At 39.3% G+C, this 144,179-nt stretch overlaps 1 protein-coding gene across 2 annotated transcripts; it reads right to left on the reverse strand.

Moving 5' to 3' along the window:
• Window positions 1-1,230: 1,230 nt before the first annotated feature.
• On the reverse strand, window positions 1,231-115,228 carry Tbx15 (T-box transcription factor 15). 2 transcript variants are annotated; one of them, XM_003479268.5, is made up of 8 exons: window positions 114,544-115,228; window positions 53,677-53,890; window positions 49,577-49,678; window positions 47,745-47,916; window positions 46,548-46,715; window positions 34,600-34,664; window positions 17,729-17,826; window positions 1,231-3,580 (listed from the first exon to the last, which is right to left on the reverse strand). In XM_003479268.5, exons 1-8 carry the CDS (start codon window positions 114,746-114,748, stop codon window positions 2,796-2,798), a joined length of 1,809 nt encoding a protein of 602 aa, XP_003479316.1. In that variant the 5' UTR covers window positions 114,749-115,228; the 3' UTR covers window positions 1,231-2,795. The 2 variants fall into 2 exon arrangements, with proteins under 2 accessions (XP_003479316.1, XP_012998639.1); XM_013143185.3 differs by lacking the exon at window positions 114,544-115,228 and adding an exon at window positions 67,917-68,153.
• Between the last annotated feature and the right edge of the window lie 28,951 nt (window positions 115,229-144,179).

The raw sequence follows: 144,179 nt of genomic DNA on the forward strand, positions 1-144,179 counted from the left end.
AATCAAAGTTTCCAAATGTGAGTCTTTTTGAGAGCAGATCCTTCTGATAGCCTGAAATCCTTGGAGGTATCCTCTTGGTCATTATTTTAGCTATATTTTAGCAAAAATTTTATGACTAATGTAATTATCTGATATGTTACTCTTTTGAAGTTCTACAACCAGTGACTTAAGGTTTTGTACCCTCAAATCAAAATCTATTTAGAATAAGTAAATGAGCAACCCAAGCCCTTCAGATGAGTCAGTGAGCATGTGTCTGTTTAGCAGTAAATGATCTGAAATAAGGGTTGGAAGAGGAGATTTCATGTCCCAGTTCTGCTGCTTCCCAAACACCTATGGGAAGATCATTAGCTTTATAATCCTACTTACCTATTTACAAGCAACATTTCTGCCCTGTCTACCATGCATGACTATAGTGAGATTGAAATTAGGTAACATGTCTAAGTGCTTTCCAATAAAAGTGCATATTCTAAGCTGTTTGTTATTTTACTACCAACTGTCACTCGGTACATGACAGCTTCCATCCCACAGCGATGCATTTGGGGAGAGTGTACACTTGCAATTAAACATAAGAAGCAAAATCTGTCCTCAGATGCATTCTTGCCTACGTCTCTTACAATGTGTTTGTTTGTCTGTTTTTCTGATTGCCCATGTGCTTCCAGGGACTGTTGGAGCTCTGGCAGGATGATACGGTACTAACTCCACAAACTCAAAGCTCAGAACACCAGATTCATCACTCACTCTCTGAGAACCACTGGCAAGTATTTAATCTTTTATAAACTTGCTTCCAGATCTATTAAATGATTATTAAAATAATGGCTATCTAACAGAATTGTTGAAAGTGAATTGGTCACACAAAAAAACATGGCTTAGTATCTTCTACGTAACAAGGACGAGGAGAGCTATTACACAAGTTTCTGCAGCTCAGACAAAAGCAAATATTTTGTTAATATCAGAAGACCTGACTTCAAGTCCTAGTTCCCTCTGCTCACTTATACCATTCTGGACAATACACTTAGTCTGTCTGTAGCTCAATTACTAACTGTTAAATGAGGACGGTAATGTTTACTTCATGGCTGCTTCATGGCAATGGTTACTTCATTACTTCATGGTAACAGTTATTTACTGCGTGGAAGATCGCATAGAACAGTGTGAGTGAAAGTGTTGTGCTTATTGTAAGGCAGAACGTGGATGTGCAAGTCTGTTTAATTCTGTATGAACAAACACCAGAAAACAATTGCAAAGATTTTATTTAGCGGCTTTCTGTGCTTGGCACTTAGAAACAGTTCCGTGCATAAGGGCAAATTTTTATACACCTTTACTTCATACATATTTTACACACCCTTTTATTGCCCCCTTTTCAATATTCAAAATATTGGACTCCCCACTAGGCATATAAATACACTTATCTACAACACCTCAAAAACAAAAATCTTAAATCTGCATTATCTTACTTGGTATTATTTGCATTTCCACACCATTTAAAAATTTAACTTCGCACCAAGCTTCACTTGTTTTCTTATCATTAAAGGACTTAAAGGGAAAAGGAAAGATGAAGGAAAAACCCAAACTTCAAAATGAGTGAACTATTTGATATTGATGGAGACCTATGGGCAGGTAAAAATGTATAGAAGACCCGCCTGCAATTCCCTGGACCGCGACAGTTTTTCTCCAGCCACAGAGGGTGGCAGGAGGCAGTCCCAGTCAGGGGTCTGGATCTGGCATGTTGAGGCCAGCCCTCTATCGGCTTCCTCTGTCCTTGGTAACATCTTGAGGGTATAAAATTCTTCTATCTCTGTACTTCCCTGTCCTTCCCCCTGCCATGCTGCTTGTTGTGAGGCTGGCACTTTCCACGCGATGCAACTCTTTTCTGGTCACAGTAGAGCTATGAGATCAAGATACATTCCTTGTCCCAACCTCTTGCACAAGTGCCCTGACCATGCACAGTGTCCCAGAGAGATTTTATTCTCAGTAACTCCATGATTCTTTCTACAACCTGCAAGTTTGGGAAAATAAACCAAAACACATTTCCTTGGTAAATTAAAACTCCTCGTGGCTCACACTTTCTTCCTCAGTCTTCCTCTCCACGTTTTCTGCTCTCTGTTATTTCTCTTCTGTTTCCTTTAGCCTCTCTCCTTTTCACAGGCACCACTGAGAATACCAATGACAGCACACTGAGTGAAGTGAGTCAAAGTTTAAAAGCAATTGTTTTTAGGAAGCCAAGTCCAGTTGTAGTACTGTTGTCTTTCCAACCTCACTGGTAGAGAGCAGCTCCAGGGAATGTGGTTCATTCCAGAAACAGCATAAGCTGCAGCAGAAAAAAGCTGGTGGCTACTGCTGGCCTAGTTTTGATGAAAGCACCGTTCTGGGCCTCCCTCTGCAGAGTTCACCCTGTTCAGAGTCAGTGTGCAGGATGTTTGTATATGTATGGGTTTATGTAGAATTGTGTATATGTGCAGGTGTGTATCGGTAGGTCTGCACACGTGTGTTTATTACCTTTCATAGCTGCTTCACACTCACATCTCCATTATAAAATGATTATTCAGTCTTTTCAAAGGCCAGTCTGGCATAGACAATGGTTTATAAAACTAAGGTTTAAAAAGGCAGGCCACTGAGTTGTGGAGGATTCACTGCAAGTATCCTTCAGTGGCTAAAAGTGTCTCTTGTTTATATGTTTCTCTTCTAAACAAAAAATGCAGTTCTGTTTCCCAAAGGCACTGGGTTCCCAAAAAGGAGGACTCACCTATGGAGACTCTGAGTCTTGACAGCCATAGGCTCTGTGGGGTTTGAATTGCCCTTTAAACCATGTGTACAGACATCTGGGAGGAAGAACCTGGGACTGCCCCATATTGCCGACCATCACAAGTGTTGGTTGCCTGCTGATTATTAGGCGAAGGGCTAATCATGTGCATGCTGTGCTCCATCCCTGTAGGCAGGTACTGCCTCTCACCAAAGGCCCCATTGGAAGGAGAAGAACAGAGTAAAGTGCTTTGAGATGCGCTCAGTTTTTCTGGGCTTGCAGCTAACCTGGGGGAGGTGGGGAAATTGTATCCATACAGGTTGTAGGGGTTGTGGAGGGAGAAGGCATTGTAGGAGCTCTGCTGCATGTGGCTGCCCCCAAACATGTGTGGTGATGAAGAACTGGAGGCGGCATTGCCTGCCTGCATGACATACTGAAACTGGGAAGTGGGGAAGGACCCCAACTGGCCACCATAGGCTTCCATCTTGCTGTTGCTGGGCAACGAGGGAGGAGTTGGTATTCCTGAGATCAGGGATGGAGTCCTCTGAGGCATGAAGGTTTCAGAGGGCTGAGCCGCTGAAGCAGTGCCACTCTGGAGCCTGTTGTAGCCACTGTCACTCAGCCCTGGATAGCTCTGCAAGGCAGCCATGTTGCTTCGGGCACAGGGTGGATAATCAGAGAGGTTTAGGTTACACAGCTGGCTTTCTCGACAGCCCACATTGAAAGTGTTGGGGGCCAAATGGAAAGTTGGAGGAGAACAGGATGGAGACAAAAGATGAGAAGAAGCTGAAGGAGATGGTGTCCCAGTGCTGGAGGTGGTTGGAGAAGTGCCTGTGCTGCCCCCTGAAAAATGAAATATGAATACTATTAGGTATCGGAACATGGCTTTGTCTAGGCCAATGCAAGCCATACAGAAGATGCTTTCAAATGGCCAAGAAGGATTGATTCTTACAGAATCATTATTTTCTTTTTAACTCAAAACATTATGCTAATGATTTGATTTGTGTATGTACATATATAAACATTACCAAAGAGGAGACAAAGCTGACACAAAAACACTAAACTCTGTTTTTCTATAAAAACTTTGGTAATTCATTTTTTAAAAATTATAATAGGTCTTTCAATAATCACTTTGCCTTATCTCACCATCAAATTCACTTTTTTACTATTAAGTTTATTGGTACAATTTAGATATACATAATGATCATATTCATCATAGGAATTTGCACCTGTATATGATATATCTTGATACCTTGTTTTTCCCCAATTCCCTCCCATCCCTTCAACCCTCCTTCACCTTGTTTTTGTTCACTTAGTATTTTTTAAATTTTTTATTTTAATGAGAATAAAACAAAACAAAACAGAATAGAATAAAGCAAATCATAAAAGAACAATGTAAGTAACACAGGGCTTCACAATGCAACAACAGGATATCAGCAGTGGCTACCTTCTTATTCACAAAGCTTGGTTTCCATTTTATTGTTCTTTTATTGTTTTTTTTCTTTTCCTTTCTTCCTTTCCCCCTCCATAAGCCCTAGTTACCTTTTCTTTTGAAAATACCCATTATATAGTTTGGTCTTTATTTATACTTTCGGTTTGTCACATTATAGAAACACTGTGATATTTACACATGTGTGACTGATTTATTTTACTTTAGGGTATGGTACATTCATTTACCTACAAATGCCTCAAATTTATTCTTCTTTATGACTGAGTAGTACCCCATTATGTAAAAAAAAAAAAAAAAAAAAAAAAAAAAACAAAGCCCATGTCTTTTTCACCTATTCCTTGGTTAATGGGCATTTGGGTTGTTTGTAAGATTTAGCTATTACAAACTGTGCTGTTATAAACATGGATGAATATATATCATTGGGGCATGATGTTTTTAATTCTTCTAGGAAGATATCCACGGGGAATAGCTGGGTGAACTGGAATTTTTAATCTTTGTGGGGTTTTTTTTAGGAATCTCCACACTTATTTTCACAGTACTTTCACCAGTTTACCCTTCCATGAACCCATGAAAAGGGTTTTTTTTCCCAAAGTTCCTCAAGCTTTGGTATTGGTTGGTTTCTTGATAATAGCCATTCTTTCTGGAGTGAGGTAGAATCTCAGTATCGTTTTAATTTGCATACCTTATAACAGTAATATAGCTGAATACAAAGTTAACACTCAAAAATCAGTAGCATTCCTGTATACCAACAACACACTGAGAAAGAATTAAGGAAACAACACCTTTCAAAAATAGCATCCCAAAAATGAAATGCTTAGGAATCAGTCTAACAAAGGAAGCAAAATATCTGTATATTGAAAACTACAGTACTTTGAAAAAGGAGATCAAAGAAAATTCAAATGGAAATATATTCCTTGCTCTTGTGTAAGAAGAACCAATATAGTGAAAATGGCCATACTGCCAAAATTGTTACAGATTTAATGTAACCTTGATCAAAATACCATTAGTATACCTCACAGAACAACTAAAAACAATCCTAAAATTCATTTGGAAACAGAAGAGGCCAAGAATAGCAAAAATAATTGTAGGACAAAAAAAGGCAAGGCAGAGGCGATCACAAACTTGCAGATCAACGGAACAGATTAGACGATACAATGACAACTCCAAACACACTCAGTTACATTATCTTTGACGAGCTACCATATTCTCTGGAAGAAGGCCTCTTTTATAAATGACATTGGGAAAACTGTTTTTCCACATGCTGAAAACTAAAACTAGACCTCTATCTCTCGCCATAAAGTAAACTAAAATTGAAATGGATCAAAAATAAAAAAACATTAAAAACAGAAACAAATTCACTTTTATTATTTTGTAAAAAGCAAAACAAAAAAGGATAGAAATGATAGATAATTTTTAAAAATAGTAGGAAATTAACACTAAATAATATATTGCATATTGTTATCTCAGAAGTAGTTGCTCAGGTTACAAGATTTAGGCAAGAAGAAATGATCATAAAACAATGAAAGCACAAACTGTCCTTTTGGATGAACTAACAGAAATTAGTAGTATAGCTATCTGTCTTGTATATATATTTACAAACATATATATGTACACCATATTCATAGGTGAAACAAATCAAACTCACATTTGTAAATAATGTATTGTCTCCCAAGTGTAAAAAAATAAACAAGTTATTTTTTTAATAAGACTTCTAATTATCAGCTTTAAGACCAACCAGCTCAACTTTCTCTATCCTCAATGGAAATGCATTACCTATGCATTTTAACGAGTGATTGTTTCTTACTTTTCTATCTTTAGTCTTTTAGTCCAAAATGTCATATATCAAAGTAGGAATGTTACCTCAGAGGAGAGGTAGTACTAGGCCAGGGTGTCAACACAGGACCGACGCATGGGAAAACGAGGCAGAGGGGCCCAAGTGGTGAGATCTGGGGCATGAGATTCAAGTTCTGTCATACAAAACACATTACAAGCCCAGTTATAATAACTAGGCTAGAAATAAAGCAAGGCTAACCAGAAAAGAAATCATGATCTAGAGGCTCTGCTGACCTTTTCCACAGGCACCTATTCAGTTTCAGAGGCTAGAACAAAAGCTGTAATAGGATTCTCTGGATTCTGCACATTTATGAGGACAAAGGTCAAATTGTCCATCAACTGATCTGAAAGTCAAATGAAGTCTATTCACAGCTCTGCCACACTAACCGCGCATGTGACCCTAGACACCTCAGTTGCCCTGGGTAGGTTTCGGTTTCTTCATCTCGAGACAAGAAATTGAGTTAGATCAGTAGTACTCAAGAGAAGACAACTTGACATTGAAAAATGCTGACTTTCTAGGATTCGACCTCCAACCAACTAAAGGAAAATTTCTGAGTATGAGACTTCTACATTGAAAGTAGCTCCACAAGTGATGCCAACATTCTGCCAGGATTGAGAGCTATGGTACAAGTTTTGAATTTCTCACTTCATCATACCTATAGTGATAATTTTGAAACTTAAATGTTCATGAGAAACAGATTCTGGGCTTGTTAAAATGCAGATGGCTGACTGTTCTCAGAGTATCTGAATCTATGTTTAGGAAAGCCTGTACAAATTCCAATAATTTCTCGGGTTCAGAGACCATGCTGTGATTTGGAAGATGCACAGAATCTCTCCCATTTCTGAAAGTCTCTGAATCTGTATTTGAAAGAGTTGATCTTAGAAAATGTGGACATAACAGCTGGCTGAGTGACTGATGCACTAACAGAGAAGGGACAGTTCAATCCAACCTATTTCAAATGTGTTCTTAGCTTACACTAAACAATGATCAGCACAAGCCTTCTTCCTAGGGCCAGGAAGCAGCAGGACAGCATCCACTTCCCAGTAGAAGTTAAAGACTGATAAGTGATTGAGGCTGCTGAGCTCTTCGCTGAATTCCAGAATAAGCTGCTGCTCTGTCTTGCACTTGCAATCTCCCTTGAAGATTCAGATTCCCTTACACAATTATGGTATTTTCCCAGAATGCATAAAAGCTGTCATGCTCCAAGGGCATGGGAACCTTTAGCTCACCCACAGTAATATTGGGACTCTAACAATCTAACCACTTATATAAAAGGGTAAATGATATTTTAAATGGAAAGGAATAGGAACAAGATTTTTATCAATGGGGAAAACTTCCCAAAATACAAGATCTAGTGTCACCAGGGTACAAAAGAAACAATCACAGTGTCTAGGAAAAGTAGAAGGTGTCCCAGTTATGTGAACTAGGAGACAGATGCCTCAAAGAGGAACTCAAAGTTAATTTTTAACAGGGTGAACAAAGTCTCAGCCTATACCCAAGGCACAGAAAGCAGTATTGGCTTTAGAGTTACAAATTTGGCTTTCTTTTCACAGTTATAGTTTTATAAAGTTCAACTAACACCACAACTTCTTCCTTGGATAAATGAATATTTGAGATATCACTGAACTTACAGTCAATACAATCATTTGCTGATTTTAGTCATCTCAGGAGATTCTCCTTCTTTGTGTCTAGCTCACAATTTAAGTTCCTGTAGGGCAGGTAAAATAGTTTTTCTTCCACAATCAGAGATAAGGCCAATATTATAAATACTACCAGCAATTAGCCATGGTGTGGAAGAGCCCAAGTCAGGTTCCAAGTCCATGGGTCTCTGTCCATCTCTGACCATAGCAGCCCACACTACCTCTTAAATCTTCTCAGCCAGGAAATGAAGGTTTAAACTACCAGGTTTCCATTTCTGTTCTTTTCACTATTGTAGCTGTGTTTGAGGGTTAAAACAGTGTTACACATGAATGGTCACTGCAAGTACTTTCCAAGGAATCATTCCAATACAATGAAGGAGATCCAGGAAAGGAAGATTCTAGAAAGAGAAGGAAGACCATCTCATGCTATCTGTTTTTAAACAGCAAAATGGGCTATCCCACTGTGCTTTACACAAAGCTCAGGTATTCATTTTCTTCTCTTTGAAATATCAGACACATTTTCCTCTTTTTCTACTCTAAATGCCATGAACTTCACTGAAATAAGTGCTACAGTGCAAATGCAGAAACTTGACTCCAGCTGTAAAGAGATGTGTGTTTTACAAGATATGTATCTGGTCTCTTCTCTTTGAAAGCCTGTCCTGCTCTGCCTGATCTGGGTTTATGTGGCCCCTGAGGAGACCACCTGTTCAGCATGCTGTACTGTCCCGGTATAGGTATGCTGCTTTAAAGCACTGGCCCTAGCCCTACCACAGGAAGTGTGAGACAGAGCAGATGACTTTCTACAGTTCTAAATGGTTTTCTCAGATGGCCAGAATGGAACGAATGGTACTGATTTAAGGCCTCAGTTGGTTTCACTATAAAAAAAAAAGAGGGGCACTATTAACAAGTTACAGGGATTTCTGCTGTGCAGATGAGAGGCATATGTTAAAATGTTTGTAGTCAGCTTGCTTTGGCTTTTAAATGACATTCACTGGAAATGAGACTTGGTGGCCTGCTGAGCTCCAGGGGGTGGACGCCTCCATATGAACTAGTGTTTGAAGGGGGGAGTAATCCTGTCCAAGGGAAGGTCACATTGCTTCCATTCACTTTGAAGAAACACTCTTATGTACTTGCCATACTCAGTACTGATAATAGCTATTTTTCAAAGCCCACATACAGAGAGAAGTCTATGGTATTCATTTTGCAGAGAAGCAAACTGAGGTGCTAAGAAGCCTTTATACTTTTATGATCTAATAGCTTGTCAACTGTTAAACAAGATTGGGAGTGCCAGCCAAGTGCTAAATAAGCTTAAGGAAGCAGCCCTCCCTCTCTGCGCATTTCAACACTTGGCTGAGTAGAGACCACTCATAAGAGAAAAGTTAGGAGACAGGGCCAGGCTATCTTGATACAGAAAGGACTAGAGCTGCTTCATAAGGAAGCTCCCTCCCTTCGTATATAACCTTCTCTTCCCTTCATCTGCTGTGTATATGCTAGATCCTGCGTGTTCTAAGAGCTTGATGACAAATTATTTACTAGACAAACATGGGCTATAGAGGCAAACAAGCCCAGTTCCTATCCCAACTATCTCACTGAGGAAGCTTTGCAAATCAGCTTCCCTAACTTCAGGTTCAACAACCATACAGATGAAATTACAAATGTCTACCTTCCTAGGAGTGTTGTCAGGAATAAAAGAAATAATATACATTACAAAATACTCATAAGAGTACGTAGCACATAAGCATTGAATATTCCTTCTATGAGACGAGTAAAGAAAGGAGAAAAGGAATCTTGAGTTCAGGTGACGTAGCACTAAAGCTGAGGTCACTATCTGCGCAGCTCAGGATGTTGATTTCTGCACCTACTGATGAGCATGATGTCACAAGGGCCTCATTGTTACACACAGGTTAAAGAAGTTCACATGCTGTGAATACCGGAACACTGGATTAAGTGATGGCTGTGTGTTTACCTGAGCCATATTCCCAAAAGCTGTGGGAGCTCTGGCTCCTCTCTGAATCATCTGTCCTTTCTCCGCCCAGAATTATAATGGACCGTCTCACAGTTCTGTCTCTTTTCAGCTCAAACAAAGCAGAGCAGACAGAAAAAATATCCCACAAATTTAGCAGATATTTTGGCATCTTTCCCACTGTCTTCCTAGGTCTTAACCTACTTTTAAGAGGTGATTGAAATATAATACTTAACATTCTCAAGTGTTCCCCAGCCACTGCCTTAGCTGCTTGAATCCTATTGAGTGACATATTAAAATTCAGATCCAACATTAACCTGCTGAAATATTCAAAGCAAATATCCCAAACAAGCTCAGATAATACATGTTTAGCAGTGATCCCATACAAGGACAATAACCTAGAGTATACTTGTGTACCATGAAGACAAGTTAAATGTGACCGTGAAAATCCTGAATACCAAAACTGCTAACTTCTGCAGCTTTAAATAGATCACTTCCAGATTGTAATATGGGAGCCTTCCCATGCAGTTTCCTTTTGGGTTGATTTTGTTGTGATTTTTCCCCAAAAAACATTAAAAATCAGTAAGATAAAACCCCATCTGGGCTAGTAAAAAATAAATTTCCATGTAATTATTTGGTTCCCCAAACCAGACTCTTCTCTCAAGTAACACTATGGCATCTGTTCCTGAGGTGTGTAATTCACTATGTATCCTGATGCTTTCAAATGGGTAAGAGGGAAAAATATTAGCATCCCATGAGTTGATCTCAGGGTATAAACCCAGAAACTATCCAAGATCATAAACTTTAATGAGCACTGCACTGTTCCTCTCAACTAAGGGTGTCCCCCTTCTCACCATACAAATGTGAACATTTATAACACTAACAGGAACTGTGTGTTTTCAATCTTAGAAAAACTCGATACATTCCTTTCCATAAAATATAAAGATACTCATAGATTCAAACTCCTCCTCTTTAAAATAACTTACTACATTACTCCATTCTCGTTTTTCACATTGGTCCTATGTCTAAGTGCCTCCGCTTTTCAGATGGTCCTATTTTACACCTACCATGTCTTCTAGGTGGATAGAATCATTTGTTTATTTTTATTACCTATTTTCTCTAGTACTTGTTCTACTGCCTTCCTTTCTGTACATCTGTCACTAAAAATATTATCCCTTTCTCCTATAAACAGCACCAAGATTTCCCACTGATAAAAACCCTCTCCCACTTTCACCCCTTCATTCCTACCTCCAAGAAAGGTACATACCTGGCTTAGATTGTCAAAGCAATATATTTCCTCCCACCACTATAACTGTTTCAGGGGTAATTCATTTTAGAGCCCATGAGACTCAGGGAGATTTTGCTAGAATCTTAGAAGACAGACATATTCCCATTCCCATTAGAACAAAACCTAAAATGATGTGAGGCAAAAGATGCTTGCAACTACCAAATAGAAGCCTAAGAATGAAGCCAACATGGAGAAGATAAAGAAATGGTCAAGACTTGGTCTGGTTGAAGTTGTTTGGGCTCCTGGACTGGGGTTGTCTAAAACCAACAACTTGAATCCTTTCAGTTAGTAAGCCAATGAGTTTCTATTTTGGTATGCCATTTGGGTTTTTGCCTATTCACAACTCTAAGAATTCTATGGATATGTTTCTCTAATTCCAGGTATTATTTCTCTTTGAGTCTGGGGATATTATGATAAATCTGGAAGAGAGAGAAATGGAAACAATGACAGGAATAATCTATGGTCTACTTTTTCAGATGGAAGCCATGAATCCTGACTTTCTAAAATATGATAAATTCCCTACAAGTAGTAGCAAGAGATTTCTGCTACTCAGATGCTTCATAGAATCAAGCTCTAAAAGAAGATGTGATAAAATAATCTACTCTACTTTCAAAAACATAATTTCTTAAATTTGTTAAGGGAATAAGTGGATCTGCTACTCTGATCTCATTCTGATAAATGAAAAGAGGTAAAACAATGATGTAAAAGTTATGGAAACTTTTTAAAAAGGTAAATTTCATATGGGTATTCGTAACAGTATAAAGCATAGATAATATAATAACAAATATTTGTTTTTTTCAAAGATTTCTTAAAGTTTAGGGAAAGACATGCACAAATGCATCAACAGAAGAGTCTACACAGGACAGGAAGGTGATTCTGAAAATCAAACATGAACCAATAAAAGATAAGATAAAAACAGAAGCACCAAAGAACAACAAGTTAGCTAGTCTCTGATGGTTTTATGAAATGGGCAAGACACAAAAAAGAATGTACAAATAAAGGCAGAAATAAGCATAAATAGCAATATGATCTTATCAGAGAGCCTAGAAATGAGTGACATTTACAGATTTCCTTACTAATAATACCCACCTTCTTCTCCTATAGAGTTTGTTTTACTCAAACAAGTTATACATTATAGTTGTCCTATTGTTTTTCTTACCATCATGAGCTTTTTAATTTAAATTTATTTTAACTGATAAATAATAACAAAATATATTTATGGGATGTTGTATGATATTTTAATACTTGTATACATTGCCTAACATTTTAAATAAAAATCTTTGCAATGTTTAAATCAGGTTAAATACATTTGGTTCCATACTTATAATTTCTTTGATGAAAACAGTCAAAAATCCCTTCTGTTTTTTTCTTCAGACAGGGTCTTGCTAAGAATTCAAGATATCTTGAACTCACTGTGCAACCTAGGCTGGCCTCAAACTCATACCAATCCTCCTGCTTAGTGCTGATTTACAGGTGGGCACCATCACATTCAGCTCTCCAAATCCTTTCTTTAAGTATTTTTAGTTTATTTAAATTTATTAATACAATTTTGATAAACATAATAACCATATTTATTATAGGAATTTGTATCTGTACAGGGTATACCTTGATTCCTCTTTTTTTTTTCCATACCCATCCCCTCCTTTCAAACCCCCTTCATCTCCTCATTCACAAAGATTGGTTTTAATTTTGTCCTTTTTGTGTCATTTTTTTCTTTCCCTTATTCTTTCCCCCATCTCCTCTATTTCTTTTTGAATAGTATCTCCCTATTTCACAGAATGTATTGTACATTTTGTTCTCACTTACATTTTCAGTTTCTCAAACCAGAGAGATGATATGATACTTATATATGTGTCTAATTTATTTCACTTAACTTTTAGCTTTTTAGACTACACAATATACCATCATTATCTATAGTCATCTTACTGTGCGATAACCCATGGGCCAACCTTTCACCATCCTTCCTCCCCATAGTTATCTGTTCCTGTCATTGTCTGTCCAAAAAGATCTAATATTGCCTATGACAGCATAAGAAACATTAATATAAGTTGACTATATGGGTAAAAAATAACTTAAAATTTTAAGGTCGTTTACTTACACTCCATATCATATGCAGTTATACATAGACACTTGAAACCATAAATAATTGTTCCCATCTTGTATGAAATTCTACAATTTCTACTTAAAATTTTTGAGGTGCTCTTTTCAATATTTTTAAAAAATAATTTTCTTCCTGGTATCAGATATTTTCTTCTTTTATTTTCCTAAATGCTTTTCTCTTCAAATTTAGGCTGAATATGGTGAATTCTTGACAAACACAATGATACTAATCCCTTGATACAGTACCTAGCAGAGTTCAGTCACAAAATATGAACAGATAACAGTCTGGACTGAGGTTTTTAAGCACAAGGGGAAAGTGATTAGAAAATACAAGTGAAAGATATTAATGAAAGAGTGACCTACATAAACAAGAGTACACACTAAGAATGGATAGCCTACTATAGACAGCAAAGAAAACTTCCTCAAAGAAGTGCTGTATAGTGGAGATCTTAGAGGTAAATAGTAATAACTAAGAAGGCAAGGTGGCGAAGGAGTCTTCCAGGAAAAGAGAAGAGGTGGCAGTAAAAATCCTGATGGAAAACTGCAAAAGTAAGGTCAATGAAGCTAGAACAGTGAAGAGAAAGAGGAAAATGGTATAAGCTATAGCTAGAGTGTTAATAAGCATAATGATAAAGAATAATCTTAGGATACATTCACTGAGTATTTAGTAAGTCCTAGGTACTTTTTTAAGTGCTTTATAAGCTTATGTGAGGTGTTAACTGTCACTATCTTTTATTTAGAGACGAGCAACAAGAACCAGCAGGGTCAAAAGACTTTTTAACTTTTTTCTTTTTTTTAAAAAACAGCTTTTTCATAAGGGAAGGTACAATGTGGCTATTGAAGAGTTCTAAGCAAAGTGCGGTAGAAGGTTGACATGATGTATGTTTTGAAAACATGATTCTCACTATGATGTGCAGAGTGATTTGGAGAAAAGCTAGAGACTATGGAGGGCATTATAGTCATCCAGGTGAGAGATGATGAAAGTGCAGAGTAAAACCATGGTAAGGGAAATTAGAATGTGAACAGATTCGAGAAATTGGTGTTGGTAGAATGGAAGGTAAGGGCCAGGAGAGATCCAAGATGATGCATGAATGGTGGGGTCCTTCCCTAAGAAGAGATTGACTATAGACTCAGTTTCAGACACACTGAGTATAATGGACTTTGGGAGAAATACAATTACCAATTGAATACAAAAATCAATTACCAATTGAATAACCCTTATTTAAAATCCTTGATACCAAGAGTTTTTAGGATTCTGAGGACTTTTTATATTTTAGAATATTTACTCCTACATGGTGAGATATGTTAGGGATATGATATAAGCATAAACCTGAAATTCATTTATTGTTTCATGTATAGACCATATACATATACTAATGGTAATTTTATACATTGTTCTTAATAATTTTGTGCTTGAAACAAAGTCTTTCCACTTGTAATATCTCATCAGCACTCAAAAAGCTTTAAATCTTGGAGCTGCACTGATTTTGGATTTTAGGATAGCAATGCTCAAACTATACAGATTTTAGGAGACTGAACTGAAATGCTCTCCATACTCCATCAGGAGTTCCTCATTTTTATAGTGTAAGCCATCTGTGTAACTGAAATCAATGTGTTTATATATCAAAAAGGAAATTCTACAAAAATATTTTATGTGACTACTCAGTTGTAAGCTGAACAGATCGGCATTAGTCTTCATCTCAATGTGTAAAGTGGCTATTTTTGAGTCATTATAATGACCTCACAGTTCAAAAGCTGATATCTAGTCAATTGCTCTTTCTTCATCTTTTATTAGTATAACGTCATCTTTTATTAGTATTAGAGTCAGTGAAAGGGATCCCTTGCCCAGCATCTGATCCCTTTCACTGACTCATTTCTAATTAAAACAAGTCAAACTGATGGAAACCCAATCACCAACAGATCCCATAATTCTAATACATTAATTGCTTAGCACACTCTAAAACAACCAGTGATTTTAAGATCTGTAGTGGTGTCCAACGACACTTAATCAAAAGGGAGAGCTTCAGAAATGGCAGATGTACTTGTTCCCACAAATTGCCAGCTCTGAGATCCCCAGAACATTCCTTTCAGCACAGCAGTTGTCAAATCACTTGAAGCCACTAATCTCAGATGTGCTCTCAGTTTGGGTCATACAAGTAGCTCTGTCTTACCTATAGGGAAACCGAAGTGTGTATTTTATTCAAGAATATCCCATCAAAACAACACTGTACAACGGCACTTGGCAATAATAGAATTGGGCTCTTGTTTCTTTTTCTTCATGTGACTAAATTGTCTCAGTCTCCTTCCCCAAGCATAATTTACTTGGATATTCATTTCTTTCCTGTTACTAGCAGCAATCGACATTCTTGAAAGAGAGGCTCTATCTTCAGAATCTCCGAACACATAAATGTCTCTGCTGACTCCAAATGAAGACACCTCAAAGTAAGACCTACTATTGACTTATCTTTTAAAATAGAAGATAGACCTATCAAACATTAATGTTCAAGATATTGAATGATAAAATACCAATTAGAGATCAAGCTAAATTAATTATGGGAAAGGAATTCAAAGCTTTAGTGAGTAAGAAGGAAGAAAGATACTATCTGGTAGGAAGGAAATCACCCTGCTAAATGGGAGATCTGCATTAGCATTCTCAACTCTGTTCTACTTTCACTTAACTATGGGCTTCTTATTCGATACATGTATGCCTCAGTTTCAGTTCTCTATCAAAGGCAGAAGACAGTGAGTCTCACACATTCTTCTCCATAAAAGAAAATAACTGTTTATGTTCCATCATTTAATACTTCTGAATTTTTTACTTTTTGTATTCTTTTATTCTTTTTTCTTGGTTGTACAGGTTAACAGGCTTCCTTTTGGTAGATTTATACATGCATATAACATACTTTGATCATTTATAGCCCCCCATTACTCACTTTGCCCAGACTTCCTCCCTGGTTTTACACTGCAGGAATGGGGGTCAGGTTCAATACAAATAATGCATTTTCTCAATGCTTTTTTAAAATAGCAGAATCTGAGTTCTGCAAAACTATGGTTGATTCAACTCAATATTTTCCTTGAAATTTTATGAACAGAGGAGTTATAGTGAAAAAGAAACAAAAAAAACAGCAACAGCAAGAAAAATAAAGCATTCTTACCCTCATCTAAGTAGAAAAGTTGGTTTGGCCTTTACCAATAATAGCACAAGACTGTCTTTGAGCTAATATCAGACAAGTGCTTAGAACAAGGCCTGTGCCACTGCCGAGGTAGCTACATATATTTCACTAGTTCAGATCTGGATCAAGTTTAGTGCATAGCCTAAATATAGTCATATTCTAATTAAGCTGGGTAGTAGAATATTTATTTCTAGCCTCATTTCACTAGCACATGAATCCAGTGACTCAAGCTTCTCTCCTTCAATGTAAAAAGAGTCACTGAAATAGTCATGATATTATGCTTTTAAATTTGTTTCTCCTAAACCAAATACTTTCAAAATGTCAATATACTTTCACAACGATAAATTTTCAGAAGTATCATAAACCTTGATCTTCCAATACCCAAATAACCCATGCAGGTTTCCTGTGCTTGTGCTGCCCAGTGTTCTCACATGCTGTTGAGTGCAGGCTGCCATGCTCTATATCTAAATCCAGTTATACATCAGGTGTCTGTGCTCCAAGAATGGGGCTGACAGGGGTCTTGCTTACCTAGACTACACGACCACCAGGGAATTTCATTTGTGGCCTTTAGCTACTTCTTAGGTGTTAGGTCCTATGGTACCTCTTGGAGACACAGCAATCAAAATAATCATTATCAGTGTCTGCTATCAGAAACTGGCAATATCTCTGCTAATCTTTTCTTCCTTCCCCATGTTATGAATGAGTTCCACCTATACATTTAGATCAGTGTCATATTTGGCAGAAGGAGATTGGAGAAACTGGAGAAGATTCACAAACTGTATGACACTTTGGAAAGCTTTCACTCAGGTACCAAGGTGGATGGACCTAGTAACAGGACTGTACTGAGGAAAGGAATTGAGATCAGCCACAAACTCTCTCTCTCTCTCTCTCTCTCTCTCTCTCTATATATATATATATATATATATATATATATATATATAGTCAAGGTTTCCCAACCTGAAATACAAGGAAAGGAGATTAGAATCTAGATAAAAAATCACAGAGCTATGGGACAATGTCATTACCCCACTGAGCTGAGAGGGGTATTAATACAGACAAGCAAAACAAGAGAGAACACAAATTATAGGCTTCAGTGGGTTTGTAGCTGCCCCTCCACCTATAGTGAGGCCTCATATAATTTATTCCCACTGTACAGATCTAAGTTTCTTTTTGTCCACTGAAATAGAATAGGAAAACTGATGAGGCTGCCATGAAGAATAAACAAATTATTGTGACAATCTCTTCTAATACTAAGGCCCATGTGAATGCTGAGTAACAGTCACAATAATTTCATCACTCTCCTAAGAATAAATATAGCCATGTTTTCAAGAAGAGAGAATTTGGATTGCCAGATGAGATGCTGTCTCCAGAACCAGCTTGTTTGCACAAGTGGTGATGCTTTGGTTATTTACGGAGGTATTGAGTTGTCTTTGTTCCAGGAGAATTGGTGTGACCCATACCTTGGCATGTGCTATACTCAGTCTGGCCTCACCTACTTTCCCTGACCCTAACACTAAGCAGAGGTCTTGCCCCAGGACTTTACCTTGCTGTTTTTGCATAGTAGTAAAATCCTCAAAGGTGAGTGTGCGCACAGGAGGTCTCCAAAATGCGTAAGTCTCCATGATAGCTTCAAGTCCAGTTCTGGGAAGAGAAATGCCAGAAAATAAAATTGTAAACACTCCCAAGAAGTGCATTGGCTTCTTCAAGATCCAGAGGTGGTTGGTCTGACAAGTGGCATAAGACAGATACCAAGAGAACACCATCAGGATAAGTTAGTCTGGAAAAGCACAAAGTACAATGATGCTACATTGTAAAAAAGAAAAAATTAAACTCATTCAAATTATTTGCAAGCAAATCTATAACTATGATTTAAAACTCACTCTAGTCTTTCTTCAAAAGAGATCTGATGTGCATGAGGAGAGTACATAAAGTGTTAAAGATCAAGGCCGCTGATAGTGTGAGCACAGCTGAGCAGGGCACAGTGTTGACTGCTTCTTAGCACAAAGCGATGACATTGCCACGTTACTATGAATGCAGCCCATCCACCCCAAAGTCAACTACACGAATGAAACTGCAAAACTAATGTGACCTCAAGGTTTTCATAGATCAACTGAGATGATTGTGCAACAGAAATGACAGGAAAGTAAACAATCAAATACACTTGAGTTTCTATAGCAAAAAGAAACATCTACCTGAAGGCAAAGGCTTGGACCCACAAGATATACCTCATGCAAAAATGACCAATGCATTTCTCCACATATTTACCTGTATTTTTATAACCCAATAATCTAGCTGGTCTTTAAGAATACAAACTGTCAGATTTCGGAACCACTCATTTTTTCACAAATATATTCCTTCATGGTTTTCTGATTCATTGGTATTACATATCCCATGCAATGGGTGAGGTACTCATTATCTGCTTTACTGTTCCTTTAATTGCCTCTATGATCTTCATTAGGAGCTCAAATGCATCATGTTCAGATGATTATCTGGGTTAACTCACACATAATCTTGTTGATACTCCATATCTTCAAAACAAAGTATTGATTTGGACTTCGTTTAAAGCTTAAACAAACCTTCTAGGTTTCTTTTAATTTTTCTTTAAAAACAAATTGTTTCTTTTCTATCTAGGTGGAGGGAAAGGAAATGTAAGGACTATAGGGAAGGTATGAGAAAGAAAATGAAGAAAAAGCAGATGGCATGGTGTCTCTTCCCAAACAGACCTTTGTCTTGTAAGCTGAAATGCATGCTGTCTGTCCTTCTCCCTAGCTAACACATTCTCTTCAGTCTTATGTTCAGAAATACAGTAAAATATTCTAAGTAAAAACAAATATGATTTTCTTATAAATACCATAGGGTTATCTGAGGTTCCTCTGATGAGTTGATATAGTGATTGTCTCTGTGTTGGAAAACTTCCTCTCTGACAAGGCTTCACTTGTACAGTTAACTTTCTAAAGTCTTTCCTGGAATCTTGGAGGCTTTAAATACACCAACGTTGGCAAACCAAACTCTGTATTTTAAGAAGGGGCTCAGAGGCGTCAGTGTTGCCTGGTGTTTATTAGCTGTTAATCTGTTAGAAGGAGGAATAGAAGACATCTCCACATAGTTACTCTGCATTAATGCAGAACACAGTACATGGAACTATTTGTAGAGAGAAATAGCTCAGGCAATTAGAGAGCTCAGAATAATAAAGGGAAAGGTAGATAAAGCTATGATGAGCCTCAGTTGATAGAAGAAATAGACAGGCCAAGCTTAGATCTTACTGCTTTGTGTTGGAATGTTGGCGAGCCACCAGATCATTTAGGATTCCCTTTAATGGCACAGAAGGCTCACTGCAGATGGCAGTGTTTTATTGTCCCACCCTCTCTTCCATTCTTCCTAGGAACATGTAACGATGATGAGGACAAAATGCTAGCTCAAGGGCACAGCACGATCCTTCCTTATTTCACAATAAAGGCTAGACAAGTATTAAATTATAATAACAAACAAAAAAATCTGTGGCAAAAGTATGGATGACTTTTATAAGCAGCCAATTTTATACTATAAAATAGTGACCATGTATCCATCTGTCCAAATCTTAAAATTCAACTAAAAAGCAAAATTATAGAATTGTACACTTAAAATTTGGAAATTTGGAGATGATCTTTGGTATCATCTACTCACCAAGAACACTGTATTTGATGGTTATACAGACTCTGGTGACATATCACCTTAAGAAAATACTCGGTTTTTTATTAGCTGTGTTAGAAAGTTCTTTCTGACATTTGGCTGAAATCTCTAAGATAGTCCCCACTCTGTTCCTGTTACAAATGGAAAAGTGACAATAGTACCAGACATTTCTCATGAGGCATCTCCCTGCCACTTGCTCACCAGGGAGATCTGCCTTAGTTTAAGAACACAATGTATAAAACATCACATATGAACATATTCACGATCCCTCAAGCATTCTGTTGTGATGGCAGAATTGGGGAAGTAAGGGCTGGGGATTTAGCTCAGTGGTGCAGTGCCTGCCTGACAAGCATGAGGTTCTGAGTTCAATTCCCAGTAACCAACTCCCCGCCAAAAAGAATTGAGGAAATAGGAGTTCTCACTTCCCCTAAATAATGGCTAGGACCTGAACATTATTGGTCTCACTTTATTAATATACTATAGATCCATATCTCATAGATTCATATTATATAGGACATAATATAAATCATACTGTAGTATGTACTACACTATGTAGGATGACATAAGTCTCCCAAGTCTATATGAATCCTCTTGTGTATTCAGGATATCTTTTCTCTAGAAAATTTAATCCTAGTTGTTTTCTATAGGCTATTGCTTTCATTTGTCCTCAAACTCCATTAAGAAATATATTAGAATTTGGTGTAGCACTGTGGCAATATTAGGCAACTCACTTCTGTCTATCACCAGCATGTGTATACTCAAGAGCTTTGAATGTCATGTTTTTTTCTGTGTCTCAGTGCCCATCACATTAGATTCCAATTGATATGCATTAAATTAATAAGTACAGAAATAAACGCTTAATTACAGTCATTGTTTTGTAAATTTTGATTTGCATTCTTTTTTCCTCAACCTAAAATTTAAGAAAACAATCTTAAGGAACATAATCTGCATAATGAAGGAATTCTCCTGTATTAGAGATTTGAGAATTGGGAGGACATGTTTATTAACATAAGTCTCAGGGAGGTTTCAGTTTTCCTTTTTTTTTTTTTTTTTTTTTTCTGTTCTAGTCATGAAGTTTCTGACCTTCCATTGAGTCTGAGACCTATTCCCAACATTTTCAGTCTTCATACTCTCCTACAAGAGGGCTTGACATCTACCCATTATATCTTCAACCACTTGGATATCTACCCAAAGTTTATCTTGTACTACACATTTTTTACTCGTTCTTTATCATTTATCCCTTGTTTTATAAAATTCAACCTCCAGATGGAGTAAATGAGGTTTTGCTACAGAGGAAAACTTGTTTTAACATGTTCCATGTGGTGGTCCTCTAGGTTTGCTGTACACAAAAGACTCAGTGTCATCACTGAGGCTTCCAATCAGAGGAACTCAAATTGGCAAGTGCTCCCCTTTTGCTTGCTTTTCCCTATTATCTTCAGTGACACAGAGGCCATATCCAAACCCTGTTGTTTGGCTATAATCTCCTCTCTGATTTCCGGACCTCTTCTCTTTAGACCTTTCAGTGTATTGGCCAAACTAACAGAATATGCTGAGAAGAAGAAAAAGAAAGAGGCAAATCAAGCCAAGCAGCTCTTAGTTAAATTGATTGTGCCTCAACATCGACTGGTTTTGCAAAATAACTAAATTGTAAATTACTTTCTTGCAACCTGATTCCAGAAGAAGTTGAGATCATCCCTTAAAGTTCAGGAAATATTTTTGCTGCTGTTTACAAAACACAATAATTTTATTAGTTTTGAGGTATAGGTCCAGCAATATAACATGTCTTCATAATTTGCAGTACCCTGTCTTCCCTTCTTTGCCTTCTTGTCCATTCCCCTGACACCCTTTGTCATCTGCAAAAAATGGACACCTGTATTTACTTCCATCACTTTTTTATTTTACTCTTTATTTAAATTTTTAGTTTTTAAAATATAAATAAATTATGTGATATTTAACATTCTTTGCCTGATTATTTTCATTTAATAGTATAGCCACAAGATCTTTCCACTTTCCTAAAAATGATTCAAGTTCACCCTTCTTTACAGCTGAATAATACTCTATTGTGTATATATACTACATTTGCTTTATTCATTTGTCTTCTGATGGATATGTAAGATCTTTCCATAATTTAGCTATTCTGGAATGAACTGTTATAAACATGGGTATGCAAGTATAATTAGAGTATGATGTCATTAACTGTTTTGGGGATACACTTACCAGAGACATAGCTGGGCAAGTGAGTTTTCTATTTTTAGTGTTCTGAGGGATTTGCACACTGATTTCCTTAGTAATTGTATTAGTTTATCAACCACCAGTAATGTAGAAGGGTTCTTTTTTCTCACATATTCACCAGCATTTGTCGTTGTTTTGTGTTCTTGATGATAACCAGTTTTACTGGAGTAAAATTCAACCTCAGAATTGTTTGATTTGCATTTCCGTAATATCTAAAGATGTGAAGTTCAGCAAATAGTTGAAAATGATAACAATTATTAAGATATTCATTATTCTATTAACACACCAATGTGCAGTTTCTGCTACTTATCCAGTTTAAAATAGGGAATTGCTCTTTTATTGTTTCCTCCATTTACTTTGTTTAGTTTTGACTTTATCACTCAATTTTCACCCTTCCTTACACTATTTCTTGGTGATACTGATGAAAAAATAGAATACATACTATTAAGTAATATGGTCATTGATGATTTCTCAGCAGAAGAAAATCAAAGGCTAAGGACAGCCTAATGTGACAGAGGCTTTAAAGTCATAAAGCCATTATCAATACAGGGAAAACACATGCTAAGTTCAGGTAGTTTGAAGGCAAAAAAGACAGAGTCTTTTGCCTTAAAAAGTTTTAGTTAGTTTGCAGACATCTATTCAGAGGTGTTTAATGTTATTCAATAAAAGAGAGCTTATTCAATAAAAGAGAGCTTATCTTATTCAATAATTAATTTCTGAATATTGTGAAATGCCGAAGATTGATAAAAGACGCCATGGAGCATTGAGTAAAAACTATGTCTTTTACCTGGAAAGCTCAAAGAATGTTTCACAAAACTCCAATTATTTAACCATAATGTCAAAGAATACCAAGCAATCTTCTACTCAGAGAAGAGGCAGGAAAGGTCTGCTTAGTAGAATTAACACTATGTGCAAAGACTTAGAGGTATGGAAAGGAGAGAGTGTTCTGGGAATGGAAAACAGTTTGGGATAACTACTGTTCAGGGTGCAATTGCAAGGAACAGACACTGTGGACAATTATTTCATGCAAAGCGCTCAGATTTTATCCCATGAGTCATACTGTCCTTCTTAATCCCTTGCCTTGTCCATCTTTCTCCAGTATTTGAAAAGACTCAGAAAATACTACTAAGATCTAATTATTGTGTCCCGACATTCTTGGACACTCCTAGCTCCTCTCCTAACTTTTCTTGAGGCAAGCTCAAGAAAGTAATCTCTTTCCTTCACTGGAGCTGGAATCAGCCTTCCGTCCAGATTATTCAAGATATTTCTTATCCAGTATATTTGAAAAGACCTCCTACCACTGGGGATGTGACTCAGTGGTAAAGCTCTTACCTTGCATGCACAAGGCCCTGAGTTTGACCCCCGACACAACAACAACAACAACATTAAACACCTCTGAATAGATGTCTGCAAACTAACTAAAAACCAAACCACCATTCCAAACTTGGCATCTGATGGCGCAATGTGTATATCTATATAATGAAGTATGTGCCTCCTTGATGTGCCTCCTCCAATAGTTTAGAGTAATCAATTTGCAATGGAAAGATGATTAGAGCTTTAATTAAGCTCTAATCAAGACTTTTCATCACCTGGTGATTAAGACTTTTCACCACCTGATGATTACTAATTTAGGATCCCCCCCCCCACACACATGCACATTTTAAAGTAGGTTATAATGGCAGCCCCCAAGCAGTTTTCACTGCCTTAGGAATATGATAAAAATCCATAATAATATGAGCACATTAACTAAACTATTAATATTCTTTGCCATTGAATGGAATGATCTAACTTCAGCAATTCATTTTTTAAAAGTTTTTGAAACAGGATTTTTGTTATAGTGCCCAGGCTGGTCTTATCACAATTTAGCCCAGGCTCACCTCAAACTTTTAGCAGTTCTACTACCTCAGCCTTTTAAGTGCTGGAATTACAAGCACATTGTAATGTCACAAAAGGAATAGATTAGCATCACAGTTAAGACCATGGACCTGGGCGTTAGATTTCTTAAGTTCAAATTCTAAGTCTGATTTTTATTGCTATAACCTTGGCCAAGTTACATAATCTCTTTATGCCCACTTCTGCCTCTCTATAAAAGGGGAGATAATGATAATACTTTCTGCTGAATACAGATTGATTAAAGACAAAAATATACAAATGAAGAAAGAAACATAATGAAAGGCTGATGACCATCCATCTAACTCGAGAAAAATAAATCCAATCATTCTGCTCAGGTCATGGCCTGTAATATAAAGAGAACATTCTTACTTCTCTGGAATTCAAAGCTTTGTCAGTACTTTGGCCTCCGATTAAATGTGGAGGGAGCCATAGGTTACTTAATTCCATTTCTCACTCTCTCCTCAAAGGACCAGAAGTGTGTCTCTCAAACCCCTACAGACATCATTATCTTGCAGAGAATTTCAGACTCCAATATGTTAGCCATTAAAAAGACGTCACTCTGTTCAATGACACCATCCCTGGGCAACAGCCATTTATAATAAAACAGTTGCCAACTCTCCCTGGCAAAGCCACATGGCCACGGGGACAATGGTGGAGAAGGCTCATGACAAGTGAGGGAGAGAAAACAATAAGGGAGAGAAATAAGTCAAGTGCTGGCAAAAAGCAGAGGACGCGATAAACCACCATAGCCTGGATGAATGGAAAAGTCCAGCTAGATGCTGCTGCCAAAATCCAGGGCAGGACCAGCTATTCTGAACCATAGATGCAGCAGTGCCTAAAAGGGAGTCCAGTAATGATTATTTTCATGGATCTGCTAAACAGCAGAAGGCACTCATGCCAGGGATAACAAAAGAATATGCAAAACCTACAGGGGCTGGTAAGATTGCCAGAAAAGAGCAAAATGAGATTGGCTGGAAAATGGCTCTAGAGAGAACAAATGAAAACAGAAACTGAGCATGAGGGAGACACTTGGGATGTTGTGCTGATTGAAATAAGGCAAGTGGTCAGCCTGTTGGCGCTAAGCTTGCTGCATGAGCCTTTATGAGCAACAGGGAGCCAGAGGTGGATGAGGGCACTGTCAACTTGTATCTCACAGAGGAGGGTGAAATCATTCCCTGGATTCTGTGACTGGCTGGATTTGCAAATCCTGGAAGCAAGCATGTTGCTGTATTCACCTCTGCCGTCAGTGAAATGGGAAATACTAAACAGCATCAGAGGTAAAAATGGACAATTCAGAAAACAGATACTATATGAAATACTTATTACCATTAACAGGACACTTATAATTTGAATGACTAGAAGTATATCTTAGGTTGCACTGTATGCAATTGCTAGCATTTGGGGACTTTGATTTACAAATATAGTAATTTCCCATATTTAGCTTAATAGATAAAGGTGGAAATAAGATTTCAATCACTTGCTTATAATACAGATGTCTACTACTAGATGTTAGCTGAGACCTATCACGTACCTTTGTTTTCCTCACTCTCATAAAAATGTCATTTCTGACATAAGGGAAGAGAAAATGGACCTGGAGTTAATTTCTAGTTGATTTTTCTTTATTCTGCCTTGTTTTTCTGTTACCATGCCACACTTTAATTCCTCATTTCATATGCTTTCTCCTGAGGGTTGTGAGGAGGAGCTGAACCCCTAACACAGGCTTCTGTCTGTACCTGAGAGAAGGAGTCCTTCATTCCACAACCCTGGCCTTGGGATAGAAGCTACTTACGAAGAGGTCCCAGAGAAATTCCTTACTCTCAAATAATTTTATCACCACCAGCAGAAAATAAATCTTTTCCTTAGGTTAAGTATTAACCTGACTAAACACTCTCTTTTAACTATCACACAACAAATGATCACTATTTTTTGAAACATTATATAAAGGAACTGGAAGCACTGAGAAGAGCTGCTGCCAGCCACCTTCTCTGCAAACAGCAGGGCTTGGTGGGAACACTCTGAGAACAAATGCAAACTCAAATTCTATCATTCTGCAGGCCAGAATTCTATCATTCTGTTGTTTCTTCAGTGAGAAATAACCCCGTCAACTCCTTACTTCTGTAGAGCAACCTTGTGAGACAGAGTCTGTCCCTGGCTTTTTTCTGACAATTTCCAAATCATGGAATCTGAACTTCCTGTTTAAGGCCTCCAATGGTGGACTCCATAGGGAATAACATACATATAAAAAGCTGCACCAGTTCGGTAGAATAGAGATGGGCTGTTCTACCCAGGCCCTAAGGTGGAACCAACAGCAGGAGCATCTTGGGCATCATGCCAGCTAGAAATATCTGGTGTAAACTATGTTATATGTGACAGTCTAGTGAGGATAAAGGCCAAGGTCAAAGAGAAGACAAAAGGCACTAACAGAGGAGGACCCAGAACTTTTCACTAAATGACACTTTTAAGATAAATTCACAGAACCCCTCACTGCCCAGATCATAATTTTAATCCTCTCCTTTTTATGTATGTGTTTGCTTTGGAAGAATTCCCTGGGAATTATATAAGAGTATCAAGCTGCCTTGGGCTTTCTGTAGAATCTTGGCAGCCACCCCTAAAGCAGAAAAGTCGCTCACATCAGATGTTCCCCACTGAGTCCTCTTTTTTTCTACTCCTTTGGCTCCCACTATCATAAGAAGGGTCTTTGTAGTAATCACTATTTCTGTCTGAGCAATTCAGAATCTTCAGTCATGTCAGTCAATGTACCTCCCAACGTTGCATCTTGACAGTGAGGTTCAGTAAAGAGACTCTTGATCTCCTTCAGCTCTGTGACATCTGTTTTCCTTTTTGTGCATGCTCCCCTTTGGGGAGGTCATGTCCAAAGCCTTGACTTTACCTCTAGGTTTACTACTGGGAAATATTTCCAACCAAATTATGGTGTGCTTTGGTTCAGCATCCAGGAATTCCTTTCATGACATCCACAGATGCTGGAAATTGACAATGTGTCTCTCTAAAGACTGAGAAGCACAGTCACACTCCCCACAATCCACAGCCAGATCAGTTGGTCTCAGGGGAGTATGTCTTTAAGAATAATTATGTCAAATCATTGTCTTGCTGAAGTACTGAATTTCAGATCTGGGGGCTGGGGATTTAGCTCAGTGGTTCAGGTGCTTGCTCAGTAAGTGCAAAGTCCTGAGTTTGATCTCTGATACTAAAAAAACATACTAACAAACAAATTCAGATCTGAATCAACAGTGTTGTTAGTCTTTCAAACTGAGCCCATTTATAGTTTCACTCTATATTCTCTTCTCATTTGGTATCCAAAAGTAGTATCCAGATGCTTTTTTTCCCTGGATTTATCCTTTTGGGGATGATATTTTCTCATCAGATTTCATGACTTTTAATTTCTTTGCTACTCACCAACCTACTTTACAATTAATGAACAATAATCATTATGTATACCTGACCCTATATGAAAATATCCAAGCAAAGTCTTGAGAAAGTACAATCCCAGGCTTCTCAGCACTCACATTCTAGGAGAGTCTAGACTCCAGCAATACACAATACCAGACAAAACTTAATCTCAAACTGAGAGCATTTGTCTCCCTCCAGCCCCCCCCCCAAAAAAAAACCAGAAAGGTGTTTCTGTCTCCACCAGGAAGGTGACATCTCCAAGAGGTAACTCTGAGGACTGTGTGCTGGGTTAGGCCTCATTCAAGGTGAACATATACTGACTCCCATTCAAAACCAGATGTAGAAGTTGAACAACTTAGAAAAAAATGTAATTTTCCTCTTATCATAGAGACAATGCCTATAAAGAAGTCTTCCAGAGTCTCTACTCTGAAAGGAATCTATGTTCCTTTTAAACAGCAACACACACACACACGCACACACATACACAGACTGATGCTCGCTCTTATTCATACACACATCTCACATGACACATATATCCTTACACATATGCTCAAACACAGAGACTCCTGGTGAAGACCTCTAACAAGGAGCATAGTAGTAGATCAACAAGTATAGTCTGAAAGATGGAAACTTCACACTGAAGTGTGGCTTCCTAAAAAAGCAAGGCAGCTAGGTACTGTTGAATGCTTATAATTATTAACGCATCTACTTGGGAGGCTAAAGTAGGGTGATCACAAATTTAAGGCCATCTGGGCAACTTGACAAGACTTTGCTTCAAAATAAAAATAAAAAGTTTATGGATATAGCTCAATGATAGAACACTTGCATAGTATGGAAAAGACCCTAAGTTCTTTCTCTAATATTGCAGAAGAAAACAAAGGTGAGGAGGAGAAAGAGGAATAGGACAACAAGGAAGAGGAGGAGAAGCAGAAGGAGAAGCAGAAGCAGAGAAATCTGTAACAGGGTCTGATGATTGTAACACCTCAGTGCTGATGGCATGGGTTCATCAAAGTTCCTGCTGGTGTTCTAGACAGTCCAATAAGTATTATTTATTATCTTCATCTGAACTCAGAATAAATTCTAAGAAGACACCAAAACAGCACTCCAGAGTTCAAAGTACTGTTTTTACTGCTGAAAAATTATCTGAAGACAGTGGCACGGGAATGGGGCTCAACGAACTGGATAGAATTTCCCTGAAACAAACTACCTCCCCAAATCAGGTCTCTGCTGCTGGATGCATCATCCCTCAGAAGCACAGGCTGGGATGTGTGCTCTCCGTAGATTTTCAGGAGGCTCCAACAGAAAGCAATCACATCACTTTTATTTTGAAGAGAGGAACAAGAGAGAAATAGGGCTGGAAGCCAGAGCCCTTCTCCTTGGCAATCTCTTTATAAGAAAAGATGAAGAATGGCAGCTGGTACCCTGAGCCACAATTCCTTTAAGAACTGTTCTCCACATTACTGAGGACATGCTGTCAGTGGGTTACATTTTGATGGTATTAAGCATGAGAGATACATAGGTCCAGAAAGACTCCCACGAGCCATCTAGAGTGTGAAGTGGGTGGATGCACATCCTCCTCATCTTTCTTCTCATATTCCTCCCATCCCAAGGCTCTGGATCACACTGGGATGGATTGAGATCAACAAACCTGAACATGTTTTGGTTTGAGGTTTGGCAAACATCATAATTCCAAAATATTCCACAAATGTTTTGTGTTCTGCAGAACCAAAAAACATTGACCAAGCACTTTCCCTCCTAATTTTTAAGTCCATGTGTTTTTAAAGGAAATGTAATCCGTATGTTTTGGGTACATTTATATGCAACTCATCAAGCCATGCTCTTCTGCATGAGTCATTTGATGTCTAAAATGCAGGGGGAGGAGCTTAGATTTATTAGAGTTTTGTTAGCACAAGACAGGCAGCAGATGAGGTGCTGATTGGAAGATGGCAAACTGAGTCCTGATGCTGGCAATGAACCATCAATTCCCAGAAGATGTATAAATAATTTTCTGTATCTTCACCCATCAATCTTTTTCCATCTGCAAAGTGGCTCTAAGAATTCTTGCCCTCATCAGATGCTACAGGCAGCTGGTGAGAATTAAATCACAAGCTAGCTAGTGATTATCAGGTAATTTTGACCTTTTTAAAAAGAAAAAGAAAGCGGAAGGTTCACACTTTCCCCAACAAGTTTATTTTAATATAGCTTCTGGGGTGCTGGAAGAGAAAAATGGCTCTTGCGTTTAACCATCATTCTTGCACCGCTGTAAGACATGTGGCTTGAGTGTCATTATATCATTCTTCATCTGTTAGAGAAGTTCAGCAAGGTTCTCTGATCTCTATTGGGGAATCCTTGCTTACAGAGGTTACAGAGTAGATGGTGAAGTCATGGGGAGTTGTCTATAAAGATAGGCTAAGAAGATACAGGTTACAATTTGGAAAAGAAACAGTTCTGGGTGACTTAAGTAGAGCTTTAAAAGTAGGTGAAAAGTTTATAGAGGAAGGATTCTGTTCTCAATAACTACTGAAGATAAAATGTCAAGTGTAAATTGCTAGCAAGACAGAGCTCAGGTTTTAAAGTCAGTGGGGCTAGGGTTTCACACCTCCTCCAACATTACCATGAGACAGTAGGAAAACTGCTAACGCTCTGTGTGCCTCAGTTTCTGCATTTGTAAAACACGGGTTACTTTGAAAATTATAGAAAACACAGGTGAAACACAGGTCCAGTGGAAAATAAACATTCGTTCATAATTAACTGATGGAATTACTAACAGTATTTGTTTCCCCATAAGTTGGTGCCATTTGCAGACTGCAGGGGAAGAGAACAAGAATTCAATAAGAAGCAAGCCCTCCCTGCAAGATGGCACCATGCACTGGCCATTGTGGGGTGATCCAGATGCCAGACCCTTTGGGGTATGGGTTGGGAGACAAGAAGAGCTAACTCCTCCCCCACCGTAAGGAACCAACAGATCTGGAAAAAACACAGGCTGGGATGATGGCTATTAAGGTAAAATACAATTTAGTGCTTGTAGTCTTTGGTGTTTCACTGACTTTGTAGGCGTAAAGCTGGTAATCTGACTATCTATGCGGAGGATAACAATACTCAATGTAGCATCTATGTGGGATCTCTTTCTGAGGATGATGCCATTGTTAATTCCCTATTGTCTTGTTTCAAAGTCTTGTATCATTTTCATGGTTTTGATGGGTTGGGTTTTATTCTGTTGTCTTGTTTGATTTTATTATATTCAATGGCAGGGGCAAATGTTTCAAAGATAACAAGATATATTATTGTAACCATTTTAGATTTACTATTATCTTGTTTTGAAGTCCTTCACTGAGTTCATTGTTTTGTTTTTATTGGCTCTGTTCTGCTCTGTTTTGATTTCTACTAGGTCTGATGGTACGGGTAACTGTTTTGAAGACAGCAAGAGGCATTATGGTAACCACTCTTGATTTCCTGTCTTGTTTTGAAGTCCTGTATTACTTGCACTGTTTTATTTTGAATGGCTTTATTCTGTTATATTTTGTTTGTTTTATCTTTAAAATAAAAATTTTAAAAAGTTACTAACAGTACTTAAAGTAGTTTATAAAGTTTTTAAAACTGTTAATTAGCATATTATATACATTTATGTGGTATAGTGTCATAATTTGATATATGTACACACTGTATAATAATCAGATCAAGGTAATTAGCACTTTCATATCCTTAAACGTACATTATTTTTAACTGAGCTTTAAATTCCTTTCTTCCAGTTTCTTGTGAAATACATAACAAATTGTTGTGCATCACAGTCACCCTATTATGCTGTCTAACACTAGAATTTAATCCTCTTATGTAGTTGCATTTTGGGATCTACTTTCCAGGCTTTTTCTGTCCCTCCTCTCCCTATCTTCCCAAACCTCCAGTGACCTCTATTCTAATCTCTACTTCCATATAATCAATCTTTTTAGCTTCCACATGAGTGAGAATATGTAGTATTTGTCTATATCTGACTTATTTCAATTAGCGGTGTGTCCTCCAGTTCCATCCATGTTGCCACAGACAATAAGATTTCAATTTTTATGAGGTCTGCATGTTTTGTTGAGACATAATGAAGAATGTCCATGCTATCAGAAAAAATAAATAAATAAATAAATAAAGTATTTAAATGAGATCATGAGGATCCATACTTCAGCTTTCAAAAAGCCCTTACATAGAAGAGCCCACCAGACAGGACAGACAGGTACCTATATTCCTTGGGCAGTAAGATATTGACCAGCCTCCAAGACCAAGTAATGTGTCAAGCTCTCTTTCAGCTCAAAAAGAGACAAAAGGACCTCAGAACTTCAGCTAAAATGACACCATCACTTCCTAGGAAGTGACAAATTAATCAATGTGTAATGGCCTCATTGTCAAGGAGACAATGTGGCTTCAATTCCCAGAACATAGGTCTAATGCTGGCCAACACATCCTACTCTTCCATATCTCTGTATATCCACTTGGCACTTCTTAGGCACATCCTTAAGCAGGGACTATGGTTTTTAGCCACAGGGAATCCTTGGTATTCTACAAGCACACCTAGCACCTGTCTGCCTTTTCACTTGGTGTTTCCCTCACATGGAATCAGGTGTGTACTTGGCAACTTTCTTTATGTCATTCATATATCAATTTTCCTTACATTGTTCATGTCTACACTGTGCTGCAGAAGTGGCTCCTGTTCCCACTCTACCTGCTAATCAGCTTCTCAATATTTATCAATAATTGATATATAATTGATATATGCACTATATCATATACTATAGATAATAATCGATATATAAACTATATATAATAATTAATATATAAGATATATAGAATATGGTATTATATATACTATTTTATATTATATTATTATATATTATATATTATATTATTATATATTATATACTATTATATATTATATATTATATTATTATATATTATATACTATTATATATTATATATACTATTATATATATATATATATATATATATGCGCAATATGGACAAGAAATGGTCAAAGTACCAGGTGACAATTCCTAAGAGCAGGGTACCTGTTAATGGGAAAACATTAAATGATGAATCAAAACCAATCTTAGAAAGAGACCAAATTCTCCTTTAAAAAAAAAGGAGGGCCAATAATGAAAGAACAAAAGAAATAATATCCTACACGCTAAAAAAAAATAAATAAATACTGGATGTTACTGGAGATATAGAAGGAAAGAAAAAGAAAAAAAATATATTTGAGTAACTAATACCAATAGTTTGACCCCTGAAACAGATGCGTGAGTCATAGAATATTCTTGGCTCTGAGATAGAACTTTAGGAAAATACTAAGGAAGCTATAGGATTCTCCCCCAGAAAAAATGTGTGTGTGCTCTTCCACATATAGTTTCATTTACATATAGGAACTCACAGGACCCCCTGGAATCTGTCCATGAACTCCACACTAAAGTTCTTAAATGCCCTATCCACAAGTGTTCAATGATACATGAGTATCTTGCTCCAAAGAATCACCAAGAAAGGTAAATGTAAAGTTTATTTCTAAAAGATCCTCTCCCATTTATCCTTGAAACATCTTTGGTAACCTCAGAGCTTAGGACTTCGAAAACAAGCCAGAAGGTAATATCTCTTAGTGACCAGAACCTGAATCTAAGCTAATGGGGAGGAAGTGGAAAGCCCATCTGAAATGGAAGGAACAGTTCTTCATTTTTTTTATTGGCTAAACACTGTAAATAAAGGCCTAGCTCAGTAGGGTGTAATTCTAGCTACTTGGGATGGTGAAGCAAGAAGATCACCAAGTTCAAGGACAACCTCAGCAACTTAGCAAGTCCCTGTCTCAAAATAAAAATTTAAGAACACTGCGAATATAGTTTAATGGTTGAACACTTGCCTAGCATACACAAGCCCTAGCATACACAAATCTCAGTACTGAAAAAAAAATAAAGAAAAGAAAGACCTTTTTCTTATTTTACACAAAGATTCATAGGACAGAAAAGTCTGGTTAGGATCTGCATGCTTCAGTTATAGCTTGGTGTACTACTAACTTGACCTAGAACACATTACTTAGTGTTATCTGAAAACTGGAAGTTTAAGTAAATTTTATTTTACTCAATAGGTATGACTTTTGCAATTTTGAGGCAAATAAAATTTTATACAAATTTGAACATATTTTGAATCTACTGATTTTGAACCTATTAATCATTTTGTAAAGGACATGCTTGGCATGACTGAATTTTTACATAAATCTGTGTTATAATATATTCAAGTGTCATTTATTGGCAAGGGCACATTCTCAGAAAAGCGTCATTGAGTAATTTAGTCACTGTGTAGATATTATTCAGTGCCCTTACACATATGAGTTGGTACAGCCCGCTACATCCTTATGGTGTATGGTATACACAGTCATGCTTGCAGTCTGCTCTCCACCACAACAGCACAGTGCAGATCCTAACTGTGTAAGATACAGCGTACTTCAAAAAGTGGTTCTGAATATAAGGTTTTAGTTTATTCAGAAAATCTTGTAAGACAATACTAAAGGTAACTTCTGACAATCTGTCATCCAGATGTAAAGGAATGCTGGTAAATTATGAAACATACCTTAACATTAGACTTTGAGACATATGTGTCACATTTGTTGATTTGGCATTATGTTAGGGCATAAGACAAAATGCTCTGCTTGAATAGTAACCTTCAACATATCTGGCTCTCTTGGATATTTCAGTTCTCCCATAATGCCCCATAACAGATTGACGATGATTTAGGAAGAATTTACAGAGAAGAAAGAAAAGACATCAACCAGAAAAGCAGTTCACTCTCTGACACCACTCACTGACAGGAGGAACCAATGATCCCACAGATATCAGTAACCTGTAAGTATTCCCCTTCATTAACAACCTCATCACATCAGATGGTGTCTAAAACCTCTCCCTACTAAGACAAGAACACATACACATATTTTGAAACTATTTCCTAGGAGCAAAATGACTAATGTTATTTATAACTTTTAACTCACAAATGTAATAATTTTCTGAAAACTTTTATTTGTCCACAACTTACTGCTTCCCAGTATCACAAAATACATGAGATATCATCACAGGCTCTATAGCCATCTATAAATACTTACCAGAAAAATAGCAATCTTTGGCTATAATAAATTAACATGTAATTTATTTTTAGTGGGTGAGTCACCAAGGATGTTAAGGGTGTTATCCTTACCTGTTTCTCCCAGAGTCTCTGAATCCTTTAGCAAAAGGGTTTCGGTCAATTTTTAATCTGGTGATCTGGAAACAAACAAATAAACATAAATTGCTTTTATATGAACAGATTCTTTCTGTAATACTCCCAGAAAATTAACAAAACTCACTCTATTATTAACAGATATTACTTTTGTTTAGTTTCCTTTCAGTCGATATTTAAATTGAAGCTTGATATAGGACTTAGGCCTGGCACACAGATGTGTGACTTCTCTCAAAACCGAAGTCTGTCCCTGAATGCAACTGTAAACTCCCTTCTGCTCACCTTCCTTGTCCCAGATGGGTGATAAATTATTTGCCTACGTAGACACTGAAATGGAAAACTGGGAAATGGTCAGATCCATATACAGTGGTGCAAGGAAAGCATTTTAGGAATGCCTGCTGAATGAATGGGGACCAAGTGAGTAAATAATGCATGAATGAATCCAATCAATTCAGTAAGGTGCAATCAGACCACCAGACAATCTATCTCAGCCTGAAACATCCAAAAATTGAATACAATTTCTTATTTCACTTATATTGTGCCTTTTTTGTGACCAGGATTTGTTCACTTAATAACCTGAAATGTTCATGTTAAAAACACATAAGATGGCTAGACTTTTTCCAGGATTTTACCAAAGAAATCTATCTGCAAATGTGAGACTGAACAGGCCAGGATACACCACATCTCATGCAGTCTCTAAGGCTTGCAAACAAATTAGAAAAAACAAGAGGTAACTTCTTAGGCTAACCAAGTCTGGTGAATCCACTTGTATCGCCAAGGTAGTCTAAGTTCTTAAAGCACTTGGTTTAACTACCCCATCTCAGTGAATTTGTCCCCCTCTATTGCATCCTATCTTACTACCAGAAACGCTAGCCTGGTTGTGTATATTACCCTCATGCCTCTGGAATGCAACAAGCCTGACCAACATATGCCATATGCACCTAGTGTTTCTGCTTTCAGTGTTGGTCATGGGAAATGTTTGGATACCTTTGTGTCTGGACAAGATGTTAATGAGTCACTACATTCAAGCAATAGAGACTCAAGAGTGGAGGCTAAGAAGCTCATTAAGACACTCTCAATGCAAGATAATTAAAGAAAAATTGAAACATCATTATTCAACACTATCTTCATATTTTTGACAGCTGCAGAACATATCACTGAGACAACCAAAGTTGTTCTTTATGCATCAAATCCTTCTTAGTCTCTCTTCTATCTCACTCTGTCAGAGTGGAATTTCCCAAAGCCACAGCCTTTAAAGGTCTTTAAATTGCAATGTGAGATTTTGACAAGCAGACTCTGACTTTAAAGAGCCACATTGGCATCAAGGTTATTTTTCTCCCTAAACAGTTCTTGCCTCTAGAATTGTGCACTAATAATGTAGCACTAGTGTGTACCCAAAGCAATTTTACATCTATTTTATAGACCATAGCAGGAGCCTGAAAGTTTGGCTTTCTAACGTCCGGTGTCTGCCATGTGAATACTGTATTGAATTTAGAGTGTCACTGCTTTTCTGGGTTTGACTTAAAATCAGTTCTTTCTTCCTCCATAATCCACAGCAATAAACCACACACCATATTTTCTTTTAAAGTCGGGGTTATAGTATTTTATTTTCTCTTTCAAGTTGGCTTATCCTGTCCAATTCGTTTATGATAGAGGTTTCTGATATATGATTTCACTGCCTTGTTTTGGGGGCCTTCACAGAACCTTGTAAATATAATGACATTCAAGTTCATGAGCCTGGGAGAAATGGTTGGAAATATAATTCCCACTGCTCATTGGAGCCCAGGCCAAGGGGCCTGCATAGAAATTCAATAGAAAAATGCCATCAAGTGTTAGGAAAAATAACACACCTACACTTGTTTCAAGACTTTTAATATGAGACTTAGAGAGCTTTATGAAGAATGTGGTTGTGCCTGTATTTATTAAGTATCTTTTATGTGCTAATAATAACAGGTGACAGAAGGGTACATACAGAGTCAGTATGAGATTGCGTGTGTGTGTGTGTGTGTGTGTGTGTGTGTGTGTGTGAGAGAGAGAGAGAGAGAGAGAGAGAGAGAGAGAGAGATCACTTTCCCCCAGAAAGCTTATAGACCAGAAGAAAAAAGCACACATCTTCACTAACAATGACACTCTAAAACAGAAGGCAATGAGGTTTATAACAAAGCCAAAGTGCCCTGAGAACTTAGAGGAAGGTGCACTCACTACAAGTTGATGGGCTCTGAGATTTTACATTAGAGGTACTGGCTGAGCTGAGCTTTGAAGAATGCATCACATTTTAATGAAAAATGCAAGACAAGGATCAAGAAACAAAAAACACCTTTCATAATAAAGGCACTACTGAAGCGAAAGTTTACACAGAAGCACTAAGGAGCCCAATTTGACAAGACTGTAGGCTATAAGGGAAGCAGTGACAGGGAAGCTGGAGAGGCTGGATTGAGACTGCATCATGGAAAGGCTTTACCACTTTGCTCAGGCATTTAGATAACTTCGGAGACAGAAAAGAGCCATTTTAGTGATACAAACTTATGCTGAAAACTTTGACTGTGTGTACAAATACAAAGAAGACTATAAATATTTTGGAAAAATAAGCCAGTATGTTTTTAAGTTCAAAGGTCTCCATATCAACCAGTAGCCTACTTGACTAAGATCTGGTGTCTTCTATAGTATATAAAAGGATGCAAGTGACAGAGTAGTCATATGGCTTGCTGTCCTATGGATGTGATAGAAGATGAATGCTCGTAAAGTGGAAAAGGAAGTTGAAAGTCTTCCACTTTCCTACTCATATCCTAATAGAGTATGGCATAATACAAGATAAACAAATGGGGAATCAAGCAGTTAGACTTCATAGGCCTTAGATTTCCTAATCAAATGAAAATCCAGGGGCTGGGTGGGCGGTCACAGAAGAAACCAGAAAGGTGATCTCTGTATATAAAACAGGTGATTTTTTACTGTTTTGTTTTGTTTTTTTGTAGTTCTGTATTACGTGTACCCTTACACCACTTTGTTTTGTTCTGTGTTTTTCTCTTTTTCCTCTTAAATAAAATTAAAAAAAGAAAAAAAAAATAAATGGGGCAGCTGACTCCAATACAGATGGGTGGCTGACCTGGCTTGGATGTGCTACCACCTTGTCAGAAACTAAATAGGGAACCTGGGTAAGACTGCAGAAGAGGCTGTCAGACAGGAAGACCCACAAGACCCTGATTAAGAGAAAAAACAAGCTCAATTTCAACAGTGTCTAACCAGGAGAGTTTATCAGCACCAGGAACCCAGGACAAGCTAGACAAAATGCCTCACAGCAAAGACCAGCAGGGCTAGCAAACAACACAGGGACTTATAAGCAACCAACATAAAGATAAGATAAAGAATTTGCTCACCTCTACCCATGCACATGCAGCACAAAAGTAACAGCCATGGGGTACTGCAGGCAAGGAGCAAAAAGCAAAACTAAACATTCGTAGCAGATTATATTGCATAAAAGGAACTGGAAAGTTGTATTTCCCTTTATCCCACCTCAAAAAGGAGCCAAGAAGGTCTTGGGAAAACCAGTGAAAGAAAACCATAGACATGTGCACACAAACATGTACAGGCATGCACACACACACACACACACACACACACACAAACTACGCTGAATGTTTTACCTAATTTTTAACCTTCCTACACTAACAGACACACTGCCACTTATCCTCCTCATAATACTTTTCCTATTTTCAAATACACATCCAATCATTCTTGCTACTTTCTGAAGCAGCTCTGGAACTCTTTTCTCATGATTGTCTTTTGTTGTACTGTCATTATCCCATCTGCATCCTAAATTAATTCAAAACATTTACCTTTCATAGTCATTTTGATTTTAAAGGAGACTCAAAAGCTTCATGGTGCCAAACCCAGTGAATAAGGTAGATAAGGATATAAAGTAATGTTTTTACGAGCTTGAATTTCCATTGAATGAATTGCATTCAGCACAAACATTCGCCATATTTTTGCCAAACCTTCTATAGACATGAAACAGGACTTCTGGAACTGTTTCAGAAAGTGGCTTAAATTATATATCATTTTTATTACCAGAGAGAAAATATTTGAGCAGTTGATTTTCAAACTTATTCCACAATTATTTTTACCAGTTAGAACAAAATATTTCCACTTTCCTGGCCTCAGACCAGTTCACCATCATCTATTGGAAAGTATTCTAGATGACCTTAGAACTGATCTCCTTTCCTCTCCTCCCTAATCCAAGGGGATTTCTTCTCTACCCAACAGCATAGGTGATCTCTGTTAACACATATCTGCATCATGACATTCTCTTCAGTGGCCACCACTGTGCAGAATTCCAGCCAAGCTCCTACAGAGTCAGCACACGCCAACTGGCCCAGTCTCCCAACCCACCACTCTCCTCTGCACTGGTACACAGGCACCAGCCAAACCAGGTTGCTCCCAGTGCTAGTGTGTGCCAGGCTGTCCCCAGCACAGGTCTTCCCACTTGCTCTACTGCTATACTACTTTCAAAAGCTGACTTTTCCCAAGTACCAGTTTAAATGTCATACCCCAGGAGACAACTCTCCTACTCTCTATAACAAATAGAAAATCATTTATTGTCTCTATAATGTATCCTTTTTAATTCCATCTTTACTCTTAACGAGCAATCCTATATTTTATCTTTTGTCTTTTCCCCCTCCCCAGATTACAGGGAAAAACTATATCTTTTATAGTCCAATAGGCAGCATCTATTATGACATTCAATTGGCATTCAATAGATATTTGTTCAATAAATTAACGAGGGAATGAATGAATGAATGAATGAATGAATGAATGAATATGTGGGAACCAGAGGTCATTATTTCCAAAGCCGAGTAAAGATTTAGACATTCCACATGAAAGTCTCTCTTGATTTCTATTTGCCTTCACTTGCAAGTATTACAGACAAAAATCGTAAGCAAACTTGCAGTCAGAATAAAGTCTCTTGATAATTTCCTGTGCAACTAAAGCTATTCTGCGGCCGTCATATTCACACCTCACTCAGTGATGATGAAAAGACAACGTGAAGAGGCTGTAAAACCGTTTGTTTACTCCTTTACTTTCATAACCTTAACAGTGATTTGTTTTGTCTGAGTTACTGAAGACTGGTACAAAAGAGCATGGTTTCTGGATTGCAACCATTAATTTTAAGCATCACTGGCATTTTTGCCTGATAACATACAGGCAGTTAATAAATGAGTACATCACACGAAGCACAGCACAGACATAAATAGCAGAGGCTCCAAAGGAAATGAGATGTGAATAACTCAAGTATGATTTTATAGGTCCTAAAAAAGAAGGCTGAAAGAGCCTTCTCTTATTAACACTGCCTTAATTATTCTTATCTTCTTGAAAAGTTTCTCATCAGGGAAAAAATATAAAACAATAAGGCCTTTAGGCTGTATGAAAAAAAAGAACTCTATGCTTATTTAATTGGAAAGCTAGAGCAAAATTAGTGCAGTGAGGTAGGATATAATGAGTGGTTCAGAAATTCTATTGGGTTTGCTTCCGCATACCTGGATGTGGTTTCAAACTTCCTATCTGGTTCATGTAACCAGTTCTCATCAAGAAATAGGATTGTGTTACCTGGGGAAAACAGGGCTACGTCTCTTTGAAGTCTAGTTTCCTATTTGAAAAAAATCAATGTTTAGCAGTCTTTTTCCCTTAGAGAAGACAAAGACTTTGCAGTGGAAATTTCCTTCTAATTCAATGAGCACATATTGGCATCAGCTTCTTCCAAGAAAAAGCATAAAGAAGTGAGTCACCTTTATTCCCACTCTACCAGCTTACATTCCACAATGAGATTCTGGGCATAGAGTACCTTTTACTTTTCCATAGAACTGCCAACTTGGCATTCTAAGAACAAATAATAATAATAATAACTTCAGTATGCTAGCAACCCTGGGAGACTATGCCAAGCAGCAATGGTTACAGAAAGGAATGGAAAAGGGTAGGGAAAAGCATGAAATGCTCCATGAAAATAAAAACACTCTTTTCATACTTCAAATTTAAAGAATCAGAACTAGAGATATATAAAGAAAACGGTAAGAGAAATGTGTATGCAGCCATTTGCAAAGAATCTATCCAGCTCCATACACTATGAGCAGAAAGAAATATCTTAGAATTACAGATACAGAACTATCCATCTTAACTCATGGCATTAGAGTTTGGATCTGAAATGTACATTGAAGGCCATGTGCTAAAGGCATAATTTCCAACTGATGGTGCTATTGGGTGCTGGTATAAACTTTAGGAGGTAGGGCGCACTTGAAGAAAGTTGATTATTGGGGGGCATACTCTTGCAGGCTATTTTTATCCTCTCTGTCTCTGTCTCTGTCTCTGTCTCTGTCTCTGTCTCTGTCTCTGTCTGTTTCTGTCTGTCTGTCTGTCTCTCTCTTCTCTCTCTCTCTCTCTCCTGTCTCTCTCACTCTTTTTCCTCTCTCTCTCTCTCTCTCTCTCTCTCTCTCTCTCTCTCTCTCTCTCTCTCTCTCTCCTTCCTGACCACCACATAGCTTTTCTCCACAGTATGGTGGGCTATAATGTTATGCCTAATACCCTGAAACAAGAAGAAACAGCAAGTGACCATGAACTGCAACCTCTGAAACCATAAGCCAAAACAAATCTTTGATATTCTTTACTTGTTTATCTCAGGAATTTTGTCACAATGATGGAAAAATGACCAATACACTAAGTTTTTGGACTTCCAATTTTAATAAACCAATTATAATGAAGGATTGACATTTATGTCCCAATGTTTTTAGGACAGAACATTTTTCTACTCTCCTGCCTTTGTTATTCATAAAATAAGTGATAATTTATATTAAAAATAGAAATAACAATACAGATTAATGTATGACAATTACATTGAACATTTACATCGATAAAATATTGTCATTATTTGTCTCATTGGGGAACAATAAAAATCTTCTCCACAGATTGGCAGTGATGCTGGTCAAACCATCAATTTGTAAGTTAGAATGATAGGTAGCATGTTGTATTAAAAGCAATACAATCCATAAGCTGCAGAGTTGGGTCTGAAACTCATCTCTAGACTCTCAATTAGTATTTCCTGCTGTATCACACTGGTTTTTTAAAATAACATAACAGTGTGTCTCAAAAACACAAAATACTGAGAGGAGGACTGAACGTTCATATAGTAAGGTTCTAAAGAATTAAAGCTCCTAACAGAGTTACAGTGTACCAGCAGTTCTGAGGGAGGAGAGCCCATCTAGGGGAGAAAAAGTAAAGAAAGTTTAGGGGACAGTGTTTTCACTGACCTTGAAGACTAGAAATTATGCAGACAGATGAAGGAGAGGAAGGATTTCCTAGAAAACATGTAAAAGTAAGGCAGCTGTGAAGCTTAGTGGAAAACTAACTTGACTGCTGTTGTACTCCTGTAATGGCAACAAAGAAAAGTAGCCTAAATTTGAGCTGGTTAGTCACAGCGGGCCTTCATGGAAAGATTTAAAATCCCAGACTTTGTTGTCCAAGCCCTGAGGAGTCATCGGTAATGTATTTTTAGTAATGATACAGGAGATTTAGCCCAAAGGACTCTGACTCTACCACTGAGATACAGTCTCTGCTCTTTTCTACAATGTTTATCTGAAACAAGGTCTCTACGATTTGCCCAGGATCTCTTTGACTTTGTGATCTTCTTCTTGCCCTAGCCTTTCAAGTAACATGAATTACAGATGAGTGTGCCACCATGACAGCTCTTTTGACAGTTTTAATCAGTGCTATGCTTCACCAAAATTCGTCTTGTAAGAGATGACTTTTAACACATCCAGCTTGCAGTCCAGGTGATCTTACTTTGTTTTTTGGGTTCTTTTTTTTTGGGGGGGGTATTTTTTTCCATTTCAAATTTACTTTTTTTTTTTTTTTTTTTTTTTTTTGTCTTTTTCATTTTTATCAGTACCGGGGATCGAACTCACAACTGCCTGCTTGCAAGGTGCTTATGCCACTGAGCTAAATCCCCAGCCCCCAAATTTACTTTTAAAATTTTCTTATTTATTTTAAAAAGAAAACCAAAAAACAAGATAGAAATAATACGGAATTTCAAAAAGGAGGAAGAAATCAATACTAGTTAATATTTTGCATATTGCTATCTTAGAAGTAGTTGTTCAGGTTATAAGATCTAGGCATAAAAAATGATCAAATAATCAAACAATGGCAACATAAACTGTTCTTTTTGATGCACTAACAGAGATTAGTAGTACAGTTATCTATCTTGCACACATATACACACATAGTTAGGAGCCCACAGTTAGAGGAAAGACAAAGTCAGAACAAGGGCAAAAGCAGTGATATTAAAAAGAAGACTGTATTCTGTCAAAAGAAGTGACAGAGTCTAGACTATGGCCCACAAGTTTAACATGCTTGTGTTTTAATAAAAAAAATTTTAGGTAAATTTTGTTACTTGTTTATGTTGACACTATTATTTTATATGCTGCCTGTGATAATGCCTACTCATGTGGCCCACATGAGGTAGGGACATTCAACCACAGGCTGCATGTTGGACATGCCTGGTCTAGAAGCAAGAGTCAGCTGTTTGGCTGGGAAAACTAGAAAGAAATATTCAGGATACAAACTTTTAAAACAGGGAAGATTTGGAAGAGACAAAAAACAACAGATATGGGAATATTTTGTCAGTGAATAAATGAGGTATTTCTATCTTTCAAGTGTAGACTTGATAAAATATATTGTTCCAAAATTTTAAAAAATGTTTACAGACATGACCATCTTAATAATCTTCAGTATTGGAAACCATGCATTAATTACCTTAGTTTAATGGCAATAAATTTCTCCCAAACCTCATTTAAAATCATGCAGAATAAAAGAGGTATCTATTAGAATTTCAGAGCTATCAAGTATCTTGGAAAGTATAAAAATTAACCTCTTATTTTCAAGAAGCAAAAGATGAAGCCAGAAAGATACAATAAGTTTCCAGATTAGCAGAAAAAGCGTGGAAAATTTAGGACTCAAATCCAGGTCTCCAAATGTCTACTCCCTTGTTCATAATAAAGGACGCCGCTTTTCCTTAAGAAGAGTAGGGAACATTTCATTTCAGTTTTCTTCCCTCTCCTTTGTCATGTTCCTCCAAACAACTTGCTACGAACACTGAACACCTACCATCAACATTTACCTTCTTTACATTCACTCAGACCTGCTATTTCTTTAGAAAGAAAGCCATAAAGAATTTTGCCATAAAATATTAACCATTATTATTCCAGGCTATGAAGAGGAATAAAAACACAGCAATAGGTAATATAGCCACAAAAGAACATTTTCTGCTCTCTGGCATCTTTAGGACAAGTCTGAGAAGCACTATGACATAATAGCTCAAACTTACAGGATGCAGACTTCAAGATACTTGGAGGAAAGAACTGAGTTTTTTTTTTTTATTAGAAGGCACCTATTACATTTAATCACATTTACATAGTCAGTGGAAATTCTAAGCTATCATCTTACCTAGCGATTGATGGTTTGTGAAAAGCTGTTATCTTGATTTAAAATGGATGAATTGAATATGACTCTTCTATTTTGAACATTAGCATGTCATGAATTCACCATTGTGACATGAGAACGGAGAGATCAACGTAGGTAAGTATTGATTACTATCTATTTGAAGGCCAACATAGCTCTTTCAAGTCCCAACAATCAATTTCTTTTAATGAACAATTTATTCTTTAAACCTTCCTCTTTAAACCTGCCAGGCCAATGTAGACTGACTACTGTTAATATGGTAACAATTTTTGTCAGTGTATTTATGCATGTTGCTTCATCTAGATCTCATAACTATGTGAGGCAGGCACACTTTCAAACCAAGTAACACAATTTGAAAAAAATTAAGAAACATACAGTTTTTCACTGTTAAGGTCAGAAGTTCAGACCCATGAGGAGACTTATCTGCTGCCAGATCTCATGATTTTAAGTATAGCTTCCTGCCCTCATCCCAGTCCAGAAGTAAACAAAATATTATCTGAATAGAATATACTCAGATGATAAAACACTGTTACGAGGACATAGAGAAAGGGAAAGGGATTTCAGGTACCCATGTCTGATCCTTTCCCACTGTCAAAGTTGTAACCTTCAATGTTCTGTTTAAATTATAGAACAGCTTTCCTGGCCTTTAGACTGACCTCTGTGAAGTGATCTTATGTCCATATTTCAAAATTCTAGCAGGTTCTGCAAATTAAGTCCTAAAGTTGTAATACTTATTACTACATTATGCCTTCGCTGGGAAAGTCTTGAGGAAAGCCCCATCAGTTATTCAAACAGCTGAGACTCTGATTTGTCCTGTTTTGAGCCTCTGCCAGTTGCAAATTTCCAGTTGTTCCAAATGCCGCATTTATATTTCTGATACATGTTGTATTAGAGCTTGCAAAAATGAGGATCATTTAAGTTTTTCATATAGTCCTTAGTGGCCTCTGCAGTTTTACCACCTACAGAGTTTCAAATGGTTTAACAGATTTTAAATACCATTCAAAGCAAACTAAATCTCTTTACCTTAGATCAACTATGGCATTCACAAGGAAACTCTGATGTTGTGAATACTGTATAGCTACCAAAAAGTACTAAACATTTACTGGAACAAGGCTTTGTCATATATCAAATCCTTCCCAAAGTAAGGAACATGTAAAGAAGGTTATCTAGGCACACTATGAAAGAAACATGCTTTCTATACATGAGCCAAAGATTACATCAGTCAGCTTTACCTGCTTGGCACATAAAAAGTGCTCAATAAATAATTAATAAATGTATATTTTGCCCCAATTGCTTTAAAAACAAAAGAACACAAAAGGTATTATGAAAAGTATACAAGTTTATTTTGCTTCACACAGGCCCCAGTAAAACTATACTAATTTTTAAGATAAACTTTTGTTTCATAAAAGAACTCACTGCATGATCCTTTTTAAAGACAATTTGCCAAAAGATAAGATACAACTTAAATTGGGTTTCAGGAGCTGGGAATGTGTCTTAATGGTTGAACACTTGCCTAACATGCAGCAAGGCCTTTGGTTTTAACCCCAGCATGATAAAAGGGGATTGAGGACTTCACATGCAACGTTTAGGGAAATCCATAAAAAGAGATTTGTAAAACCATCCAGCCAAACAGACAAACAAACAAAAAAACCGAGAGGTGATGACAAGCTGAAGGCTGGGTAGCAGACGGGAAAAGAAGAATTAAAATACATTTTGTACAGGTTCAAATTCCTAATGATGAATGTGATCGATATGTATAACACACATGTAATTATAAAAATTATATGGCATTGAATTAATCCACTGCATTATCATTCTGTATATATGTCTTTTACGCAACTAAAATTTCCTTTCTTAAGGAAAATAATCATTTTATCTCTTTAATCAGCTCTATTTCTGTACTACTGGGACGTATCTATCAACATTTGTAGAATGAATGAGCATACTATGTACAGAAAATCTTACAGATCTTAGAGTGTGGCTGCGGATCACATGGAGATAAATTTATCTGAGAGTGTAAATGGAGGTAGTGAACCTTAAATAGTTTGAGGGCTTGATGACTTTGATGTAGACTGGTGGAGGGAAGGTATGAATCAAACCTCAGTACTTACAAAGGAATTCCAAATGATGAGGATCATTTGACGGTATTTGGCAGAGACCATGATCACAGATATAAGTGTAGAGAAACTTGAAAAGGAGGAGGTTTGGTCCTCTTGATCAAAGATCTTGTCTCTGATCTAAATGTAGACTGTGCCAGCTGTCAGTAAGCATTATCATATTGTCATCACGAGTGCCCCGTGTACTGTAAGAGTACTGTCTGTCATTCTGAAATTTCAGTGCCACAGAGAAAGACTAAGTATGTCTTACCAAAACCAAGCATAATCTCCTTACAAATATGCAACAGAAGACTCTCAACAGTACAATCTTACCTGCTGGTTCTGATAGGCTGTCACTGTGGTGAACACAGTCTCAGGAAAGTTGAATGTTTTCACCCCATCTCCCACAGGGACAGGCTTGGTGGGGGAAAGGTCACTGCTGAAGTCCTTGCGGATCACATGAACTCGAGGCTGGTATTTGTGCATAGAATGCAGAATAATCTGAAATGAAAATAAGAAATACACTAGGTTTGACTTTAAGGTCCCTACAATCCTTTCAAGTTCTCATGCAAAATAAATCATAAGACTGAACACTGTAGAGCAGAGATTGGGACTAGAATGTACAGGAAACTGAAAATCAATATATTTGCCCCTTAGAGGAAGAATTATATCCATGGATGACACTATGGAAATACATAGTAATGTAACCCTATTTTGGATGTTAGATAACATATATTTTCTTTAATTTGAAAAATATTGAAAATCTGTCCTAGTACCAGATAACAACCCCCACCTGAAAGGTCTCTGCACTTCTACTGTACGTATAGTTGCTCCCTCCAGATTTAAATCTTTATCATGGAGTCTTTAAATTCTACCAAGTATTATTTGCATTTGTTTTTGAATTTATGGACATTGTTTTCTGTCATACGAGTGTGAATTGCATACAGGTGTCCTCACTTCCTCAGAAAACTGTCATTTCCTTGAAGACAGGAGCCATGATTTTAGCTTCCTCAATCATTTCTTAGTGCTCAGTCTGGAGTCTGGCACTGACTGAAAATTCAGTGCATATTTTATTACCATAAGTAAATTAATAACAACAGTTATTCCAATTATATCCACAAAGTCTTGAGACTTTATCTTCTATAAATTTATAAATTTTTAACAAATTAGCCAAAACGTCATCCTCATTTCCCTTAGCTTATTGTTTTATGAGTTACTTTACTGAATGTTGTAATTTATTTTGCTACTGTTTAGCTTTTCTCACTTGTGTTTCTCACTTGCCTCCTTGACTAGATTGTAAGTCCTTGCAAGAAAAAGACTTTGTTTGATAAGCATAAGATTATATATAGAAGATGTTTGCTAAATGTTAGATTTGTAATAAATTACATTTAACTTTCATGTTTATTTACTTAAAATGGCCTACAGTGGCATAGAGATTTTAATTTTAGCTATTTTTAAAAATCCAGGGCTAGTCAACTCTAAAATAAAAAGGGAGGGAGAGGAAGAGGGATATGAGACTCTTGAACTCACATGTCCTTGATCATCCAACTCATTGTTGGTCAGCTTGAGTTTGTCAAAACTGACCACCTGTCTCATCCAGGTATCTCCAGAAGCTAGAGAATCCGGGTGTATATAAACCCTTGGAGGCACAGGGGAATCAGCATTGCCAGCCACCATCCATTTGGAACTGTGATACACATACCTGAAATAGGGAGAGTAGAGGATTCAGAAATAGATGCAGAGAGAAATTCAAAGGTCCAGGAAACAAGTGGAGACAAAGAGATGACAAGAATGGAGAAGTAATGACAGAAGTAACAGACATGGAGAATAGAAGTGAGAAAAACAGAAAGGCAGATAGTGAAGGAAAATGAAATAGAGATGAAAATGGAGAATGGGATAGAAAGGGGGAGGGCAGGGAAGTATTGTGTTAATGATCAAAGCTACAGCTCTCACAGGGAAAACATTCTCAAAGTCCTTTTCCTTTCTTCTACTTCTCTTTGCCATGCACCCCTGTGTGCACACAGGCACGCGGAACCACGTGTCTAGCTGAGGAAGGGTATTTTACTGCAACCTTTCACCTTTCAAATGCAAACCATATAATCTTTTGGCCACTTGTTCAGGATTTTGTTCCTTATTAAAAACATCTTCCATATTGTCCTATAAAATGCAGCCATGTGCAGAGACTCTTTAAGCCTCTCACTTGTTAACCATTTCCTTGCTGCAGATTTGAACTCAGTCATTTTTGTGAGAGTGGAATCCTTCTGACTTAGTGCGACCACTCCCAGAACATCACTAAATGCTCGCAGCTATCCCTTCCTCTATTGAAGCTAGTTTTGAAATGCACTATCTTCCACATTTTTTTCCCCATGAAGCCACTGGATGTGAGATGTTCCTGGTAGCACAGGAAGCCAATTTTCTGCACCTCAACAACTTTTGCACAATATTAAAGAGTCATCTTTCCTGTTTCTGAGTTTTGTAGGATCACAGGGGATCTACATTCTGGAAAACAAAGGCACTGAGTCCAATTCCCTGGCCAGCTCTCTTGCACTGCCATAGCAGTCCTGACCTTCCCCATCCACTTGTTACCTCCAAATTCATAGATGCAGGGCTAAATCCTCAGACATTAAATACTTCAGAAATGACTTCCCTCTTTTATTTTTTGGTACCAGGGATCAAACTCAGGACCTTGTGCTTGCCAGGCAGGCACATATGGTACTGAGCTATATCCCCAGCCCAGATGACCCATTATTTGCTGATTTGACTGAGATCTTAAGAGATCAAATAAACCACAACTTTTTTTTCTAAAAACCACATATAAGCCATCCAAGTGACTTAGAGTCTACACTGACTTTTAATGACTTTGAAAGTAAATTATTTAGAGAATATCTTCATGTTCACATTTAGCACAGTATTTCTCCCTAAATAGACACCCTTCTTTAAGTGTTACCTAATTCTCTACACACCAGCTGTATGATTGGGTATATTGCATTGGTCCACTTTTTCCTGTCTCCAAAATAATTCATCACTATGATGAATAATACAAATATATTAATCACTTTTAATGTTAACTACATTAATTTTAGACTCAAGTCCTATTTAACTTTTGCTGCCCTGGAAGACATTATAACATCTTATTCTATCCAGAGACATAAGGAGAACTTAAGACCAAACTGTTACTGAGCCTGATCTCTTACCTCTAGTTACTATATCCTGCCTGGTACTGTGCCACAGTCCATTAGCATATCCTTTCTCTGTCTCCTGTATATTGTACAATGTTAAAATCCTTTACCTGGTGAGTTTAAAGAGCTTTCATTTGAGATACTGATGATGCCCATGATTCCACAGCCCAAAGTCATTCTTACCTATATCTTTTATTGTCCACAGGCACAATGTCCATTGCTATGTAGTACTGCTGGTGTGGATCCAGGCCAGTGATTTTTACTCTCATGGCAGGAAACATCCTCCTGTGGGAATAAATCAGTAATGAGGCAGGAGAGGGGAAGTAATGAGAGTAAAATCTCCAAGAGTATCTTGTTATTAGGTCCCCCAAGCATATCAAAGTCCAAAGTCCTCTAACTCTTAAAGTGGTCTGATGCTTTAAAAATTATCTCTATAAAATGTAGCGAATACCTATATTGCTGAAATAGCATCTCTTCTTAATTTAAATTGACCCATTTAATGATTCATATACCCAGGGATCTCATACATATCCTGCCTTATATTTTAAGTTAATTTTTAATATAACATATATATGTATATGTAGGTATGTGCATATCTACACATTCATTGCCTATTATCTATAATCTTTTTAAACATAGACACAATAACTTTTACTTATTACTCAGAAAAATCATCAGTTTATGGTAGGTGATTATAAAATATCTTGGCTGACTGAGTTTATTAGAAAATGACCACTCCAAAAAAATCACCTCTCAAGAAAAATAAGAAAAAGAAAAAAAGGAGCTACTAGCCCCCCCAAAAAGGGCCACCAAAAGTTTTTTCAATGTATAACACCGCAGAAAAAAATTCTGCAAATTCTCAGGCTGTCAACGTGTGTGTCAGAGGAAGGACCCTGAAGAATAGGAAGCAAATTCCAAAAGAATTCTGTGGCCTCTGGGCAATACCTCGTTTCTACCACAATGGCTTGTTAAACTTGCCAAAGCAAGTGAGGTCAGGATATGGCACTTTACAACTTCTCTCATAATTGTAGAGAGGAGGAGAGGGAGCAGCCCAAAAGAGGTACTGAATTTTGAGAAGTCTAGAATAAAGCTCACCATTCTTCTTTACCCAAAAGAAAAAACAAAGAAAAATATAAAGCTCTTTAGCATCAAGCCAAACATTTTTTAAATGCTCAATTCAAAATCTTGGGTTGCCATGAATGAGCTCTAGGGTACTTGTACACAAAACACTGCATTAAGCTTAACCATCTGGGGCTAGTTAGTTGAGCTGGGCAGAGAACAGTGCTAATGAGGTCAAGGTCAGAGGCTTGATCCACATATGGCCTAATTGGCTTTGCTCCATTTCACAGCCATGGACCATACACTGACCTCAGACAGCCATCTTGAAAATGTAAACCTGTTGCATGAGAGATTTTCTCTGCAAATCACATATTCACTACCTATCCAGGAAAACAAACCAAAAATAAAATGTCTTCTGGCTCCAAGTCAGTGATATCATCATATTGTAAGGACACAAGAGACTACAGACCTTTAATGGAGATAATGGCTAATTCTTAAATTGTGCAAATAATAATATACAATCATTCCTTTTTTCTACTTTATTGTTTTCAGAAGCTTCTGTTAATAAATCCTTTTATATTTTCTTCCCCTTCCCATATGTTATGCTTTGATTTTATGGTGTTAATGAAATGTAATGGTTGACTACTCTTAATGACTAGCTATACTTTCACTATAGATAAGGCACCAGGATCCACAGTAATTCTTTCCAAAACTTATATATATATATATATATATATATATATATATATATGCAGATCAATAGTTATTTTGTTAGTGACAATTACTTACAATTGTTCCATTATGTATAAATGATTGAAAAGCATCTTCCCAGGGATAAGGAGGAAGTTCTTTCACTTATTATCTGAGCTAGTGAAATGTAGTTTAACTCAGCCACCCACAGATACTGCATTACACTGAAAGAAATCAATTTTTCATGACTTCAAGAACACAGGCTTTAATGCTTTGAAGTTAAGTAACTATTTGGAACAGTTATATGATCTTAATAGAGATGATACCTCATCTCTTCAATGAGCTATGTGACTTTGGATAAGTCATTTAACTCTATCACCATCAATGATAAAATAACAAAAAAGAAAAGATAAGTTTTAAGGTATTTTCCACTGCTTCAAAATTCTAACTTTAAATTCTCTTAAAACTTTGAAAGCATTTTTCTTTCTTTTTGTCAATAGTTTAGCATAGGCTATCAAGTGAAATAACATTCTAGAAGAAATAATTTTATAAATTTCATTAAATGAGATGTGTTCAGTTTTAATTTTATCGCTAAATTTAGAACAGTTCTTTTGGTTTTCAAATTCATTAATCCCTGTAGATATCTCTGTCCATGGTGCTGATTACCCAGGTCCTGCTGCTGTGTTCCAAATGCAAGTACTATATGGATTGCAATATTTCCAAATCACCACATTGTGATTTGGGATGTTAGAAGCAGATGGTGATGAAGATCTTCTGAATGGTTATAGAATGCATAGAAACAAAGATAACTTAACAAAAAGTGGAAATTGGAACTACATAAGAAAAGAAATTTAAGTGAGAATGAAATCAACTAGGGAAATGAAGAGGGATAAATAAAACCAATAGAAGAGAAAGCTTCTATTTTCAGTACTAGCGATTGAACCCAGGTATTTGGCATTGAAATTCATCTCCAGTTCCTTTTCTTTTAGGATAGGGTCTCATTAAATTGCTAAGTTGCTCAGACTTTTGAGGCTCCAGTCTCAGTCTCCCAAGGAGATGACATCATAGGTATACACCACTGTGTCCAGCTACATAAATATTTTTGAAGTTGTCCTAGAATTATCTGACCAGTATATTAATGTAATACCAGCAAAGGCTAAGGCAATACAATACAGAAATAGAATATAGTTTCTAAACCTCAGCAAAGGAGTTTGATATAAGTAAAGAATAAACTGTGTGTGTTTGTAGGAAATATGTGAATTATTCAACTATCAAGGTGAAGCTGTGAAAACAAATGTATGGAAGAAATTGTGAAATGAGTCACAAGAGACAAGAAAGTAGGCAAATAGATGTTTAAATGGACTGAACTCACAGAAGTGCAGAAATGAGTGAATGCTGTCAGCAACAGCGATGACTGGAATACACAGACCCAAAAGTAAAGTGTGAATCCAAAATCAAGTGGAAAATCTCATAAACAAAAAAGTTATAACATTTTGCCTCTCTTTAAGCTATTCTGTCAAAAATAAAAAAGTAAAAACCTCTTATTTGAATTACTGTTTTCTTCTAGGCCTTAATACCACAAAATGTAGAAGAGAACATTAAAACCCAAACAAAAAGAATGAGCTAGCACTGAAAATAATTCTCCTTCAAAGTTGCTCTACCTGTGAAGCCCTTTTGAGTTTTTTCTTATTACTAAAACTTTAAAGATGGTGTTTAAAATAATTCTAGGTTCATTTTAACCTCACATTTTTGTGATATCTTGCTGTATTTGGAGGTTTCTTCACATGCTTGTAGGCAATCAAAATATCTTTTTACTTTAAAAAGCCAGGTTCATGTAAATAACTTAGTGGCACGATCCTGCTTTACAATATTTCTAGGAATTTTAAGGGACATAATATATGTTGAGTGTGCAACACAAAACAGGTATCCAACAATGGAGAACTGAAAGATGCCAACCCAGGAGAAGCTCAACAAAAAGTATCTATTTTAAGAAAAACTGTGTTTTTAAAACTTTTATTGTCCTAGATAAATAATATTGCAGTAAATACTACAGATCTTCATTAAAGTTTTATAATAATATTAAGCCAACAATAAGATACAATGGTGTTACCAATGGGACTCACAAAATATACCAAACCCAACTTTTATAAAAGCATCTGGTTGCCTTAAATGCCTTAGAAGACATAAACTACTGTTTGGGGAGCAAACTGCTTATAAACATTTACACTGGAAGGATAAACACTTGTTTTGGCAATTTTTAGATATTAAAATAAGAACAGACCTCCAGAACTAGCTGAAACTTATTTATAGGTGGAAAGTGTGTGTGAGGACAGAAGTGACTTAGATTTGAGTACTTGGAAGGAAATAGCAAAAGCACAGTAAACACCACAGAACTGAGATGTCCAAATGCAGAAAAGTACATGCAACTTGCTTTGGCTTAGTGATGCTGCTACCCCCTAAGTAAATGAAGAGGAAATTTAATGGCTTCTCCTTTGATTCTTTGAATCTGGCTACTCAAAGAAATTTATCCTCACCTGCCTGCTTTGGTGATGATCATTTCAGTTCCAATATCATGGAACCTCTTCCAGAGGTCAGCACATTGTAGCTCCACCTGAATTTCCTCCATGGAAGACATGGTAGCAGGCACAGGGCCTGCTGCACCCGTGGCCAGGTCAGTGTGAGCGCCGAAGGAGCAGGAGGTCCGCTCAGTGAGTACCTCAGAGTCTGAACCAGTGCTCTGCTCAGAATCTGCAAAATAAACAATCAAGTTTTAGGTGAGAAACTACCCGGCACTGAAAGCTGGAGGGCTGGGGGATGTGGTGGACTGTGGAGAAAGGTGAACAAAAGGAGACTTGAAGTTGGGAAGCTCCAGAGTATAGCACTCAAGGAATTTTATTATTTGCTTTATGGTTTGTTTTTGTGATTTATGACCTTCTTTCAGGTTTCACATTTCCAACATGACATCTGGCATTTTAGTAAGTTTTAGCAAGAGCTGAAGAAAATTGGCCCACAACCGGTAATATAAAGAATACGAATGTCACCATGTTGAAAGGAATGAAGCCAAACTGAGCTGACAAAAATAAACACCTAAAGAAAGGAAAATCACAATTAAAGACTATATCTCTAACTGCAGCCTAGACTGCTTCATTTAAAAGAAGGAAAGACTCAGTGCTAACAACAGCATTTCTTTCATTCCATGTCACCATCATCATAGCCCATCAGTTAGTTACTTTTTTAAAACACAGCAATTTTTCTTCTATTCCTGTATATCCTGGTCATCCAAAGTAATGAAAAGTTGTTTGGTATATTGAGAAGCACTTTGTCACATATTTGAGTAAACTGTTTTTCCTAGCAGTCCAATCAGGCCATTTTTGATGGGAAAAAACCCCGTTGTAAGGCAAGGATATAAGCATATGGAAAAAGTTACTTGAGAAGGCAGTTGAAACAAAGGGAATAAATGAGTTCAGGAGACACCTTGATTGGTTTCTGAAGTATGAGTGAGGGGAGGGGGTGATCCAAACAGGAAGACAGAATTCAGAACAACCAAATAAAAAGCTGGCAGGCTGTGCCAGATGGTCCTTCTCTGTGTCTTCTATTCTCACTGAGAGAGGGGGGAGCAGGGAGACAGAAGATGAAGAGGTTGGGATTGGATTTATCAAAACAGAATCACCTAGAGTTTTTTAAATTCTAAGATTCTGAAGCCAAGAGTTGAATTAAAATTTCCCAAATCCAAAATATTTTTTTATAATCTTTTTAGATCAAATCATACTGCAAACCAAGCCTGTGAACCTTCTCTAACTACCCCCACTTAATAGCCAGGATTCTGATTACTTTCACTATAAATAAATAACTATATATTTAATGTAAAGGCTGAAAACAACATCACATTACTCTGACAAATGGCTTTTTACACTATTTTTATCAAGTAATAATTGCACAAATTTATGAGTACAGTGTTAATATTTATATGTGCTGTGTAATGATTATATTAGCATTTTCATTTCTTTAAATGTTTATCACTCTTTGTGTTGGGTTTTATTTTTAATATTTATTTATTTTGATGCTGGAGATTTTGCACTGAGATGCATACCCATCTCCCTTCCCCACCCTTTTTAAGACAGGGCTAAGTCACTATGTTGCTAAGTTTCCCAGGCCAGACTAGATCATACCATCCTCCTGCATCAGCTTACAAGAGTATAAGGATGACAGGTAAAATCCACCATGCATAGCTTCTTTCTTTCTTCCTTTTTCACCATTGATCTTTTGAGACTGGCCTCACTTTGTAATTCAGGCTAAGCCTGAACTCACTATGTAGCTGAATCCTCCCTCGAACTTGCAGTGACCTCCCTTTCCTCAGTTTCCCAAGTGCTGGGATTACAGCCATGTGCCACCATGCTCAGCTCCATTTTCTTTCTTAGTTAAATTTATCTTTAACTGATACATGAAAACATAAAATTTGTATGTATTTAATGGGCCAATGTTATCTTTCAAATACACATACCTACTGTATAGTATTTAAATCATGGTGAACATGACTATCTCCTCACATCATTTCTTTATGATAAAAAAAAAGTCAAAATTCATTCTAGTTTTCTGAAATGCACAGTGCATAATTATTTTTTGTAGTCACCATAATATAAAATAATAACCCAGAACTTCTGCTTCCAACTGTAACTTAGTATTTATTTTCCTATTCTTTCCTTTCTCCTACTTTCTCCAGCTTCTGGTAATCACCAATTTACCCTCAATTTCTATATCATCAACTTTTCTATATCATCAACTTTTCTTAGATCCCATGTGTGGGTGAGATCATGTGGTACTTGTCTTTCTGTGCCTGGATTATTTTGCTTAACATAATGAGCTCTCATTCAATTCATATTGTCCAAATACAAAATGATAGGATTTTCTTCTTTTCATGGTTGGAGAGTATTTGAGTGTGTGTAGATATGCACCTAATTTTCTTTATCCATTCATTAGTTGGCAGACATTTAGATTGTTTACATTGCCTTGCTAATACGAATAGTGCTAAAATGAATATGGTAGCACAGGTGCCTATTTGACACATCGATTTCATTTCCTTTGGTTATATTCTCCAAAATGGGATTGGTGGTCATATAATTTTGTCCTTTGTGGAACTTCCATACTGCTTTCCATAATAGCTACACCAATATATAGTCCCACTAACAGCCTTTAAAAAGTCCCTATTCTTCAGAACCTTGTCAGAACTTCTCTTTTTAAAAATAATAACCATTTTTGCCTGAATAAAGTGATATATTATTGAAATTTTGATCTGCACTTTCCTGGTGGTTAGTGATGTTGAGTATTTTGCATCTGTATGTCTTCTTTTGAGAAATGTCTATTTAGGCGTATGACGAATCACCTTCCAATACTATCAATGGTCATAGCTTCCTAGATATCAGTCTTCAACCCTAGGAAGATGGGCAAAGGATGAGGCAAAGGATGAGGCAGAATTCCACGTCATTTTGCTGCCATTCTCACTTGCCTGTTACATGTAAACAACACATCAAATGATTCCTTTACTTTTCTTTCTTTGTAGCCAAGACTTGTTTCTCTATCAAATCTAGGCATCATCTGTGGTAAGAATATTCTACAGTTTTGTCAGAGTCCACAAAGAATAAATGTCCACAGGGAACAAAATTTTCCCCTTCAGTCCTTATCTATCACCCCTGAACATACCCAGGTTTCTGCCTGAGTGAACCAAACACCTAAGTAAAGAAGAGGTTTGTAGCTAAAAATTTGAATTTATCCATTATCACTAATTTAACTACTATCTCCATTTTAAAATAAAGTTTTGGGGCCTGGGGATTTAGCTCAGCGGCATAAGTGCCTGCCTTCAAGCAGGCAGTCGTGAGTTCGACCCCCGGTACTGATAAAAAGGAAAAAGACAAAATAAATAAATAAAGTTTTACAACTAGATTGTAGATGTCTAAGCATATAACTTTAGGCCTTAGGCTAAATAATAACTACATTTGGCCTCCTTAGAACACAGATTAGTAAACATATCTAAGACAAGATCTGCTACTGAGAGATGAGTCTCCCATCCTATCTTGATTCTAGATTCCTTTCAGTAGCCAAACCATTATATCATCACACCCCATCCAACACTCCAGTTCAGATTCCCTAAGACATAGAGCTCCTCACTTATCAGGAATTATTTTTTTAAAAAGCCTTCTCAAACAAAACTTTCAAAAATACCTTGAGTTTACAAATGGGAACAAAGCGTTATAAAATCTCTTCATCATACAGTGTCACCATTACAAAAAAGTTGGAACCAGAAACTCTAAATAAACTCTAGCAGAAGCTTCTGATATATCATTTCTCCAATGTGTGTTTAGGAAGGGTGAAAAGAGGAATAAGTGTGTATACAGTGACCATAAACATTTTTTTTTTTATCGGTACTGGGGATCAAACTCACGACCATGCACTTGCAAGGCAGGCACTTATGCCACTGAGCTAAATCCTCAGCCCAACTTAAGCTGTCAACTTAAGGCTACAATTAAAATGAGGACCATGGCTGGAGAATTAGAAAAAAGGAGACTGTTATACTACATCATATGGAATAAAAAGGTGCTCCAAAAGCTCAGCGAGGTGGTGCAGGGCTAGAATCCCAGCACTCTGGGAGGCTGAAGCAAGAGGACTGCAAGTGTGAACTCAGCGTGGGCAATTTGGTGACTTGAGGAAACCTTGTCTCCAAGAAAACTTTAGAAACATTAGTGTGAAAGCCCCTGGCTTCAGTCTCCAGAACCAAAACTCTCTCTCTCTCTCTCTCTCTCTCTCTCTCTCTCTCTCTCTCTCTCTCTCTCTCTGTCTCTCTCTCTCTCTGTCTCTCTCTCTCTGTCTCTCTCTCTCTCTGTCTCTCTCTCTCTCTCTCTCTCTCTCTCTCTCTCTCTCTCTCTCTCTCAGATTAAATGGATTAATGAATAACCTTAGAAACATTAATCTTAAGGGTCCCCTTCCTCTTCATGCAATAAGAAGCAAACTGAAGACTTTTAGAATTGCTTCTGCTTCTGATGACCTGAAGAATGTAAGAATCCTCTCAGTTTAAATGAAAGCCCAGAAAAATTCAATAAGAAGCATCGAATTTAAAACTAGGAGTCACAAGTTAAATGAGGGAAAAGAGCTCAGATTCACTTTATCACAGAAATTAAAGAGCTAAATGAATGTTAAGGGTTTTCAATTTCAATCAAAATATCAATTAGTACCTATGAGCACATGGCTTTAGATTAGTTACCATACAGTAGTTAATCTAGAATTAGAAACAGAATCATAGATGTTGGGAAGTTTTCCAGTTAACGCTGATTAACTATGTGTTAATTGAGAGCATGTTATGTACCCAGAACTGTGCTAAATTCTTGGAAATACCAAGTACACATAGGAGCTGCTTTAGTTACTTGTCTCACCTTGCTGGGACAAAAATACCCAATACCCAAAATTAAGGAAGGAAAGGCTTATTTAGCTCACAGTTTGCAGAGACTTCAGTCTATAATCTCCTGTCTCCAAGGCAAAGTGGCATGGCACAGGGACAAAATGTATAGTTCTAATGGAATATAATGTTGATAGATTTGATACTGGCTCTTAAGGATTGTTAAACCTGTGTTTTAATGTTCAAATTATAAACATCCTGAGCCTATGCCAGAGGCAGACATGAAGATAATGTGAACACTAAACCCACCCTGGAGAAGTGGAGGCAGATAGCTTGTTTAGGATATAAGGAAGGAAAAGAGGCTTGTTCTCCACTTTTTCTCTTTTTGCTTGTACTGTCTTCTGCTGCCATGAACTGTTGCCCCTGTGCCATACCACCCTGCTTGGAGTCAGTTGATTATGGACTGAAACCACCACAAACCTTTCCTTCCTTAATTTTGGGTATTGGAATTTTGTCCCAGCAATGAGAGAAAAGTAACTAAGACAGAAGCCGTCTTCAAGGTATTTAGAGCACAAGTAGACTGGGATAGTTCATAAATAATCAGAGACCAAAGCAAATAATGACAATAGAGTTTTACATACCATTGCATATTGTCTCATATGTTTTATAGAAATTCAGAAAAAGAGGGGTCCAAACAGGCTGGGACAGTCCTGGAGAACCAATAGTTAGTAGAAAGGAAATGGAAAAGCCAATGGAAGCATAGGCAGGATTTTCCTGGGAAGAAACTTTCAGACTACTATATTTCCCTAGAAATACTCTGAAATCCTCAATTCTCACTCTCATGAAATGGATCTCTGCTAATTTTATTTCAGACTATAGGAACTTGCAGTATCTGGAATGCACCTTGCCAGTTTTCATTCTCAGTTGATTCTTAGACAACATAACTTATAAATAAATTAATGTTATATTTAATATAGTTTTTCAAAGAACTTCTGGAAGAGCTAAGCTCATCTGTGAGATACACTACTCTGTTACACCCTTAAAATAGTAACTCAGAGTCAAGATCAATTTGACTCAGAGTTAAGGTACAAATAAAGTTCAATCCTGTATAAAATACATTTCTGCATCATACTTACATAAAATATTTAGGCTAACCAGATAGTATTTTAAACCACTAATCAGGATGCACAATCAATTTATTTAAATGATGAATATCAAAAATTTATAATTGGTTATTTTAATCTGACCATATCACTATCAAAATTATAATCAGTCACGAAAAGGTAAAAAAACATCTTTGCTCTCATTGTGTTTTATTTTTGGTAATTTGTGACTTTCCTCCTTCTGAAAATAACCAGTATGAACTTATTTCAATAATCCTGATAGATTGCTTTGTTAATAGATGCCTCTTATGAAGAGTGTTTCGACAAGGGAAGGCTCAATAAACAAGGAACATAAAGTTACACATAACCAAGAAAGGTAAGGGGAAAAATTAGGAAACAAAACTGAGTAAGTTACATTATGTGATTCATAGGGTCAAACCAACAGGTCTATTTCCATACTGAAAGAAACCCTTTCTGAAAGATTCTCACCTTCAACTCACTGTCAATCCCTTTTACCTCCAACCTATTTTGCTTTGATAAAACAGATCTCCAGATAAAGTTCTGTGAGTTCAGTTTATTCATGAGTAATAGCAATAAGATTTTCTTAATGTATACTTTACACATATACCTTCTTTCTAATGTGGTAGAGAATATTTTATGTCCATTTTGTGGATGAGAAAATTGAAAACAAAAGAAATTGAAAATGGATTAGAACATAGGTCTCTTGCCTCTTGATTTGATGATCAGATCTCTCTAAGATGATCCCATTCAAAGCAGCTGGCAATTCTGTAACACTTCTCAACTATTTTAATTATCCCCACAACTGACATGGCTTAAACATATTTAACGTTGGCCAAGTCACATAATTATTCCGGTCCCCAGTTTCCATAATCTTTATAGCACAGCACATGTACATTTAATTAGAGGTGCTATAAAGCCTCTGTTAACCCTGATGTTTAATGGGTGGATTAGAAGTGAAGCTTAGAGACCACCAAATCTAATAACAGCAAACCAACCACAATAAGTTGATTTGGTTACCATAAAAAGAAAATACCTAAATTGTGAACACTTTGATTTTAATGGGCCTTCTTGTGAAAATTGGATATTTTTAAAGCATTTTTCACAGTCAGCCAGGTGATTTGCATCTGTACTTAACAGATAATTTTCAGGAATTTATTATAGTGAACAGCTCATTTATACTTATGTCCCTTCAGCTCACCAGCACGGGAATCTGTTGAAGTCTCTTTGATTCTTCGGGCCGTTTCCTGATATTTACTATTTTGGTCTGAAGATCTGAATTAACCTGTTTTTAAAATTGTATTTATATCTTTATGATGAAACATAATATAATGATTCTGTTGATAACAATGTTATTGACGCTGGGCAGTGAGACAAATACAAACTTGAAAAAACTATTCCAAAGAGTCAGTGGTTAGTATCTATTGAACTTTTACTATATATATGCCTTACATATAGTAAGGTAAGTATAGTACAAAAACCCTGAGTGATTATCTCCATATTATATATTACTTATAAGTTTAGATTATATCAGTTTTAATTCCTATGGCCTTCAAGTATATGAGAGTGTATTTAATTACATTATTTTTATTTCACAAAGCATTTTCTTTCACATTATATAGACCACATTATCTATTAACAGAATAATGGAAAAAAAGATAGGTTCTTGCTCAGATGGAAACAACTCTTAAACTAAGAAGAGTGACTATGCTAAGTGCTATAGAAAGGGAGGAACAAACTTTAAGGAATTTTGAGACATAGCATTTGGTAAAAGAAGGGGAACAGCTTCATGAGGTGACATTTGAGTATGAACTTGAAACATAAATTGAATATCAAGCAAAGAAATTATGATGAGAGAATTACAGGGAGTCAAAATAGCATGAACAAGGAATTGCAATTTTTTATGGAATGTTAAGCACACTGGGATAGCCAGAGTTTAGAGCAGTGACAGTCCCTGCCACCCCAGGCTGTTTGTTGTCACTAAAAGCTCTAAAACATTCACTATCACTTTTTTAGAGTATGTAAAGGAAATAAAAGATGAAGGCACAAAGTTAGGTTCAGCTCAACTTAATGACTATTTGCTGAATAATTACTATGTGCTTGTCATTCTTCTAGACTCTTGGGTTATCAGGAAACAATGCATGGGCACTTGGCATTTGGAGCATATTGGGTATCAGAATATAGAGGTTAGTGTTAATTTTCTACATATTGAAATTTTATTTTAAATGAAGGTGATGATAGTTCTGGCTCCTTGCTAGACAATGAATTCCATAAGCCAAATTTAATGCTTGGCCACATCTCCTGAGTACATGATGTGTGATAGACTGACTGGCTGCAGTATGGAAGACGAGAAGTAGGTGACAATTAGAGCCCTTCCATAGAACCAGACATTGACTGTCTTATTTTCCCACGAGGAGCATTTTGCTTGGCCCATTACAGGAGAAAGATGCAGCACATATGTTAATTGAACACTTTATCTAAGTCTTTTTTTTTTTCCAAATATTGATCTATGACTAAATTTAGTGGTACCTCCTGCCTGATATGGGCAGGACAGCCATTCTCTGATCTACTTCCCCAGTTTCTAAACCAAAAATTCAAAACTCCCATTCCTCTCAGGGCCAACATCAAAATCTTCTAATCCAGACAGCACTCTATGTGACATCCAGACAAATTCCTTTTCAGAGGACCTCCATTATGGTTTGGAACTTGAATGTTCCCCCAAAACCTTTCATGTTGAGTTGACTGTCAACCTGTGGCACTATTGGAAAGCAGTAGAAACTTTGGGAGGGGGCCTATTTAAAGGAAGTAAGGTTGCTGGGACAGTTCTTTTAAAAGGGACAAAGGGACACTGCAGTCTGCCCTCCTCTCCCTGTCTGCTTCATAGCCACGATGCTGTATTTCTCCACTTCGACTTGCACCACGATATTTTTCCTGATCAATAGCTCAAGAGCAGTAGGACCAAGGCCATTGACTGAAATCACTAAAACTCTGAGTCTGCCCCCGCCCACAAAAATCTTTCTTCTTTTCAGGTTGAATTTTCTCAGATATTTGGCCACAGCAATGGAACATTGGTTCTGGGAAGCCAAACTTTAGCAGGTAGCTTAGAGAAAACTGGTGGTGAAACTTCATAGAGAAATTCTAAATATGGCAGAAACAGAGCATTTGGCACTGACTTGAGTACAGCCTGAGCCCAAATTTGATACTCAGTCCAGACCTTCAAGGGAATGAACTATTACCCAGGATGGATTAAACTAAAATTATAATGATACCAAACACTAAAATGAGCCTGTTAGATGACTTCAATAATGCAATGGAGTCTTTGAGCTCTCCATGCCCTCCAAGTTCTCTTTTGGAGAAAGAGGGACGTAACCTGAAGCTGCAGTTCCCATGCCAAGAAGCCAATTAAGGGAACTAAGAGCTCATATCACTTTAAGTGCCCAAAGCCCTCTCTGCCTAACAATCAGCACCTCTCAGTGGCACATAGAATGATAGCAAGGACTCAAAGTCAACCCTGAGATCTGAGCCTTTTAAAGAGGCTTTGTAAAGAAGTCACAGCAACAACTTTTTATCTGTTTCTTGTTGAGAAGGCAAAGGCTCAATGCCATTAAATGCTCAACCTCTTGTATTCTAGCATGCTTTGAAGGTGGAGCCAAAAGAAAACAAAAAGACGCTAGATATTTTAGGAAGTTATCTCATATAGTTTTGGCAGAAACTTTATGAAGTAGGCATTACCGCTGTCATTTTACAAATGAAGAGACTGAGTTTTGGCATGAATAAAGGTTTTACTCACATTATATGACCAGGAGGTGTCAGCATGGGATGTCAGTGAGCCTGACAATAAATTAGCGCTCTTTCCACTTTATAGTGTTACTCATATCCAGAGACAGAACTACAGAACTGTCGCCTCCAGGCTGCTCAGCCAGAGATAGCTCTATGGAAGTCAACACATTAGTCAGTTTTTTGGGGGAGAGGACAAAGTCCAAACCAAGGTCAGATGGGAATTTTCCTCTCTCAGTACTCATGTAGTTACGTTTGAGAGTATTTTAGATCTGTTCTCTCACCAACTGCACATTATTTATTAATTAGGCATAAACATAAAATGCCTCTCTTGATGTTTTACTTTCTATTCCCAGTTCTACCTGGGTAAAAGATGCAAAGGTGACAGCCACTAAAGATCAATGGCAATGTCAAATCCCTCTTTTGCTTTAACCTGTACCAATAAGTGAAATAACATTAAAAGGAAGCTGTTTGGGCTTTGAGAAATTTTTAATGCCAACATTGAAAGACAGTCAAGGTAGCTGAAATCTTTCCTATTTGTGCAAAGTTTGTTTTATTTAGGCTTAATTCAGGTGAGAGTTCAGGGCTCCAAAATTTTGGATAGTCCTAAATGAATACCTTGCCTAAAGAGAACTCAGGTGATCATAATGTATGTGAAACCACATTATAAGCACAAAACTTTCAAACTAACACATAAGACTCTACACCAATGCCAAGAAGACCAAAAGAGAGAGAGACAAATACGGATTTTCTTTTTCTTTTTTTGTCTTTTTCCTTTTTATCGGTACCGGGGATCAAACTCACAACTTCCTGCTTGCAAGGCAGGCATTTATGCCACTGAGCTAAATCCCCAGCCCTGAAATATGGGTTTTCTGAAATAGTCTTAACATCAAATATTTTATTTTATTTTATTTTCCCCATCAGATTAAAGTATGTGAGACTGATTTTTTTTTTTTTTTTTTTTTGCTTTTTCCTTTTTATCGGTACCAGGGATCAAACTCACGACTGCCCGCTTGTAAGGCAGGCGCTTATGCCGCTGAGCTAAATCCCCAGCCCTGAGACTGATTTTTAATTCAGTAAATGTTTCTGAAGAATAACACATAACACTAGATAAAATAATCAAAAATTGGTCATCAGCCACATGGCAATACCCAACCTAATTGGGTACCTCTTACGCTAGATGTTCCCCAAAGTTGACTCTGCTCAGCTAGGTGGTCTTCAAAATTTATCAGCCAATTTTAGGCCAGCAGCTGTCGACACAGAGCCCTCTCTGACGCTCTTGGCATTTTTCCCAAGTGAAGTGACACATTAGCTCATCCCAAAGCCAGTGCTTATTTGCTCTTTGTAACCACAACTTCCAATTCCCACTACCGCCCCAAATACCAGTTTCTGCCATTGCACTTTACATCTGCCATCATGGCCTTCTAATTTCTGTGAAGTGAAAAGCAGTCCTTCCTTCAAAGGTTCTGGGAGCACTGCCCTTATATCTTGTTAGATGTCCCCACTAAGTGCTAATAGGTAAACAACTGCATACTCATATGCCAAAGGGGAAGGCCAATTTCTAAACGACAGTAATTTAACTATGACTTGTGGAAGCAGTGTCCTTGGTGGTGGTAATTTCAAACAGACACTTGAGAACAGCCAGGAATATATGCCCTTCAAGTGATACACAGGAAACTTCCAGCTACACCAATATTAAACTCTATCAATCAACCATGGAAACATAAAAAACCATGCCATTTGATGAATGTGTCTAATAACTGTAGAATAACTTCCTCAGTAATCTTCTGAATTCATCCATTCAATCATTCATTCCCTCAGCAAATAATTATTATCTACCCTAAACCTGGCAATGGGTCAGTTCTATGCAGAGTCCCAAACTGAATAGGATATGATCTATGTCCCCAGAGCTTGCACAATGTTTTAGGGAAACATGATAGGTGCATAAATTAGTCTAATAAAGTAGAATAGTCTAAACCTAGAATGACATCTAGCACAGTGGGTCTTAGGATCCAAAGGTAAGTTCTAGACCGCAACTCTTCTCTCTCGAGAGTCTAACCTTGAGCAAGTTATGTAACTTCTTTAAGTTTTATTATTTGTAAAATGATAATATCACAAGTATCTAGTTTGAGAAATTTTTGTGTACTGCTAACAAGATGTATATATAGAAATTAACATAAATATCAATGAGGAAACATCTGGATATATAAACAATATGTTCACATACTATAATCCAAGATATATAGTAGTAAAATACCATAGGAATTTAGGGAGGAGAGAAGCTTCATTCTAGGTCTTTTCTGGACCTAACGAAGAGATGTCCACAAGGGCCAAAGGTGGAGATGGAAAAGGAGAAGGATATTTCTTCTACTGTGGAAGAGGCATGGCAGGGAAATCCAGTAGGCATCTTCAGAGAACAGCAATCTGTGCAGTCCAGATCACCTCTGTGTCATTCCACTTACACCTCTGGCACCTGAAACAATGTCTGGCACCTATTATGCATTCAGTAAAATGTTATTTTGCTAATTAATTAATTAATTAATTAATTCACTGCTGTATGTTTAGCAAAACAAGAGAAGAAAAAAAAGGAAGAAAAGATCTGGAAGGATAGTCTGGTGCCAGATAACGAATCTTGAGTGCTAGTCTTCTGATCTTCTTCCAGGAGACAAATATATCTCTAGTAATGAGGTACCACGTTTCCAGCAAAATTCCTATTAAATCCCAGGGTTGCCATAACCTTAACTTTTGGAATCCTACTGGCTCTTCCTTCCATGACTTTACATTGTGCTAAACCCTTTCAATCTGACCTGAAAGTTCTCAGGGGCTTCAAGTGACTGCAGCAAATTCAGTGACTTGTGTGCATAGCCGTTAGGGTCAAACATCTAGAAAAGCCGAGATAACTGATTCTGCTCCACACAAACCTTAGGAAAGGAAGTAAGTATGGTCATGGGGATAAAATGGATAAAAAAATCAAGCCCTCCTACAAATGCTAGAGGTAGTGATGCTGAGGAAGGAGAAGAGGGACAGAGACACCCACCTCTCCCAAGAACAAACAACTGCAACAGCCACAAGACACATCCAGAGGGTCCTGGCTATCTGCACTGAGTGCAGTTTCCAGAGATGTTTTAGGGTAGAGAGAAGAGCACAGGTTATCTTCACAATCACACTCACTCAGGCAATTGCTCCAGGTACTGAATAGAAACATTCAATTTCTTTCATGATTTGGGCAGGGAGAGTAGTCATAAGGGTTAGATCATTTCCTAACCACTCCCCATCTGTCTCTGAAAGAAAGTTTTGCCTCCTTTTGAATGAAGACAATCACATCACAACAAAGGAACTGTAAAATGCAGAACTGGAAAGGATTACAAGGTGAAGAAAATATTTCAAGTCCTGGAATTAAAAAAAAATGATATTAGGAGCAATGGTTTAAAAAAAAAAGGCAGGGGAAAAACAAAGAAATAGAAAAATGCCACTGTGAATAGAAACAATGAAAAGAAAGGCTGTTTTTCAACTTAAGATTATCTGGTTCCTGATGACTGCCACACTGTTTGAGAAGGAAAATGACCATGTATAAAAATAGAAAAAGGGCAGACTGATGAGAAAAGACTTTTATTCCGTTAAGAAATGGACCAGAGAAGTAGTAAACTCTAATCTTGAACAGAGGAGCAGATACAGCAACTGAGGCTGAAAAAGCAGCCCGAGGACACTGCACAAGGAACCTAAAGAGACAGAAGCTGCAAAAGTCCCTGACTCCAGCTTCAGAGCCCTTTTAACAGCACTGGCCCTTTGCTCTAGATAAGAGGGAAACAGAAAAGACCTAGCACTCAGTGAGGCAGCTAAGAGGAAGGCCCAAGAATTGAGCATTTTAACCCTACTTACAAGTGAGATCATTGAGACTTACACAAGGTGACATTCCCAGCACCACCTATCTGTAAAATGGAAGAAAGAGACCCAGATATTTTTCCCTCTAACATTCAAGCTCATCCACCATCACACATCCCCTTTAGAAATCCTAAAATCAAAGGCTTTGGCAGCAGAAAGGAGTCAATTTTGGAAGCATAGGACAAGCATTAAAAGTTAAAGCGGTACCCTGGATTGGTGCTATTTTTAATGACATTGTCATTATATTTACAAACTACTGACCCCGTTTAAGTTACTTGAAAAAACTTAGACTTCTATTATTATATCCCATATCTGCAGACTTTCCAGGAAAAGCCTACCTCTTGTGTCTTTACTGTCTCCTTTTTGCTTTCTTTTTCTAAAATCATTCCTAAAAGGGAATGAGTCATCAAGGGATTTTTGGTGATTGGAAAGAAAAAGGGAGTGAGGTGATTCTGTGTGGAAGGCTGATTAGGGCAATCTCAAAGTCAACATGTCATTTCTAAGTCTATTCTGACTTCTTGAGTCATCTTCATCAGGTCACTTGATTCCACCTGCTCCCAGCTAGCCTCTTGGCTAGAGCATGCCTCTGTTTTTCCCCAGGCCTACCTACCTTGAAGCATTAGAATGACCCCTGAAGACAGTCCTCCAAGTGTGTCAGCAATTCAGAAGCTGACAGCTTCTAAAATAGTTGGTGTGTTCTTGCATGTCTGTTACCCTCTGAAGCAGTGGCAGCATCGCCGAGGCAGCAGGATTTCCTTGCCAACATTGCCCCTACCCTCCTCCCCATAACGTTCTGCCCAGCCGTTCCCAGTCGCAGCGTAGGAAGACTTTGAGCCTAGGGGCCACGGCATTTAAGCACTGTCGAAGTTTCCACTTTAATTCTCACAGTGGTGCCAATTCAGCATCTGGCACGATGACCCAGCCTGAACTGTATTTAGAAGCTTCGGACATGGCACTATGTTCCAGCCCATCTCAGATTGACAGGAGATTTCCTGAGCACCTGGGCTTGTGATTCAAGCAGTCCTCCTCCCAGAGAATTGGGGTCAAAATGACTTTCCTCCAGAAGTCTGTTTTCTTCTCAGGAACATAACCTTCTGTTGGAGGTCTCGAAGAGAATTAGTCTCCAACACAGCTATCACGCAATGCAACTGTTTTTAAATCCACACTTTTTACAAGCAAGGCAATGAGAAAATAATGGGAAAATCAGTCAGACAATGAGTTACATACTCTACTCATAGATTACTCATACGTAGATAAATTTCTCTGGAAAAATGTTCCAAGAGAGAACCAGATACTGTCAGTGAATGAGTGAAAAAGGTTTGTCTATGATTTGACTTTATGGAATCCTCTAAAGAAGTTTTTGTTTTGTTTTGTTTTGTTTTTGGATTTTTTTATATAGAATCTTGCTGATTTTCAAGCTGACCTTGAGCTCACATTGATCCTCTTGCCTCAGACTCCCAAGTGCTGAGATTACAGGCATGCGTCACCACACCCAGCCTAAGCCAGTTTTAAAAGTAGCCTACCAAAATCATGGAAAGTTATAAATTAATTCTTGTAATTAAATCCCATTTATTTAGACTTTCATTCAATCTCCTCCTAGACGGCAGATTGATAATTATATAACATAAATAGGGTAAGTTGTCAGTTTTGAGGGTTACTGTACAGAGTGACTCTAAGATTCTCAATTCTGATAGCTCATGGGAGGAAAAAGATTGACCCTCCGCTATCTGCCCCATTGTCCCTGACTTGAGTTCCGTAGAGACACCCTGTCATTTAAAAGGCATCAGTGTTTTTGGCTTCTCCCCATTTCTGGGCAAGGACCCAACACTCAGAGAATGTGGTTTTAGGATCATGGCATCTAATCCACTCAAGGATTATTTTCCCCCCTACTGCTCAGATGGGTGTGTTAATCATCACCTCTCTTTGTTCTGTAATAAATTCAACCCTGGCTAATTCCAAGCCTGTATCACTGAAGTTTAAAAATGGCATTTTGACAGGTCAGATATTTAAAATCAATGGACCACCAACCATTAAAAAATGTTAAGTAGTTTTAGAAACATGTGGAAGTGATTTTTTCGAAGAATTCACAAGTATGAAGTATGAGATCTTATTGATGGCATATGAGCTGTTGTATATATTAAAGTATTACTGTACATACTATATTTTACATATCATCAAGATTGACTTAACAGCAAAGGCAGAGTTTCCTTATTATATTGAGTATATATATATATATATATATATATATATGTATATATATATGTATATATATTATCAGAAACTGATTATGAGAGTACACACTATGCAGTATCTTTTTTAAAAAGCACTGAAAGATTAATAAATAGATATACGAGTATATATTTAAAATACAAATGTTGGCAGAAGTGGGGGTAGGGGGTTAACAGAGACCTCCAGACTTCCTTGAGGAGAAAGCTGGAGCGTTTGTCTTAAAATCCTTCTTGGCCACCGATGGATTACTGAGTGAGCTGAGGGAATGAAAGTGTCTAATACACCTGGCCTGCATGACGCTGCCGGCGGACCTGGTAGGCTGTCCCAACCCAGATCCCAGAGCCTGACGGTGGCTGGGAGGGGAGACGCGTAGGCTGCCTGGTCCGTAACTCCCTGGTGCGCAGCGGTGAGCGGGAACACCTAACCGGCGCAATTCGATCAGGCTGTGGCTGACGGGGAGAGAAGCTGGGCCTCTTATATAAGCTTGCATATATAAGGAACAGAGAATATGGGAAGAGGCAGCAACAAGAAAGACTCCTCGGCCCCCAATTCTGAGAAACAGGCAATAGCAGACACCGCACCAATACACATAAGGCGCCATATAGAGAGCCTCATAGACCAATTCAGGAATGAAGTTATCAACGACCTGAAGCTAGAAGTATGCAGAATAGTTAGAGAAATGCTAAGTACCACCCAAGAAAAAACAGGCGATGGAATGGAAGAACAGAAAAAAAGGGGAGAATTGTTTGATGGAGAAAACAGAGAAAGCATAGAATACGTGAAGCAGGTTCAAAGAGACTACCAAGATACTAAGAAGTCTATCGAAGACTGGCATAACAGCTTGAAAGAAACTAAGGACAGACTATCTGAACTGGAGGGCAGACTTGTAATATGGGAGAATGAAATGAAAAACTTCTTAAAAATAACAAAGAAACAAACAGCAATAATACAAAGACAAGAAGATGATAAGAGGATCCATAACTTAAGGATTAAGAACATAAAAGAAGAAGTAGGGACACAAACAAGTGAACTACAAAAGCTACTCACAGAAATAATCCAGGAGAATTTTCCTAATTTAGCAAAAGGTAAAGATACTCAGATGTATGAGGCATACAGGACCCCAGCTACCTACAACCCAAACAGAGCAACACCCAGGCATATAATAATAAAAATTCCAGAAATTCAATACAAGAACAGAATATTAAAAGCTGTCAGAGACAAGAAACAGACCACTTACAAGGGAACACCCATCAGAATTACAGCAGATTTCTCTGCACAAACCATCAAATCACGAAGAGCGTGGGGGGAAATAATTCAAGCTTTGAAAGATAATAATCTCCAGCCAAGATTGAGATATCCTGCACAACTGTCCCTGGAAATTGATGGAAAAACAAGGTGCTTCCAGGATAAAGAGGAACTGGAGGAATTTGCAACCACGAATTCAACTCTACAGAGAGTATTGCAGGATATTCTAAAAAAAGAAAAATACAAAGAATCCAGAAATAATGGCAGAGAGGCCACAACGAATGGAGCAGAGAACAAAATGAAGAAGACAAACTGACAGCTACTGACAGAAAAAGAGCTCAACAGAAATGAGGCAGAGAAGATTGGATGATAGGAACAGCTATTTTGGAGAAAATGACATCTTAATAGGTAATACTGATTTAGTATCATCTTGTTTTGAAGTCTCATCTAGCTTTTGTCCTTCTGTCTCCAATGGTCTAAATAGGCTGTATCTTATTGGATTTTATTATGTACAATAGTATAAGCAAAAACCTTTTAAAGACAAGGAGATTATACAGAAACCATTGTTCATTTTCTGTTAGTCGATTCTAAATACTCTGTAATGCTGTCATTCTCTTGAATGGGTTTACATTGTTTTGATATACTTAATGCTACAGTATACGAAGTTGTACTCAGGGATTTCAAGGAAAGCGACAATATGGTAACTACTTTTAGGTTAGGATTATCTGGTGGTGAAACACTATTCTGCTTAAATGGTTATGTTTTGATCTGCGCTGTTTCGTTGTTATGCCCTCTTTTATCTCAATCTCCACTCCATTATTTACTTTTTTATCTTTATCCTTTTAATTAAAGGAAAAAAAATAGCAGGATATATTATAGTAACCCACTTTGACTTTTCATTACCTTGATTTAAAGCCCTGTATTACTCTCACCATCTGGTTTTTAACTGATGTTCCCCTATTCTGTTTTGCTGGATAGTATCAGGTTCGAAAGTTTAGACATCAGCTGTGAAGATGAGATTCATTATGACGCCCATTCTTGTTGACTTTTATCTACTTTTGAAGACCTACAATGTCTCCAATGTTTTGGTTTTGTTGGTTTTGTTCAATTGTATTATAACTAATGATATAGGCAATTCTATTAGAGATAACGGGAGGCATTATGGTAACCATTGTTGATCACCTTGTATTATGTTTTTACATTATCTATTATGTCCACCCTTTTGACTTGACCGATTCTGTTCTGTTATGTCACATTTGGTTTTACTCTCTTCCAAAAAAGTAATAAGAACCGTGGGAGCAATGAAATCCAAAATGTGTAATAGTCATGGTACAAAAGAGAGGAAAAGAAAGTGCTCCAAACTATATAACTGCATGTATATTTAAGTGTATAAGATAGAAAATGATATCACAGAGTTTTATTGGATCATTGAACAGAACTGTTTGCAGTATCATTGTTGGAATGTCCACTTTACAAGCTTTAATTTTGTGACTTGAACAATTATTTCTAAGATGACAATATGTAATCCATTAACTAGTGATTTCCTACTGTTCATTTTTTTTTCTGTAAATCTGTATAACTTGTACCCTTTCCGTACTTTTTTTTTCTTTTCTCCTTAAATAAAATTAAAAAAAAATAAAAATAAAATAAAATACAAATGTCAGAAGTGAGATGCTTTCCTAAAAATTAGAATATTTTTCTGACACTATTTACCTGCATTTTAACTACAGACATCTAAAATGAATGCTAAAAGAAAAATTTCCATACAATATTAATTTCTAATTATTGAGGAGGTTATTCACTAAATCAGTGGGTAAGGGTGGGCTCTATTAGTCACCAAATGTTACCAGTTAAATTGTAAGAGCTTGCATTTCTCTGGGAAGAGGACACAGGATTTAAGGGATTCTCAAAGAGGTCTATGCCTTTAATGGTTCAAATTGTACAAGGGTTTGATTAATGTTCTTCAATGGGAAGACAAAAGTCCACTTGGTCAAGCTTTTGTTGTAGTATACTGTTTCCTCACAGCCATGTATTTAACAATGTAAGAAACAGTCAAAAGAACACCATAGCACATTCATGGAAACATATACTTTTGTGTCCCTGATGAAGATAAAGTGGTTGTGTTTCTTTGGGAGGTAATAAATGCTAAAATGGTCACCTAAGAACAGTCCTCTTTCTCTATACATGTCCGTATTTCTTATCTTTATGGTAACTGAATATATATATATATATATATATATATATATATATATAGTAAAGTACAAGCTATCTTTTGAGGAAATCAATGAATTATGTTACATATTATAAATAACAATAGAACTTTTCCTTTACTCTTTCTGATTTACTCTCTCACATTCTTGCTCTCCTCTCAGCCAAGTCTCAAAATAAAAATCAATGGTACATAAACTCTAAGACTTGCCAGGCTGTTTCTCCTTATATGTACCAAGTACAGTAAGTTTGTTGTGGAGAGACACAGTCCAGCCCCTTTTCTAAAGATGTGCTAGGTGCTGGTGGTCTCCACACCTCAGAAAAAACACCTCTCCCCATGTTCTCTGAGGTGGACCCCGTGTCTGGCACTGGGATGAAGAGGCAACTCCCCAGGGAAACTGGAAAAATTAAGCAGGCTGTCCATGCCAAGGCTTCCCTAAAGGCCACTGCAACCTAGTCTGACAGAGGAAAGGACACTTTGGTGAGCTCAGTTTGTTTACTGCCGAGAACCTCCTTGCCCTCACAGTGAAACATCTATTTTTATCACTCTGTGACACTGAAGATGTTCTGCTGTCACTAATGTAGATAACAAGTACAGTCAACTCTACATTATTTTTCATTCCAAAATGGAAAAAAAACTGTATTTAGAGTTTTAACCCTGGTTCTGACTCTTCAGAGAAATCTAACTTTAACCTTTTAAGCCTTCAGAGTTGCTATCTGTGAAAAGTAAATAAGGAATCCTGCTGCTTACTCAGCTCGAGGAATCACCAGCAGAATAAAATAGTGCAAATGAAAGCACTTTATAAACTGTAAAATGCCCTACAAATGTAAGTTATCAGCACTACATATAATCATTTAAATCACAGCAATTCCTCAATGTGTTCCAAATACTGTGCTAATTCTGTGCAGTGCACATTAGAGATGAGGAAACTGAGACTCAAAAGCAAAGTGATGAAATAAGAATAGTTATTCACTAGGAGCCTGGATGCTCTCATCACTCTCCTCCATGTCTTCTTCAAATTGTGTATTTCATTTCCTCTTGCTGAAAATCCACTGGCTCATCTTTAAAATGGAGGTGATAATCATTTGTTCCTGTGTCACAAAGATCTAGATAGAATGACCTCCCCGGGGTTTTATTCCATGACCTATGAATTTGCAACATGCAACCCAGGTCACAGGGTACATTTTGGTGGACTGAGGATCAGCAACCAGGTCTGCTAACCAGAAGATCTCATCACATCACTGTTTCTTTGACCTCTGAACCACAGTACTTGGTTTCCCCAGGGTGACCGAATGAGAAATCAGAATTGAATTAGTGTTTCTCCCACACTAAGTGCATTTTATTTTACTTTTTTTTTTAATTTCAGAGAGATCCTTTTGTAACCTTTATTGGCAAAATTTAGGTATATATAACAATTATATTCTTTAAAGGGAATATGTATCTGTACATGATATTGATTGTTTTCTCTTTATTTCTTTTTTACCATTCCCATCCCCTCTTTTCAAACTCCTGTCCTCTCCTCATTCACAAACTTCGGTTTTCATTTTATCCCTTTTTTAAATCATATTTTTCTCTTTCCCTTCCTTCCCCCTCCCTACCTGTTTCCCTTTTCCTAGGGAAGTTTCCTCCTACCTCACAGTACGTATTGTACATTTATGCTCTTATTTACATTTTCAGTTTCTTACACCAGAGAGATAATGTGATATTTACACATGTGTGTCCAATTTATTTCACTTATGATTATGGTCTTGAGGTCCATTCATTTAACTAACTGTGAATATTTCAATTTTATGTTGCTTTATAACTGAGTAATCCTCAGTTATATATAAAAGAACCACATCTTCTTATCCATTCATTGGTTGATGGGCATTTAGGTTACTTCCAAAATTTAACTATTACAAACCATGCTTCTATAAACATGGATGTGTATATATATCGCTGTGGTATGATGTTTTTAACTCTTCTGAAAAGATACTAAGAAGGGAACTTCTAACCGTAGTTTTTTGAGGAGTCACAACACTATTTTCTGATTCTCTGCTGATCAAAATATACAGCAAGTATTCATTGATCAAGCAAAATGGTTCATTGCTGACTGAGAGGAGATAAATATCTTCTTTAAATTCACTTTGGGATATTTGCTCTTTCATATGCCCCTTTATATAGATGTCACTAGAAATCAGGGTAATTGTTATAATCAAAGAGTTTTACTATAAGCAACGGAATGCTTTGCTCAATGTAATGGTAAACCCTTCATGGACAGCCCCCCTGAGCGTCCAGAGCTGGGGCAGAGTTAGCAGTCTTTTCAGCTATTGTTAAACAAAATCCAGTCCCAGGATTCTTTGAAATATATTCTCTTAGGTAGGGAAGGTAAATATATTCTAACAGTTGATTATGGTCATTTTATAGTAGTACTTGAAAGCACAAAACTCAGGAATGAAGCCCGATTCAAGCTTAGATAGAAGAATACCAGACTGATTAATGATGTATACTATGAAGAGTACAGACTAACAGCATATGTGTTATATATTCACTATCACATTATTTCTAAGGTTTCTACCAAAATGCTGTCATGCATGAACTGTCATGATTTCCTTCTTCCTTGATTTGAGGAAATAAAGCTCATTATGTCATCATCCATATTTTATGTTATTCTTTCCAAGTGGTCCAGGTTTTCTAAAGGCCTGAGCAAGGCCACTAATCTCTTTCTTCTAGTAATAAGGTCATCATGTTAGTAAACTTCTACTCTGACACAGTTGTGGTTTTAATGGAGAACTAATGTCTTCATCAGTATCTATGCTATTTCACACTTCATTTCCTCCCCAACTCTTGGATGAAAACCATCCGGTCCTGGTGATTTACTTTGTGGGAGTTTCTTTCAAGTGAGTTTCCTTCTCTAGTGATGCCACGCAAGCATTTTCAGGGCTCCAGCTGGGGAGCACCCAGCCTTGAAACATCAGTGTGTGATCAAGTCATTCAAGAAAGGCAAAGGCCTTGGCAGAAACCTGGCTGTGAGTCCTTCAGCCGACGCATCTGAGTCTGAGACTAACAGCAGCAGCTGCTGTTTCCTACCTGTCAGTAGTCTCAGTGGTTCAATGGGGAACCCTGAAAACCAGAAGAGGATAGAAAGAAAACACAGACTCTCTGAACTTGTATCCCACAACCCAGGGTGGTTCCAGATCTCTCAATGAGTTTCTCAAAACTATTTCATGGCAAATATTGCCTTAAACTTCTTTTACAGGACCCACAGTAGTACTACTACCCAACACAGATTCTCCAAGACAGTCCTAACTTTCACTCTAAAATCCTCAGAAAATGTCTATATTTAATATGCTTGAACTAAAGGTGCAACTGTGTGGTAGAATGCTTGCCTAGTGTCATCAAGGTGCTGAGTTTGACCCTTAGCACTATAAAATTACATAATTATACATATAGCTTCAGAAACCAGCCCCAAGCATCATAGATATACAGAAAATACATCAAAATTTGGCAACATAGCATAACTCATAAGATAAAAGAAGAAAATGTTATAACTTCAACAGTTTTCACAGGACTGCTCTCCAATGTACAATGACAGTCCACAACCTTAAGGTCTAAGTCTGACTATGAAAGAAAGATTTCTCTGCTGATGTAAGGCCTATGGCTTTATCAAGCCAAGCCCATAACTGACTTCTCCACTCATAATGGACAAAAGAAAGACTGAGGAGGAGTAACTTAAGGGAAAGCCATCTAATGCAAGCCTAGGACTACCTGGCATGAAGATGGCCTCCTATTCAAACATCCATGGGGCAGAAGTCCACCTGTTGTAGTCTCATTTTTTGCCTTTAACATAGTTAAATAAGGACAAGGGGCATGACGGACCATTAAAGTATCTCCAATAGGAATAACAGAAAATATGTGAGCACATTATTCCAGAGTAAGGCCCAAATGCAGGGCCGGGCACAGCTTGCCCAAGATAAGCATATCTGAGTGACTTTGGCCTGAGCTGTATGATTTCTTATGTGGTTTTGCTGGTGGTGTTTTTAAATGATTATCTGACATTCATGTCCTGAAGAGGATGTGCCTCCCTTCATTCTCTAAGATGAAGGTTTACTCAGAATGCTAGAATTCAAAGACTCTCACCAAGATCAATAAGCAAAACAGCAGCCTTGGTTTCTCCAAGCTCACTGGCATAACAGCACAATACGCTTCATATTTCTCACTAGACAGCAGATGGGTCAGTCTAAACAACAATGCATGATCTTGGTCCATTGCTAATTGAGGCAGTGAAGATAAGAAAGCCCAGCATGTCACTACGGTACTTTGAAAAAATATTGGCCACTACCATCCTCCAAGAGTAACACATGTAGTCTTCACTAGGGAACAAACTTAAACTTTGAAGAACAGATGGAATCATTGCACTATCAGAGACCAGGTACTTAACACTCCACAAAACAAATGACCTGAAACTATATTTGTAGTGTTATAAAGCCTTAAGTTTGGAATAAATTTTGTCAACAGGAAAGAAAAGATTCTCCTTAAACAAAGACTACCCAGGTTGCTTTGTTGGGCTGGGGATTTAGCTCAGCAGCATAAGCAATAAGCACCTGCAAAAAAAAAAAAAAAAAAAAAAAAAAAAAAAAAAAAAAAAAAAAAAGAAAGAAAGACCATGTCCAAACCCTAACAAAGCAACAGAGAAGAAACATCTCCCTACAGTAAAAGACTCCTCTCCCTTTTGGCCTAGCATCTAAATTCTTAGAATAATCCTACATTCAGCTCTGTGAAGTTCCTGTACATGTATAACAGCAAATATGCAGTTCTCCTATGAATAGGACACAGGGGCAGCTCTGTCCTCAGGGGTAGGAGTAATCCATACCACTCTTACTTCTCCCAACTGGAGAAGGGTTACAGGAGGGGTTTAATAACAACAGAAACAGTTGTTGGCTCCAATCCCAGGGCAGGAGACCCATGGAATCCCAGGCCCTGGTCCTCCCCCTTTGGCTGGCAGGGTCTCCACATGGCTCATGATTCTCCTTGGCAGTTATTAAAGTTCACCTGCTACAACCACAAGTGCTATTTTCTGCTTTGCTTCATGGCCTTCATTGCAACACCACATTGTTCCTGATTCCACATGGCAAAATCTAAAGGTCACCATTGATTTGGCCCAAAATTACTTCCCAGTCCTATCCTGCCAAGCCGCACCACACACTCCAAAGTTCTCCTATGTGAGATCAGTGCCTTACCCCTACATGGGTCTCACTGCTTCTTCACACCTATAGCTCACAACGTTGTCTCTTACTTGACCCTTAACTGGTACAAGTGTGAGAGGACCCTTCCCACACCCAGGATAGAATCTGAACATGATTCTCAGTGTGTTTAGGTTGCAGGAATGTAGCTCTGCAGCGAACCGTGAAACAAGTACAGTGCAAGAGTGATTTTTAAAAAAATGATTTTCTATGCTTAAAACCAGTCATATCAGATTGAAACTAGTATTCTCAACTTTTACGTGTGAATGCTGATATCACTCAGGGTGCTCATGAAGAGCAAATGCCTCGAGTCCACTATTTTATAGTCCTAAGCCCAATCACCTGTTCTAGATCTTTAATCTGTTTTTCTCCTGAGCAGTTTGTCCCAACCTACTCCCAAATACCTACCATTGCCTAGGCCAGGTAGTGAATGTCCCAAGGAAACTACACATAGGAAGATCAGCAAATAAAATAATAACTCCACTTTAGCTCAGGACACTAATAAGAACATTTCTCTTCACCTAGAAGCTGCATTTAGCATCCATTAAAGACAAAAGTTAAGCATTCTTTTTGCTTGAAATTCTACTAAGAAAATCAAGGGCAGAAAATTACTAGGAAAGATTGTCATCAGTCAAAGGACTCTAGAACTTGGGAAAAATGAATGTACTATATTTAAATCCTCCTTCCACAGGTCTCTTAGAGCATATACAAAAAGGAAAAGTAGACACAAAAGGAGGTTGAAGAAAGAGGCATGTTGATTTTTCTTTAATATACATATTTAATAATGACATTTTCCCCATTTTTCCCACTTGTTTCTGAAGGCAACCTGTGGCCAGTTAAAAGGGTTTTTTTTGAGATTTGATTTTATGACTAAATTCATTAAGGCTATTGATATTTTTCAGATTAGTGATTTTTTGGTTATCCTTTGAAATTTATCCTCATAAATGAGGATAAATTAACTTATTCTAATGCTCCTCTTTGTGTTAGCCCCTGTAACACTTGATTCAGTCAGTCAAACAAATATAAAAACATAAAATACAGTATAAACATAAAGAAGAGTGTAAAAGTAAGGATATATAAAATAGTATCTGGAAAATTTCCATCTTCTCCATATCCCCAGTAGGAACACAAGGTCTCCACCTGTCTCTGACTTCCAACCTTCCATCCCTACTCCCATTTGGAGCTCTGGGGTTCTGAGAGCCTCACTCCAAACTACAAAGAAAAGTAAAGAAGACTCAACCAAAATTCTGTTTATATGACACAATTTAAAAGTGAAGTTGCATTATTTTATAGCTCACACAATAAGATTGAAGATAGGGATGAAAGATAGATGAGAAAGGCCTGTGCTTACAATATATGTCATATTGCACATATGGAAATTATCTAAAACCTGTCTCTTTCTAACCCACAATTAACACTTCATACAGAGAGTTTTTCTGTGTTTCTCTCTCTCTTTTTTTTTTTAAGTCTATTGGCATTCCTTTGTGGAAGTCAATAATTCTCTTCATTACATGAAAATTGTTATAAATATTAACGACTTTCTTTGCTTCCTACAAAGGTAAATATAATTTCATCAGATCTGAGATAGTTCTAAATAAATAGTCTAAAATTAATGGAACCAAGCAGTTGTCTGTTTGGAGTGGGACTGTACTAACTGTGAATACTGCTAGCTGTCTATAGTGGCCTTTGTCCATCTGTCAAAATTCAAATAACCAGAAATAACAAAGAAGCTCTCAAAAAATTCCATCAGTCAGGAAGTTACTGGGAGAAAAACTTATCTTCACATGGACACTTGTCAAAGCATCAGTTTAATCAGTTATTTTCTAGTGGGTTGTCAATGCTCCAATCTGCAATCAAATCAAACTAAGACTAAATATCACCAATTGACAAAATCAGATGAACTTTTAGGAGCCAAAGAAAGTTAAGGAGTTCCCCTGTTTGGCTTGCCAAAGCAAGGATCAAAGGAAGATTGGAGTGGGTGCAATATCAGTCCTGGAACGGAGGTCAGGTATTTGGCCTTTTCCCGGCTACCAGTGATATTGAATACAACAGATAAATTAAGATCAAGGCACAAGGCAGTTCTAAAAGCACCAGCCTGTCCCCAGGAGATCCCAGGAGCAGAGATATCATCCACCATGAGCCAGATTTTGTCCTCACTTGGAGGAACGCCTATTAATATGGGAGTGGATTACATATAACAATGTCTAATCAAAAGCCCTGCAGCATGATCACAGAAGGAGGCAAATTCATCAGGAGCATTCATTTGGCCAAAGAAAAGATTCTAATACAGCTTCACTCCTTCAGCTCCTGATTAAGGATATGTGTATGAAGAGGTGACTACCCAAAATAGTGACAGAGCTCAAGTGCTTACAGGAAAACCTGACCCTTTAACTTAAGGCAAGTATGCCCTACCAGCAAATCTCAAAGACAGGAAATACTTCTGTGATTAGTAACTCAAGCAGATACTCATTTCAGATTGGAGAATTTCCCAAATCCAACTATTTGTTTCCACACATGATGCACACAGGCATCTCAGCTGCATGTGTTACATGACTCAATAGGTCCTTACTAAGTCAGTACAGCCTTCAAGTTCCACCAGAACTTACCCCAACCATAAAGGTGGCAAAGACCCAGAACCTGCTTGGGTGATAGAATTACAACCTATAAAGCTTCAGGCTTCATCAGCCCAGGAGTGAAGCCCAAAAGTGAAGCCCACATAAGTCAGATTGCTACAGTTCATCCTTACAGACAGCATAGAAGTCATGGTGTCATTTTAGGGCCATCAGGAAGGTTTTTCTTGACCCTAGTTTGCCTATAGCTCACCAATGGAAATCACTTCTTTTGAAAGGTCATCTGCCTTTGAAATTAGGAAAATGTGCTTTTTCAAAAGAAAATATGATATATGAAAAGTGAGGCCAGTTGGTATAATAATTTTTATTCTACTAAGAAAAGTTCATACCCACCCCCAGCACCATGAAGTTAAGCTAATACAGCAAAAACTTTATATTACATAAGTCAACAAAACTCACTGTTACTCTCATCACGCATCTCAAGTACAATTCAGAATCCTGCCCCCAGGGTATTTACAATGTAGTGTGTAGACTGTGTGGAAACATAAAACTGTTGGACAGGGAAAAAAAATTTAAAAACCTTGGCACACTCTTCTTTTACTAGGCAATACTCTTTCTACCAGGGTCTGGAAATGCAGCTGTCAGAGCCATCAGGGAGTGAAAAAGGTCAGACCTAGAGTCGTGCCCTTTTGATTTAACCATGGCCCTGTTCTAGGCTCAAAGGAATGCTTATTTATGGAAATTTAGTAAGTACAACGCATAGTTACATGAGCCCACTCCTCCCTGTATGTGTTCCATAGAGATTTATAGTACAAGTATAAGAATTCATCTAGGGGCTAGGGATTTAGCTCAGGGCCATAAGCGCCTGCTTTGCAAGTTCATGGTCATGAGTTCGATCCCCGGTACCAATAAAAAAATAAATTAATAAAAATTTTTTAAAAAAGAATTCATGTATAAAATGGTTCATCTTTCTAAGCAAGATAAGGGTCATAGAGTTCATCTTCAGTCTGCAAAATCCTCTCATCCTAATGAGCTTTTTGTCTAGTCTGCTTCTGTATCCATAACCCCCTGCTCAGGATTGGTAAAAATAAACCAACCACTTAAATTCAAATAATGCACCACTGCATCTATGTGAATCACACCCAAGCTTGTAATGGAAAACCAAAGCAAAAAATGGATTCAAGGAAGGCTCACTGAGAATGCCTTTTCATGGTAAATGTTGGTGGCCTCATGGAAAGAATAATATGTACTGGTGACAACATCCAGTCAACTTTCCACATACAATATAAGCCCCACTATCACGTAAAATGACCTCCCATTAAAAGAATATGATTAATAGATTAGAATTTCAACACATTGTTTTTGGAAAACTATAAGTGACCTTGGAGAATCTTATTGCATCAGAAAGGAAGTAAGTACTCAAAGAACGATGGTATCATAAATAAGAACCCAGGAACTCATTTGAAGGTTTTTCCCCTGGACAATTCATGGACAATTTGAGTGTCAAAATAAATAAAACATATATAAATATTAAATAAAACAGGAATTTACTTAATCAACAATAAGTAAGCAAATAAATAAAAAGGCAAAGCTGTTCTTTACAGGGGAAGGTAAGCTAATAAATATAGGTAGAAACAAAAGTGTAAATGGATATTGAAAGAAGTTAAATTGAAAATGTGATCAGGGAAAAGGTGCTTATGTGGAACTAAAGTATCTCCACATAATTATTCATCCATTTTAAAGTGCAACAAACTACCTTAACAGTGGAAAGAATTGCTTGGCACCACTCAAGGGATCAAACTTGACATCACCAAAATTGTGATAATTAATATCATGAGATTTTTTATATGGGGCATGAATTTTTTGATCTTTCTACTGAAAATACATGGCCTAAATCTAAACAAAAGGAAATATTAGAAAAGCTAAATTGAGGAACAATCTACAAAATAGCTAGTCTGTGTACTTCAAAAAATAACAAGGTCAGTAAAGACGAAGAAGGTTGCAGAACATCTCTAGATTAAAATGAAATTTTAATAAATAAAAAGGGATTAAAGGAATGTGGCAACTTAATACAATCTATGACTGCTACAGCCTGAATGTTTGTATTCCCAAAAAATTCATGTCAAAATTTAACTGTCAGTACAATGGTTTCACGAAGTAGGATTTTTGAAAAGTAACAAGAACAGCACCCTAATTATAAAAGAGGCTCCAGAGAACTGCCTTTCCCTTCCATCTGAAGATGCACTAGAAGTCTTCATACACCAATAAGGAAATGGACCCTCCCCAGACACTGCATCTGCTAGTGTTCTAAATTTGAATTTCCTAGGCTTCTAAACTGTAAGCAATAAATTTTTGTTTATAAACTATCCAGTTTATGGGTATTTTAGCTATGAAGACATACGCCTGGACCAACAGAATTAGTGTCCCTATGACACATCAGAGATTTGGTTTTCTCTCTTTCCACCACATAAGGACATAGCTAAAGATGCCTATTTGCAAGTTAGAAAGAGAACCCTCCCCAGAAACCATTCTTGAGGGAACCTGATCTGGGATTGTAAGTTTCCAAAACTGAGAAAATTAAGTTTTCATACAAAATAAAGTAAGTAGAGAATCTGATGTGAGGGGCTGGGGATTTAGCTCAGCAGCATAAGCACCTGCCTTGCAAGCAGGCGGTCATAAGTTCGATTCCCGGTACCCATTAAAAAAAAAAAAAAAAAGAATCTGATGTGAATCCTCTGCTTCGCTAAGCTGAACACTAAATACTGGTTTGGTTTTGTTTGGGTTTTTTTGATTTTTGTTCTTGTTTGTTTGTGTGTTTGTTTGAGACAGAGTCTCGTCATGTGGTCCACACTGCCCTTGAACTCATTATGTAGCCCAGTTTGGCCTAGAACTTGTGGCCATTCTCCTGTCTCAGCCTCCCAAGTGCTGGTATTATAAGCATGCACCAGCACGCCTAGGTCAATCTATGGCATTTTGTTATGGCAGTCTGAGCAGATTAAGACAAAAAGGATCGGTGTTACAAAAGTTACACTGTTTTTTTCTGTTATTTTTTTCCGTGTGCCTCGGGCTCGAATACTATGCCAATATTTTAATGTTTAGTTTATCATGAACTTTGCATTAATTTTAAGCTTTTAAAATATTGCATTAAATCTTATTTTACTTGCTCAGTGAGGTGAGTTTTGTCTCACTCTGGTTCCAGCCATGTCTTAGGAAACACAGACTTCACTCTGCTCCTACCACATTGTCCTCCCATGTCCCTACCAGTTCCGCTTCCCACAGGGAAGTAGCCAAATCTTCATGATTTTCAGGTCTGCATTTTACCAGTACCATTTTTCATTGGCCATATAGCATGCTTATCAACTTCTTACCTACTCCAACTGTAGTCTCCCACCTCCTCTTCTTTCTATTTGACTGGTTCAAAAGAAAGAAAACATCAAACAACTGGCTTGCCTCATAAAACTAAACATGGAGCCTGGAATAGAAATCCAGAGAAAATATTGCTAAAGGATGGGTAGGACCCCATGACTAGTACACTAATATCGTAAATGCAAGTTAATAGAAAGTCTCTCTAACTTGGAGAGAAAATGTCTGCACAGTCATCAGTTTAACATCTTCTATTAAAAAGATAGATGATAGGTAGCAACGCATAGAAGATAGATAGATAGATAGATAGATAGATAGATAGATAGATTAGATAGATAGATAGATAGATGATAGATCAAATGCATGTTTTGGTCACTTTTCTTGTGGGAAAAAAAGTAGCAATAAGGGCAAAAAGAGAGTGTGGAACAGAAAGAAAGATCAATAATAAAGTGCCTCCTATGCACCAAGATCTGTGCTGTGGTAGGTGGTTCCCACATTACCTCATTGAATTCTCCCAACTCTGTATGCTGCACTGTGGAGGAGGCACTCTGCCCCTATGCCAGAAAGCCTTCGGGCAAACCAGAGTATATATTTAGAGACATCTGCTGGAGAGACCATCAAGTCTCTTCCAGAAAGCAGAAAGCTGTGTTCTGCCAGGTGTTCTAGATTTCTGCCTCTAAGCATGAAATGTACCTGGTGTCTCAAGCTGGTGCCTGAGAGATGATGGTCCTGGAGAGTTCCAATAGCTGACCTCTGCCAGAGCTCTAGGGGCTCCCGTGTCAATAGGTGGAAGAACACACCATTCCTGCCTAGGAGCTGAACCTTTCCTGGAGTTACTGCCTCACTATACCTGTTATAATACTATTGCTTTTACCCATCTTCTAAACCCTCTAAGCACTAGCAAAATATACAGTGTTGTTTTCCTGAAAATTATCATCCCTACTTGTCTCCTAATTCATCAATATTAAATAGCAAATGAACTCATTTCAGACACTCTCTAGACCTACGTATGGAACAAATGAGAAAGAAATGGAATACGACTGCCAAACAGGAACAAGGATAAATATCTGCAACAAATTCAGCACATCCAAAATCACCCCAATTAAAATCAGAGCCAGAAGCCAATTTCTCCTCCTTGTACATCTCCTGGAATATATTGCCTTGGAGCAGACCAGAATGTCAGGTTTCCTGTGGTTTCTCCAAGAGGAGAATCTCTCTTGCACTCCAAGAAAAGGCCCAGCAACTCAAAGATTGGCAAGACAAACGCATCCCTGTCAGCTGACTGAAGAATCATTGAAGGAAAACAAAAACTTGGAAAGAGAGAAGCAGAGAAGAAACAGAGGGGAGGCAGGAGCAAGTGAGCATGATGCCTGGCCAGAGTTTATGGTTTGAGTGTAGCTTCGTAGGGAACCCCCCTACACACACCCAGCTATTTCTGCCTCTGTTTTTGGCAGCCTCTCCATCTTGCTGTTTATGGGCTTAACGTGACTGTCCACCCAGTACACCTGCTAGACTTGCCCTGCAAAACTTGCCACCTTCTTCCCAGTTCAGGTTTCATCTGATTCACATCAGGAAGCTCTCTCTGAGTGTTTCCAGAGCTCTATGCATTTTTATAGCTGAATGGCAACAACTGGATGTAAATCTGATCTAGAGAACACCTGCAGCTCTTCCCTGCACTTCCATGTCATCTTTGCCTCCAGTTCCCCTCTCTGATTTCTAAGCTGATTGACTTGAGAGGTCAAGCCTGATGACTGAGCTTCTAAAAATTTAATGTGCACAGGCCCCAGTCCCAAGGCCTAAAAAGAGGGAGACATTCCCAAGAAACATCAGAGTTTCCAGAACACAGTAGTGTGACCAGGAGACCATATAGGAGGAGGGGAAGGGCTTCAGGGAAGGCATGTGGGACAGAGAACACTAGTTTGTAATTTATAGGAGATGACACAGTCTCCCAAGCAGGCTACTGACTGACACGCAATCTCCTTTGGGACTGGGGCTTCATGTTCTAAAGTTTGAGAGGGTGTGAGGAAACAGGGACAAGTGGCCACTTTGACTCAATCATTCCAAATATTTGCTTCTTGCTGCTTTGAAGGGAGGAGGAGAGAGAGCAGTAACTGAGGCCTGGTCAACACACCAGTGGCTCAAAGTGCAATTTAATCATCCTGGACGTGGCCCAACCCATCCTCTTGGTGTGAGAGAGGAGCAATTTGTTACTTCTGCTGTCATCAACACTGGGAGATCCTAGCCAAAACATTGCAGGCAGCAATGGCAGGAAAGAGGAGACAGCAGTTCTCTTGGGCTGAGTAGAGATAGATCAGTGGCCCCGCAAGATCTTCCTTCATTCATTCCTGGTAGGACTTAGAAAACTGAAAATGACTTTCTGGATGTCCTTTCACAATCCAGGTTCTGTCTTCCCAGATTCTGTTCATAAACTGCTGGGGCACCTTTTGCCCTATATTACATGTATCTGATTACTTGTCTGTCTTTTTAAGAACAAGGATTATATTTTGCATCCTTGTGCTTCCACCAGCACCTAGTTCTGACCTCTATTTATTGAATGAGTGAATGAACTACTGCTATGATAAAAGTAATTTATTCCCTCCTGAAACTCTGGGTGCTACAGCTCAATCTGTTGCACAACTGTCTCTAGGATAAGGCAGCTATCTTCCTTGGGATAAAGGGAAAAAAGTATCAAAAGAATGTTCCAGTGCTATTTAAAATTCAGATCCTGAAGCCGACTGACTCTTTAAAGTGGAAACTTAACTATAGAGATTCTAAATTGACCCACAGTTTCAGCTCACAATATCCCCTCATTTTACATGTGTGAATTCTAAAGCAGGGGAAAAAATGATTTGCCCACAGGTCTCCTAAGTAGTACTGGCAAAGTAAGAATAGAATTCCATTCTTTCCTACCAAAGCTGAGCTGCTTCTGTGAACATCTTCCAAGTGCTTGCCACACGGAAACCCTTTGCTAAACTCTGATGGTTAAGGCATAATCTCTGTCCTCAAGGTATGTACAAGGTATGCTCAAAACATACCATTTCTGTTAGACTCTTTTCAAAATTTATTACAGTAAAAGACACATCACCATTAATCCTTCTCAAAATATTACACATTATTTTGAATACACCTATAATTCTTGCTACCTTCTGAGAAATTTTAGGAGTCATTTTTCATGAAGCACAAGAATAGATTTCATAATTTTAGTTGTACTGCCAAGGTTTCCTCAATGTCCTGAATCAATTAAACTATTTACCTTTTATGGTCATTTTGACTTTGCAGAAGAGCCAGAAGTTTCAAAGTGCCATAGTCAGTGAATAAAGTAGATGGAGATACTCTGTAATGTTTTCATTTGACAGAAATTCCCATAAATATTTTGAATCTTTTCAGAACATTGAGGCAGCCACATCAGAACAACTAAAGACTAGGACTTTCATGCTAGGCGTAGTGACACATGCCTGTAATCCCCACACTTGGAAGGCTGAGGCAGGAGGATCACCATGAGCTCCAGCCCAGCCTGAATACATAGAGAGTTCAAGGCCAGCCTGGACTATACAACAAGATCCTGTCTCAAAAAAAAAGAAGAAGAAGAAGAAGAAGAAGACTTGAGACTTTCTGAACTTCTACAGAAAGTGGCAAGAAGGATGGGATAATGTGTTCAAAGCAATGGGGAGTATTTTGAGGGAAATTAATGGCAATGTTTTCAACTGTAATAAACTTTTTATTTAAATACAACCATATAGGCCGGGGATTTAGCTCTGTCACATAAGTGTCTGCCTGGCAAGAGTAAGGTCGTGAGTTCGATCCCTGGTACCGATAGATAGATAGATAGATAGATAGATAGATAGATAGATAAAACTATACATTTCTATCAGACCTCGTATAGTACTGATATAAGACACACTCCAACAAACAAGGCAGATGGTGGTACCTATGCTGACGCAGAAGCTAACAGCTCTGGCTGTGCTAAATCTCAAGGCACAGATGTTTAGGTGAGAACATTGTTAGGTATGGTGAACTTCCAGTTTTACAGCAGAAATATAAAATGTAAGCCAGGGTTAACATTTATGTCATGAGGATATGCCAATTTTCAAAAATTTCCAACACAGCAAACCCAAATCTCACAAAACAAAATATTTTCTTCTTTGAAAGTAGTTTTACAAAAGTCACTTAATTTTTTGGTTTTGGTTTTGGTTTTTCAGAACTCTCAGGAAAAATACATAAGGGCTAATATTTGCTCACCAGGACTAACTAAAAATCTTGATTATGTAAGCTTGTCCCAATTTCCAATGAACAAAAATTGACTGTAACTTTCTTAAAGTCTATAAACACCTTTTAATGTCTGCTACTTTGCATGTTGCCAACATATCTTCAATTAACAATGAAAATTTAATGAAAATAAAAAGAATAACTATCATCATTCCTGCTAAAAGTGAACTGGGCTATCATCTTGCCTGTGAGCACAAAAGGCAGCAATGCTTCCTAATGTACATAAATGATGTTTTATTCCAAGGCTCTCAAAACATCTATAACATGAATTAGAACAGGACTGGTAAAGCTCCGTGAACTTTGGTGTACCAATCAGTTATGAAACACTAATACCCTACTCTATGCAGCTCGCAAAAAGGCCCAAGCCACTGCTAAACTGAAGTTTGCAAGGCCCCAGAGATTAAAGAGGACTTTTCTCTGTCCTCTGCACAGTTTCCTCAGTTTGTTTTGCTGTTTGTCTGTTTATCTATATCATGGAAGCATAATACCCATTCTTTTTTTCAGTAGAAATCTATCAGATTTATACCAGTGATGATCTTTGGAGAAATGTGACTCATGTTGATTTTAGGAATGGATATTAGGAATGAATTTGAATGAATTTTAGGAATGAATAAATTTAGGAATGAATATTACATTATTGGGAGAGTTTATCTCAAAAGCAGAACTAGGTCCTATCACTCCATCAGTTCCATTAAGACTAAGTCTTTAGGGGCTGGGGATTTAGCTCAGCGGCATAAGCCCCTGACTTGCAAGCAGGCAGTCATGAGTTCGATCCCTGGTACCGATAAAAATGAAAAAGACAAAAAATAAAAAAATAAGTCTTTAAAAGACTACTTCCTAGGAAAATGAACCTATTTGGAAAGTGAAAATAAGACTCAAATTCGTTTTAAAAGTTTTAGCATTCAGGCCTTTCCATAAATAGTCTAATCTCTGAAATTCTTTCTAACCTTTATGTCGTGAAGGAGGGAGAAGAAGAGGGACAGGGAGAAGGAGAGGGAGAAAGAGAATATGAGAATACATGTCTGATTCATAAGAGGACTTCAGATCCTTAGATCAAAATCTAGCCATAATACTAATTTATGGACATGTAGAAAAAATAAGCTCTTTTCATGAGGTAAAAAATGTAACAGAAGGTAGACAACATCCTAATATTATTTTATGTATGCTATCACTAACCAGGTATTCAAAGGGTGCTTTTCATTGAATCCATCTTTTCCTTTGCAACATGTCTCCAAACATGTAATTTATACTTGCCATTATTGATGATGTAGACCACTACACCCTGTTAAGTGACCATAGGAGAGATTCCTAGTTTCATTCTAACTTGGTCTCTCCTCTCCCGAGCATCAGACTATGCTCCCTAGGCCTTCTTACTTAGGGTTATGATTGGCTTTGGTCAGATGACTGTGACATATGTGACTCTCAGGCTAAGGCCTCAGTGCAGTCCTCTTCCCTTCCCATAGCAACCCCGTAAGCCGGGAGTTGACACGATAGAGCTACAAAATGGAAGCAGCCTGGGTATCTGAGTCACCAGTCACAAGACAGTTCTGTTGGAGGATGTCCAGAATGTTTTCAGTATTGTAAAATGTTCTATTCTATTCTACTTTTAGGAGACTCTGGTTCTGGTCACAAGACTTGCTTTAACCAATTTGGTTTTTGATAGATGGCATGAGGCTCAATACATGCTTGCATAATGGACTTTGCAGTTTTAGGGCACAGATTCTCAGAGCCATGCAGTAAGGTAGCCTGAGCTAGGAACCTCAAGAAATCACATGGAGGACAGCAGATGAGGCTATCCAACAGCCCAACTGAAACTCCAGACACATGTCCCCTGTTATTCCATCCCAGGCTGCTATTCAAGCCACCACAGCTGAGACTCCAGATACCATGGAGTTCATGTAACTCATGTTTCTACATCCTGAATGCCTGATTCACAAAACCAGGAGCAAATAATGATTGTTTTGAGCCACTGAATGGTTTTAGCCACTAAATACAGATGATGATAATTAAAACCGTGAACAAGAACTGCACTTGTAAATATGCAGTCACTGGGAGTGAGTTAGTATGCCAAGTGGCCTAACCTGACTAAACTCCCATCTTCCTATTTCGTATCTCTCCCAACTTCTTATATGTGCATGCTGTAGGATCTTATTTACTACTGTCATATGAATGATCCAATGTTTGGAAGAGCTCTGATCATGTAATATATAAATCAATCATTAACCATGAATGACCAAATATTTCTTAGAACAATCTTTACAGATAAGGAAACTGAGCACAAAAGCAGTTTCAGAACTGCTAAGGGACAGAGCTATGATTCAAGCTCAGCCTCAGCTCTCAGTACCATCCTCCTCAAAAGTTTAAAGCAGCTCCAAGTAATCACTCTCCTATTTTTTGTACCTCACCTTTAAAGTTCTTAAAATAAGAAGTGTTCTCAGTCACCTCATATTGTAAATGTCCAGTAAAAACTATTGAACTTCATTGAATGAACTGCTTGCCAGAGGTCTCTTACAAAACAACGTGACACACTTGTGCAAGGGTCAAAGGAGGTGTAAGCATTAGGGTCAAACCCACAAACGTGGCTCATAGCTGCTCACAAACACTCACTGGAGGAGGGTGGAAAGAACCAATCAGTGTCGTTGCCTAGGTCCCCCACCCAACTCCAGGCTTCTCCAGCAGTTCCCTTTTCTACTACAGGAAGGGATAAACACCCTTCATATATTTCCTTTCACCCCCAATTGCAAGGAAAACAGCAACACTAATTAGTTGTAACGGGTGTTCATTTCGCACAGGTCTCAGCAGGCTGTTCTGATGTTCTTTGAAATGGTCTGGAAACAGCCTTGATTTTAAACATGTGAAGATAATTGAACCAAAGTTGCACCCAAACACTCTTGAGTGGCATGCCTTTTATTCTCTGCCTTGCTAATAAGAAATGTTTGCTGCCATTTCTTATTTATTCAATGCCTTGACCGCCTTTGGCAATGAAGACTTGCACCCCAGGATCCTAAAAGAATGAGGTAAAGTAATGATTGGTAATAAATGGAGGAGCAGGGAAGCCTGAGAGAATAAGCAAAACCTTGTGCCTGTTTAAAGAGAAAAAACAATTGCCTTGCAGATCTATAAATTTAAGCCCTTTACCTGGAAAAAAATGGGAAAGTTAGGGAAAGAACTAAAGAGGATTTATGATAAACTCAATTTGCAAATGTTTTTTCAAAGACAAAGACATTAGTTATCAGAGATGAAAATATTTTCTTTGTTTTGGGGTGTGTTTTTTTGTTTGTTTGTTTGTTTGTTTTTTCCCCAGGATTGAATTCACGACCTCACGCTTGCCAGGCAGGCACTGTGCTGCTGAGCTATATCCCCAGTGAAAATAACTTCTGATATACTGCTGGCAAGCAGATAGGAAAATATGCTGTCATACACTATGTATGGAAGTATAAGTTGAATATCCCTTTTAGAGGGCAATCTAGAATTCCCATAAAATTTTTAAATGTTACAACTTCAATTATGTTCTACTTCTAGAATTTACTCTACAAATACTATCATGAGCATACTCAAAAACAATCACAGGGTTTTATTTAAAGAAAAAAAATGACTGAAAACAACCTATAGATTCATTAAAATGAGTTTGATAAAAATTATGATAGAGCCACAAAATGTAAGAGTTTGAGACAAAAAAGGGAAACCTGTGAGGATAGCTACTTGTCTCCATACAATAGCTCAAAGTTAATACCATAAAATTCAAAATAATTATGTAATTATGACATAATTTGTAGTCTAAACGTTTGTATATACACATATGTGTGCATCTGTATATAATTATTTACATACAGTGTTTTCATAATGACTCAAATACATACATCTGGAATAATGCAAAAGAAACTGGTAACAGTAGTTATTCTGGGGTGATAAGCTAAAAGACTCAGGAAGGGAGATTACTGTTCACTTTGTGCTTTTCAATAAATATGTTTTGGTTTTCCAGAATGTTTAATATGTGTGTAAATTACGAGTTTTTTATTATATAAGTAGAAGCAGGGAATAAGGAACAGCCATCACAGCCTATTAGAAAAAAGAAACTTGCATGCCAACATGATCTAAGGCACAGACCTGGGACCATTACTTTAAAAGAAAAAAAAAAAGAATAGCATTAATGATCTTGTGATTTAACACTTTGATTCAGTCTTTCAGAGGGGATACTATATACATTTGCCATGCAAACAGAAATTCAGCCAGTATAGAAGCCACCAGAAGTCCATTTTCAGAAGGACGTAGCTAATGATCACTGGCACCCAGCAAGCATTTAACAAAAAAAGTGCAGAACAGGTGCTCCTGGGCCTGCTGAGCAGTGGCCAAGAAATCATATAGTTAACTATTCTGAGTTTAGAAACAAAGGCTCCTTGAAAGATGAAGGAGACCCTCTGGGTCATTATCACACGGCTGGAGGCCCAGCTCTAAGCTAGATGCCTGTAGCACTAAAAGAAAATTCATTGCCAATTCAGAGGCTCTCAGTTCATAAAACAGTATTCTATCTGCCTCAGCAAATCCTTTTCTCTCCCACCCACCATGGCCCAGGATAAGGAAAGGAGGATGAGCTGAGACTAAGGGTCTTAATGGAGAAGCAACAAGTCTCTCAAACTCTCTGTTCATCCCCAATTTTACTGTTGGACAAATTGTCTTTGTTTGCCTCCATGTAATATACGATGACTAGTGGCTTCATTTTTTATGATTTTGAATGTGATTACTAATGTGATTTTCTATCTTGGGACATGCAGTATTCTGAGAAAAGAAACATTAACAGTATTGTGCAAGTGATCTTTCGAGTGGAATGCCAGCGATTTTTCTCAAATTTCCAGTTAGTTGATTTAATAATGATAGCCCAGAATAAATAAAACTCAAAGATATCCTCTTATTATCACACACGTTTATTGAGCATTTATGGCAAGCAGTCAAGGGTGATGTGAATATTAAAGATACACAGATAGGGGCTGGGGATTTAGCTCAGCGGCATAAGCACCTGCCTTGCAAGCAGGCAGTCATGAGTTTGATCCCTAGTACCGATAAAAAGTTAAAAAAAAAAAAAAAGAGCAAACAAGATACACAGATAAAGAAGACAGAATCCTGACATGAAAAAGACAAGACCCAGTGAAGGGAATAGATGTAAACAAACATTTATCCTCTAACACCTTCACTGCAATATTCTAATAAAGGTATAAGCAAAGTGCAACTGGAAAAAAATAATTTAAAAAAGAGAAAAACGGGTTGACCTTCACATATAGACTCATCAAATATCAAGATATACAGACAAATAACAATGATAAGTCGACTGCACATTTATTCGTTGCAAGATCTGCAAGTTATTAGCAATAATCTTCCATAACTTGATATTCATCAACATATCATTTAGGGCCAGGGATTTAGCTCAGTGGCCCAAGTACCAGCCTGGCAAGCACAAGGTCTTGAGTTCAGTCCCTGGTACCAAAAAAAAAAAAAAAGAAAAAAAGAAAAACACATATTGTTTAATATTGTTTCAATTTAGTCAATCATCTAATTGAATAATTCCAAAACTAAAAGACCAAAATGACTCAATAATTGGTGGTTATTTCAGATTTCACAGTGGCAAGAACACTGTATAAAAATTATAGAAATAACCTATAAATAACAGCATTCTTAGCCAATACTTTAATCAATATGATTTAAAACTAATGTGTTCACCACCAAGCACAGGTTTTATGCTGTGAATCTGACCAATACAATAGTATTCTGTCAAAGCAATAAGTAAATGAAATTCATCAGCTCATGAATGAGAGGGACAAGAAGAAGAAGATAAAATAGTCAAAGCCATACGACCAAACAGTGGAAGCCATGCAGACCAAATGTTTCATTATTAAATTTATATTTTATTCAACTTGATGTTTCATTCAAGTCTGAACAGTCTAAGAATTACAACCATTGGGCAGAACTCCCTGAGTTGACCAGCACAAAACTAAACTTAATTCTAATTCAATTCTCTTCCAAAATAGTATTCAATTGTCAGTGTTAAAGCCCTGAAGGAGTTTCATTTTCCATGACATCTATAAAATTACAAATTGTATTTTCCATAGCCAGAAAAACATCCTGAGCTTCATTTGCCTGGGGAACCTGCAATCAAATATTACTTGCTGCAGCACATTATTTCAATAGCCACAGATTATGCCAGTTAAAACAAAAGTAATTTTCTAATCTCACTATAATAACGAATAACCTCAGCTATGACATTTGCTTGGGTGCTGGTAGAACTTTTACCATAGCTTTAAAAATATATATTCTGGATCTATCTGAGCAAACACTTTCTAGCCCATTTTTCTCCAGGCACTCCTAACAAAAAGATAGTCTTATAAAATAGTGATTTTTGAACCCTGCTGCTCAACCATATCATCTTAGAACTTTCCTGACCTAGACATCGCCACTCTTTCTCCACAAGCATACCTGCTGAAATGTGTCTGCAGGGTGAGAGAGAGGTACAGAAACTGCACTGATAATATAACTTTGGCAACAGTAAGTGATGAACCTAATTGAGTATGTGGTGCCCTTAAAGGAATTATATAAGCAAATCAGAAAAGAGTTGGTAGCAACAGGAATTTGATCGTGTCTGGAAAAACTCAAGGAAATTTAAATTTTTTTATGATGGTACCAAGAAATTAATATGAATTATGTTATATGTGAAGCTTATGTTTTGATCAAAAGTGACATTTTTAAAGTCTATTCAAGTCCTGAACTACTTAGTAGTGACACAATGACTGAGATGGAGTTTAAAATATTTTACCAAATAAGAAGAGAGATGAAGTATAGATACAGCAAAAATACTAATGGCAAGAAAGGTGATGATAAGGTGATTAGGGCTGGAGGTATTTTTATGTTTAACAATTTTCATAACAACATTTTTAATTATCTGAAGTCGACTACCTCTCAGAGACTACTTCTGTCAGTAAGCGACTTTGAACCACCTCAGAAAGACAGACCAAGCCAGCTGTGGGGGTGCAGCCATCCCAGCACTCAAGAGACTGAGGCAGGAGGATTGCTGTGAGTTCAAGCCAACTTGACTACAGAGTGAGTTCAAGACCTGGCTAAATTACATAGGAAGACCCTGCTCAAAAAAGGAAAGACAGGCCATTGGTATACTACACTCTCTCCCATTCACATAGGGAAACAAGAATCAGAGTGATAAATGAGTCACCTGCACTGCCAGCTTCCTGCTCCTAATAGGCTTCATAATTTTTCTCATATAAGCTTTTCCATTTAATATTCTACTATGAAAATTAATTTAGGGATTTCCTTAGTCATAATTTATTCAGTATTTTAAATGTTGAACCCTATAAAGCATGTTGAATTTTACTTTATCAAATTTTCTGAAACTGCACAATTTTATTTTCAAGCAGAAATATACTGAACCTGAGCTTAGAAGGCAGTAAGTAAAATTCCAATCATCAAGCTCATAAAATGTGTAAATTTTCAATCCTGAACTAAAATACGTATTTCTGTATTAGAAAGATATCATTTAAGATTTAAAAAACTTAGGATACAAAAATCTGGCTTTACCAAAACAGTAGGTATCTGTTTGCTTTATATCAATACATTTCTTTTTTTCCTGCCTATATTTCTCTCAAGAACATCTAAAAACAAGCACATTTGTGCAATGAAAAATGTTAGCCACTCAAAAATTATAACTATACATTTGGTGAAAATTCACAAATTTTAAAAGTAGAATATGGCAGTGCCTTACTATAAGACTTACTGCTGAAAATAAAATATAAATTTATTTATAGAAACTACTCAAAAGACCAGAAGAATTGGTGCTGATAGTATTTTGTACTCATAGGTAAACAGGCTAATTTGCTGACATTGTTGGATGAAGAAAGAAAGACCTAGAAGTTCTCAGCACAGAAATGAGTTTCATGCTCTTGTGGCTTTCATTTAGGCTCCCAGCGCAGGATGTTGGTGCCCCACTTTCCATCTACAGAAATGCATGAGATTTAGGGGCTAGAATTGAAATATTCAGTAAGCATGGCTCTTGTACCAGGCACAGGGAGTTTCCTTTTTTACCTGTATTTTTCCACTAGGTTTTAAAACTGTTATCTTGAGTGCCAGATGAATAAAACCTTTTTGAAAAATATTAACACACAGTTTGTAAGTTTTCCCAAGATAGAGTAGTTCTAATGCCAATCAATACATCATCTGCATAGCCTAATTCCAAGATCTGGGCTACAGAGAATCCCTCTTTCAAGTCATGAGAGGCAACTGAAGTATTCAGAACATCTTTTACAGGTTCTGTATTGAGCAAATGTACTCATTCCTTATATAGAGAATGAGCAGTTCCAATGATAGGCCTCTCTCAGATCCTATGGTTTAGGTTCATTCTCTTTTCTCCTTTATTCAAATACCAAATCTTTTGAAAAAATCACTTATACTATATGATTATTATAGGAACCCCAAGGCAGTAATCTTCTGGAATTGGTGTCTATGGTTGCTGATCCTGACCTTCTATACTATGACTAGAGACCAGGATGATGACTGGAGAGAAGACTATAGTTTGGTGAAGAAGCAGGATGCTGATGAATGAATAGAACTCTCAAGCATCAGAGATAATATGCTATCCTCTGAATGTGCTTTGATATCTGCAATGCTCTACTGTCATTCAGTGATATACAAATGGGGAGTCTTTAATGGCCTGTAACTAAGTTTTAGAGAGTTGTAATTTATCTCCTCCTCAGGCTGAGTTTCTGGATCATATGCCCTTTCTAAAGGGAATTCAGAATAAACATAATTTTGGAGTTGTAGATTCTCAAAAGATACCAAACCATTCAACAATTTGTTGTTTATTAGTGATGAACATGCAAGGGTCCACAAATGTATTTTGAAGAAGTATCTCTTTAATTTAGGATCAAAGATACCAATGAGAAGACAGACACAGTCATCCTATTTATTTACAAGCAAAGTACTAAAAAATGTTCCCCATTCTTGAAGTTCAAAGCACTGATTTTCGCTGACCTTTATAATCCTTGTGGAAGTTTGACTCTCAAAGGTTATTTCTGCTTGGCAGCATATAGAACATAACTATGGTTTAAAAACCACCAGCCCTGTAGCATCCATAATGGCACTAGATTAGCCCCACAGTGCACCACCAGTGTATGCATAGTAGCTGAGAGCTCAAACAAAAGCAAATTTGGAGACCTTGTTCTTCTACAGCAAATTCCAGCTATAGGCAGCAGTAAGACAGGTCAAATGACATAAAAGAACAGAGAGGGGCTCTTTTCCTTCGTGACTATGTGAGTCAAACCCAGGAAAATATCAAAGACTTTGTACGTGTTATGCCTTGTATCTAGATGTCCCCGCAAAGCTTCATGTGGTCATAGGTATGGCTTTTCAAAGTGTCTGAATCTAGAGTGTGTGATAACGGGATTAAGGGTGTAACAGTAAGACTAGTAGTATGATGCAAGGATTAAGGATGTCCCAATCTAGATGTGAGCCAGGACAGACTATAAGGGACATATTAGGGGGATGCTGCCATTACTTGGTGCTCCTTCACTACTTCATTGCCTTGGTGCCTTCTGCTAACTGTGAATTGATTCTCCTTCACCTTGTCCCTCTGCCTTGCCATGTGCCTTGGAGCCAGTGAACTATAAACTGTAAATTGTAAAAACAGCTAAATAAACCTTTTCTCCTTTAACTTTGAGCTCCTTTAGTTTGGTAACTAAGAATTTGGTACTAGAAAAGTAGGATCATTGCTATGACTATACATGATCATGTGGTTCAGGATCCTTTGGAACTAGTCATTGAAAAGAGTTTGGAAAGTGTTCTGAGATGCCAATTGAAGAAATAGCCTGGAATACTTAAAGCTGTATTTGATAGTAGATTCTGGTGAAAGCCTAGAAGCCATGATAGAATGCTGCCAATAAAGACCAGGCTTAGAAAGGTTCTGTTGTGAAGAAAAATGGCATTCGTTATTGGTCTCTAGATCATATGTGTTATCCTTTGGCAGAAAAATTTTCTACATTTTGCTTATGTCCAAAGACTCTGCCTGAAACTGAGATTAAGGGCAGCAGACTAATTAATTGCAGAAGAAATTTCAAGACAGTATAAAGTTGGGGACATACCATGGTTATTGCTGGGGATTTTGCTTTGAGAAGACAGCCCCAGAGTGCAATGTTCCAGAATGGTGGCCTAGGGAAGTTTTTCCATAGGATTTTGTTCCTAGTGCTCATAAACCCAGACACTCAACTTCTGCAGCTAAGAAAAAAGAAACCTGTTTATTGCTCCAGCTGATGGCAGACTTTGGCATCATCCAGGTGGTACTGGTTTGGGTGCGTGCAGAATGCAAGAATTGTAGGGCTTCCACCCTGATTTAAGAAGATGATGTGAGAAGTCAGGCAATATACCTCTGAGAAGACAGTTCAGGAAGTTGTGAGTGTAAGCTGAAGGTGCAATGGAGATTCCAGAAGGTTGGAAAAGCCAGGAATATAGATCATCTGAGGAAAGCTGCAAGGAGAGAGCAAAGCTGGCCAAAGACACAAGCTATGGGAGATATAACTACCAGAAGTGCTGTAGGGAAAGAGCCACCCAAGCTCTTTGAAGTTCACAACTTGCCATGGATTTCTGGGAATGCTGGACATAGAACTAGGGATATAATGTTTGTCCTGGTGGACTTTGCTCCCATTTTTTTCTATCTTCCTCTTTGTAACTTATGAAATGGAAAGCTCTATCTTATGTTATTGAATGTTGGAGGCATTTAACTTTCTTTTCATTTGTATAGGGACTCACAGCTAGAATTTGCCTTCAATCTTACAAGAGACTTTAGACTTGGCTATGTCTTTCCTGTTCTGCAAGGTTCCTCTACCATGCCAATCTGCCTTGGAGCCACCCAACTGTAAACTAAAAACATGTATAAACTGTTAGTCAAAATAAATTTTTCCTCCTTTAACAAGCAATGAATAAAGTAACTAAGACAATATGTAATTTGATAAAAACCAAAAACTACTTAATACTCTATTTCTCTAATCCTGATGCTTTTCAACTGCTCCTTCAAAAACACATTCCACAGAGCTGCCTCATGTTCTTCAGCTTTCTGGCTTACCTTGGTTTTAGGGATCTTTTCTCCTTTCTTCTATTGGAAACTGCCATCTCCCTTAGTAAAAAGGTGAACTCTGAACTAAACTCTACTGTCAGTTACTCACATATTCTCACTACTTATAGGAAAGAAAAGCCAGAATTCCTATCACTTTGCTTGAACTTAACATAACTCCTCTTTCTTGAGAAAACAGATGTATCTGTCTTCCATTTAGAGGTTTTTTGAACTTCTGTTTAACACTTGGAATTTTCAGATTTCCTTTATTTTTTTCTCTTTTTCTGGGCAGAAAACAGACTGCCATAGACAGAAAGCCTGATACAAATAGGGAAAGATGGGACAAAGATTTTTCCATAAATTAATCATATTTATGAAGGCAAATACCTTATCAGGTATTAGCAGGGAATAAAGCTCCAAAAGTATTAAAGCTTCAAAACAAATTCTATGCAGAAAGCATTCAGACAATCCTATCTACAAAAATGCCTTGCTAATAGTGCAATTAGATAATCTTTCTTTCTTACTCAGATTTCATGGTTGTAACCGATTATGGAGTATAGAGATATAAACTGACATGTCTAAAAACCAATTCTAAAAATATAGGAAAGATCAAGGAAAGAACTGCATGTGTACATGCATTTAGAAATGGACATAGATGTCACAGAGCACAGACCACCAAACCCAAAGTCTCCTTGGGTATAGTCATCAGCTGCCCAGAGATCTAAAGTTTAAAATCAATTCAAAAAAGAAAAATGATGAATATAACAGGTATCAACCAGTTGTGGTGATACAAATCTGTAATCATAGGACTCTGTAAGAGATAGGAGAATGACAAGTTAGTGACTAGGAGAGACCCCAGGCAACATAATGATGTAGCAAAAATCTGCCTCAAAATAAAATTTTAAAAAGGGCTGAGGTTATAGCTCAGTGAAAAAGCCTTGGCTTCAATTTCCAGTACCAAAAAAGTAAAGAAAAAAAAGATGAAGAACATAACAGGTATGCTTCTTGCTAAAGAAGAAACAGATCAGTTAGCAGTATGAGGCTTGCAGATATTCTGCAGACACAAAAGCAGGAAACGAGCTTTGCTCAGAAATAATCTCATCAAATTATTTGGTGATGACCTCCCTTTAAGGGGAGTTTTCTGATGACTAAAGACAGACCTATGCATTTATATGATCTTGTCTATATCTATGAGAGTTTTAGGTTATCTTGCAGAGACTCCCTTGTGATCACAAAGTCACAGAAACACTCTGGCATCACTTTGAGATAGAGATGGCCCCTAAAAGACAAGCTGTGCAAGTGAAGTTGCCTCTGTGCACGCCACCTAGTATCTTGTTTTCCCACACCAGCCAGCTTCTTCTGTTTGTAGAAATGAAAGACTATGTGCTTTCCAGAATATTTCACACTCATCTTCTGACAGACATCATCAGATGTGCTATAGGGCTACAAGAGGATGAAAAACCTCTCAAAATTCACCAAAAGAAAATGCTGGATAAAACCCCTTCTGAAGTCTATACCTATACATATACCCAAGAAGCCACCTCAAACAAAGCAGATATTTTCTCACTCAGTACTCACTAGCAATAGCCACCCAGTTGTGGAGGTCTAACAATTTGGGCCAGAAAACAGACAGTCAAAAAAAAAGAAGAAGAAGAAGAAGAAGGAAGGAAGAAAGAAAGAATGTAGTCAAGCCCCAAGGGAAAAATGTTAACATCCGGAACCAATTCACCCACGCAGGCTGAAGAATGGTTACACCCAGCTCTCTATAACACCTCTCATCAGCCCCCAGCCATCTACACACACACACACACACACACACACACACTCAAACTGAACTCTGGCTTACTATTTTCTTGCCCTGCCACAGTCAGACTGGCCTGTGTCTGTAGGAAACTTTCTGCAGTACCCACCACCCAGTCAGCATATCACAAGGATGCCTTAAATCTACATGACATCACAGCCTAATCTGTGTAATGCCAAGTTGCACCAGATTGAATCTAATGTTCCCAGGATTGATGGTGGTATGCAACTAGTACTCTGAATGTTGGAGGGAAAAGAAAGGAAGTCTCCAAAGTCTGGAGTCTGGACTTTGCACAAAGTACATTTCTAATTGAACAGATTTCATGGATGAGAAGCAGTAGATCACCCAAGATTGCAGCGTTTTCTCATCCTCTGCCACAGTCTATATTTCAAGAATTTGGATTCCTAGAAAAAGAAATGGGCAGGAAGATTCACTTGCTTGTGTTGCTGCAGCAGCATATTAAATCCCACAAATCAGTGTCTACACAGAGTGGGGCTGGGAGTAGGAGAAAATAAAGCTTTAAAATAGAGATGGACTTTAAGTCTTTCTCTCTTTAGCTTCTAAAATCCACTTTTCCATTACTGGGCACAACAGACAGGAATTTAACAGATATACAATTAAGTAGCAAAAAAAAAAAAAAACTCATTAACTAAAAATCCACAAAAGGAAAATTGAGGGGTTAAGGAAAGTAGATTTTCTCCAAATCCCTGTTGGCGACATCAGACTTCCTAAGAGTGGAAGGTTACTTGGAGTGGGAGGAGAAGTGATGGAAAGACAGTGAACAGGTGGGCTAGAAAAGAAGAAAGAAAAAATGCTGAAACCTACTGTTAAGTTTCAATTCTCTATAACTCACACTCACGTCTCATCCACTTACAATGGAACAGAAGAAATGTAGCACAGATCCTAAATGTTTATCAGAATAAGAAATCCCTACAAATAACTTGTCCCATACCAAACAAGAGTGCTGTAAATAGAGCTGTTACAAAATAAATGAATCAGAGCAGTTACTCAGAGGTTAAAGTTAAAGCTTTAACTGTAAGAGTTGGTGTAGTTGCTGTGGGTACTCAAGGCAGTTTCCTAATCCTGGGGCATTAAAAAGAAGCCACTGTGGAAATCAGAATCTCTTCCTTTGTAAATTCAATCCATGGCAAAAGGATTTCAGCTGTGATTGCTGAGTTTGAAAAAATCAACAGTACTTAGAAATGCATGAATTGCCAGTCACTGCAACTGATACGTTTCTAAGCTGTTCCATTTTGAATCAATTACCAATGAGACTCCATCCATCCTGTTGTGAATGGAGAAAGAAATGGGTAAAACAGAATAGTTAAAGTCCCCCCTGAATTTCATTGCATGAGAGGATTTAAGACGGAGAGGTTTTAGATAAAATTCAATACATGGCCACTATACTTCAGAAACTGAAATTTCTGTGCATTAAACTCAAAGGAAAAAAATAAACTCAAAGAAAAGAAGATCACATTAGGAAGTTCCATCCCAAAAACTATGGCTTCGAAACTCAACTATACACTGCTACTTCCTGATGTCCACTCCTAGCAGACATGGAGAAGTCACGTTAGGATTAGAGAGAGTAAGTATAATAGGCAAAAAAGAAAGGAGACTATAAATAAACTTTGTCACTTATTATTTAACAACTCCTGCTTTGGGGATAGAAGAGACAACGTCAATGCCTATCCACCAAATATTCTTTCTAGAGCATTTCCGATCAGAGGAAACTGTAGAAAGGGAGGCCAGCTAGCCTATACTGGTCAAGGATATGGACTTTGGAGCCACATAGTGCTTTGAGTTTGGGCTGACACACTTAAAGGGCACTGAAGTTGTGTGTCTGTAGGTGAGTTATCAAGTTTGTTGAACCTCAATTTGTTGATCTGTAAAATGAAGAAATAATTACTGCGCTTCCAGGACTATGAGATAGATGTAACAAGAGAATGTGAATGAAACCATCAGCACAGTACTGGTAGAGTATACCCACAAGCCTTTAAAGTTACTATTGGGTACATGTGTGAACACCTTGAGTTAAGAGGATGATTGTAAAATTCCAGTGTTTTGGAGATAAAGTGTGGAACACAGTCTATATTGAAGACTGAGGTCTGGATTCCTAGCCAGAAAGGGCATCTCCTTACCCTAGAAGGTGAGAACCTGAGGGCTTATGTTGAAGGGATAGAAGTTGCTTAAAGGATGCAGAAAGAAACCTCTTATCTCTTCTTCTGTATCAAAAAATCGACCTTCTTCCTCTGCTGCCAGGAAACAATATAAACAAAGTCTAGAGTATAGTTCTGTTTTTTTAAATGGCAAGTGATCAAATCCAGGTTCTGTTTTCGGAAAAGAAAATAACTAACTGGGCAAACCCAGTCAGACTTGAGTTCTAACTAGTCTCTTCTTCCATCATATTTAGTCTAATTACAGGATTTTCTTTAGCATAGGCCTTCTATGCTTGCCCTAATCTCTCTCTCTCTCTCTCTCTCTCTCTCTCTCTCTCTCTCTCTCTCTCTCCCTCTCTCTCTCTCTCTCACACACACACACACACACACACACACACATACACACACACACACACACACACACACACACACACACACACACACCCCTATTTATCTCTCTCAACTCTACATCCACTAATTTTTACTGCAACATCAACTAATTGGTATAACTGGCTTATTTGTCCAAAGCTCTGGAGGTTCCTCAAAATTCAGCTTTACAAAGAGTAAATCTGTCTATTTCTTATTAGGGAAAGCCTGACGTTTTAAGATTTCTGGAGTCCAGGTAGAAATATCAGTAACTAACCACAGAGATGCATTCTTGTACTGCCACAATTCCCCACATTCAGGAAGGCCCCTCTTTGTATCCTCAGAGCCAAGTTCTGGGGAAACTAATAAAGCCCAGTCTCTGGAGCCCAACCTTATACCCACCTCACCCTCCTGCTAGTGTCAGCCCCGTATCTCCACCTCGGCTTACACTTCCACCACCGCCCCCACGTGCAGCTGCTCACTCAGGTTTTGGCTTTTTTCCTCAGTGGAACTTTGAATAATAACAACAGGCCTCAGTTCTGTTTTACTTTATCAGCCACACATACTTAGATTCTGTAGTTTCAAACCACAGATTATAAATAAATTGAGGATTCCACTCTATGTTCTTAAACATTTCAATCAAAGCAGAAGAATGGCAGAAAGCATAGTGGCTGCTTACAGATTACGATTTGTGACAATTTTTTTTTTTATTCAAGCTGGTTACTAAGGTGTATAAACACATCAATTCAATTGCTATAAACAATGGGCAGCATACTAAATCCATTCTTCCTACATATTCATTATCCTGTTTAATCTTCATATTAACCTCTTAATGAACACATTATTCCAATTCATAGATGCAGAAACTGGGGTTAAAGAGAGTAACTAACTTGCCTAGAGTCATACAATGAACAAATGTTAGAATTAGGGCTTAGACACAAGCACTTTAAAACCAAGATTCTAAGTGTTGGGCCACTACACTGTATAATTAATGCATTTACTATACTAAATAGAAATGTTAATGAGTATGTTATTAGAATGTTTTGATATATACAATTGCTACATATTAAAGGAATGCATGTATATGTGTGTATAGATGTGTATGCATATATATGTTTAGCACAGTGGATGACATAGAATAGATTCTCCTTCCTGTTATTACTGTCCATATTTTACTACCATTATCATTATATTGTTGTTATGTGCTAAATGCCTTCTATGGGCCAGCCCCTTGTGGTAAATTCTGAAGAAACAAAATCAGTGAAGCCAAGATCCCAGTCCAGCAGCAGTTTATAGAGTAGAAGTGAAGACACAACTACCACATTCACATGCTACATGATTACAGAAGTCTGAATAGAGACTGCACAAAATAGGGACATCAAATGAGGCTGGAAGCAGTCAATGGAGCTTGAATCCAACCGCAGACTCTGTAAGGAAACAAAGCTTCACAAAATTGAAAGCAAGCAAAATCTTCCTGTGTGTATACTGAGTCCACTTTTGCATCTGACCCTGCCTCAAGTTCATCTGCTATGAATAGAGGTCTTGAATGCTAAGCTGTCTTCTGACCTAGCTTGTTGACAAGCGTTTTGCCTGTTACTAAGTCATCCTTTTAGCATTCTCACTTTTCTGCCAGATCAAGATCTCAGCTTAGCAGACTGGACATGAAAAATAGTTACCAGTGCTTTCCATCAGGCTTGAATAGTATAGGGTGGGAGAACTAATTCACCAGTGATAAAGTTGCTTTTCTCAATTCTCATTTTTCAAATCTACAATGTTTCCAGTTATTTCTAGGAATTGCATAGAAAATGTTCAAAGCATGAAAATTCACATTCACTTTCAATTCATTAATGTTATCGAACCTTTTTGAGCATCACTCACATGCCCAACAATAGGTTACATCAAAACAAAGGACTGGAAATCACTAATCTGGGACTTCTGAACATGTGATATTAATATAAATCTTTTTCAAGAGTTTTATGAAAGCTCTTAAATTTAGCTCAAAAAATATTTTTGGCTTTGTGTCTCTGTTACTGTTACTTTCCACAACTGCAGTAAAATTTCTCATTTCAACAAAGTAAAGGATGGTCAAGTGATGGCCAAAGTACATTAGAAAATGTTATTATTTCAAAAAAAAAAAAAAGTTAACAGGATTACAAGACCTTATAGCGAGAGGAGCCTCAGGTTTCATTTGAGCCCAGCTCTCTCATCTCACAATCCAGGAATTGAGGCCTCATCGGTGGCTATGAAACAACTTTAAAACTCTGGCTTTCAACATTAATACCTCTGCTGCCATATCCTTGTTTCCAAAATTAATGGTAAAACTAGCACTAGACTCTAGGTCTCCTAATTTAAGGTCATCAAGCCCTCTTCTTACCATAACACATAGACATAAAATAAATTATGAGGATCTATGTTGAAAGCATTATCGTAGAGTGGGGACCCACAGAAATGACCTAAGAGATTAAGGTTCCCTAAAGGTCTTTCTGTTCAGCATTCTTCTCTAAACCTGTTTATACTTTTAACTTTCTACCTAAACTCTTTTTCAAAACAGTGCAGATAGCCCCTTTTGGACTTTGTTGTCAAAATAGAAAAAAGTTATTAAATTTCTGAGGTGAGAAAAACGTTCACAATCACTTGATACAGTCACTTGCCCCTCCCCACTGGAAAAATCAGTATTTTTCACTAGTAAGAATGGAAGTTGAAACTCACCTATGTTACTTAACCCCAGGCATCCAATTCTGGGCTCTCTAGCCTGCAGAGGCTGAAGTTTTGGAGCCAACAGCATTTCTGGGCAGGACTTCCCTCTGCGGTCAAAGCTGATCATGAGAGGGAGGCCTTTGGGGCAGGCTTCTTACAGAACCTAAGCATTTCTCAGTGACTAGTAGTGACTTACTTCTGTGTCTACTTGGTTAAGCTGGATGGTTTCTTTGTTGGGAGAAAAATTATTTCATGTGTTTTGTTTTGTTTCGTTTAGTTTCGTTTTTGCAATCCCCCGCACAATGCGAAAGAAACTGTTTCCTGTCCCTCTCTCTCCTGGGGAAATGCAGGTTCCTGACCGACCAGAGCATCCAAACTATTATGGACCATCAGACCTTCTTAGGCAAACAGGGTCCCTCGACGTCCGGAACGCATAGGACGACTTTCCTTTGTACCAGACTGGCTACAATGCACAGTGACCCTAGATTTACCCATTTGGAAATGGTTAGGGATTAAAAGTTGTGCAGGCCCAGGGATTCTTGGTTTCTAATTGCCAATGTTTGAAGTCAGTTTGATTCCTTGGAAATTTGCTCAGCCTGATGAAAGCAAAACTCAAACTCCCCTCAGGGCGCGAGGTGTAAGATCCTTGGGTTCCGTTTGCTTTTCTGATTTGTTGGTTTTGGGGGGTCTGATTGTTTTAGGGGCAATGATTTTTACCATGAATTTCCTGGTTACCCCAGAATCCCCACATTGCTCCAGGATGTAATTAGAACTAAGAAGGGTACCGAAGGTCCCTCAGGATTGCGGGCTCCCTGGTTTCAAAGGCTCCACCGCAACCGCGGCGCGCGCGCTGGGACGCGCGGCCCGCAGACAGGCTGGCCAGGAGCGCAGCTGCAGTGTGCACCCCAGCAGCAAGACGCCGGCTGCACCCCCACCGCAGCCTGCTGCTCGGGACTCAGCCATCCGCGCCACTCCACCCTGCAGAGGCTGGGTGAGGCGCGGGGCGCCGGCAAAGGCTGCAGGGCCTAATTTGACTTGTGAAAGTCACCAAAAATGCCCCGTTCTCCCTGGGAAAGGCTCACAGGAACGAATGCAATTTCAGTTCCTTCCGCGGTGAAAAGTCTTCTGTAAAAGAAAATTAGGAGTAGCGGAGTGGACGTTTTCAGTTTGTGTTGCAGCAGGGAGCAGCCAGTGGTGGGAAGGAAAAGACAAGAGGAGTAACTTTCTTCTGAGTTATCTGAAGTTTTAACCATGAGTTCCCATCCTTGGGACAGTAGAGAACCTTATCTGAGATGAAATTAATCGGTTCACATAGTTGAAAAGGAGTCAAAACTCCAAGTCTCCAGATAGGTACAGTACACATTAACGACCTCTATTGATCCCTTTCAAAAGGAACTTTACTGTGATAAGTAGTGAGTGTTTTGTTTTGTTTTGTTTTTTAGTCCTATAAAAGTTATGACTGCTTCCTGCAAACAGTTCAATTGAGCCTCAGTAACCATACTGTTTAAAAAGAAAACTGGAAGAAAAATCTACATATATATTTCTTATATACGCCCTTAATTTTCCTACATTTCAAAGTCTCTTTCATTATTTCTCTAGACATGATTACTATCCAGATTTCATTTAGTTATTCCATGTACTTTCCACCTGGGGAAGCATAAAATTGCATTCTGAATTAAAAGCAGCATTTTGTCTATCCAAAATAAAGATGGAATTATTCACAAAATTAAATGTCTAATTTAGTACAAAATTTTCCATTGTGCCTGTTTTTTAAAAATTGTATCTGTGTGGCCTCATGTTCTATGTTTTAGACATTGGTCAAAATCACCCCAGTTAATGTAAGAGTTAAATAAAAACAGTATCAAGATATTCCAAATCTGGAATTCTCTGGGATTGTCAAGTGCTACTCAAAAGTGACGAAGTATTTGGTCTCCCAAATTTTATGCATCCCGTTTGCTAAACTGGCTACATATATACACACACTCATACACACATGGTCACATATGCACACACACATGCTGGTCTCTAGATCTTAAATATTGATATCCCACTCAGAACTAGTGTTTTGATGTTGAATATAGTACTCTGGTTTTTTCACATGCATAAATGTACGTGTGTCCCATTTCTGAAACCATGGAAAACAGACATAAGCATATACATTTATGTACATACTTTTTAAAGCACTTCTTTATAAAAAACAAAACTAGATACCAGCTAGGTTTTAAAGTACAGAAAAGAAAATAGTGATTGCAAACCTTGTTTGCATTTCTGATATCAAAGCTCATCACCACTTGCGGTTACTAAAATATTCTACCTCAAAGTGAAGCCATTAATGGCTCTGAATAAAGGTTGATTAGTCCTTACCAGTTGCTTAAATTCCCCCACCTCTTCTCATTTCTCAGCGGGTTCTCCTTACCAAGTCTCATTTTTCACCTGGACACTTTCTGCAATGGTCTCACTTAAATTAACTAATGATTATGCTTCCCCCAAAGAAGTGTAAACAGACCTTGATTTATAAATTTGCTAATTGCTGCTCCCAGTGCAGACCCCTAAGTATCACAGTCATGCACATATAAAATTGGAGGCTTACTAGAAACCAGAATACGCAAAGCAAAAGTAAACCACATTGAAGAAAAAAAAGAAAGGGCGGGGGGGATTTCACATTCCACCAGCTCTCTAGGTTTCCTTTTTGTGAAAAATATTCTAAATGATCAAAACCTAAACCTCTGGTGGAAAAACTGTTTAAATAGTGAACTATTAAACTGGTGAACTACTTAACCTTGTGAGACTAAGAAAGCAAGTCCCAGTTACACTACCAGAATAACAAAGGAGAAAGGAAAGTGACATGCCATGCTTCCCTGTATCCCTGTGGAATTCTTTTTTATCTGAAGCCACTCTGAGAAGAAATGCACTCACAAATTTAAGTAGTGACTGCTTTTCTCCCCAAGATAAGGACATTTACCCAGAGTCCACAAGCAGTGTCTCAGAAGAATTCTTTCATTTTATTCATATTGCGTTTTTGCCAATAGAATGATTATGATGGATCTGGAATAACACCAATGAATGCCGTAGGTGAGGCTTGGATGAACATAGTGTTTGAGTCTTCTGAGCCAAAACATATTTGTCTTCCTCTTCTTGTTGCTCAATATGAAGGATTAATGATGAGGTACTTGCTTCCATTAGATTCATGTCCACACAAGCAAAGGACATTATACAGACAAATGGGGAACACAAATCACCAATACCAAATATTTTTAATTTTGACCCACACATTAGATATTTAATGAAATTCCTCACTCACTCTTCCCATGATTTATGTAGTAAAAATACTTTCAGCTAACTTTTTCACAATTACAAAATATATCATAATTGGTATAAGGATGTGGAGGTGCCAGCAAAAACAACAGCAGATATGTGTCAATCTAAATTAAGTCTCGATTCTACTTTAAGAAGTTTAATTCTTCTTTCCTCTCTGCATAAGCGTCTCCTCGCGAACTCTTCTAATTTCATCTATAAAATTTGTAAACTTAAAACTGACCAGCTGAGAAAGTGCTCAACAAGAAATAGGTTGGTGGGGTTTGGAAAGAGAAACTGAGAACTGCAGCGCCCTGAAGCTATTGCTGATCTGCCTAGGAAGCTTCAGCTGCCCAGCAGGCTGGTAACCTGGGGCGAGAGTGGGTCCCCCAAGATGCAGAAGGGCTGCAGAAATGAGTGAGGGGCTCCCTTGAACCTCTGGGCAACGAAAGAAAAGACAACCGGCGCCTACCCCTAACCCTATCACGCGGCTTCTGAAGCGCCCGTGCGAGGTAGGAAAGAAACTACAGCTGTTCCTCCTGGTAACAGCCCAAACCCTGAGGGCCAGTTTTCCCTATCCTCCCCACCCGTGGTCATTTCTTTGAGATGGAATCCTAAGGATTGTTCCCCTTTTCCTACTGACTTCTATGGTGCCACCAATCCAGGCCCTGAGTCTCAACGGAAAGTCTCCACGACCTGCCAGACAGCCCTTCACCCTGTGCTCTCAACCCCACGCGCCCTTAGGGCATCTGCTGTTGCCACAGGAAAAGAGGCTTGGAAGTGTCCTCTTTCTCATCACACCCGGTGACAAAGTCGGTTTTTGCCACCTCCCTATTTTCTGCAAGCAAGACCTCTTACCCAAGGGGTGGCCTCTGTAAAAGGCCATTTTGACCCACGGGAACAAATGTCCCGCAGGCCCCACGCTTGGCTGCCCCTCGGGTAGAGGATACTGAAGGGGTGCACTGGAGCTGGGGCAAGCACCCCAGCGAGTAGCGTTCCTTGCCCTGACCTCTACTCCCGAGGAACCGTGGGCGTAATAACTCCCACTTGGTCCCCGCAGTCCAAACCGGCCAGAGTCCCGTTGGTGCTTGCACTGGCCTAAGGCACTTCCTCTGTTTCAACCGATTTCCTTTTGGAAGTGGATGCATAAAGAGGTAAGGTCAGGATTAAAATCTCAGAGTTTTAACGCAAGCAAACAAACTGAAAGATTAATTCAATGAGCAGTTGATCTCTGTAACTGAAAACAAGAAAGTGCAGGTTGGGGGGGTGCCGACTTTCAGCTTGGGCTCTTCCCATATCCTTTCACTTAGGGTTTGCCGCGGGAGAGTGCGGAGGTACCCGCTTGCTTACACGTTCTTGAGTGCCCTTGTGTACGCGTGCCCATCGGCGTGCGCCCAGCCTCCTGAGCACCGTGGCTACAAGGCCTGCAGGCTGTGAAGGGGAAAACCCTCTGCAGAAGGTTTGAATTATTTCACACCGCAGGAGACTCGGCCTCCGCTACCCTCGGCTCAGGATTCGGGCGGGAGATGCCCAAGCAGTGGGGCCGATGGAGCGGGGCATGCCTCTAGCGCAAATGGCGCCTCCGCGCGCCAGTTTACAATATACTTCCAAGGCCGCTGCAGTAGCAGCTGTTCTGGCCTATCCCGGCTAGAAAGTTTCCTGTTGCTGCTTAAGGACAAGCAAGGGTGAGCAGGTTAGATAACCCAGGTTCCTTGGAAAGTGGCCTTGAGACCCTCTCTAGCCTGTGGGGGTTGATTCTTAACGGTTTCTCCAAAACACAGTGCTTGTATACACGGATAGGACAGTGAAAGTACTTCATGAGTCCTCTCCAATTTCAGCAGGCCTCCGACTTTTTCGGGGCCTCTAGGCTCAGTGGAAATTTTTGAAATACATACTGTGACTTTTGATGGGTGAGTGCCCACAGTACGCAGGCGGGCTGGTCCCCCTCTGCCGAAGGTTGGTGCCCCAGGTGTGGGTGCTAAGTGCCGGCTAATGCCAGCTTTGCCCGGATGCAGAAGGAAAAACAGGCTGTGAAAAAGCAAAAGGCCGCATCTTTGAATTGATGTTAAAGGTTAGACTCTGAGCCTTGGCTGTATGAGGATCTCTGGGTTTTTAGGTTGAGAGTAGCAGACTGGAAAGGGCCACTGCTGGTTACTAACAGGAATTACAAGGGTGATAAATACAGCACATCTGCCTACTCTGCACAGGTACTGTGTGTGTTTGCATATGGGTGTGCGTGTGCGTGTTCATGTGCGTGTGCGTGTGCGTGTGTGTGTGTGTGTTTCTTGGCATCAGTTCCCTGGATATTTTCCTTATGTGTCTTGTTTTGTTTTATTTTGTTTTGCTTTGCTTTGCTTTGTTTTGCTTCTTGTCTATCCCTTATCATAGGTCTAAGGTTGGTGAGTCAAAAAGCAACCCAGAAAAGACAAATTAAACAGAACTGTGAGGCCCAGCCCAGCAGAGACACTGCCCTAGGCCAGATGGGTCTCCTGCACTACTCCTCCATACACACATCTTTAACAAATGTCTTCATTAGGATGATAGATATTGGAGGAGAATGTAAAGGCCTGTAAAGGCCCCTCTCCCTGGTCACAAATTCTGCTCTAGCCTAGGACCACAGTATAGAGCCCTGCATCTTCTGCTTTGTTGTCTAGAGACCACAGAGCCTTTCTCTGAAAGCTCTTTTCTTCAGGTAACTGAGGTAAGAAAGCCTCAGTTATTGCCAGGGCTCCAATTTAGGGAGCTCCTCTGCCCGTGACCGGACCTGGACATCCTGTGGCCCAGCCTTGCAGAAAGAACACCTTTCCAGTACTTAAGCTACTTCTTCCTACCTGTCCCCTCCCCACAAATATATTTTGGTTTCTGCATTCTAAATACCCACCTTCTTTTTTAAGTGATACTAAGAAATGACCAAATGACCTCTGTTACATAAAATTAGTTCTATTAGGTTTCCCATCCCATCACATCCCACAGGAGCTAAGGAACAAAATTTTGGAGAACAATTCCCCAGGTTTAAACCCCAGGAAAGGCCCATCTTTGCCAGGGTATTCTCTTGCTTGTCTCTCCTCATTTCTGGCCCAAAAGAATGGCAGAAAAAGAAAACTGAGCTGAGTCTATCTTTATGACTAGCATTTTTGAACAGGGCACCTTAGACAGGCTCCTAGTGACCTGGGGCTTCCCAAGAGAAAAGTTTCTGTGGACAGAGTGCCTGCCAAGTGCAGTTAAATAATATCTGTTTTTCCCACTGTCTGGAAAATAAGATGAGAAGAACCTCCTAAGTCACAAGTTGTCATAAGGCCTACCAGAATTTCCATTAACTAAAGGAAGACCCTAGTGAGATTTTTGACAACAGATAAATTAAGTGAGGAAATAGACTGAGCAGATAAAGGAAACACATTAGCCATGCGTTCTTTCCTGGATTGTTCATAAAAGGGTCCGTGTGGACCTGTACCGCATCCAAACACAGAGAAAGACCTGGATGGACAAAATAAATCTCCTTTTAATTTTCTTTTCATCGACTAATAAAAATAATTCCCCAGCACTAAACTCAAATTCCGTAACGGGCCACAAGAACACGGAGAATTCATAAAACCCTGTCTGTGTAGGTCACTTGCTAATCGCGTTATTATTAGCCTCAGGAGCGTGGAAATTGAACTGTCACTGCCTGAAGACAAAATGTAAGTGACAGCTGTCCCTCCTTGGATTTGGCCAGCTTTCCAGCTGGATCCCCAAGCTCCTAAACTTGTGGCACTCTCACCCACCACTGCCCCAACACCCGGGTGTTGCCAGTGTTTGGCCCTGATCAGTCCCTAACCCTGGCCAGTCCAGTGTGGCTTCAGAAAAATTTCTGAGCTGGAAAATTTCTAAAGCCGTTAAACCAAGCTTCAAGCTTGGAGAGCAAGCGTGGTGTTCCTGTGCGTGCTGCACCAGGTTCTTCTGACAACAGCTGTCCTCCGGGGCTGTTTTTGTACAGTTGAAATCTTGGTGCTTAACACAAACGTTACCCCACCCCAAAGTTCTGTTAAAACACAGACAACGACATTTGTTCTACATTTTGTGTGCTCTGTGCAAATTATGTGCACAGAATATACACAGATGCAGACACAAATGAACTAAACCTATACCTCTACCCTGAATACACAGAGATGTGAGCTCTTACCAGTGACTGAGGGGTACAGTGCAACAGGTCAAACATCAGTTCCTGTTTCCAACCAGGTAGAAATATAACTGCACTCCTACACGCAAGTGTTAGTTGGGAGAAGGGCGAGCGCTGATATTGAAGGCTAAGTTAGACAAACTGGGCATTTCTCTCTGCTGAAATACGGGTTCTGAGAATGTGGGGCCAGTTCTCTCCAGCTCTCAGAAGCAAGTACCAGTTTCTCTGAGCTCTCGCAGTTGCCCTCCGTTGCGAGCCCGGGGGCCTGCACCATTTCAGTTACGGGCGTCCCGATGCTGTGCTCGGCTCCGGCGGCAAGAAACAAGAAACGGAGGTGCGAACTAGTAGGCCTCCTTGCCCGAGGTTGGCGAAGAAAGTGCAAGGCTCTGGGCAGAACCCCAAATTGGTTCCGGCGAATTTTAGGCAAGCGCTAGGCAATTGTGCCAAGAAAAAGAAACCCGCGTCGGAGCAAGGAAGGGGATCGGCGGCGAGGCCTGACTCCACGCCCGCGGACGCCCTTTGGCTTCCCCTTCCGTCCGCCTCGCACCGTCCAAACCGAGGCACTTACCCGGGTGGGGCTCCAGGCCATGCGCCGACGCGTCCTCCGCGTCTCCGAGTGGGCCTGCAGGGCTCAGCGCCTCCATGGACAGGTCCAGCCCCTTCTCCTCCCAATCTCGCAGTTTTCGCTTTTTATTTGAGCCGATCAAGGCTTCAACAGAGAAGGCATGTGCTCGGGAGCTCAGGGCGACTGCAGATCTTCTCCTTTCACTCATTTTAGCCGCCCGCACCCTGGCCCCCGCTCTCCCCCGCTACAGAGCGAGCAGCCTGCGCCCTCACGCTCCCAGCGCCCGCCGGGCCCGGCCGCGGAGAGGCGGCGGCTCCGCGGGTGCTCAGCACCCTCCCCCTGCGTCCTCCCCCGCCCTCCGCCGCCGGATCAGCCGGCGCCCCCAGCTGCCCCAGCCTCTAGGAACCAGCGCCCTGAGCACCGCCCGCTCGCTGCATGAGCGCCGGAGTCCTGCTTCCCACCCACCCGGGAAGGCGCTCACAGGCTGCAGCGACCGTGCTTCATTTTTTTTTTTTTTTTTAACTCTCTCTCTCCTCCCTCTCCTCTTCTCTCCTCCCTCTCCTTCTTGCCCTGTCGGTCTTCCCGTCCTTTCTCTGATCCAAACTTCTGGGAAACTTTTTTTTCCCCCTAAATTCCTGCCTTCCCAAGGAACAGGGGGCAGGCAGTGCGCACCCGTCCGAGGGGTGAGGGAGAGGGAGGGGGGAGGAAGAAAAAGACTGAGGGGGGAAAAAGCCAGCCCCCAACCAATGGCAAGGAGGGAACAGGAGAAACCCGGAGCTCGGGCCAATGAGGAGAAGAGAGAGACTGAGGCTCGGCCAAGGTTGCTGCTGGTAGTCCCCGGGATGCTCCTTTGCCCACTTTAACCCCTGGCTTTCCGGCCCCGCATAGGTTACTGGAGCGGAGAAGAGAGCTCTAAATGTTGAAGTTTAATCTACTTCGTTTAAAACTCCAACAAATCCCAAATGCGTAAATTCCCACCCGGATATACTGGGTATTATAAACACTGCGAGCCCGTAGTCACGTTTAATCGCAGATCTGGAATTTGAGGGGCCCTAACAAAATGTTTACCTGCCCCCAAAAGGCCAGAAATGATTCTGACAACCTCTTGCCCGTCCCAGGTGCTTTTTGGAGTTGATAGCTCTGCCCAGATTTCACTGCACAGGTTCCTGTGTTCCTGTTGAATACTTTGCAAGGAACTCTGGTGAAAGCAAATGGAAACAAAAAAGGTCTATTATTGTTGGAGGTCTTATAACTAAAAATCCAGACTGCTTCCTTCCTCCAACTGTACCTTGTGGAGGAGGACACACAGGAGCCTTGCGAGCTGGAGGCTGGCAGTAGAGAGTCCTAACACAGGGTTTCAGAGCAGACCCGCTAGCAGCAAATACTGGCTTTCCCTGCAGCGGGAGTCGCAGGGCTGCGATTCGCCTATTCCGGGCTGCTATTCTAGAGAACTCACGGAGGGGTGCCGGGCAAAGGTAACTGGGAACTTTCATAGCTGGGAAGGAGCTTTTTCAAAATTCCTCTTAAATCCTACCAAATCCAGAGCATGGTTTTCTGTCTCCTTGCCCCGCTGAACATCTTCCCTTTCCTCCTCTTTTTAAAATCTTTCAAGAGAGTGTGTTCATCCGGAATATACACAGAATTTAAAATTCAACATTCCTGATCATTCTCATTTCACATTCTCTTCCAAGTTAGCCGCTGGTCGCTGGTGGCAAGAGACACCGAGCGCAACCGAGCGCGGATCAATCTTAGATGGGCCCGAGAAATAGGTCCGGCCAAATTGGAACCAATGTCTGGGATTTCTCGGGCAGTCTACTAGACACGCTGTCATCTTCCGGTCCCTACGCCCTAGTTAAAAGCGATCCATCCCTTCGCAAGGAGGTCAGAAAGAACTAAGTGCTGATCGGGAGACAGAGAGATCACTCAAATGAGTCTCAAGGGCAAGTAGTCCATTAATATGGTCAAAATCTAAATTTATACCTGGGGTGCGCATGGTGTGTCAAACCCCCCCCACACACACACAGACACACACGCCCCGTTTTTAAGTGAAAAATGACAGCTCGTGCAGCCTCCAAACGCCATATTCCTGCCTGACTGCCAGGGGCTAGTGCTTACATTATAACCGAAAGCACTCTGGTGCTACACGCTAGGACAGAATATTTGTGAGTGTGCCTTGGGCCACTTTGGGATCTCCTTCAATTTGCATTCCAACTGGGAGAAGAGGCTGGTGGCACAGTAGATGGGGGGGGGGCCTGAGTGGGTGCGATTTACCCAGAACTGACCTGGGCCTTCTCTCAGCCTACAGTAGTAAATTCCGAGTTTCCAGGGAGTTCCTGCAAGAGGATCTAGAAGCCAGACCTAAACCCCTCAGGAACTCTAGCAGGCTTTGGGAACCTGGGTGGAGATTCAGGGTCTCCAGCCTCAGTCACTACTTGGCTTTGAAAGTGACCCAGGCAATGGGCAAAATATTGGAGAAAAGGCAGGTCATGAGTTTGTAATTCTCATTCCCGTGTCTCTGGGCTCCTAATTTTGCATTGCTTGGCAGAAAATCGTTTGCTATCTGCCTGGACTAGGCATGGTGGGGAAGGGTCACACACCCCCAGATTTTTTCCAGCTCTTACCTCCACTTCCATTGCCTGCATCTCCCAACACCCTGACTCTCCCTTTTGGCTTCTACTTTCTCACTGGCCTGGTTCAGACTGAGAAGTAGGCTGCATACCTCCCAGATCAGACAACAATTTGCATCCAAAAAGACACAGTTTTTAGGTTACCCACCATCCAAAGATGGAGATCTACGTAGTTGACCATGGACACAGTATTCCAGAAACATACAAAAATGAAACAGCACCTTCGAGGGCAAGCTTCTATACCCCACTCCAAAGCACAAGGAGAGCAGAGTTTGGTTTGTACAAAACTTTCTCCTACTTCCCACTCCTTAATTCCAATTCATAGACACACTTATTGTGGAATTTTTACTTAGGCCAGAAAAACTGACCCAAATGAAAAAAGATGGTTTGGAACACTAGTAAAAACAGAGGTTGTGCTAGGTAAAAGGGCAACAACCCCTGTGTTTTTGGTTTTGGTTTTGGTTTTCTTTGTGTGTGTGTGTGCATGTGTGGCTGCATAGATGTTAATCTAAATTTTTCTCACCTAGGAGTATGTACTCCTGTGTGCTGATGGAGAGGAAAATCTGGAAAAAAATTAAGCAAGATGGTTTAGTTGTGTGATTTAAGTATAGAAGAATACACAGTTCTAAACGGGAAAGGAACGATTATGGAGATTAAACAATTAAATGTGGGAGTGTGATCTGGATATTACTTCTGTTACATTCAAAGGACTCCTGTTTCTCTTTTGACATTTAGGGATAAGAGTGGGGTCCCCAGTTACCACCCTAGGCACTCCCCAGTTTCCCATGTGCAGACTCTAACCTTACATTCAGAGTAGAATCTACACTAAGTGATGTATCCCTTCAGGTCTCCACTGACATGGATCAAGCTGGATGCCCCCATCTCAGCCCCTGCAGAACTCCAAAGAGAAAAGGAGGGTGTTGGGCACCTCAAAAGTCGGAGATCCAGAGCCCTATGTGTCACTAACCACGTGTATGGTCATGTGGGGAAGCAGAGTTCTGGCCTTGCCATGGTAGGAGACAGGCCAGGAAGGAAAGGGCAGCACAGTGACTGTCATCTCAAACTGTCCAGATATTCTAAGTTTTCAAAGGAAAAACAGTTCTGCAGCATCAGAAGAGTCACAAAACTCACAAACACAAATAAAAGTTCCCAGAAAAAAACCTGGACATGGCTGGGGATTTAGCTCAGTGGCACAAGCCCTGCCTGGAAAGCTCTCAAGGTTGTGAGTTGGATCCCCAGAACAAAGAAAACAAACAAACAAACAAACCTGGACAACCTCATACACCTGTCTTTCTCTTCCATTTCCTTACCTTAAAGCACCTTAAATTCCACCACTGCTAATGCCACAATACTAAGGTGAGCCAACCAGCCGGCTTTGATTTTCAAGTTCTGAGTAGGTAATTGAAAACAAAGTTAAAAATAGTTGACCAGCAGGACATGTTAGGGTGCCTCTAAACACATGAGTAGGTAACTGCAGGGGCAAGGGAACTGTAATACATTTGTCCATCAAGGTAGGAATAAAACATTATGAGGCGACTATGGGGTGGGAAGAGCTCATAGGGAGGTGGAGCCTAGGACCAGGCCTGCTTCAAACCTAAATCTTGTGACCTTAGGCAAGTTGGTTAACAGGCCAGTGCCATTTCTGGTCTCAGAGCTAAGGTGTCCTAAATGATTTACAAGTAAACAAAACCAACGAGGTACTTTGGTTGAGAACTAGGCAGAAGGAAGATTTTATTATAAGCCCCCATTCCTGCTTTTCACTTCTTTTCCCAAACTGTTGTCCCAAAGCAACAAAGAGCACGCAGTGCAACTCCTGAGTGGTTCGAGGCACAGTGGGAGCCAGAGCAGATTTCTGGAAAGGCCTGCCTCAAGTGGGTTCCGCGGAGACTGAGTCTCCAGGTGTCCGGGTTTGCTCAGGTGGCTAGGGACTGCAGACCATCATGCATTGTCATCTATTTAACCACTACTTTCACGCATTTTAAAAATAAGGGTTCGTGGGCACAAAAGATCTTTAATGATTTTTTTTGTTTTTTTTTCAAGAAATAAAATATTCTATTTTTGTTTTAAACCAGCAGCGTGCCCACCTCTCAGTCTTTCCAGATGTTTGCAATAAAATCACAGGTTTTGCCTTTGGGACTGGAAATAAAATTTAACGGCCTTCACCCTGTAATTATTCTCTTAGCTCGCCCTTCATAAATTTATCTGCTTTCTATCGGCATTGGGGCAAGAGGCAAGTGAAAGGGGGGAAAGCCCCGATTTTATATTTGTGGCTATAAAAAAGCGCCACCCGGTTTCCTCGCCTTCGGCCGCCACGGTGTGGCCAGGAGAGCCCGGCCGGCAGCGGCAACATTGCACTATTGTTCATAGCTGACTTTAGTGTGCGCAGGAGCAGGGCCCCTCCACAAAGGGAGCCTTGTGTGGCCCTGGCGGAGTGGCCGCGCCCAAGAGGCAAGGAAATCCTGTCCTCCCACCTTGAGCCAGCTCCACTTTCCCTCCGAGTTAGGCCCAAAGCAGTGGCAGCTGGACCTTACAGGCGTGGCAGCTGGACCTTACAGGCGGCAGCGTGTGGCCCACTGAGCTGTGCACCAGCCTGCATCCTGCCAGCTTTCGCAGGAAGCGAAACTTCCATTCTGAGCTGAGCCCATCGAGTGTGCAGGAACCCTGCTTCTGGATATCCAGCCACATCGGGACCTGGACTATGGCTGGAGAGAAGGCCCTCCTTAGAGGTCCTGATGCATTTCTGCTTCTCCCTGCTTAACTAGGCTAGAAGGTAACAGTCCAGCCTCTCAAGAACTCAAGGTTGCTTGGCAGTCTCTGAGAACATATTCAAGGTCAGTGACTTTTGAAACCACTAGTGCAGCCCAGATAAATGCTGGTATCAACAATTACCTTATGCTTGTATAGGAAGCCTGCAAGTACGAAGTTCATGTATGTATCATGCAGTGACTACACTCAGCTTTACCGGTGTCTTTCTAAAATCTAGTATGAACACAAACAACACGTGCTTGGGTACACAGCATCACCAAGCATAGGCAGAAATCAAGCATTCTGTCCCCTTCAGCTCTTGCCCCAGCCCTATGTCCTTTGGACTCTCTCTTTGAACTTTATCCTGAAGCTCAATTCAAGAGGCTGTGTCCTAGTCTCCCATCCACTTTCGTGGAGCTACAAAAGAAGAAGAAAATGTGAAGTACGCCATTTCCACAATAGCCTACTTGGAGAGGCACTCAGTGGCTGGGAAGATTAGGGTTTCCAGCAAAGCCCCAGGATCCTCAAAAAGAGCTGGAAGGGGAAGAAGGGAAATGGTAGGATCAAGTGGGAACAGTATGCCTTTAGCTTATTTTACTTTTAGCCCCATGTAATTCCTTCCTCACTTCAGAACCAGAAATCCAAATCCATCCTAGGTGGACCCACTCTAGGTAGATAATTCTTTCTGGTTCTTTTTAATCAAAAGTTTCCCAGCTCTTCCATGTATATCTCCTAAATGTGACCTCATCTCCTCCTTCCTGCTGGCTTTGCAGGTGCTTAACTAAGTAAAGATTTCTTGAAACTTATTAAGAAAAGGGATAAAGGAGTACCAGACCTTGTGGTCTAATTGAAGACACCTTGAGACATTAGAGATAGTACTAAAATCTAGTAGAGCACAAAGACTAGAAATATGACTAATTTGAAGTATTCTGGCCTTGATGTCTTGACATTCTTTTAAAAAGTTTGTCCAGAAGTGGTTGGATTTTATTTGTCACCAGTGAAACAGCCACCTAGGAGCAAAATGTACTGACTAGAACTGTGGGGGCTTTTGAACCAGGGCTATTCGCTGACTATTTGGTCCACAAAGGCTGACTAGTAGATTTTTACAGCACCCTAGGGCCAATCTCCCTGTCTTTACCAGTAGAGAATGAGTTCAAAAGAGAGAAAAAACACTTTTTCCCACAGCACAAGTTATATACAGCTCCACAGAAGAACTTGTGAATTAGATGCTCCTGAGTGTCAGGGTCAGGGTAACTAGGTGGCCGGTGTACCAGGAAGCTAGGTGCTTTGCTTTTGGACTCAAGTGGGAATGTAGATGTTACTAGGGGTGAAACCTAGGTCATGGGAAGCTTTTTCTTGGTTTTTGGTCCATAATTCATGGGCTACTTTTTCTACTTAATATCTAGCCAAAGAAAATGGAAGGAATCCAGTATTCTTGGGTAATAGGTACAATATAAGATCCCTGGTGATACAGACACTGGCCGGGGTAAGGAAACTTTCAGTGTCAGAATGCTGGCTGTCCCCAGACAAATGAACTCTCAACATGATCGAGATCTTTTAGAACTGAACTATGAAACTACTTACCAAGGGAGGCTTTGCATGCTGGGTCTATAAACAAGTACCATGGAAAACCAGGGCTTAGAAAAGTCATCTATCCCTAATCAAGAAAAGTACTCACATAATTTACATTCTTCCAAAAAAATTTCATAGGACAGCCAACAAATCCAAGTGAGTGAAGATGTTTTCTGGATGGGATGTAACAGTCCATGAATTCATATTCTAACCCTCAATGTTTGCCACACCAGCAGGATTAGCAGTTTGAGGATTCTAAACAGCAAAAGTTAGTGGCACCAGATGGAACTAAAACTACACTAACACCCAGTGTCACTATCCTTGGCTGCTTTCAATATTAAAAATGATTATTCCTGACTAAGTTCAGAAAACAGCAATACTACCCATAGGACACACACCTCCCATATAAAGCAGAGCAAGGGAAAAATAACATGTCTTTATTTCAATTCTCTCTCTCTGTCTCTGTCTGTCTGTCTGTCTGTCTGTCTGTCTGTCTGTCTTTGTCTTTCTCCTCCCTCTTACTCTCTTTCTCATCCACATGTGTCTCCCTCTTTTCCAGATAGGATCCCCTTACAGAGTTCAGAGTTCAACTGCTAACCATTTTACTCACTGTGTAGACCAGGCCTCAAACTTGTGTTCCTCCTGTTTCAGCCTTCCAAATGCTTGGATTACAGGGATGTGCTACCATGCTCAGTTTAAGTTTCTTCTCTTGCCATTGAGTTTCATTCTATATGTTCTATTTTTCTGGTCTATATCATTTTGCAATATCAATGTTTATTAAGCCTTTTACTCTGTGTCAGGCTCCATACTCAGCTCTTTATAAGAACAAGCTAACTCCATCTACTTGCAATTCTATGAGCTAATATTACCAGCAGAATTTTACATGGGGGAAATCTGAGGTACAAATGAGTTATGTAACTTGGCCAGGATCTCATAGTTTTTAGTTCAGGTAATCTGGCTTCAGAGCCAGAAGTCTTAAGCCTTGTACTCCCAGCCTCTATTCGTACATACATAGGAATTTATGCAATTTGTATACTGAAGTTGTCTATGATTGCAAAAGACCCAGGAAAAGTCATTGAGAAGGGAAAAGCACTGATGGAATTGTCTTACATAGACTGGAAAAAAAATGTCTGTCCAGGTATCAAATGCACATGGAAGGCCTTCCCAGTTTGAATGAAGCAAAGCAACTGCTTGAGCAAGGAAAAAAGGGGGCAGGAGCTCTGATCATATCCCACTTGGGACAAGGATCAGCCTGAACAAGCATCAGGAAGGAAAGCTGGTCAGTTGCCTGAGACTGAGGTTAATTATGAAAGATCCTGTTGAAAAGTCCATAGGCTCAACCTTAACTCTTCCCGGTAAGTACCACAGTCCAGTGGGCATGGCAACTTCACTTTGGAAACACCTCCTTTCTATGGACCCTTTATTAGCCAACCCCCAAGCCACCTAGTCCCTGAAGGTTTGCTGACCCTCAGCCCCCTATCTGCCAATAATTTCTTGCTTGTGGGTTGGTAATTGAGCAAGCAGGAAGCCACAAGAACTCTTGGGAGCTTCCAGCTCAGTTCAAAGTACCTTCCCAACTTGGGGGAATTTATAGGTTCTACAGTACATTCTACCTGGGAAAAGTCAAATATATAGGTGCCTGGCTGCAAAGGAGGACTTTATAAAGCCATCCCAGTGGCTTGCCGACTTGCAACATTGTGCCATGGGCCTCCTTGACTCTGAGGCCACTCTAGGTGGGGAATAGAGTTTGGTCACATTGTGGCATCCAAGTGGTTGCAGCCTCTTCTCCTTTCTGGGACACACAAACCTCTTCACATTCCCCAAGCAAAGACTGACCTAGGGAGCCCTCAAGAGTGTGAGAAAAGATGTAGGTGAAAGAGAGCCCATCCAGGATAGTTTGGACCCTGCATCCAACTGGCTGCTTTCTTTGGTTCCAGGAGAAGGAAATGGATGACATGCCAGAAGAGTTCTATTTTTTCTTTATTCCTTTCTCCATTTTAAGTTTCTTGGTAGAATTTTGACAGTTTTTGTTCTTAACTTCTCTCCCTTGATGGCAAATACAGTGACTCACTGGCATCACACTCTGTTCCAACAGTGATTAAAACTCCTGTTCAGATAATGTAATTGTGCTTGAAGTTTCTCCATGTGAATTTCCCCCAGGGGTGATCTCTGTGTTATGCTGTTGGTGGATTTCTCTGATGTCCTCACCAATAAGGGTGGTTCCTGTTGGACTCCCCAGAAAGGTACCCTTGGAGCTACAGATGCATTTTACATGGAATCAGCTGACTGTGCCAGCTCTCCTACCAGCCTGGGACTTTTGCTGGCAAGCTTTTCATCTATTTTTCCTGTATTACCAGTGGGAAAAGAAGCAAAAGAATAGCATTAGACTCAAAAGGAAAGGAATGAGGGGTTGGGGATTTAGCTCAGCGGCATAGGTGCCTGCCTTGCAAGTGTGTGGTCATGCGTTCAATCCCCGGTACCAATAAAAAAGAAAAAGACCAAAAAAAGGAAAAGAATGGTGAGTGCAGGGAGGACTTATGGAGTTATTCACTTGGCTGGGCCCAAAGAGCTCTAACAGCTGGATTTGTTGGTTTCTTACTGGCCTCCTATAGGCTCCATCACCCTCTGGCAGTGCCAGGTTAGGGAGGTCCACTACTGGCCTCCCTGAAGCCAGAAGAGCATGTGTTATGACCTTTTAAGACTGATGAAGGACTGAGAAATAAAAGCTAGGAAACCAGAAGGAATGGAAAGAAAAGGCAGATCTTGAAAATGGAAGGAAGGGAAAGGAAATAGCAGAAGAAAAGGAAAAGAAAGGAAAGAAAATGAAAGGCCAAGGACTGCTTCTCAGCTACTGAAGCCCTCACTGGGCTTCCTCATCTTCCCTAAGAAGCTTGGGAAGAGTCAAGTGTCTTAGAAGATACTTCTGAAAACAACAAGAACCCCAAACACCTCTTGTAACCTATAGCAGAGCCAAGATGGCCCAGGACCTGGCTTTTGAAGCCCTGCCTATACATTCTTAACACTGGACTGACTCCCCATGAGACCCAAGTGACCTAGCTCCAAGTGACCACAGCTCCATGCTGTACTCTTCCCCCGAGCACTGACATGTAGGACAGTCTTCGGGCTATCAAAGAGTAAAGAGTTCCTAGTTCAACAAGCGGTTATAGGGAGAAATTGGACTCCAGGAAATGGGGACCCATGGAAGTCAGGCCAAGTTGCTAACAAAAAAGGGAGGGCTCTTGGCATGGGTGGGAGGAGTCAGTGGGAAACTGGTTGCCTTTTGCACTTTACTTAGTATTTTTCCAAATCTTAGTCCAGTTTGATGTTATTAGGCAAAGTGCCCAAAAAGGTTACATGTCCATCTTATTTCAGTAAATATCCCCCCCCCCCCGCGCGCCCAGCAAGGAAGACAGATAAAAACTTGTTATTCGCCTTCCAACCATGGAATATGCTGCTGAGCCGCCCTTCTGCCTTTGGAGCTCTGCTCTCGGAGGAAAGAAGAGGTTTTCTCCGAGTTTTTCCTCCCCTCTCCCAGTTCACCTTCCTGAATGGAACCTCAGTTTTAAGTTTTCTTCACACACCCTCTGTTCTCCATACTTCTGTCTCAGCATCTCCTGGTCAAAGACAAATAAAGCCAGTTTCCTGCCTGGGCGGCAGTGGAGGGTGGGGGAGAAGCGGGGCTAGCGAGGAGGAATGCGCTACAAACACAGGCCAACAGATGTGCCTTGGCGCCCCAACCTGCCGGGCTCTTACTCTGCCCAAAGAGCCGCTCCTCAGCCCCACGCCCGCGGAATTACAATATTTTCTCTCAGTGCAATCATCTTTTTACCGAAAAAAAAAAAACCCATAAATTGCTGATTTGCAAGATCAAAGTGCAGCTTTCTGGTGCATCTGGATGAGAGGGGAGAACGGGAGGAAGGAGAGGGGGAGAGTGTCGCAGGCATGGTTGCCCAACTTCAAAGTGTTCTCAACAGTGAGTTTTGGCCATTGCATTTTAAATCTTCTTCTCCTCTAACCCTACGGGGTGTACAGCAGGGATTCGCTGTGCAAATTCGGGGCATTCGCGGGGAGAACCCTGGTCCTCTCCCAGTCTGCGCTTCTGCACAGTACTCACAGCCTCTGGGCTCCAGAGGAGACAGACTCGCGGGGGGCGCGGGGGGCGTGGTGAGGTGCAGGGTTGGCTGAGGGAGGACTGATCCCAGACCAACGAGTTAGAAATATCAGAATAAATCGCCATCCAGTCGCCTTGTCCCTGGAGGCACCTTGTCCCTGCTGCTGCCGGTTGCATATCACCTTCCCAGCCTCTCAGGTCGACTGCTCTGCCGAAAGGACGGGGGAAACTAGAATAGGATTCGGATTGTTCGGGGGACCCGGGTCAATCTTACGCGGGGGTTAGCGCACCTCTTCATTGGAATTTATTTCTTTGGAACCCGGATAACCGGTCTGGTTGGCAAGGACAGCGTTGGTTGGGGCCCGTGCACTTTCCTTAACCCAGAATCCCTGAAGGCCGGGCAGGGCTCCGCGGAGCAGCCGGGAAGCTCCCGCAGACGCCGCTGCAGCAGCGCGGCGAGTTCGCAGGGACTGGGGTTTAGCTGCAGAAGGACGTGAACACAGGCCGGCCAGAGCCCGCGGGGAGCTTTTGCATCTCGGTTTTCGCTGGGGCTTATCCTAGAGCCAAACAACGGAGAGGAATGCTCTTTCTCTCACGCTTTTTGGGAGCTGCCTCCCGAGCAACCGCGCGCAGGGATTCTGCCACGTCCCAGCGAGCTCGCTGGGACTTTCGGGATCCGCCACCGGGCGAGCCAGACACCCGGCTTCTCCCGGAGCGCGGCGGTCTTTCCTGGAAAGACCAAGTGCACAGAGTCAGCCCGCAGCACTTATCTGAATTGTTCTTGTGTGGCCACTTCCAGTGTTTTGAAATTTCAAGTGTTTCTTCTGACTTTCGAGGGGTTAAAACGACAGAAAGCACTCCTGCTTTATCCTTGGTTCCCAGGTCTCCCAACCACCCACCAGACTGCACCTCCAACCAGTGAGCTGTCACCCTGCGGGAGGGAGCGAGGGGGCGACCTGGTGTTGTTATTTTCATCTCTAGGTACGAAATTAAAGACTGACAACTTCATTGACGGTCCTAGGTTCCTGAGCTGCAAAACAAGGGGTCTCCCCCAGGTCACCTAAATAAAACACCTGGTTGTTCCAGGGGTGATTCCCCTGCCTCACACTCCCTTCTCTAGCCCCATCATTCCAGGTCAACGACCCTGGCAGCCTGGGCAGCTCGACTCAGGCCCGCGCGCCGCTGGGACATCTCACCTCAGCCAGGCAGGTGCAGAGGTGCTGGGCGCCGCAGCCGCGGGTGGTCCGGCCCAGGGGCAGAAGGAGGCTGGCTGCCTCCTTTTGCTGCCCAGGGGCTGAGGGGCAGAAGAGTGGGGAACCGGACTGGAGAAAACGCCTTCGCGGGCCCGGGCCCCGCCTCCCCAACATAACGTCCAGGAAACCTCGGAACTTTCCATTGTCTGAGGAGCTTCACTAACTAAACAAATTGTCCTTACAGCCATAGGGCCGCGGAGAAGAGCTGGACTTGGCAGGGTTTCGTGGATCCCTTTCTGGGTGCCTAGCTGGAAAGAAGAGTGACCAGAAACCCACCGCCTGCAGGGCTCAGAAGGGAGAGGAGGGCGCTGGCCTATCAGCGTACCAAATAAGCGTTGGGACACCTAAGATCCCAGAGGAAGACTGTCTGCACCTGTACTGGGTTCCCAATGGGTAATGGACAACACTTATTTAGTGCTGGGAGCCTGCCGAGAATGTTTGCTTTTTCGAAGACACTTGTCAGGATATCCACTCCCAGCACTAGGTTCCCCAGAGTTTTAAGGAAATGGCATTTGTCACAACCCCGATCTCAGAGGGCAACCTGTGATGAAGTGTCCCACTTCCTGGTCTGCACAGCACACAGGGCGGCACGACAGAGATCGTGTTTACCGCTGTTGCATATCTCACGCTTCTCCGTTTTCCTTATTCGAGACTTTCTGCAGCTCCCACACCCTCAACCTCATCCTGCGCTTGGAGGTGTTTTCCCCAGAGCATCGAGAACTCTGAACGTTAGTCTGGCACTCTTCTCACCACCTTGGATGAGGACCTGGCCACCTTGCTCAGGAAACAGCCATGTGTGAAGACAAAAAATTCACCAGGCCACTGAGTCCCAGACTAACCTTGCACAGATCTCCTGAATATTGAGTTCACGTTCCTTCCTTACAAAGTCGGAGCAACTGGGGCAGCCTCTTGATTCCTGGAACCTGTCATGTATGAGATCCCTGTTTCAGCACAGATGATTTGTGCACATCTACATTTGAATCCCATCAGCTGAACACCGCTAACTCCAGCTCAGATCTATGCTGTCTTTCAGTCCCTCAGCTACTTTCTAGCTTGCTGTTTCTGCTGGGTGATTAAGGATCCCAGATAATGTAAGGAATTTGACTTCTCAAGCTCAGCATTTTCAGTTCTTTAATTCGTCCCCAGGTGATCATTAGTGATCCAGGCTGTAGATCACATCAGGCAGTCAGGTAGGGTGAGTGGCTGATTCAACCCTGTTGAGTTGGGGTTTGGTTTTATTTTTTAAAGGCAACTCAGAAAGTAGACCCTAGAGAACTTCAAGGAGGCAGCAGACTGCAGGTTGTGGAGGTCCCTAAGCTAGACGCCTTTGGGTTGTCACCACTCATTCCTTTAAACAGTAAAGCACAAACAAATAGCAAAGCCCCTCTGGGCCTTGGCTTCCGAGGGGGGTGAAGCAAAAGGACAAGGAAACTCGAGACTCACAGGTTTTCTGCTCCTAATCTAAGGGCTCACTAGGTGAACTAAGCTCTTCTAGGTCTCACCTACTTCCCGTGTGCATTCCTGAATGCCTGACCCTGGGGGCAATGAAGAGGGTCTCTGCTTCAAGGTTGCTCCAGAGGCTCCACAGGTTAGAATTTTGTACCAGACACCCCTTCACTGCTTCACCTTTCCGCCCAACTTTTTCAGTGCCCTAACCACTTTTCTATCGTATTTTGAAAAAGAAAAATTGTGTCTTCTGGTAGTGGCAGGGGGAACAGTATCATTCCAACTTGTCTCAGCAGCTATTACTGTTTGGGGGATAGTTCATACTCCTTTCCTGCCACCCTTCCCTCCATCACCATCCTGGAGGTACCTACTCTGGAGACAAACTCTTTAGAGATGTCTCCCTTTGTGGGCCTCTGGGACTCCCAAATGCCGCAGAGTATATGAGAGGAGAGGGGGGAGATAAGGAAAAAGAGACTAAGGGGAAAAGAGAAGGGAAGAGTCCTTGTGTTTGTTTTCCAGCATCTTTCAGGCTGCAAGGGAAGATTCTGCTCTGAGACAGCAAAAACACCTTTGTTTTCTGCTTTCCAGTGACTGAGAAACTGATTAGCCGCTCCTTAAAAAGGTCTAAGGAAAATGGGAAGAAGAAGGTATCAGCATCCTCTAGGTGGCAGCAAGTCTGGCAACGATGTGGAGAAGAATCTTCCACTGCCCTTAGAGGGATAAACTTCTCTACCGGGTGGTGAGAGTGATATCCATTGAGCTTTCAGGTCCTGGCCCTGGACTTCCTTCTCTGAAGTGCTCAGGTTGTCATTTCTGAGGATACACTCTATTGTGATCACTTGCATACGTTCCTAAAACAAAACTAGAGTACAAAGCAAATCTCAGCTGGAAATGGGAAAAGAGGTTTCTGTCATTTCTGGAAGTGGCATTCCTTTCTGAAATGAAAACATTAAGCTTTCCTAAGAACTTTAACCTGTCTATGCAAATGCTGACTGAGCCTGCAATTAGCTGACTGGGGCTACCTGCCTGTCTGTACTGAAGCAATGAACCTCTTAGAAAGAGAACACGGGAATGTGAGAGTATGTAGGGTAAAATTAGCTGAAATGTAAGTATGTTCTGCGAGAGAATGAGGACATGGCCAAAGCAATGCATTTGCTTTTACTGGTCCACAGCCTTTGCTGGACTTCTGATGTACTGGCAGGAACATGGCAGAGAAAAGGAAGAAGAAGAAGAAAAAAAGAAGCAGATATAAAAATTCCTCCCAGTCACACAGGATAACAAAAGCCTGTGTTTGAAGCTTGTTGTGGGGTTGAGGCCAGCTTAGGCAACTTAGCAAGACTCTGTCTTAAAATAAAATAAAAGAAGCAGGTGAAGTAGCTCAGTGGTAGAGCACCTTGGGCTTCAAACCCAGGGTAGATTAAAAAAAAAAAAAAAACAACCCTCCTATATTCTTGCACACATTTACATGCATAACCAGTTTTTTCTAAACTCTTTCCTTGAAAGGAATAAATATGCACATAAGGGTTCAGTCATTAAACAAACAAACACAAATGCCTACCACAAACAGAGCATTTTATTAATCTCTCCTCTACAGATATGTGTATGCATCACATGACATCTGAATAGAGACTCAACTAGCAAATTCCAGTCTGGTTTTGTTGCTGTTTTGTGAGACTCTCAAGTCTTAATTGTCAGAGTGATAGGGTTCAGACCTCAGGATACACACACGCTTTGGGTTGTCACCGGAGGTGGTAATGAGTTTGCTGGCCCCTAGGAGTTCACAGTTTTCTTCCTATGTAGTTGTGAAAATGGGGAAGGGACAGCCTTGTCTTCCAAGTCCAACTTAGGGTTAATGCTGAGAAGCAGTGTGCTAAAACCTTTTCAAATAATACTTTTCATTTCTAAATCCTTTTCTTCTTTTAGGAGCATTCTAAAGAGTTTGTTATAAACTCCGCTATCAACAAAATTTTTTAATGCATATGGTAAAAAGAAAAGACTGATTTAGGGCTGCTTCCACAGTGTATACTTCAACAGCATGCAAGCAAACAAGGGCACATATACAAGCAAATATACACATGACTACACAAATCATTTAGATTTACACGGAGTGTACCTAGAAAAAAGAATAGGGGAAGGTTCGCCCACATTTTCCTACTTCTCAAACTAGAAAGTTCACAGACTCAAAATATCATTTAGCTTTTTAAAAAATTAAGTTTATTGGTACAATTTTAATACAATGATCCCATTTATTATAAGGAATTTGTACCTATACATAAAATATACCTTAATTTGTCTTTCTTTTTTCACTTAGCTTTTTAGAAAAGTTATTTAAGTGACAATTTTTTCATGTTTATTGTGTATGTGTTTTGAACTACAAATACATTGTGAACTACACTGAGCTAATTAACACAAAATTACTTTCTGTATGTGTGTGTTCAGAACGATTAAAATACACCCTCACTGGTTTTCAAGAATAAAATATGCTGATTGTCGTCACTATGTTGTTCTACAATTTTCTTAAACTTATTTTTCCTCACTGAAATGGTTATCATTTATTTACCAGCCACTTGGCTTTTTAAGTCATTTTCACATGCCTTATACACTTAGCTGTTTTATCAGTGCGTCAGTAAACAAAACAGACATCAACTGGGCGACATAGAAGCAAATGAGCCCATTGCCCCATTGCTCCGTGGAATAGTGGCTAAAATCCAAAGGCGGATTCCTGGTGTCCGGTGCTCAGATGGTCTAATACAAATCCGTGAATGAGCCTCAACAACTTCTGAGTAGGCATCCTCAGGTAGGAAGATATTCCTGGGCAGGGCTTTTGAAGTTTAAATTGCAGACCAAACAAAAAGAGGTAGCCAGTCAAAAGCTTCAGTGGATATAATGCCAGTGAGGGATTGAGGCAAAGGTGAGTGTGCAAGTTGGCGGCCAGTGGAACTAGTCTGCGACTTTCAAGCCTACCCAGAGCCAGAGCCAGGGTCCATTACAATCCTCCTGCGGGGAGGACACTGCAGAACTGGAGTATCTTTCCACGCATTACGGGACGTTGTAAACCGTGCAGGATTTCCTTAATGGTGTTTTCATCCTCTGTCTAGTGAAGTATGTAACAAAGAAAAACACCGGACTATGTCAGTTTGAAAACGGTCTTTCCCCTTACTAACGGATTTTCCTTTTCAGAGCACACTTATTTTCCGTCTTTTAGGCGCTAACCTTAGATTTCAACCCCTATGATCATTACCACTACACCTATGTAGGTGTGACAGGCTCAGGCTTTTGCGGCATGTAATAGTTAAATAACCTAAGTGGACAGCTAGGACTCAGGAAGAGCCTTAGCCACAGCTTCCTTCCCTGGTCCGTTTTTTGGCAACAGCCAAACCCCTCTCCTCCCTTGTTTTGCGAGCCAGTAGGGCAAGCAAAAAGGCGATCCAGGAGCTGGAGGTAGCTGGAGGTAGCTGGAGGTAGCTGGAAGCGGAGGGTGTGTTTGTGTGTGTGTGTGTGTGTGTGTGTGTGTGTGTGTGTGTGTGTGTGTAAAAGCACATATAGAGAAGCTTTGCGTTTTCACTTGCCTCGGAGCAAAGTAAAGCCTCTATGTCAGGCTCCCTTTGCACTAAATGACTCGAAGGACGCCAGGCAGAACTCTGTGCGTGCTGGATTATCCAGACACAAATCAAGCTGCCTTTGTCCCCAAGTGGAGAACTGCATCAGCTCCGGCCTCTGGTGGGCTGAGCAGGGAGAGCGAGTAAAAAGGGTTGAGGAAAATGTGGAGGTCAAGCTTCAGGTCAGGCGGTCCGGGAAGAGTGTCCCGCGTGCAAACACGCCTCACCTTTTATGAGCTATTTCAGACCCAAGGCGCCCAAAGATTTCGCGTGCGCAGCAACCTTTCACGCTGGGCGCCCTTGCGCCACATGACTGGTTGCAAGGTTCCCGCAGGCTGTCTGGTCCCAGCTCTAACGTGGGGCATCTCTTCTCCACGTGAGCAGGACAAGCCATCTTTGCCCTACCTTTACGTTTAGGGAGATGAAGGGCTAAATCACCTGTCTATTCTACCCAGATGTTACATGCTTTTTTGTCTTCTAGAGGGGAAAAAGACTACTTTGACTTTCTTTTTTTCCTTCTTCAGATTTTTGAAAAGCGACTGTCCTTCATCCAGTTCCTGGAAGGGCCTACCCGAGGGACACAGCTTTTGGGGAAATGGGCTGGGTGTGCGCAAGCCTTCCCGGGACTCTGTTACTGGACCTTGCGGCTCCAGTTCGACGTTGCGTGGGAGGGTGGGACGGAGGAGGCTTCCAGAAGAGGGGCGAGGTTGAGCCCCTCGAAATGCCTCCAATTCTTTGCCTGACATTTTCTCCCTCAGGAGTCCTATGGAGAAATACCAGGGGACAGCCTCGAAGAACCCTTCCCGCAGACCTCGAGCTGCTGTTTGGTGGAGGAGTCGGTGGCAGTTGAGTCTTTGTGCTCTGGGGTTTTATTTCTCAAGCTGCACTAAGGAGTGCTACTGTCCGCGCTTCCCGCTGGTTCTCGGGCTGCTTCCGCACACCCGCACACCAGGGGACACCCCCTCCGCAGCGCCCAGGGCCGAGGTCTCTGAGCACTCGTGTTACGAATTTTATCTGCTGGCCACTTGAAGGTCTCAGGGCTCTGAATGCTAAGAATTTGCCCCCTTAAATGGGAAACAGCATGAAAGGTTTCGATGGTCTAGCTGTTCTGACAGCCCAGCGCACAGCGGACAGCGCGAGACGATCCTGCTTTGCAACTGCGCACCTTCCTGCCCGGCCACTCCTGTCCCTGTCCTGTTCGCCCAGCTCTGGCAGGAGGTGAAAGGGCAGCCTCAGACCCAGGTACAGACTGGGGATAATCCATAGGCCAGGATGCCTAGATTCGGGCTGGGGAACTACTCCAGAGTAAACCAAAGAACATCTTGGGTTGTGAACCAGAGAGTCTAACTTTACTCTGGGGCCCCTGCTAGACTAGCAATAGGCCTGGAGCAAGAGGCCACGTTTCCTAGTGTCAGGTTAGCGTGGGGCCCACACCTCCTTCCTTCTTTGGATTGCAGGGCTCTGTGGGGTTGTGGACAGCAGTCAAGAGGCCTGGGAGCCGCAGGCCTGGATCCGCTCCGCGGGCAAGGAGACCTCAGGCATGGGTGTGCAGGGATGCAGCATAAACTGGACTGTGCATCTACTCATCCACGCAGAGGTCTTTAGGGTCCCCGGCCCCGTTGGTGTCTGTGGCTTCACCTTCTGCCTCAGCTCTGAGGCTTTCAGTTTCAGAGACCCGAAGGAGAACTTTCGTGATTGTGCAACATCCTGAGCCTTTGCGTGTGCTACACCTCTTGTCTGATTCAGGAGCGTGTAAGGCTTAGTTAGTTGTAGGCTGCTTTCCCTCTAGCCGGTTTTTCTCACCCTTCAACATCAGATTCAGAAACAGAGCTGGGGGTAGGAGGCTAGTAAAAACTACTATAGGAAGACAGAGAAAATTTAAATAGTCACAAGACTGCCCCCCGGTGATAGTTTTCAGCAATAACATTTTTGGGCAACTATATTGGCTTTGTATCTTTTGAGCTAATGTCACTTGTGGTAGAAAAGTTACTGAATCCAAGTTTAGTTCCTCAAGACAGGGAGAAATGGCTGCCTCAAACCCTTTATCCAATGACTCTGAGCATTTGTTCAATTCGTCTTTCCAGCTTTACTTCTGTTAGCTTTTGAGAGCTGCACTTTCAAAATAAAGTTCTGCTCTCCCCAAGAGGCAGACTGGCTCCCACCCAACCCTTTTTTTTTTTCCTTCTTCTTCTTCTCCTTCTTTTTTTTTTTTTTTTTTTTTTTTCTCCCCTCCTTCCGAGTTTCCTCTTTCTGAAACAATAGCACGGGCGGCTGGAGTCAGTCTGATGATATAATCCTTAAGGCATTCACGGGCAGACCAGGGGCCAAGCTATCAAAGGGTTCAGCTTTTTCTTCTTCTCTTTTTTTAAGCTGTTTACTATTCAGGAAATTTGGTAATTATTTTTTTTTTCTCTCCATGTAATGGTATTGCCCTCTTCCTTTTGATATTAGATCCCCTATGGGCCCCTAACTTCATGCTGTAGAGAAAGGAGAAAGATGAAGGGACTGAATTCTGCATCAGAATGTAATTTTCCTTTATGTCATCATTGCTGCTAAAGACCAGCTGAGGGCTTCCAAAAGAACAGAACCCCCAGAGCACGCAGTCTTCATGTTTCTGGGGACAGAAAAGAGTGCCAATTCCACTTATTCCTTTACGCCACAAACGAGTTTTTTGTATCTGATTCATCTAAAAATGCTTTTATAATAAGATTGAAAAGGCACAGCAGGAGGGGGAAGGGAGAATAGTAACCAAAACTGGGTTAGAATATTTACAGTGAATCATGGTATTTTTGGGGAGGAGGACCTGTGAGTGGCTTATGTATCAGTCTCATTATGCTCAGGATGCTGTCTTGTTTACCACAGTTTTCCCTGTGCCAAGCACTGTGTCTTACTTACAACAGGCAGCACTCAACAAATTTTTGTCCTCTGAATGTTTGAAAAATGTAAAACAAAGAAGCATAAGGAAGATTGGATTTTTTTTATTCCATTCAGTTGAAATCCCTTCATGTTGCATTTCTAGAGCCTATGTGTCCTTCAAAGCAAAACCAATTCTCTAAGAGATTAATCACTTTTAAAAATTTTAAATTTTATTTTAAGGAGATTAAGACAAAAGAGGACAGAACAAAGCAGATCGGAACAGAACAATGTAAGCAACACACTTCAGCACTTCAGCACAAGACAACCCAATATTAACAGTAGCTACCATAATGTCTCTTTCTTTGAAATAGTTGAGCATACCTTCACATATAATAATATCAAACATAACAAAATAGTATGAAACCAAGAGAATGAAAGTATTAAAGGGCATTCAGAACCAAATAACAGAAAACGAACAGTGGCTACTATATTATCTCATTTTCCATAAAAATTTATTTATACTGTCACACATATTAGAATCCAATAAGACACAACATGATAGAACCAATGGAAACAGAAGAACAAAAACATGGTAGGACTTCAAAGCAAGATGACATTAAATCAGCAATGGTGGCCATAATGTCTTGTTTTCTTCAAAATAGCTGTTTGAGATTAATCACTTTAAATTGTATCTCTCCAACTAAATTATAATACATGAAGATTAGACACTGCATGTTACTACTTTCATTATAACTAATGTCTTGCTGAGTACACTGATCAACCATTTAAGAGAATGATAAAGGAAAAGATTGTTTAAAACGTAGCATTTTGTGCCTTGCATAGTGGTATACTCCTGTAATCCCAGCACTTGGGAAGCTGAAGAAGGGGTGTTGCCGGAAATTCAAGACCACACTGTGCTAGAGTTTGAGGTCAGCCTGGGCTACATATCAAGACTTTGTCTCAAAAAGCCAAATACGTACATACATACAAAAAAAAAAAATAAAATAAAACAGAACATTCTGGGGATAAGTGAATAGCAATGCTAATGTGCTTGCCTACCATGTGTGAGGCCCTAGGGCACCAGGAAAAGAAAAAGTTGCAGCATGTTAAATAAAATTCGAAGTGTACCTAGTGAAACCTTGATATATCAGATATCTCCGTAGTTGGGTGATAGTAGATAAGGAATGGGGACTCCTTCAATTGGATTGTGTCTTTTTCTGCAGAAATCTTCTCCAGAACTAATGCATTTTCCTCCCACCTTCCCAGATTATACAACCACAGAGAAGAGGATGAGCTGAGCTAAGAATTACTCTTCCACATCGCTTTCTTTACAGCTTTTCTATGCTCCATTGTAAACTACCAGTGATTACCCCAGTAGGTTTGAGTAATTACTAATGAGTTCCCACAAAGTTTGTGTCCACTTATGTACTAATTTGACAATCATATTCACGACAAATTTTCGTATAAATGTACAATATTTGGTAAAAGAGACCTTTAATGTAAGCTTGCAGAGGGTTATACTTCTCCTTTTCATTGAAATTTTCAACATAGTAAGTAAACATAGGCTCGGGAGATCAATTTTTAGTTTTTTTCAAACAGAAAATCTGCTTTTTTTTTTTTTTTTGGTATCAAAAATCGAACTCACAACCTCAGGCTTGCCAGGCAGGCACCAAGTCACTGAGCTGTATCCCTGGCCATGACTTCTGCTTTCTTGAAATTCCATCTCATTAGCACCTTGCACACAGATGTGAAGCCCAATACACAAACATTTAAAACGTTGACCTTTTAAACAATAATAGTTCGTTATTTGATTCCTTAACACATGTCTGATTTAGCATGTAAGCGAATCTTAAATACCTGAACAGAATGCTGGCTAAATTAGAAGCCAGATGGTCCTTAATTTGATTCTAAAGCCAACAAATCAGAAGTATTTTGTATTTCTGATGCATAAAATAATTGCATACTTAAATGCAAAATAATTATAATCCAGGAGAGGAAAAATTTGAAGTTATAAGGATGAAAACACAATTGCTAAAGCCATGTTCTTGAATAAGTGTAAAATGGTGGAACTAGAGGACATGAGAATAGATTGGGTTTGGGTAAGAGAGTAGAAGTAGAAACTGCTGCTGATCATTTGTCTGTTATCTCATAATGGAGAACAGTAACTTTCCTTTGGTCAATTAGGAAATTTTAAAGAATAAAAGGCTGGCAAGCTGAGTGGACACTAGCAGGATTAATGTATGTATTTTTAAATACTAGAAATTATTTATTTAAATAAGGTCACAAAAATGTTATGATGAGATTCTATATTTTATTCAAATGTTTGCAAAAGCCATTTTGGACCACTGTCTTTGTAAATGACTTTATAAAGAGTTTATCAGCCACATTAGAGACTCTAAATTATCACTTGCCCCAATACTCTTTTTTTTTTCTTTTTTCTTTGCTAATATGGGTACACTTTTAGAAATGAACACTGAGGAGTAACAGCTGTATAATAACATCCTTGCTTATAGAAAAGCTGTAGTTTCAGAAGAGTCCCTGTGACCAAATGTGCGGCATTCAATGTAGAGGATTGAACCAAATATGGGCCAGTCTCAATCGTATCTAGGGCTTCAGACCTTGAGAACAGAGCTGCTTCAGGATTCATAGAGGGTCTACACCTGCTCAGAGAACCCCAAATATTCTGGATCTCCTTATTTGAGAGACCACTTATTTCAGATAGCATCCCTATATCAGGAAGTTTCCAGAAGTGTTTAATTAAATTAGCCATATATTTTTCTCTTCTCAACTCCTCCCCCTCCTAAGTAAAAACAACAAAAACAAATGAATTAGGCATGGACTCATACATGTAAGAACAAACAGAAGGATGAGAAAATTTACTGGTGATTTAAATGATGATGGAGCATCTAGGAGTTTAAGAAATAACTGCACAATACCCAACTGTAGGTTTCTGAATGTTCTCAACATAATCTTCCATAGTGCAGAACAAAGACAAACTTCATGCCTGTGACACAACCCAACTCTGCTGCCTAGTTGGTGCTATAAAATGAGGGTGACCTCTCACTATAGACTACTATAGTGGAGGTGGAGGGAGGTGGAGTGGAGGGAGGTGGAGATGGGAGAAGTGTTCCCTTTGCCATTAATGTTTCTTCATTATCCTGCTCTTCTTCCTAACAACCCTTGTTTTTGGAAACATGTTATTAGCTTACAGAATTTTCTTGACTTCTTAAAGTTTTTATTGCTGGCTCTCTTAGTCTTCACAGCTATGGCTGGTCTAGTTGTTTGTGGTTTCACGTTAAAGTAAATGATCTTTACAGTTCCCTACTTCCTTGATCTTCCTTCTCCTAGAGATTATGATTTACCACCTTACATCAATAATTATTTCTTGGGTCATACCCCAAACTTTTATTTGCAAGCCTCCCCCATTCAGTCTTCCACAGCTTAGCTGTGGTAAATTGTGCCACTATAAACATGGGTTTAGTAAACAACAGCATGTTACTTAATTCTTTTAAGACTTTATTCAGGAAAAGAATAGCTGGGTCAAGTGTTATTTCCACTTTTAGATTTTTGAGGACTCTTCCAGCTGATTTGCCTAGGAGTTGTACTAGTTTACATTCTCACCAATAATGTAGGAGGGTTCCTTTTTCCTGGCCTCCTCACCACCCTTCATTCTTTTTGTATTCTTGATGATAGCCATGCTGATTGGTGAGCTAGCAGCTCAACTCAGTTTTCGTTCATTTGCTTTGTTTTGTTTTTGAGACAAGGTTGCTCTATGTAGTTCAAGTTGACCTGGACTCACTATGTAGCCTAGGCTGGCCTCAAATTCTCAGTGATCTTCCTGCCTTGGCCTCTTGAGTGCTAAGAATACAGATGGTGTTGATTTGCATTTTCCTAATGACTATAGATTTTGAAAATTCTTTTAATGTACTTACTGACCATTTGTACTTCTTTTGAGAATTGTCTGTTCAGTTTATTTGCCCATGTTGATTGATTTATTTGCTTCAGGGTATGATTTTTTAAAAATTCTTTATACATTCTAGATATTAATCAGCTATCAGAAAAGTACCAAAGACTTTTTTCCAATTCAGTATGTTGGAACTCCTCTTTGTTAATTGTTTCCTTTGCTGTGCAAAAGCTTTTAAATTTTATATACACCATTTGTTGGTTCTTGGTAAAATTTCCTGTGTTATTGGACTCCTATGCAGAAAATCTTTACCCTTTCCTATGTCTTCAAGTGTTTTCTCTGTTTCTTCCCTGCAATTTCAAAGTTTCTGATGTAGATTTTTGATGCATTTTATTTCATTTTTAGTATAAGATGAGAAACAGAGATCTAGTTTCATTCAGATGAAGTATGCAGATATGCAGTTTTTCTGACACAATTTGTGAAAGAGGTTGCCATTTCTCAAACATATATTTTTGGCCTGTTTGTCAAAAGTCAGATAGCTGGACGTTCCGGGTTTCTTTATGTGTCTTTCATCCCACTGGTCTATGTATTTATTTTTGTGCCAGTACTGTTGTTACTACTGTGTTACTGTATGACGTGAAACCCCGTGTTGTAAAGCCTTTGTCACTGCTTGTTTTGTTCAGTATTGCTTTGGTTATTCTGGATCTTTCCAGATTCCATATGAATTTTAGTATTTTTTTTCTAGATCTTTGAAGAACATTAATGGTATTTTAATGAAAATTGCATTGAATATTTAGATTTTTTAAGTATATATGGCTATTTTGACAGTATTATTTCTGCTAATCCATAGACAGGGGAGATCTTTTCATTTTCTAAGATCATCTTCAATTTCTTCTGTAGTCTGTAACTTTAATTGTATTTAATTAAAATTCATCATTTTAGTTAGGTTTATTCCTAGATATTTATTTATTTTTTTGTCTTTTTCCTTTTTATCAGTACCAGGGATCGAACTCACGACTGCTTGCTTGCAAGGCAGGTGCTTATGCCGCTGAGTTAAATCCCCAGCCCCAATATTTAATATTTTTGGAAGTTATTGTAAAAGAATTTGCTTTCTTGGTTTCTCAGTGGGCTTATATTGGTGTATAAGAATACAACTGAATTTTTGTGTGTTGATTTTGCAGCCTACCATTTTACTCAAGTTTTTAACAGATCTAAAAGTTTTCTGGTGGTGCATTTTTAGGGAGTGAGGTCTTTTACGCAAAACATCATATAATCTGCAAAGGAGAATGATTTGACTTTCATTTCTATTCTTGTCTCTTTCATTACCTTCTCTTCTGTGGTTGCTCTGGTTATAGTTTCAAGTACTATATTGAACAGGAATGGTGATGTTTGGTACCCTTATTACACTCATGATTTTAGATGAAATGCTTTTCTCCATTCAGTGTGATGTTGGCTGTGGGTTGTCAAGTATAGCTTTTATTAGTTTGTGGTAATATCCGTACTGAGCTTCATCAGGGCCAAAACTCTCTCTTGACTCTGTGTCACTGTCATTCTTTTTCATCTCTCATGTTTCTTTTATATCAATATTTCTTGAAAGGGTTGTCAAGAGCACTGTCCCCAATTTCCTCTCTCTATTAAAATTTTCAACTAGACTTTCATCTCCTCCTACCCTTCATCCACTTGAAGTGCTTTGATCAAAGTTACCAATGTCTCATACATTGCTAAATCCAATGATCCTTTTTCACTTCTTTGACACAGACTAATCTTCGTCGGAAACAGCATTTCCTCTTGGCTTGTGGGGCAAATTCTTCCCTAATTTTCCTTCTGGCACATTGGACTTTCTTTCTCAGTATCTTGTTGCATAGTTTTCATTTCCCTCTATTTCTATAGAGAATTAGTCCTTGGTCCTTGTCTTTCTTGGTCCATACTCACTCATTTAGAGATTTCATTAACAATCCTGGCCTTAAATGCTATCTATATAGTGACTCCCACATTAATATCTTTAGCTTGGACTGCTCCCTGGCTTCTACCTTTAAATATTCAACTGTCCCTCAAAATCCTCAAATATCACAAACCAAGCTCCTGACCTTTCCAAATCTGCTCCTCTTGCAATATTTCTCATCTTAACAAATAGAAACTCCCTTCTTCTAAATTCTCAGGTAGGAAATCTTTAAATTGTGCTTGAATTTTCTTTTTATTTTTTCTTTCCAGATATCCATCCCAACTTTTCCATTAGTCAATTCTGTCAGTTATAGCTTCACAAACATTTTGCAGAGCTGACCCTGGCCTACCATTTTGTCACTATTACCCTATTCCCAGCCTTCCCTCTTGCCATCAGTGATTAAAGTCATGTATCCTGTCTCCCCACTTTTATCTGACCTCTGTAGTCTATTTCTCAAGACAACAGTGCGCACAAACCCTTTATAATTCAAGCTCACAGTGAGTTCCCAATACCAATGTCATAAGTAAGAGCTAACATCCTTACCTGCAAAGTCTTCACTCCAAGACTGTTCAGCCCTCATCTCAGACCGCTTCCCACATCATTACTCCCTTTGGGCTACACCAGTCTATTTCCTACCATTTAAACAAGTCGATCATGCTCCTGTTTCAAGACCTTTGCATTTAATGTTCCCTCAGACTGGACTGATTTTCCCCCCGATACTATATTGCTGTCTTCTTCACCTCATTCTTTCTGCTTAAATCTAACTTCAATGAAACCATCCTTGCATCTCTGTTAAAGTAAGCGCCCTGTGTTAGTTTCCTAGTAACAATGCCACACACTGGGCAGCGTAAGCATTTTTCTCACAATTGTAAAGGCTGAAAAAAATCTAAGATTGAGGTACTAATAAGCCTGTTTTTTTCCTGAGGCCTCTCTCTCTCTCTCTCTCTTTTTTTTTTCCTTTCTTTTTGGTACCAGGGATCAAACTCATGACCACATGCTTGCAAGGCAGGCACTCATGCTGCTCAGCTAAATCTCCAGCCCTGAAGCCTCTCTCTTTGCAGATGACTGCCTTCTCTCTGTTGTTTCAGGGCCTTTCCTCTGTGCACACTGCTGGGTTTCTCTGTGAGTTCTAATCTCCTCTACTACAAAGATACCAAGTGGACTGCTTTCAGAGGCACCATAACGGCTTCATTTTACCTCCTTAAAGGACCTGTGTCCCCCAAAAGGTACAATTCTGGGAGTAGGATTTCCATATGCAAACTTTGTAATAACACAATTCAGTCTTTGACCTTTCATTCCCATTTCTTTTTGATTTGTACATAACACTTATCGCCTGGTGACTTACCATTTACTTCCCTGTTATTTTTTGACTGTTTCTCCACAATATGAATTCAAAGAGAGTATTTTTGTCTGGTTTTTCACTGCTGTGGGTCCAGTGCCTAGTAAGTGTATCCTGCATATAGTAAGTACTGAATACATATTTATAAAAGTTTAATAGATCTGCATATTCATCTTTTCCCTGAACCCATTTGAGTTTGTAGACTTTAACCTGTCTCTTCTCATGCTGGTTTTCAGTCAAAAACTTATTTTTGCATCTACACATTGCTCAGTGCTGTGCGTGATACTAAAATAATTTACAAAACAAAAAGAAAAATAAAATTCAATCATTTTGCAATACTTTGTGCTCAATGGTATTTACAAGTAAATACACATAAAGGGAAAATATAGATAACATTTTATGGAACAAGCATCAACTCCACCAAAAAGACTAGCTTAGTAACAAAGTCCTCAGGGAAAGCTTATCTGTAACATCAGGATAGTAAGATGGGCATTATGATGCATGCTCCTCTAGAAAGCTAAAGCAATAATATTGAAAGTTAGAGCCCCTCCTAGCAATTCAAGTGACTTAGCATTCTATCTCAAAAATTTTATAATGGATGATGGCAGACTGGGGATGTAGCTCAATATGAAGGCCCTGGATTCATTCCCCAGAACTGTAAAAAAAAAAAAAAAGAAAAGAAAAAAGCACAATAATTCTGATGTGTTATACAAGTTTGTGACGATAAGATGTGGTTATAGTTTACTATACAGTTCTTCATATTAGGAAAATATTTGAAAGCTATGAGAAGAATGACCTTTGGGAATCATATAAATCCTGTTATAGAAAGTTCCTAAGGATCAAGAAGGAGTTAACCTATTTGGTAGTGCCCAGGGGTTGGTTGGGCCTGGTCAGCCAATGGAAGCAGATCAGAGATGTAATTCTTGTAACATGAGTCATTGCTGGGGTGCAACAGGGGGGCATTCTAAAGCCTTACAGAGGAGCCCCTCTCTAGCCTACTCACACAGTTCAATTTACTCTCCATAAAAATGCAATAAAAATCTCACTTGCCTCCAGACTGTTGAACACTTTTGATTCTAAACTATTTGGAATAGAGTTCCTGATAGTACTTTTGGAAAGAATCGAATGAAATAGCCTTAAGAAAAAATAAAAAAGAGGGAAAGAAAACAAAGTAGTTGTATTTTATCAAGCCAGATAGTTAAAACATTGCAAGATATTAAGAACAAATGAACCAATGGTAAAATAATTTTTAGCAGCAAGTGGAAAACATGTAGAATTACTTTTCTGTTCCTAACAGTGAGTAAGGAAATTAAAGTCCTTCTTCTTAAGTGTCACATAATTTTGGAGGGAGTGAGCGAGTGATAACTGCTTGTTGATTATCACAAAAGTCTAGATTCACTGAAGTCCCAGGCTTGGCCAGTTTTTGGATGCTCTAAACATTTCTTTTGATAGCATTGTCCAAAGTGTTTATCCCCAATGCCAAAGACATTAGATCAGTTGGCTGTGAATAGTAATAGTAGTATTTTATTAAGTTGGGGGTTTGTGTTAGCTTCCTGCTACTGTAACAACAAACCTCATATAACTGATTTATAAAGAGAAAAGGTTATTTTGAATTATAGTTTTGGAGGTTTCAACCCACAGGCTGTTGACCTTGCTGTTTGGAGGCTGTGGCGAGCAATGTGCACATCATGACAGAAGCTCTATGTCAAAAGTGCTTACTTCATAACTAGGACATGAAAAGGAATGATAGGAAGGATATGGGGTCCCAAGGTCCTCTTAAGGGCACACCATCAATGTCCAAGAGGACATCCTAGTCTCCCTCTATAATAGTGCTCTAGACTGAAGACCAAACCTTTAACTCATGGGCCTTTAGGAGCCGCTGATCCAAACCATAGCAGGATGGTCTATGGATTTCAATGATCTGAGTTGTCTCTTGTTAATAAATACAACGGCACAATGTCTTTAATGTCAAATAGTAATACTTTTATAAATTGCATCCATTGTCATTTACTTACTTTGCTATTGTTGTCCATTGAACCTCAAGAGGGTACAGATTTTATATGAATACATAAGTACAAGAGTCTTAATTCTCACCAATCTACCTTCCAGGCTATCATTAATACCACAATAGCCTATCCTGGTCTTTCCTAGAGTTCTAAATACTGAAAATTATGATAATAAACAGTGGTGACAGCACAGACATGGTAGCTTCCTTCTATGATATTAATGTCAAACACTTTCAGAA

The sequence above is a fragment of the Cavia porcellus genome, unplaced genomic scaffold (assembly GCF_034190915.1).
Source record: "Cavia porcellus strain 051 isolate PalLab524CR breed Dunkin Hartley unplaced genomic scaffold, mCavPor4.1 scaffold_1, whole genome shotgun sequence".
Classification (NCBI taxonomy): domain Eukaryota; kingdom Metazoa; phylum Chordata; class Mammalia; order Rodentia; family Caviidae; genus Cavia; species Cavia porcellus.

Coding starts and splice junctions, on each gene's coding strand:
- Tbx15 (XM_003479268.5), bottom strand. CDS start 114,748: ATGAGTGAAAGGAGAAGATCTGCAGTCGCCCTGAGCTCCCGAGCACAT. Junction 46,716..47,744: donor AGTTGGATGATCAAGGACAT/GTGAGTTCAAGA, acceptor TTTTCATTTCAG/ATTATTCTGCATTCTATGCA. Junction 3,581..17,728: donor TACTATGCAAAAACAGCAAG/GTAAAGTCCTGG, acceptor TTCATTTTTCAG/GGGGCAGCACAGGCACTTCT.